Source organism: Pelophylax lessonae, assembly GCF_965119305.1.
Source record: "Pelophylax lessonae genome assembly, chromosome: 2".
Classification (NCBI taxonomy): Eukaryota; Metazoa; Chordata; class Amphibia; order Anura; family Ranidae; genus Pelophylax; species Pelophylax lessonae.
In genome coordinates this window covers 522,934,478-523,078,656 of record NC_138769.1, presented here as the reverse complement: position 1 = coordinate 523,078,656, position 144,179 = coordinate 522,934,478, and positions in this window count along the sequence as shown.

The following is a 144,179-nucleotide window of genomic DNA, read 5'->3' as shown; positions in this document are numbered from 1 at the left end:
TATCAGTCGTGAGTTTGGCCAATAGTCTATTTACGTTGGTGGATAAGAGTTTGAGAGGGTCGGCAGGCAGGTCAATGCCCAGGTAATGGATGCTTTCATTGGACCATGGAATAGGGACAATTCGTTGAATGCTAGACTGGATATGAGCGGGGACCCCCAGATTGAGAACCGTGGATTTAGTTGCATTGAGTTTATAAAACGAAACTCTGCTATAGCTTTGTAGTGTGTTATAGGCCTCAGGTAGGGAACTCTGTGGGCTGGTGAGCATCATGATGATATCATCAGCGAACAGATTGATTTTATGATGATAATTCGGTAATTTGAATCCCGTGATGAGGGGGTTGGATCTAATAGTCTCAGCTAGTGGTTCTATTACCAGGTTGAAAATTGTAGGCGATAGGGGACAACCCTGCCTAGTGCCATTAGATATATGAAAAGTCTTGGACAGTATTCCGGAGGTATACACCTGTGCCGAAGGAGACGAATAGAGGGACAATATGGCGGAGAGGATGGGGCCTGTGAAACCAAATTTTTGTAGGGTGGCCTTCATATACCCCCAATGGACCCTATCGAAGGCCTTTTCGGCGTCTAAGGTAAGTAAAACTGAAGGGGTTTTGGAAGAGTGTGCTTGATGCATGATGTTTAGGATTCGCCGGGTGGCATCCGACGTCTGCCTTCCAGGGGTGAAACCCATTTGGTCCTTATGTATGAGTGTGGGGAGCATGACTTGTATTCGTTTGGACAGGATACGGGCATAAATTTTTGCGTCCGAGTTGAGCAGAGAGATGGGGCGGAAGTTAGCGGGCGTGGTAGGGTCTTTACCCGGTTTTGGCAGGGTGACTATGTGTGCACTCAGGATGTCGGGTGGAAGGGAGGAAGTAGACATAGCCTTGTTAAAAACAGCAGTCATAGTGGGGCTAAGATGTTGTGTAAAGAGCTGATAAAATTCATTGGAGAACCCGTCGGGTCCAGGTGATTTGCCTTTTGGTAGGGAGGAAATGCTAGAGCATACCTCCGCAACCGTGATTGGGGAGTTGAGGTCTCGCAATTGTTGTTCAGAGAGAGATGGCAAGGACACCTTGTGAAGAAATTTCTGTATGTCTTCCTGAGATGGCTGAGTTTCCGAAGTGTTATCTTTGAGATTGTATAAAGCACTATAGTACGTAGCAAATTCATCCGCGATAGCTTGTGGATGGGTAATTTTGGATTTTGTTATGGGATGGATTAGGTAGGGAATTCGGGATTTTGCTTGCTTGCGCCGAACTTGGGACGCTAAAAGTTTACCTGCCTTGTTAGCCTGACAATAGTATGTTTGTTTAAGGTAATTAAAGTGTCTGTGGGAAAGTTCTAAAAGCAGGAGACGAAGTTCTTGTCTCAAGTTAATGATGGTACGTGATTTAGGTTCTGTAGGGGCAATCTTATTGTCCGTTTCTAATGTGTGTATTTTCAGAGTCAACTGAGATATCTTGTCCTTCCTCTGCCTCCGAAGCCGCGCCTGCTGCTGGATGCACACCCCTCTTATGAAGGCCTTTTGTGCACCCCACAGCACCCACGGGTCGGAGACAGAGGTCCCGTTGTGTTGGTAGAAGTCCTGCAATTGTTTGGAAATATGCGCCTGACACTCCGCATCCTGCAACATGTGGGCATCACACCTCCAAATGTACGAACTAGCACACCTCACCGCATCCTCTATTGTCAATTCCACAGGTGCATGGTCAGACCACGTTATGTCATGGACAGCAGAGGAGGAGGCCTTGTCTAACAGAAATAAGTCAACAATGAACATATCTATACGGAAATATGAGCAATGCCTGGAAGAAAAAAACGAATAATCCCGCTCCAGAGAGTGCTGGCATCTCCACACATCAAATAATTTTTCATCATGCAACGTCCGCCCAAGGGACTGTTGTCGGCTCCGGGGGGACGCAGAAGAGTCCAACCCGGGGTCGACAACAGCGTTAAAATCCCCACACAATAAAGGATGACCATATTTAAACGTTGATACTTGCTTGAGGATCTTGCGTATGTAGCGTAATTGATGAGAGTTTGGCGCGTACAAGTTCACCAAAGTGAGTGGCAGATTGTTGATATCGCAAGTCACCATGATGTATCTACCCTCAGGGTCCAGAACCGTCTTGTGTATTTGTACCGTCAGTGTGTCCCTGAAGGCTAACATCACACCTCTCTTTTTCTCGGCACTAGATGCAAAGATGGTTTGGGGATAGTTCTTGTGACCGCAGATTGGTGAGGAGTCTGCTTGAAAATGGGTTTCTTGAACCGCTAAAATATCAACTCTACGGGTCAAAGCTTCCTTCCAGAGGGATCTCCTCTTGGCCGGGTGGTTTAGGCCATTGGCATTCACTGATAACAGCTTAATGGTCATCGATCAGAGAGAAGAGCGCTGGGTAGTCGATGTCACTCAGAATTAAGTCGGCATTGAGATTCAAAAAGGTCGAGAAACATGAGGAAAAATAAACAAAAGGAAAGGGAACCATAGAAAGGCATAAAAAAAGAGCCGTCTCGGCAGCTCGAGAGCGACAAAACTCGCAAAAGGATTTGAGGGGGGCCAGGTGAATGGATGACATTCAGAGGCCCGAGACACGTATGTGAGGATCAGTTGCGGTTGGGGCTAGGATGTGAGGAGGAAGGCCGTGAGTGCCTTTTACGGGAAGACTCATGCCACTCGGTTTCCAATGAGCGCAAGGGCGGAGAGGCCGCAGCCGCAGCCTGGTCAGCGGGTAGGATGTTCCATCTTCTCAGTAAAGATAGGCCCTCATCCAGTGTTCTGATGGCCGTCGTAGAGCCCCCTTGTGTCACCAAGAGTGTTGCTGGATACCGCCATTTATGATGTATTTGGTGGTTGCGCAATGCCTTAGTGATGGTAGATAAGTTGCGCCGTGATTGGAGTGTGATCTTGGAGAGATCCGGGAGCAATAACACATCACTATAGGGGTCTGGCAAGGTTCCGTGCTGTCTGGAAGCTAGCATAATTTTATCTTTTGCAGTGAAAAAATGTACTCTGAGCAATACATCTCGCGGAACATTGCCCTCCAAAAAGGTGGGCTTGGGCAGACGATGAATCCTGTCTATTGTGAGTTCGGATTCAGATAGTGAGGGCACCAGTAACTTAAAGAGAGATGCGGCATATTGCGGTAGCTGATCCGTGGCGATCGATTCGGGTACACCCCTTAACTTAATATTGTTGCGCCTGGAGCGATCCTCCAGGTCCGCCACTTTATTTCTTAGCCATGAAAGTTCATCCGATTGTTTATTAAGCTTGTCTATGAGTTAATGGTGTCAGCGTGTGTTTGCACCGAGTGTTCCACTCGATCGATCCTGGATCCCAAAGCCGAGATCTCTGCAGTAATGCGATCTGTATTATGCTGCATATCCACTTGCATGGACGTTCTTAGGGAGAATAGCATTTCCCTCATGGAAGCTTCCGATATGGGATTCCCCCCTGAGGAGACAGCGCCAGATGTAGTAGTGACAGGCAATGCTTGCATCTCTGGAAGTGAGTGGGGATGTGAAACTTCCATACCTGGGATGCCTAGAGGTCCTGGCGGCGAGTCTCTCCTCTGCCTGCTTTTCGCTGGGCTCCGGGATGTAGGCGAGGGTGGTGAGGGTGACCCCGAGGACTGACCGCTGTCAGGGTTCCCGATGATCCTGCACTGTGGATGCGGAGGCGGGAGTAGAGGTAGCTTGGCAAGCGGCTCGTTTCCCTGCTTGGAGCTCCGTGCTTGTCCTTTCCCGCCGGCGCCATCTTGGTGGAGACCATGCGCCTGTGAGATGAAGAAACCGGACAGTTTGTTAAGCTGTCCGGTGTCCTTCTTCCTGCTGGTCATCCTGGAGTGTTCAGCGGGCTATCGGGTATCAGCACGGCTGTCCGTTTAGTCGGTAGGCGCCCTTGTTGCGGCTCGTGTCTCTGGTGGCTCACGGAGCTGACTTACAGTGCAGCCATCTCTTGTAAAAAAAAAAAAAGTGTTCCTTTTTTGAGCAGTGTGTTCACCTTTATATTTTATGAAAAAAAATGGGTATTATATTGTGTTTTTGTGCACTAAAATTCATTTTTAGTGAGTTTTTCCTAAAAACATGTAGTTAAAAAAACAGCTGCACATAAACTGAGCAAAATAAAAAATTATAACTCCCACCAGTTTATTCTCAAAGGGCCTTTGCTTTCAGAAAAGAAATAATGTTGACCCTCTGGTTTTAATATTTTCTGAGTCACTGATTTGGAAGATCCATCATTCTGACTACATGATTACTTCACTGGCCACATGCATGTTGTGAATTAGGGAATTAGAGGGTACATGCCAGAGACAGACATGTAACTTATCTTTTTAGATGATTCCTCTTAAGGGCAACCTGCATATTTGTTTCATGATAGATTATCTTCAATTCAGTGCCTGAGGGTCTAGAAATGACAAAGTGATTTCCTGCTAATACCTACTTCCTGCCAACATGGCGCATCTATACGGCCTCTCGGTGGGCTTTAATGCCAAGAGCCCTTAACGCCATATATGTGAGAATTTTCTGTGCTGAGAGCACACGCCCTTCATCCAACACAGCCACCGGCAAGGACCAAAAATCTACCGATGCATACTTGCAATTTGGAGCTTTCCCATCATGTGACTGCTGTGACAGCCAATCACAGTGGTCACATTAACTAAATGCCCGCCTCCCCCTCCATTTAGAAGCACTTAAAGGGCCCGGAGACAGCAGCAGGAAGGGGTTAAAACAAAAGTTGGAATGGATACAGAAAAAACAGAAGTAGATTATTATCTCAATGTACCAGATTGGTTTATATGGTACTTAGAATATTAGGAATGAGCATACGTTTTCAGATATTGTTGATGTGAACCTAAGTACACGGATAAGGTAATATGTATTACATTATTACTATCAAGTAACATATGGATTGCGAGTGACATATTTTCAGCAGGGAATCCTTCATTATTTGGTGCATCTGTTTTAGATAATTAGACTAGGTTACAAATACACTGAGGTTTTCTGTTTTAGCCTGTAAGGAAAAAAGCAAAATAAATAAAATGAAAGGTTAATTTGGTACATTGGAAATTACTGTATCATATTGCACTTTTAGTTCTGGTTTAGATTCCAAGACATGTCAGTAAAAAAGTAACTGTATCTGATGTTGCTATTTTTAAATTATTTTATTTAAAATGCTAATAAATGCAAAACCAAAAATGTATTATATTGCAGCTTATTAACCACTTGCCGTCTGCTTACGTTGACACTACTGCGGCAAAGTGGTCTGTTATGGTCTGGCGACGTAGACCTACGTCGCCAGACACTCCCCTTTCTGTATTCAGTAACAGCGGGAGTCGGGCCAGGGGAGGAGCAGTGGCGAGCGCCGCTGCTCTTCCCCGATTGTCGGGGATCTAGTGTGGAGATCCGCCTGCTTGTGTAAACACAAGCGGGCGGATCTCCTAAGTGACAGGCAGGGTCAGATTACAGGGTTCAGCATAGCTGAACCCTGGATCTGTCCTTGTGTCACACAGTCACCTCCCCCCACACACGTCAGTAAGCACCAGGCATACATTAACCCCTCCCTCTCCAACAAAATTAACCCCTTCCCTGCCAGTGTCATTTTTACAGTAACGGTGCATATATATAGCACTGATTACTGCAGTAATGTCACTGGTAACCCCAAAAGTGTCAAAAATGTCAGTCAAGGGTCCGATCTGTCCACCGCAATGTTGCAATCCCGCAAAAAAATCGCAGATCGCCGCCATTACTCGTTAAAAAAAAAACACCAAAAATGACAGAAATCTTTCCCTTAGTTAGTAAACGCAATAACTTTTGCGCAAACCAATCAAAATACGCTTATTGTGATTTTTTTTACCAAACATAGGTAGCAGAAAACAAATTGGCAAAAAATTTAAAAAAATTTTGATTTTTACATTTTTTGGGGGGGAATTTCATATAAAAAAAATGTGAAAATATTGTTGTTTTTTTCAAAATTTACGCTCTTTTTTTGTTTATAGCGCAAAAAGTAAAAATCGCACAGGTGATCAAATACCACCAAAAGAAAGCTCTGTTTGTGGGGAAAAAAAGACGTAAATTTCGTTTGGGTATGGTGTCGCACGACCGCGCAATTGTCAGTTAAATTCGCACAGCGCCGAATCGCAAAAAGTGGCCCAGACGTAATCCTCTAGTGGTAAAGTGGTTAATTCCTAGATGTGGTGGGTGAATTTGTTTTTTTTTAAGGCTTTTTTCCCTCTGTTTTACCTGGTTATACACTCAGTAACACCCCTTCTGTATTAGAGTGCCCCACTCTGGGTGAATAAACATAGGTCTCACAGTAGACAGCAGCATTGTCAGTCTGAAGGAGAGGGTAGTGTTAAATGTACTAGCAGATTTAAATACACTAAGAAATTGAAGCCAAACTCCAGTTAACACTTTATAAACAAGTACAGCAAAACTGTTTTTTCTTTCTTTTGGGATAAATGTTTTACATAAATAAATAAATGGTGATTATTGTATGCCCTCCCTCTAATAATTGGTAAGCTGCAATGTAATACATGCTTGCTTTGGGGTTTAACCACTTCCACCGTGCATTTATGTCGCTAATTTGACATTAAATACAGGAATCATGGCAGCAGATAGCTGCCATAACCCCAGTACTTTCTTACTCGGCCGGCGGTCCTCTTTCACATAAAAGTAGTCCCAGCGGCAGATTCGCCACAGGATCACTTTTATAAGCAGCAGGAGAGGTGCCCACCCCCTGCTGCCGCTTCCCTGTCATTTTCCCCATTAACTGGAGCTGTCGGTAGCAGGGAAAATTATCAGATCCTTCCCCTGATGGGCAAGAAGTAGAGTGAGGTCAAGATGGCCCCCACTCGACTCTCTGCCATTGGAGGATCGGCACAAGGTCAAATGTCACGGCCTTAAATCAATTATTTTTATTTTTTGAATAAAAAAAAATACTTTTTGTTTTTATTGCTTTTACGTGTAAATGTGAGATATGAGGTATTTTTGACCCCAGATCTCACATAAAAGAGGACAGTATAAAAATAAAAATTAAAAAGTAAAATAAAAATAAAAAAATGTAAAGCACCCACCGAGCTTGTGCGCAGAAGTGAACATACGCAAGTTGTGCCCTTATATGTAAACGGTGTTCAAGCCAGGTATCTCCACGATCGTTAGAGCAAGAGCAATACTTCTAACACTAGACCTCCTCTGTACCTCTAAATTGGTAACCTGTAGAAATTTTAATATGTCGCCTATGGAGGTTTTTAAGTACCAATGTTTGTCACCATTCTACGAGTGTGCCCAATTTTGAAGCATGACATGTTAGGTATCAATTTACTCAGTGTAACATGATCTTTCACATTAAAGAAAAAAAACTGCGCTAATTTTACTGTTTTCTTCTTTTTTAAATAGAAAGTGTATTTTTTCCAAATCAATTGCATTTGTAAGACCATTGCGAAAATATAGTGTGGCATAATGTATTGCAATATTCTCCATTTTATTTTCTAGGGTCTCTGCTAAAAATATATACAGTATATATATATATATATATATATATATATATATATATATATATATATAAAATGTTTGGGGGTTCTAAGTAATTTTCAGGCAAAAAATACAGATTTTAACTTGTAAACAACAAATGTCAGAAATAGGCCTGGCCTGCTCTAATGATGTTTAATTCAGTAATAGCACCAAATACAGGTGCAGAGAGATCTTCATTCTTTAGCTGCATCACTGAACTCACAATGACTATCTGCTAGTCCAGGATTTGTGGATAGGTCATGTGTGCAGTAAAAGTTTTTTTAATTTTTCTCCATAGACAAGGAAATTATAGATATTCAGTATGTATAACATACATTTCCGAATGTTGAAAATATAATTTTGATGGGTACATTCACAGTTTGGTGTCTAATACATTGTGTTAACATTTATTTTTTCATGTGTCAACGTATGTTGCTTTGAATGAATAGGCTATCAATGCACTAAAACATCCACAAGAACAGACATGCACCATTTTTTGGCAAAGTATGCACTATAATGCATGGTGAAGCATTGCCATGTATTCTGGTGCACTGCAATTCATGTGCATAGAAGCTTCTTTGCCTTAGTGTGTTTGAGTGCCATTGAAAATAAATAGCACAGTTACAAACTAATGCATGTAATGTACACTAATGTGTGCTGCAATCATGTTGAAACATGAGAATTACCTTTGGGGAATGCAGCACAAAAGTCTGTATTCAGCCTGAGTGGAAAGATGAACACTTGCAATACAAGGAACAGATAATAATATCCAAAATGGTCTAAAATTCATGCCCTTGCTCCTTATAAAACTACTTAACCACTTGCCGACCCCCCACCACAGTTTTACAGCCTTAGGTCGCGCGCGTGGTGCTGGGGGGCTAGCACGTGCCACCGGTGGCATGCTCCTGCCCCCACTAGGCAGCAGGAATGTCTATCCATGGGACCGGCGGCCAAGATTGCCACCGGGTACCCGCCATCGGTCCCCGCTGTTGTAAACACAGCTGACCGATCTTCTCTCTGAAATGATCACAGAGAGCCTGTGATCCTTCTATATAGGATCACAGGTCTCTATGATCATTTCACAAGCCCATCCCCCATACAGTTAGTAAACACTCCCCTAGGCTCACACTTAACCCTTTGGTCACCCTAGGTTAACCCCTTCCCTGCCAGTTTCATTATTACGGTAACAGTGCATATCTTTAGCACTGATTACTGTAGTAATGTCACTGGTCCCCCCCAAAGTGTTAAAAATGTCAGTTAGGGGTCCGATCTGTCCGCCGCAATGTCTCAGCCCCGCTAAAAATCGCTGATCGTTGTCATTACTAGTAAAACAAAATAAATAAAAAAAATAAAAATGACATAAATCTTTCCCCTAGTTTGTAGACGTAATATCTTTTTCACAAACCAATCGAAATACGCTTATTGCAATTTTTTTTTTTTTCTTACCAAAAATGTCTAGCAGAATACAATTTGGCCTAAAAGGATTAAAAATTTAGATTTTTTTTTTGGGGGGGGGGGAATGTTATATAGCAGAATGTGAAAAAATATTGGTTTTTTTTCAGAATTGTTGCTCTTTTTTTGTTTATAGCGCAAAAAATAAAAATCGCACAGGTGATCAAATACCACCAAAAAAAGCTCTATTTGTGGGGAAAAAAGGAACATCCATTTTATTTTGGTACAATGTTGCACAACCGTGCAATTTTCCATTTAATTACTGCAGTGCCGAATCACAGAAAATGGCCTGGTCGTTAAGGGGGAAAATCCTTACGGTCCAAAAGTGGTTAAAGCAGAACTATACTTTTTGGATAGAGTAAGAGGGGGTTATAAGCCCAGGGCTTTTGCTATCTGTTACCCATTGGGGATATTTACCTCCACGTCCTGTCCCATAGCCAAAACAGTAAATGAGAGGAAATCCCTGCAAATTAAGGGAATCCATTGGTGCCCTCCAGATCATCAGAACTAGAACTAGTGTCCCCATTGGAAAATTGTCCTTCTATTCATGTTCTGGGGACAACCCAAAATGAGGGGTTTTCTTTTACTTCAGTAAAATTTTCTTCCAACAGAGGCCCAAATATCATGTCGTAGTCGTGGCGCATTTTCGCGTGTACCAAACCGTGTGTTGCTGCAGCACCACGTGGCTTGGTGTAGTGCGATTTTGGAAAAAGAGGTCAAGGACTTATATTTCTGTGTTTCCTGCGGGTAGTGCAGCCCAATAAAATGGGCTGACCTACCCATGACATGTGCATCAATTGCACATACACAGAACTGAACCCATTCTTACATCAGTGTCCTCAGTCCCCACTGCACATCACAGTGCCCTTCCCCCTCACATCAAGATCCCCTCTTGATGAGTATCCTCAGCTCCCCCTTTAGATCACTCTCTTCCACCACTTTCACAGGAGTGTTTCCACACTTAAAAGTGGAGAAGTACTGGGTGTCAGTGGTGAAGCTGATTGCCTGACAATCGAAGCAGGGTCAAAGGGAATAGAGTCAGGCACTGTCCAAGTTAGTACCCAGCTGGATTGTTGAACTCTGAGAAGATGCAATAATTGTGCTGGTTAGAAGAAAAGTCAACAGAGAAGGATGAACAGTGAGGATGAATTTTTTTTATACAGTTACAGGGTTATAAGCCCATCTCCAAGATGGTCCCTGACAGAGTCTGATAAAGGAGCATGCATGCTCCGAACGCATGCTACTCCTGTCTACACCACGCCCGAAAGTGACGTCACCTGTGCTCTTGAGTTCTCCCAAGCATTGCCGAGCACCCTGGAGCCTGGAGGAAATGCTGGAAGCCACCAGCGCTACAGAACCCGCAGCAGCCACCACCATCTGGATGCGCAGCACCTCCCTGGGGCAGAGCAGATGAGCCTAACATTATACCATGCTGGCTTTTATTCAACTCTTGTAAGTGTATAATTTTATATCTCTGAATAAATTGTATATTGCTACACTTAGATGGTGGTGCTTCTTCTCCACTTTTTTGATCCAGAGCTTCTCCTTGCTTCAGCTAGCAGGCACTAAGGACAGCAACCCTCCATTTTCACTGACTCTTACATGTCCTAAGGACCATTTATTGACTGTTACTCATATGGGTCCAAATCAGAGTCCTATCTGGAGTGTGCCATTCATAATTGTTTGTTTGTCTGATGTTCTCACACTTCCTTGACATCAGCCCCCCAAGAGTACTGTCCTCTGCCCCTATTTACATTATCCCCTGCAATCGTTTCCTCACCCCCCCCCCCCCACAGTACTGTCCTCATCCCTTCCACATTATTGTCTTCAGCCCCCTTCAATTTGCTGTCCTCAGCCCCCTTCACATTACTGTCCTCATTGCCCCCCCCACATTGCATTTCTCAGTCCCCCTCCCCACATCACTTTCCTCAGCCTCCAAACTGTAATGTCCTGAGCCCCCCCCCCTACAATTCAGTCTTCAGTCCCCCACTTTAATGTCCTCAGCTCTCCCCACTTTAATGTCCTCAGTTCCCCCCACATTTAAGTCCTCAGCATCCCCCACTTTATTGTCCTCAGCCCCCCCATTTTAGTCCTCAGCTCCCGCCACTTTAAAGTCCTGACCCCTCCCCCCCCCCCATATTACAGTCCTCGGCTTCTCCAATCCAATACCCCATATATTACAGTAATTAGATACAAGATCATCCAGAAAATGAGGGCATGACACGCACAAACTTATCAGCTCCTTTTTAGCCTTTGACACTTGTGTCCTCACCCCCTTTAACTAGTGTTGCCCCCCCCCCCACACTGCCCTACCTTACACAGACCAGAGATCAGCACAGCATGTCTGGACATACAGAGTTGCTAGGATTTCCCGGATTGGTTGCTAGGACTTCCCTTCATCCTAGCAGCCAATCACCTGCTTGTTAACTTCAGGCAGTTCCTTTCTTCCATCTAGGACTGTCCTGCCTCCTGTTGTTGGCTCTGTGAGGATTACAGAGCAACGGCAATGGTTAGGAAATGGCATTCCAAATGAAGCAGTGACGTGGTCTGAATTTGGACCGTGGACCACCATTTAGTGATGGCTGTTCTATGGCTTCATGCACACACAGACTTTTAGGAGCTGTAAGTGGCATAGGTGTTTTTAAACTGCAAAAAAACCCAGGGCCAGCACATTTTGAGGACCGGTGTTACAGCTGTAAAATTGCCAGACGCGGCTAAACGTCAGACATTTTTAAGCTGTAAATATGTGATTGGTCGCAATGCCCAAGAGTCCTTTACTCAGCTGTGTGGTTGTGTGAGGAGAGGAAGAGGACAGGGAAGATGGCTGCTGACATCTCACAAGTAGAACTAATATCTGCAGTGGAGGCCCATCCAGGGCTGTGGGGTTTATCACATTCCCTTTCCAGCTACCGGATAAGGAAGGGAAAACATGGATGGACATAAGTTCTGCGCTGACACCGGGCTGGGAAAGTATGAGCAATGCAGCGGAAAGAGAGAGAAGATTTTTTTTTTTTATTGAATGCATGATATGTTTGCTGTGTAATGTTAATTAAGAATGCATATAAACCCTTCTTTTCCACTCTTCTGTAGCAAATATTTTTCAGCGACGCTGGAAGTCACTCTGTAACCGTGTGCAGAGGGATTTGACAGAGGAGGAGAAGGCTCAGAGAAGTGGAGCACTAGCTCCTCATAAAAAGCCATATGTACCATTACTTAATTGGCTTTCCTCTGCCAAGCAATGATTACAACAATAGAGAGTACTTTATTTTCTTTTTTCCACATATATTTCCCTTTGTGCATTGCTCTAACACTCCCGGTTGGGTGTCAGAGCTGAACTGCTGTCCATACGTTTTGTGGAACATTTCATTATACAGGTCACGAGAAACATCTAAAGCTCTGCATTGAACTTCATGGTTTATGTTAGTTCTGTCCTAAAAGCATTGGCAGCCATAGTTTTCCTGCTACAAATCAAAACCTATTCTGCAGGCGTTTTTACCTGTTTAGGCAGGGATATTGCTGAACTATCTTTTTATAGCTTATTCTAGCATTTTATTCTCTTCAGGACAACATCCAACATTATGGATGAAAGGGTGCATTCAGAGGAGGCAGGGGAAGTGCCGTTGGAAGATGTACCCACCAGTGCCATGGACAGCTCTGGCCTCGCATCCCCCCCTTCAAACGAGTGTGGCAAGTGTGACGGATGATTCCACATGTCAGCTAACTGTCCGTCTGTTATATCTATCTGTTTGTCTATCTCTTTGTCTGTCTGTATATGTGCCAATCTGAATATTTTCATTTTATTTTTGCAGGAATGCAGGGAACTGGATGTAGCTTCAAGCAGCAAAGGACATGGCAAGGTGCGTGGCCATGACAGTGTGTGTGGCTGTGACCACACTCAGTGTCAGAAGGGGGAGGCGGTTTCAGTATTGAAACCGAGGACAGGGTTCTAGCATTACTGCAGGAGGTGCGGCAGGAGAGGTGCAGTGTGGATGCTTTCTTGGATCCTGGAAACCCACCACCTGCTTCTGCCACACTTTATATCATATCCTAGAGGACATGGGAGGGAGACCAGGAGAAGCATTGTATGGATTACATATATGGTATTGCAATGCAATATTGACATGCTAAATTAAGTGGTGGGCCACCACCAAACGATCCATACAATGCTTTTCAGGATCCACCAATGGCCCCAATACCTCAGCAGCGCTAGCACCCCCTCTCAAAATCAGCCCCCTCCTCAATGCCAGCCCCCACCTACCCAGTCCCAGGCCTCCTTTGACCCCCCCACACACACTCCTCCATTGAATTTCATCCTCTTTCTCAACATCCTGCTCATTCCCATTTCTACACAGATCCCAAACCTCCCTCATTTCCATAACCACCTTACTACCATGATTTTGGTCATGAACGCCTGCCTTGAGCTTCCCACTTACACCCTGAGTCAACTTTTCTCTGTCCCCAATCCCCATGTGCAAGCCATGGTGACAAACTGACAAATCATCCTCCACTTATCACCAGCTGTGAATCTTCCCATTCTATTTTTTTTTTTTTTTCAAATTGTAAATAAAATTATTAAAATTATATTTTGTAGTTTTTTTTTTTTTTTGGTATGTTGAATGACAGCACTAGTAAAATAATCTGTGTGTGTTAAAAAAAAAAGTAAATCTGCACATTAGTAGGTGTAATGTCCATCTTACCCAGAAGTAAGAGAGAAAAAGGATACTTTTATCCTCTGCCTGGGCAAACGTATGCACAGCCCAACAAGGGGTATCATATGCTTGCCTCATGCAGAAGAAAAGGACACTTTTTCCTCTGCCTGGGGCAAACATATGCACAGCCCAACAAGGGGGTGCATATGAGGAAAAGGACACTGTAACAATAGAGGAACAAGAGAAAAAATATGTTTTTACAAGACAGACATCAGAGCTGATTAAGAAAAGATCCACATTTTTTTCACACATATTGATTTTGCCATGGCTCTTTTCCATCAAGTGTCATGACCCATGATGTTGTCCGCAAGTCCATAAATTGCACTCGCTGACTTTGGTTACGGGGACCCGGTTCTACAGTGCTTCTCTCCTTTTTCCGCAGAAAGTTGTGAAGAACGCAGCATACCTGGACCACTTTGATGGCATTCTCCACATTGAGCTGCATAAAAAAAAGCAAAACTCCATTTTGCCGTGCATACACCGAAGGCACATTCCACAACGTTGTGTTGCGTGTGCGACTGAGGGGATATTTGATTTTTTTTTTTTTTTTGATCAGTGAGACCAGGGCTACTGTATGGCCATATAACCAATGGCAAGCTGGGTTCCTCAGTACAGGGTAGAGGCCTGCTTAGTGAAATGTTGAGCCATCCTTCGAGTAGATGACATCCGAAGGCCAACTCACATAAAATGCGTGCATCACCCTGGCTGCCGTATGCTCCAACATCTACAGCAATGAATTGTAGATAAGCATCAGCCAATGCCAGGAGGACCACTGAGGCATATTTTTTTGTAGTTGAAATATGCTGATCCTGAGTGTGGAAGCTTCTTTACCCTGATGTGTTTGCCATCAAGGGCACCTATACAACTAGGGAACTGAGTTTTCTTCCAAACTCATCTACAACTGCTTCCCAGAGGTCTTCAGTAGGCTCCGGCATTACCACTTTAACTCCTCCCATATTGCTACACAGGTTTCTCTTGTTATCTCAACCACTGTGGAGACATCAAGGAGGAAGTAATGATGTAAGGACACAAAAGTTTGTCCTGTAGCAAAAAACCTAAAATAACATAATAATTTAAAAAAAATTAAAAATAAATCATCATACAAATAACAAGCTTCCTAAACTTTGACCTTTAAAGCCACATCTTATAACCTTTGACCTTCAATTGAAAACCTCTAACTCTAAAACAAACCTCAACCTCTAACTCCTAACCCTATTTCCTAATGTTAACCCTAGGGCTTGACGATGTGTGACAACGCAAGTGGGTGAAGTCTCTGGGTGACATCACCGAGTGGCCAAGCCCCATGGCTATATAAGAAGCCGCAAAGAGTGGAGCCAGAATCATTTACGGGAGACATCGTGGGAGGAGGATTGGGTTGGCAGCAGAGAAGCCCAGAGGGAGAAGATTGGAGGCAGAAGATCGGAGGAAGGTTCATAATAAAGGACTTCTCAAAACCGTCTCTAGTCGTTTTTTACACTACACTACCTTTTTTGGGGTGAATGGGTAGAGGTGCAATCTACCCCAAACCCATTCACATAGGGGGGGTCCAGGATCTGGGGGGCCCCTTGATAGAGGGGGCATCCAGATTCCGAAAAGCCCCCTGCATGCAGACCCCCACAACCACTGGCAAGGGTTGTCAGGAAGAGGCCCTTGTCCTCATAAATATGGGGACAAGGTGCTTTGTGGTGGGGGGGTGCAGAGCCCCCCTGCTCCAAAACACCCACCCCCTAATGTTGAGGGCGTGTGGCCAGGAGAGGGTGGGGCTGCTCGCTCATCCCCACCCCTTTCCTGACCTGCCGGGCTGCATGCTCGAATAAGGGTCTGGTATGGATTTTGGGGAGGCCCCACGCCGTTTTTTTTCCATGGGGTTCCCCTCAAAATCCATACCAGACCCAAATGAACTGGTATAGAACCTGGGGGGGGGGGCACACCATTTTTCCCCCATTTTAGTGTGGAGTTGGCCCTCACGATCCTCAGAGTGCAAACCACACTACAAGTTGGATAATCCTGATCTGACTTGGATGCAACTTCAATTCAAATCATGGGGCTTAAAGCCGTATCAAAGATGGCTCATAGGCAACCGTTGATTTTGAATAGAGGCAGCAAAACACTGCTAAAAGCTAACAAAGCAGAGTTTACTTAGTGTAATTGTTGATTCCTATGAGAACCCATTCCAATTGGTTTTCACCATAGAGTAATGAGGAAAGTATATTATAAGACAACACCTAGGAACCACAGCTTTCCTATTCCATAATATGTTGGAGCTGAGCGTCCAAGAAATATATACATGGATTGGGGGCAAATAATTCCCTCTGATCTTTGAAATATTTCAGAGTTTCAAACTTGATCCTGGGAATTTTCTTTTGCCAATTTAACTTTCTGAAGATTGCACTTTATATTCCGGATATGTGCCTGCTGTACCATGTACTTATATGAGAAGGTATCCTCTTCTGTTTGTATTGCTTGCTTTATGTGAAAACCCTGGGGTTCCTGCTAGTCCCCTTGATTTATTAATAAAAAATGACCTCACTAAGCAGTAGAGTTGAGAGAACACCTGGATGTCCCGGTTTGGCGGGTTCGACCGAACTTGAAACAAAAGTCCGGGTTCGTGACCCGAACTTAACCCGAACTTTACCCCGATCCCGAACCCCATTGAAGTCAATGGTGACCCGAACTTTTGAGCACTAAAATGGCTCTAAAAAAATAATGGAAAGGGCTAGAGGGCTGCAAATGGCAGCAAAATCTTCTTAAGAGCAAGGCAAGTGCTCTGCAAACAAATGTAGATAGGGAAATAACTTAAAATAACATAAAACACAGAAAAAAAATAATCATCTTGATCTAGGAGGACGAGGCACCTATTGGAGTAGGAGGTTGAGGTGGCAGTGGATGTGGTGGTGAAGGTGGAAGCGGCGGTGGAGGAGGACAAGGTAGCCAACACTGGTTTTTGTTTTTAATTTTATTTCTTTTTAAATTAGGGTACACCCCAAAAGAGTGAGAAAGATCAAAAATACAACAATGGCTGGGTAAGGCCGGTATACATGTCTATTCTGCACAAGGTACGGACAAGTCCTGTGGGATCCATGCCTGGTTCATTTTAGTGAACGTGAGCTTGTCCACATTGGCTCTGGACAGGCGGCTGCACTTGTCTGTGATAACGCCCCCCGCCGTGCTAAATACATGTTCAGATAATACACTGGCTGCAGGGCAGGCCAGTGCCTCCAAGGCGTAAAGGGCAAGCTCAGGCCATGTGCCCAATTTGGAGACGCAGAATTTGAAGGGGGCAGACCCATACAGTACGTGTATAGTACGTAAGGAACGGTAAGGAACTGTATATGGTATATGGTATATGGTAAGGAACGGTGATGGCGGTGGGGGGGCTTTTTTCCCCCTTCTGGGTTGAGTCTGGCCTTGGAAAAGGTATGTGTCCCTGGTTGTGGGCCGGGCTCTCCCAAAGCTGTCTAAGTTCTGAGGCCTTCTGGTAGGAACAGGGCTGCACTGGTCTTGCCAGGGACTGGGATTCTGAAATGCCTGTGGTGTATGTGCCCCTGTAGTGGCAGTCCAGGGGTGCCATAATTCATGGTGGATGGCAACACTATGAGTATGGCACCAAGGAAACTGCACTTCCTACACATGTTTTTCACACCTGCCTCTAGGGCCAGGCCTTTTGGTCAGGAGTCAGGACCCTCTCCCTACCACTTTACCCATCACCTCCTTCAGTTGCTGAGCTCACATGCTAACCTAAACAGCAGGGTAATTAGACATGTGCACTCATACACATCCCACTCCCATCTTACCTTTCTCACCCTCCTTCTTCTTCTAGCCTCAGGGGCTATTTCCCCAAATCCTGGCCCTCCTTTTTCTAACTGCAAACCACATAACCCGCACCCCTCCTCCTCTGGCAACAGCCGCAATCCACTCAGTTTAATTTCTGTCCCCCTGCTTCCTAAAACCAGCCCCCCAATCTCATGTGCCCTTTGGAATGCTCGCTCCATCTGTAACAAGCTTACATCTGTGCACAACCTTTTTATCTCTCATATCTTTAACATACAGAAACAGAAGCTTAACAAAAACCTGGCTCCAAAATTTAGACACTGCTTCTCCTGCTGCCCTCTCCTATGGTGGGCTCCACTGGACTCACTACCCCAGACCCACCGGACAGAAAGGAGGTGGAGTTGGATTCCTTTTATCCCTGCAATACACCTACAAAGTCCTTCCAAACCCTCCCTCTCTGTCACTCTCTTCTTCCGAGATGCATTGTATTTGTCTGTTTTCTCCAATTTCTCTAAGGATTGCAGCAATCTATCGGCCCCCTGGACCAGCATCATGCCTTTTCTATGACTTTGCTGCCTGGCTACCCTACTTTCTCTCCTCTGAAACACCCACTATCATTCTTGGTGATTTCAGCATCCCTGTCAATGTTAACAGCACAGCTACAACTCAACTCCTCAACCTAACTTCCTCTTTTGACCTAACCCAATGGACATACACGTCCACTCACTCCACTGGTAATACCCTCGACCTTATATTCTCCAATCTCTGCTCTGCTGGCAACCTCACCAACACCCCCTTTCCTCTCTCTGATCACAACCTCATCAGTTTCACTGTATCCTTGCCTCAAATCACCCAAGCCCCCAAGCAGCAAACAATTACCTTCGTTACTTTAACCCCTTTCTCCTCTATTCTGCTACTGACCAACTACATGACATAATCTCTCCCCTGTCCTGTCCTGACCTGGCCACCTCTGTTTACAACAGTTCACTCTCGTCATCACTTGACGCACTTGCTCCTCTAACTACACACAGAATCAGGCCCCGACCATTGCAACCCTGGCAAACTGAAAACAGTAGAGATCTCAAGAGACACTGCCGTGCTCTTGAATGATGATGGCATAAAACCAAATGCTTGCAGGAATTCACCCTATATAAATCTTCCCTCCAAACATACAATTCATGCCTCCATGCTGCCAAACAAGCCTACTTTGTCTATCTTATTACTAATCTGTAATCCAGTCCCTGCCGGCTCTTCTCAACTTTTAACTCTCTATTTGGTCCCCCCCCCTCTACTCAATAACTCACTCACTGCCCAAGAGATTGCCAATCACTTCAAAGACAAGGTTGATGCAATACGTGAGAACACCTCCACTGCGTGCACATCTTCCCCACCCAACATACCTTGCCTAACAGCACAGTCAACACTCTCCTCCTTTGAACTGGCTACTACTGAAGAGGTTAAAAAACTGTTTTCAGATGCCCACCTAACCACCTGTTCCCTGGATCCTGTTCCCTCACAACTACTACAGACACCCTCTTACTCTATCATATGCTCCCTTACTCACATCTTCAATCTCTCCCTCTCTAGTGGCACCTTCCCCTCCCCTCTAAAACATGCACAGATCACTCCCATACTTAAAAAGCCCTCACTAGACCCCACCAACCTGAACAACTTAAGACCCATTTCACTGCTCCCATTCACTTCTAAACTTCTAGAATGCTTAGTCTACAATCGTCTCAGCTCCTACCTCAGTGAAAATAACCTTCTTGATCCCTTACAGTCTGGCTTTCGCTCGCAGCACTCTACAGAAACCACCTTACTAAAACTCACAAACGATCTACTAACTGCTAAAACCAATGGCCACTACTCCATACTTCTATTACTTGACCTTTCTGTGGCCTTTGATACTGTTGACCACTCGCTCCTTCTTAATAAACTCTGTTCCCTAGGCCTCCATGATTCTGCTCTATCTTGGTTCTCCTCCTACCTATCACAGCGCTCCTTCAGTGTTACCCACAATTCTACCTCCTCCTCCCCATTGCCCCTTTCTGTGGGGGTTCCCCAAGGCTCTGTTCTTGGACCCCTCCTCTTCTCTATCTACACCGCCTCCCTTGGTCACTTGATAACCGCCCACGGCTTCCAAAACCATCTATACGCCAATGACACTCAAATCTATCTGTCTACTCCTCACCTCACTCCTTCAGTCTCCTCTTGCATTGCTAACTTACTTACTGACATATCAACATGGATGTTGCACCACTTCCTCAAACAAAATCTCTCTAAAACTGAGCTGGTAATATTCCCTCCCGCCCGTGCCCCCCTCCATGACTTTTCTATCAAAATTAGTTATGCAACCATCAATCCCTCCCCTCATGCCAGGGTACTAGGTGTAATCTTGGACTCTGACCTGTCCTTTCAGCCCTAAATCCAATCATTGTCAAAAGCTTGTAGACTTCACCTCCACAACAACTCTAAAATTCGCCCCTTTTTAACAACTGAAACCACCAAGCTGCTCATTCACTCCCTTGTTATTTCTCGCCTCGACTATTGCAACTCCCTTCTCATAGGCCTACCACTTCATAGGCTATTCCCTCTTCCATCCATCATGAACGCTGCTGCCAGGCTTATCCACCTTACCAACCGCTCAACGTCTGCCTCCCCTCTCTGCCAATCCCTACACTGGCTCCCGATTGCCCAGCGAATTAAATTCAAAATACTAACCACAACATACAAAGCCATTCACAACTCTGCCCAGAGCTACATCACCAATCTTGTCTCCAAATATCACCCAAACTGTCCTCTCCGCTCCTCTCAAGACCTCCTACTCTCAAGCTCCCTTGTCTCCTCCTCTCATGCTCGTCTCCAGGATTTCTCCAGGGCCTCTCCCATCCTCTGGAACGCTCTACCTCAACCTGTAAGGCTACTCTCCTACTCTAGCTGCTTTCAGGCGATCCCTGAAAACTCATCTCTTCAGAGAAGCCTATCACACCGCCAACTAATCTGCCATCAGCTCATTCCCTACTCTTACAACCTCTTGTAACACCTGCCCCACCACATTAAATTGTAAGCTCTTCTGAGCAGGGCCCTCTTAATCCTCTTGTATTTTATTGTATTGTATATGTACTGTCTCCCTCTAATATTGTAAAGCGCTGCGTAAACTGCTGGCGATATAGAAATCCTTAATAATAATAATAATAATCTCTTTCCCCACTTTTATGTGTTGTGTGTCTCACTTTTGTGTTTTTTATTGTGGCGGTACACTTTATTTTGCACAGCGTGATTAGTAGGGTGTAGGTCCTTAGGCCTGTCCCTGAAAGTCTTGGGAGGGGGTGGATATGGCCTTCTGGCTTGGTTCACCCTCTCTCATGGGGTCTCTCTTTGGGAGAGCCCCACCTAGTACTTGGGCTGGTCTGTTTCAGCAAACCTCCTAAAGTTTCGGCCAGGTTAGCCAGTGTAAGTACCCCAGTCCCTGCTAGGAACCATGTGCCCTGGGGGATCAGGGTCAAGGACCATGTGTACACCCTGTGCACTTTTTGTGTTTCACTTTTTTGGTGTGCACTTTTTTATGCACCCACCGGGTGATAGTCTGAGTGTGTTCACACACCACAGGCTTAAAAAAAAAAAAAACAGCTGGTGGTCCTGGTTGTTGTGGCGTGCCAACAAAGCTTTTCCACCTTTCATACATGCTAACCCTGCCTTATGAGGTGCTGGCGGTGCCCTGGCTGTGTTGGCGACCTCCTCTTCTGCCTTCACCTTGTGCTTCCACTGTGCCCCCGCTGTCAGGTGGGAATGCCCCCAGCATTGCTTCTCGACCTTTTGGCTAAGATCAAGAGTAGTATCTGTTGTTATCAGTTATCTGGGTGCCACCCTGCTGTGAACATGGTTCCTCCTCCTCCATCTCCTCCTCTTCCTCATCCTCTACCTCGTCATCCTCCAGAACTGTGCCCTTGCTGGACAATTGTGTACCTGGCGTTTGTGGGTGCAGGAACCAACCCTCGGAGCCACTTGTGAATGACTGCCCTGAAAGCCATGGAAATGATCACTGCACCGGATGCGGAGGCTGTAGAGAATGACGATGAGGAAGCAGAGTAGGAGGAATTAGCAAAAGGAGGCAAACTGAAGCGCCCTGCAATCCTTGGTGGTGGAAGGAGATGAGCTAAACAAATTTAAAGGGTGTATCTTACAGTAACATAATCAGCAAACGCTGCAAAATTATTAATTTTCCCCTAAATGGGTGTTTATTGAATAGCAGAATAGAATACAGCATCCAAAGGGTGTATCTCACATGTACAGATACAGACTAGGCCGCAATTTAATATCTTTCTTTCCCCTAAATGGGTGTTTATTGAATATCAGAATAGAACAACAGTATCTAAAGGGTGTATCTCATAGTAACATATGCAGACCAGGCCGCAATTTAATATTTTTTCCCTATATGGGTGTTTATTGAATAGCGGAATAGAACAACAGTATACAAAGGGTGTATCTCACACATACAGATACAGACTAAGCCGCAATTTAATATCTTTCTTTCCCCTACATGGGTGTTTATTGAATAGCAGAATAGAACAACAGTATCTAAAAGGGTGTATTTCACACGTACAGATACAGACTAGGCAGCAATTTTATATTTTTTCCCTAAATGGGTGTTTATTGAATAGCGGAATAGAACAACAGTACACAACGGGTGTATCTCACATGTAAAGATACAGACTAGGCCGCAATTTAATATTTTTTCCCTAAATGGGTGTTTATTGAATAGCGGAATAGAACAACAGTATAAAACGGGTGTATCTCACACGTACAGATACAGACTAAGCTGCAATTTAATATCTTTCTTTCCCCTATATGGGTGTTTATTGAATAGCAGAATAGAAGAACAGTATACAACGGGTGTATCTAACACGTACAGATGCAGACTAGGCCGCAATTTCATATTTTTCCCTAAATGGGTGTTTATTGAATAGCGGAATAGAACAACAGTATACAATGGGTGTATCTCACACGTACAGATACAGACTAGGCCGCAATTTAATATTTTTTCCCTAAATGGGTGTTTATTGAATAGCGGAATAGAACAACAGTATACAACGGGTGTATCTCACAGTAAAATATGCAGACTAGGCCGCAATTTTTTTTTTCCCTAAATGGGTGTTTATTGAATAGCAGAATTAGAACAACAGTATCCAAAGGGTGTATCTCATAGTAACGTATGAATGAAATTGGTGATTTTTGAATAGCAGATTGGAACAGCAGTGTCTAAACACTGTAGGTCACAGTAAAATATGAAGGAAAAAATGTTCATGCCGCACGCAACCCACCTAACAGGTTGGATACTGTTGTTGTTCCATTCCGCTATTGAATAAAAACACATTTGAATGAAAAACTGAAAAATAATGATTTTTCCCTAAAAACTGAAAATGTATTATTTTCCCCTTAAATTGGTGATTTTTGAATACCAAATTAGAACAGCAGTGTCTAAACACTGTATGTCACAGTAAAATATGAAGGAACATTTTTTTTTTTAAATCCAGATTAGGCAGACACATATGCACTGAGCTTGCATTACATGGCCGCTACATGCCGAATGCCTAACAGGTTGGATACTGTTCTTATTCTATTCCGCTATTGAATAAAAACACATTTGAATGAAAAACTGAAAAATAATGATTTTTTCCTTAAAAACTGAAAATGTATTATTTTCCCCTTAAATTGGTGATTTTTGAATAGCAGATTAGAACAGCAGTGTCTAAACACTGTATGTCACAGTACAATATGAAGGAAAAAACATTTTTTGTGATTAGACAGACACATATGCACTGAGCTTGCATTACATGGCCGCTACACGCCGCACGCCGCCCACCTAACAGACTGATAAAAGTTTTTTTTCTCCCTCCTCCTCACTGGGCTCAGGTCAGGGCAAAAAGATCGTGCACTGCACCCCCACACATTAAAACCAATGTAGATCACTGTCTGATTAAAGAAGATTCTCCTATTATTTCCCTGAAAGCAATCTCCACCCTGCCCCTACAATAATCTCCTATCTCTCCCTCATATTAGCAGCAGCAGGAACCTGACCCTACAGTAGTTAGAGCAGAGTGACATGCGGTGCTACGTGACTCCAGCTTAAATAGAGGCTGGGTCACATGCTGCACTGGCCAATCACAGCCATGCCATTAGTAGGCATGGCTGTGATGGCTTCTAAGGGCACACTAGTTAAACACTTGTTGATTGGTTGGCCTGCAGCTGTTGAAACCGCGCCATTAAAACCGCGCCAAAACATTAAAACCGCGCCAAGACATGAAATAAAATTACGGAACAACGGACTGTATCCCGAATATACAGTAAAATGTTCGGGTCCTTGTCTGGGTACTGAACACCCAAAAGTCCAGTACGATCCTGAACAATACAGTCCGTGTTCATTCAACCCTACTAAGTAGGCAAGCACACCATGGCCAGGTCTCTAGCTATGCTGGGAACTCAGTGTACTCTCTTCCAATGATCAGACTTGTCCTGACAAACTCCTGCTGCATTGCCATTCACTGGGAAGCTCAACTGTGCTGTTGCTTTTCTTCCCCAAGTTCATTTGCAGCTGAGAACAGAGGGAGTGTGCTCACATATAAACAAAAAAGGGAAACAGTTATTTTAAATGTTTTTTTTTTATAGCTATAAACATTTTTTTAAATAAGCTATTTTAAAATGAATGAGTTGTTTTACAAGGTGATAGTTAACAATCACTTTAAAAGGGATCCAACAGGGTGAATTATGTAAAAGATAAAGCAGTTGGGGCATCCAGAGCATTTTTAGGGGATTAGTGGCGTTAGGGACAGATATAGTTTACACCATACAGAACATTGAGAGTGAAACATGGTAAGTGGCAGGTCAAATTCAGGGGGATGTAGTCAGTTATCTGATCAGTAAATCCTACTTCAAGATATTCAAATTGGGAGACAATTTTAAAATGGGACACCTCAGTAGAGGATAGGTTAGGAAGTGGGTCAACCGAAGCAGCACAGATTTGTCCCAGTTAATCTGGAGCCTTGAAAATTTGGAAATTTCAGTGACAAGAGACATTGCAGAGGAGAAAGGTGCCTGTGTGCCAGCAAGAAAAAAAATGTCATTGGCATAAAGTGCCCTACAAATACAGCACACTTCCAGAGCCTGTCTCTATAAAGTCGCCAGTGGCTGTATTGTAAATGCAAATAAGAATGGCGACAAGGGGCATCCCAGCCTCATTGTAAAAGGGGGAAGGGAGAGGACTGGGCACTGTTGACCTGAACTGAGGACCTTGGAGAAGGATACAACAGTTTGGCCCAGGTACAGAAAGTGTCACCAAATCAAACTTTTTTAAAGATTACCCAGGTAAAGCATCACTTGTCAATGCTGTTTAAAGCTTTGGCAGCATAGAGTGAAAGAAAGGCTCTATTGTTATATGCATCAACTGGGGTCTGAATATTTAAAAAGTTTGTCAGGGTACAGGGAATCTTTATTTTTGGAAGTACATTGAAAAGTTTATAAGGAGCCAAAAAAGTTTTTTGGGAGAAACCAGCCCTATGTGAAATAGACAAAAGAGAGGTATTACCACATAGGGAGCAATACAATATGGGTTTTTAAATGGTGACTCCCAAATAATCACACATTAATACATACAGTATTTAAAAAAAGTCATACTAATATTTATTACAAAAATCTGTTCAAAAATTCTCTGCTAGGGCAGAGAAAAAGTCCGCAAACATAAAAAAGAGATATATGGAGACAGGGAGAACAGTATTATCCTGATACACATAGATATCACCACTAGATAGTTGCTAACATGTTTCACGGTATATTAGAATATTAGGTATATTTTCAAAGCAATTAGTTTGTCTTCATCAAGCTTCACAGATGTCCATTAGCTGCTATAACAACTGTAGATCGAAGATGTTTCAGCTATAGGGAGACAACATGTGAGTGCATCAAGGTTTCAAAGCCGTGTATCTTGTCAGAGGTCCAAAGTGATATTAAAAGAAGTCTTTTTGTTGATCAATCCAAATGGGATTCACAGCAAAGTCTCTTACAGCATAAAAACCGCATGCTCAGACACAGTGCTCATGTATTTTACAAGTAAAATACACAGAGGTCCTGCCGCCAGATGCCTGGGTCTCCCGAGGCCCCGTCCAAAATGAAAGAGACCGGGCATGAAGCCCGTTTGGTCTGGGTGTATTATTGTAGAAGCCACAGGAAGCCACGTTCAGCCCTTTAAATTTATATATTTGGCAATTCTTTTGATAATAAGCATATTCATAATTGAAGTTTGCCCCCTTTTTTTTACACCGGGATATTCTTGATGTGGCAAGTGTGGCTGAACATTTTTGCACCCTAGAGGTTTGCATATTTAACATCTTGCAGACACTAGGGGTGTTCTCCAACAATTTTCTGACGTTTCCCTTCCTGGGTTAAAGTCAGTGTTGATATCCTGGATCGCTAAACCGGAAGTGGAATGAGTACATCCAGTTCATAAAACCGGAAGTGATGTCATCAGACTTCCGGAACGCCGCAGCTGGACCAGATTTGCACATTACACGCGGCTATTTAAACATGGAGGTTGACAGCGCGCCTTTATGCTCCAGTCCCAGTAGACTACCCCTTGTGTGAAAACGCGTCGGAAGGAGCTGGTCGCGCTGTCATTTTGTCACGATACCGTTCTGCAGAAGGCCGTGACGTTCTTCAGCTTGTTGCATCTTTTTAACTTGGATTGCTGTAAGTGTATTTGTCTTTATTAAATTTGGTTTTAAAGGATAATGCACTATTAGTCCCTTTCTTTCTTTTGGGAATGCATCTTTGGGCCATTTCATCTTGAGCCGCACCAAGTTTTTTTCTGGATGCTGTGGGTGGATGTGATCTGGAGGATCCTCAAGGAGAGTGCTCCACCTCTTCAGTCCTGCTAACACGGGATCATCCACCTACTTTGCTTGACGTTTTTACCTCCATCATCTCTGGTAAGAGTCCATCTTTATCACTAGGCGTTATTTTATTATCACATTGTCAAGTTTATTTGGAGGCTCTGTTTTGTCTAACACATGGTAAGAGGCCATTCACTACATTGGAATTTGAACACAGTCACCATTTAAATGTGGACTCCCCACTGAACATATTATTTGCACATGTTTGATTATGGACTTTAATTGATCAACTGTATTTTGTTTACACATGATTCTGAAGTCCTTAAATTTTGTGCACTATTTTTGCACCTACAAGATTTGATTGTTTTACACATTAATATTGTTGGTTTACTATTGAAGCGCATTACTATCCACTTTCACTTCATTTACATATTTCTCTAGTGCTGCTTCTACTTATTGATTTGCGCACCTTTTTTTGACTTTTCATCACTTTATTATTGTAGAAATGAACTTATTCAATCTGTTGCCAAGGACCTTTGAAAGATTTTTTTACATTGGTGTGAGTTGCAAAATTGACCTGAATGAGTCTGGGTACAGGGAATCTTTATCTTTTTTTTTTTTGTATCACCATGATAGTAGCTTCTGTCATGGAAGGACGGAGCAGGCCAGAACAAAAAACTTCATTAAAGAATAAGTTCACCTCTTGGAACATGTTACATGTTTCACCCTTATTTTGGCTGGAACACATAACATGTTCCACTTCTTGCCACATCTCCCCCAGATCTTTTCCCATGCACCCCCTGCCATAATTCAAAACTAGTGCGGCCATACTGAGGGCTGCCCACATAACTGCATTGTTCATTCACAGTTCCCTGTGGATGAATGAAATTCAAGTACTGTAAGCCACTAGTGATGTCGCGAACCTAAAATTCGCTGTTCGCGAACGCCGAACGCGAACATCGGCAAATGTTCACGAACCGGGCGAACCGACTTCAATAGGCAGGCGAATTTTAAAACACACAGGGACTCTTTCTGGCCACAATAGTGATGGAAAAGTTGTTTCAAGGGGACTAACACCTGGACTGTGGCATGCCGGAGGGGGATCCATGGCAAAACTCCCATGGAAAATTACGTAGTTGACGCAGAGTCGGGTTTTGATCCATAAAGGGCAGAAATCACCTAACATTCCTAAATTGTTTGGAATAACGTGCTTTAAAACATCCAGTGTGTGAATACGATCAGGTATAATGTTTTATCGGTCAAGTAGTGTAAGGGTTACGCCCGTCGCCCGCTTCACAGTGACAGACCAAACTCTGACAGACCAAACTCCCCGTTTAACAGTCAGTCAGTCCATTTGCACAACCGCAAACTCCCCATTTGCATAAGGTTGGATACCAAGCTAGCCATGTCCCGTTCTTTGTCCTCACTGACATCATTGAAGGTCTCTTCCTCCACCCAGCCACATACAACACCAAGGGTCCCCGAAAGGTGAGAACAAGCCCCCTGGGACGCCTGCTGTGGCTGGTATTCCACCTCCTCAAAGCCACCTTCCTCCTCTGACTTCTCTTCTTCAGACTCCTCTCTCTGCGTTGCCACAGGTCCAGCAATTGACAACGACAAGGCTACTTCTGGTGGTGATGGGGACCACAACTCTTCCTCTTCATGCTCATCTACAGCCTGATCCAGTACTCTTCGCAGGGCACGCTCCAAAAAAAACGCATATGGGATGAGGTCGATGATGTTGCCTTGGGTTCGACTGACCACCAGGTTTGTCACCTCCGCAAAAGGACGCATGAGCCTACAGCCATTGTTCATGAGCATTCAGTAACGCGGCCAAAAAATACCCAGCTCCGCAGAAAGAATGAAAGAAAATGAATGTTTTTTCTATGAAAAATTATCCAGCGGATCGCTTTTGGTCTGTTCACAATGAAGCAACGACCTTATCATCTGGGGTGTGCCAACACACTCCTAGAGGTGATCGCTTCATTGTGATACGCAAGCCCCTTCACCACGACAAGGTAACGATCACGAAGGGGAATTGACACATGTATGTGCCTTTTTTTTTGTTTTTTTGCAGCCACAGTGTAGCACCAGAGGCCAGAAAAATTAGGCATGTACACATGCATGAAAAAGTAGGTATTGTTGCAGCTGTAGCAGCGGCCTGAAAAATTTAGGTTTTCAAGGCAGAAAGTGCATTAAAACATTGCAGCTTGAACCGTAGTTGGTGGCGGAGATGTCACGTAAGTCATCCGGCATGCAGAGAATGATTAAATACAGCAGCGTGTGGACCATTTTTAGCCCAAGGCATCTCAGTCATCACCAGGCCTTTTTTAGTCAAATGCATCCCCCACTGTCAGTCCCTTCTGGATCCATGCCTCATTCATCTTAATAAACGTGAGGTAATCAAGACTTTTTTGACCTAGGCGACTTCTCTTCTCAGTGACAATACCTCCTGCTGCGCTGAAGGTCCTTTCTGACAGCACACTTGAAGCGGGGCAGGCCAGAAGTTCAATGGCAAATTGGGATAGCTCAGGCCACAGGTCAAGCCTGCACACCCAGTAGTCAAGGGGTTCATCGCTCCTCAGAGTGTCGATATCTGCAGTTAAGGCAAGGTAGTCTGCTACCTGTCGGTCGAGTCGTTCTCTGAGGGTGGACCCCGAAGGGCTGTGGCGATGCGTAGGACTAAAAAAGCTCCGCATGTCCTCCATCAACAAGACGTCTGTAAAGCGTCCTGTCCTTGCCGGCGTGGTTGTGGTGGTAGGAGGAGGATTACTTTCACCTCTTCCCCTGTTGGATTCCCGTTGTGCTGTGACATCACCCTTATATGCTGTGTAAAGCATACTTTTCAACTTATTTTGTAGCTGCTGCATCCTTTACGACTGCCGGTAATTGGGTAACATATCAGAGACTTTCTGCTTATACCGGGGGTCTAGTAGCGTGGCCACCCAGTACAGGTCGTTCTCCTTCAGCCTTTTTATACGAGGGTCCCTCAACAGGCATGACAGCATGAAAGACCCCATTTGCACAAGGTTGGATGCCGAGCTACTCATGTCCAATTCCTCGTCCTCACTGATGTCATTGAAGGTGTGTTCTTCCCCCCTGCCACGTACAACACCACGGGTACCAGATAGGTGACAACGAGCACCCTGGGATGCCTGCTGTGGTTGGTGTTCCTCCTCCTCAAAGCCACATTCCTCCTCTGACTCCTCTTCCTCAGACTCCTCTTCCAGTGTTGCCGCAGGTCCAGCAAGCGATGGTAAGGCTGTTTCTGGTGGTGGTGATGGTGACCACAACTCTTCCTCTTCCTCTTCACGCTCATCTACGGCCTGATCCAGCACTCTTCGCAGGGCACGCTCCAGGAAAAAAACATATGGGATGATGTCGCTGATGGTGCCTTCGGTGCGACTGACTAGGTTTGTCACCTCCTCAAAAGGACGCATGAGCCTACAGGCATTGCGCATGAGCGTCCAGTAACGTGGCAAAAAAATACCCAGCTCCGCAGAGGCTGTCCTAGCACCCCGGTCATACAAATACTCGTTGACCGCTTTTCCTTGTTGGAGTAGGCGGTCGAACATTAGCAGTGTTGAATTCCAACGTATCGGGCTGTCGCAAATCAAGCGCCTCACTGACATGTTGTTTCGCCGCTGAATATCTGCAAAGTGCGCCATGGCCGTGTAGGAACGCCTGAAATGGCCACACACATTCCTGGCCTGCTTGAGGACGTCCTGTAAGCCTGGGTACTTCTGCACAAAGCGTTGCACAATCAGATTCAACACATGTGCCATGCACGGCACATGTGTCAACTTGCCCAAATTCAATGCCGCCAACAAATTGCTTCCGTTGTCACACACCACTTTGCCGATCTCCAGTTGGTGCGGGGTCAGCCACTGATCCACCTGTGCGTTCAGGGCGGACAGTAGTGCTGGTCCGGTGTGACTCTCTGCTTTCAGGCAAGTCAACCCCAAGACAGCGTGACACTGTCGTATCCGGCATGTGGAATAGCCCCTGGGGAGCTGGGGGGGTGCAGTTGGTGTGGAGCAAGACGCAACAGCAGAAGAGGACTCAGCCGAGGAGGTTAGCAAAGAGGATGGAGTAGGAGGAGTAGAGGAGGTGGCAGCAGGCCTGCCTGCAAGTCGTGGCGGTGTCACCAACTCCTCTGCAGCAGAGCCACGCATTCCATGCTTGGCAGCCGCCAGCAGGTTTACCCAATGCGCAGTGTAAGTGATATACCTGCCCTGACCGTGCTTTGCAGACCAGCTATCAGTGGTCAAATGGACCCTTGCCCCAACACTGTGTGCCAGACGTGACATGATTTCATTTTCCACAATAGAGTACAGGTTGGGGATTGCCTTTTGTGAAAAATAATTTCGGCCGGGTACCTTCCACTGCGGTGTCCCAATAGCGACAAATTTTTTGAAGGCCTCAGACTCCACCAGCTTGTATGGTAAAAGCTGGCGGGCTAAGAGTTCCAACAAGCCAGCTGTCAGACGCCGGGCAAGGGGGTGACTCTGTGAGATTGGCTTCTTACGCTCAAACATTTCCTTGACAGACACCTGACTGTGGGCAGGTGAGCAGGAATTGCTGAAGGTGAGAGGCGGAGGGGCGGGTTGTTGATAGGGGGCATGGAGGACAGCAGTGGTTGACGTGGCTGAAGATGCTGGACCAGGAGGAGGATGGTGGCTTTCAGTTTGTGTGCTGCTTTTACTCATGTGTTGATCCCATAGGCGTTTGTGATGTGAGATCATGTGCCTTCGCAAAGCAGTTGTACCTAGGTGGGTGTTGGACTTCCCACGACTCAGTTTCTTTTCGCACAGGTTACAAATGGCATGGCTGATATCAGAGGCAGACACACAAAAAAAATGCCACACTGCTGAGCTTTGCAAGGACGGCATTCTGGTGGTGGCAACAGCTTGCGTTGATTGGCGTGCTGTCTGGCTGACCCCGGGTGCTGAATCTACATGCTGTCTGACTGCGCCACTAGCTCCTTGCGATGACCTCCTCCCCCTGCTTCCAACTCGTCTCCTCCTCCTCCTCTCTGTCTCCCCATCTGAACTTTCCCCCTCTTCTTCTGCTCTTCGAGCAGGCACCCAGGTGAGATCCACAGACACATCGTCATCATCAGCCGCTTCACTTGACAACTCAGCAAAGGCAGCAGCAGCAGGTACAACATCATCATCATCATCACAATGTACGTCCATGTGTATAATGCTGCCTGACTGAGACATATCCCCGTTATCTACATCCTCTGGCACTAATAGTTGCGCATCACTTATTTCTTCCAACTGATGTGAAAATAACTCCTCTGACGGATCAAGTGAAGCGGCTGTGGTGCTAGTGTTGGTGGTGGTGCCGGCGGGCTGGCGAGTAGTAAATTGAGAGGTGCCCGAAGCTGAGCTGGAGGAGGATGGTGCATTAAGGTTCCGAGCGGAAGCTGTAGACGATTGGGTGTCCTGTGTAAGCCAGTCAACTATGTCCTCAGAATTTTTTGAGTTCAGGGTCTGTGGTGGCCTCTGAACACTGGGCATTATTCTACGGCCTAAGGAAATCACAGCACCACGACCACGACGGCCCTTGCGGGGTGGCCTGCCTCTGCCTGTCATTTTTTTTTTTAATGTGTTGTACTATGAGTGCAAGGTGCTGTGCCACCCTATAGGAGTGTTGGGCAGTGGGTACAGTACACTCTGTGGGTCTGACAGTCACTGGCACCCAGGCAACTGCAATTATAAACAAAATATATATTTTTTTACTTTGCAAGCTGCTGTGCCACCTTATATATCAGTGGTGGGTGGGCAGTGGCACAGTACACTCTCTGTGGACCTGACAGTCACTGGCACCCAGGCAACTGCAATTATTAACAAAATATATATTTTTTTTACTTTGCAAGCTGCTGTGCCACCTTATATATCAGTGGTGGGTGGGCAGTGGCACACTACACTCTCTGTGGACCTGACAGTCACTGGCACCCAGGCAACTGCAATTATAAACAAAATATATATTTTTTTACTTTGCAAGCTGCTGTGCCACCTTATATATCAGTGGTGGGTGGGCACGCAGTGGCACTGCAGTGGGCACAGTACACTCTGTGGACCTGACAGTCACTGGCAGCCCAGGCAACTGCAATAATAAAAAATATTTTTTTTTTCAAATTGCAACAAGATGCTGTGCCACCGTATATATATCAGTGGTGGGCAGTGCACTGCAGTGGGTACAGTGCACTCTGTGGACCTGACACAGCACTCACTGCAATTATGACAAAGGAAAAAAAAAATATTTTTTAAAATGCAAGGTACTGTGCCTGTGCCACCCGAAATGAGTGTGGTGTGCACACAGTACAGTCTTTGGTGGGTCTCTCACACACAGCGGCAGGCAACTACAGTGTACAATATATATATATATATATATATATATATATATATATATAAAAAGGAAAAACTCAATTACCAGGGCTTTTGGGGACACTAAATATATATATATATATATATATATATATATATATATATATATATAAATAAAAAAAAATCCTCAATTACCAGCCCTTAAAAGGGCTTTTGGGGACACTAGATATATATATATATATATATATATATATATATATATATATATATATATATATATATATATATATATATATATATATAAGAAGAAAAAACTCAATTACCAGCCCTTAAAAGGGCTTTTGGGGACACTAGATATATATATATATATAAATAAAAAAAAATCCTCAATTACCAGCCCTTAAAAGGGCTTTTGGGGACACTAGATAGATATATATATATATATATATATATATATATATATATATATAAATTACACAAATACCAGCCCTTAGAAGGGCTTTTTGGGGTGCTGTCAGGATGCTGTCCTTACAGCAGTAGTGGACCAAGAACACTGCAAGACCAGGAACACTGACTAACTGTCCCTAGCTTAACAGCAGCAGCAGCAGCTCTCCCTGCTCTCACTAACACACACTGCTTCAGAATGATCTAAGATGGATGCTGCCCTTGCTTATTTATAGGAGGTGGGAGGGTGTGGGAGGGAGGTATGCTGATTGGCTGGAAATGTGCCTGCTGACTGTGAAGTTCAGGGTCAAAGTTTGCCTCAATGATGTATTATAGGGGGCGGACTGAACATCGCATATGTTCGCCCGCAGCGGCGAACGCGAACATGCTAAGTTCACCGGGAACTGTCCGCCGGCGAACAGTTCGGTACACCTCTATAAGCCACCGCAGCAGATGGCTTGTAGATGTGAATGAACTGTGAGGGTGCTGATGAGTGATCTCATAGTTAAATCCCAAGCCCTGCAGCTTTAAAACTGACAGGCTTTATGGAGGTATGAGCTAAAAGCAGCAAGGCTTGTCTGCATAAGCCTGACAATTCTTCCCTGATCCATTGATCAAGGGTGAAATGCTTTCCAGGCTCCTGCAGGAAAAAATAACACATTCACTTTTTTTCTGCAAAAATATAATTTTTTTTAAAACTTGAACTTATCATTTAAATATATGTAGCAGGGTGGGTTGAATAATCTCACCATACTGTTTGTTAGAGATGGGCGAATGGTTTGAGCCGAGCAAAAGTTTGGCCTGAACATCGCCTGTTCGGCCAGTTTGGTGAACACTCAAATTTGTGGGTCACTCACCCACAATGCACTGCGTGCTGCACAATCAGGGCACAGTGAATAACTGGTTGTTAAGGAGTGGGCCAGGAATCTGGATGTGGTGTCCTTAACAACAGATGTGTCATCAGCTGCCAACGGGCTTCCCTGCTTTTTCTTTCTTTTTTCAAGTCCAGCGATGTGGCAACATCATGTTTGATGATTTCTCTGCATTGGGAGGCATTGTTTTTATATTTTAAATAAAGGAGTTGTCAAAAACTGCCTCCCGTCTTTATTTCTTTTGACTATTTTTTTGTGAATGGCTAGGTGTACAATGTAGCCCATACTCATTCACATAGGGAGGGGGCCAGGATCTGGGGGCTCCGTTGTTAAAGGGGGCTTCCAGATTTTGATAAGCCCGCAGACCCCCACAACCACAGTCTAGGGCTGTCGGGAAGATGCCCTTGTCCCCATCGCTCGTCCCTCCCCCCTTTCCTGACTTGCTGAGCTGCATGCTCGCATAAGGGTCTGGTATGGATTTTGAATTTTTGTTTTTCAAAATTTTAGTGCACGATGCTGGGGCTATGTCAGGAGTAGCTGTGGACAAGGAGGAATAATAAGCTACTATAGCAGCTGTGGTGGACTGAATTCTTTGGCTGGATAGCATGGACAACATCACTAAACAGAGGAAATGGTGCCCTCCTGAGGACTGACCACGTCTACCTTTGACTACGATGAGGGGGAGGCTTATTGCCAAAATGTCATAGAGATGGGGAAATGTGTACTTGAATGCACTTTAATCAATGGAAAGTGGTGTTTGGTGCACATTATCTTGAGTACTCACTACATAGATACACTCCACTGACGCACTTCAATATACTGCAGTAAAAGTGCTCTAATGCACTTCAATATACTGCAGTAAAAGGGCACTAACACAATTCAATATATTGCAGTAAAAAAACTCTGACACACTTAAATATACTGTAGTAAATATTCCCTGATGCAGTTTAACATACTGCAGTAAATGCGCACTAACGCACTTCAATATACTGTGGTAAATGTTCACTAATGCATTTCAATATACTGCTGTAGTAGTACTCTGGCACACTTCAATATACTGCAGTAAACATGCACTAATGCACTTCAATATACTGCAGTATATGGGCACCAACGCACTTCAATATACTGCAGTAAACATGCACTAATGTACTTAAAAATACTGCAATAAAAGTGCACTAACACACTTCAAAATCCTGCAGTTAATGTGCACTAACCCACTTCAATATACTTCAGTAAAAGTGCACTAATGCACTTCAATACACTGCAGTAAAAGTGCAATACCACACTTCAATATACTGCAGTAAAAGTGCACTAATGCACTTCAATATACTGCAGTAAAAGTGCACTAACGCACTTCAATATACTGCAGTAAAGGTGCCCTGATGCACTACAATATACTGCAGGAAAACTGCTCTGACACTCTACACTGCCACACTGTCTTGAATGAACTGCAGTAAACCTGCCCTGACACACTAAACTGACTCTACAGTAAAAAAACAAAACAGTCACCCTACACTCACTGTGCAATATCACTATATTTACATTAAACAGACACTAAAGGAAAAATGAATGGTCACACTACACTCTCACTGCACTATCACTGTATTTACACTACACTGATACTTTACACTCACAATAGAATCACAATAGGCCATTTTAGCACACTAACTTGCTAGGAGCAATGAACTGAGCCCTGTTTTATCTCCACTCCAATATCACACTGCAAATGGCTGCTCTGGGAAAGAACCTTTTATAGTGTGGGGTTGGACTATGAGCAATGAGCCATGATTGGAGAGAGTCATCATAACTTTATCCAATCATGGCTTTGACAGTGCTATGTGCCCTGAATGGGCGAATCCTTCATTGCTTCCGCCAATCCGGGCTTCCAATGCACTGTGTGACTATCTATTTGTATATTTACTTCATTCAACTGTTATAGTGCTTATATTTATTACTATTTATATTGGTTTATGATAGTCATATATTGCAAAGTTAGGAAACCAAGTTCTGAGTCAGAATATGTATCTACTCTGTTCCATTTATCTGCAGATCAAATTCATGAACTTTAATCTGCAGATGACATCAGTTAAAGCAACCTGACAAGTAAAATGTGTTTATATTTACCTCCCTATTAACTCTTAGTTTACCCAAATCAGTCCTGGATAATTTTTCTTCCCCTTTGCCTTCAACAATTATTTTGCAGCATTTTTTTTTTGTTTCTATTTTACTTGCCATGGATTTTATAGCTTTTTTTAGCCTTTTATTTGTTTTGTTTGTTAATTTTTTAGTATTTATATACTTTTTAGTGCTCAAAAGAGTTATTTTTAAAAGAAATAACAAAACAAGAAAGTGTTGTACATCATACAGTGAATTGTTTGTTGAAGACAACAGAGGTTGATGCGAACAATATAAACAAGAAAAAAAAAATAAATAAAGTGAACAGCACAAGTACATGTCATGATATAAGTTACTGGCATGGTGAGCAAGTCCCCTCATCAACCCGACACCCCAGGGGGGAGAAAACTGTGTCAGGTTGGGGGGACAGTCAACTAATCAGCACATCCATAGAGCTAATAGATACAACAGAACTTAAAGCAAAAGTACAGCCTAATACCTTAAATTCTCCCCTGCAATCATTAATGTAAGCTGAGTTCAGTCCTATGTGTCAAAATTAAAAAAAAAATACAGTTTTTCTACCTTTATTGTGCAGTTTTCAGTGCTGTCACATGACTTCAATCTGCTGCGTCCAAGAGCAGCAAGTCGATGTGGTTACTGAAAGCTAGTGACATCACTTCCAGGGAGGGGAGTGTAGCCAGTGGGCATATACAGAATGGGAGCAGCTGATCATAAGTCCCGCCCAGTGTTCTCTCATAATAAATCAGATTTTCAAAACAATAGTAAGAAAAAAAAGCCTTGTTTTGTCCTAAAAAATATATATATGCTTGTTACTTTGTTATCTTAAGTAATGACAGAGTTATTGCTGAATTACAGGGTCCATAGCAAAAATGTAGAGCTGAAGCTGTTGGTATAGAACGGTATTTTGGAATAGAATGATTTAGTTGTCAAGTAAAGCCTTTCAGAGCTTTGGGAAAGGTATAAGCATGATGATTGCATGAATAGTTTATACTTATCACATCTTATTTTCCAAAGTGAAAATAGAAGCTGTACTTACATGCTAAATGTAAATTGTTCATAGAAACATAGAAACATGTTGCCAGGACACTCAGATTTGAGCTCAGGTGAATCCTGCTTCCACTGATCGTCCTTGAGATGTTTCTACAACTTGATTGGAGTCTACCTGTGGTAAATTAAGTTGATTGGACATGATTTGGAAAGGCACACAACTGTCTATATAAGGTCCCACAGTTATCAATGTCAGAGCACAAACTAAGACATGAAGTCCAAGGAAGTGTGTAGACCTAACATAGAAACATAGAATGTGTCGGCAGATAAGAACCATTTGGCCCATCTAGTCTGCCCAATATATCTGAATCCTATGAATGGTCCCTGGCCCTATCTTATATGAAGGATAGCCTTATGCCTATCCCATGCATGCTTAAACTCCTTCACTGTATTTGCAGCTACCACTTCTGCAGGAAGGTTATTCCATGCATCCACTACTCTCTCAGTAAAGTAATATTTCCTCATATTACTTTTAAACCTTTGCCCCTCTAATTTAAAACTGTGTCCTCTTGTGGTAGTTTTTCTTCTTTTAAATATGCTCTCCTCCTTTACCGAGTTGATTCCCTTTATGTATTTAAAAGTTTCTATCATATCCCCTCTGTCTCTTCTTTCTTCCAAGCTATACATGTTAAGGTCCTTTAACCTTTCCTGGTAAGTTTTTTCCTGCAATCCATGTACTAGTTTAGTAGCTCTTCTCTGAACTCTCTCTAGAGTATCTATATCCTTCTGGAGATATGGCCTCCAGTACTGCGCACAATACTCCAAGTGAGGTCTCACCAGTGTTCTGTACAGAGGCATAAGCACTTCTCTTTTTCTACTGCTTATACCTCTCCCTATACATCCAAGCATTCTGCTGGCATTTCGTGCTGCTCTATTACATTGTCTTCCCACCTTTAAGTCTTCTGAAATAATTACTCCTAAATCCCTTTCCTCAGATACTGAGGTCAGGACTGTGTCAAATATTCTATATTCTGCCCTTGGGTTTTTACGCCCCAGGTGCATTATCTTGCACTTATCCACATTAAATTTCAGTTGCCAGAGTTCTGACCATTCTTCTAGTTTTCCTAAATCCTTTTCCATTTGGTGTTTCCCTCCAGGAACATCAACCCTGTTACATATCTTTGTGTCATCAGCAAAAAGACAAACCTTACCATCGAGGCCTTTTGCAATATCACTTATGAAGATATTAAACAAAATTGGTCCCAGTACAGATCCCTGAGGTACCCCACTGGTAACATGACCTTGTTCTGAATGTTCTCCATTGACTACAACCCTCTGTTGTCTGTCACTCAGACACTGCCTAATCCACTCAACAATATGGGAGTCCATGCTCAATGACTGCAGTTTATTTATAAGTCTTCTATGTGGGACAGTGTCAAAAGCCTTACTAAAATCTAGATATGCAATGTCTACTGCACCTCCACCGTCTATTATTTTAGTCACCCAGTCAAAAAAATCTATAAGATTTGTTTGACATGATCTCCCTGAAGTAAACCCATGTTGTTTTTCATCTTGCAATCCATGGGATTTAAGATGTTCCACAATCCTATCCTTTAATAGGGTTTCCATTAATTTGCCTACTAATGATGTCAGACTCACTGGTCTATAGTTGCTCGATTCCTCCCTACTACCTTTCTTGTGAATGGGCACGACATTTGCCAATTTCCAATCTTCCGGGACGACTCCTGTTACTAATGATTGGTTAAATAGATCTGTTAATGGTTTTGCCAGCTCACCACTAAGCTCTTTTAATAATCTTGGGTGTATCTCATCAGGACCCTGTGACTTATTTGTCTTCACTTTAGACAGCAATCTTAGAACGTCTTCCTCTGTAAAGACACATGCATCAAACGATTCATTAGTCATCCTTTCAAGTGGAGGTCCTTCTCCTTCTTTTTCTTCTGTAAAAACTGAACAGAAGTATTCATTAAGGCAGTCGGCTAGCCCTTTATTCTCTTCTACATACCTTCCGTCCTTTGTTTTTAATTTAGTTATTCCTTGTTTTAATTTCCTTTTTTCATTTATATATCTGAAGAATGTCTTATCCCCCTTTTTCATAGACTGAGCTAGTTTTTCTTCTGCCTGCGCTTTAGAAGTTCTTATAACTTGCTTGGCCTCTTTCTGCCTAATCTTGTAGATTTCCTTATCTTCATTGCTCTGGGTTTTTTTATAATTACAAAATGCTAGCTTTTTATTTTTAATGATTTGGGCCACTTCTGCTGAGTACCACAGTGGTCTCTTCCTTTTTTTGCTTTTACTGACAAGTCTAATGCAATTTTCTGTTGCCTTCAATAATGCACCTTTTAAGTAGTCCCATTTCTCCTGGACTCCATGTAATCTGTTCCAGTCTGATAAGGACTCATTTATGACTAATTTCATTTTTGAAAAGTCTGTTTTTCTAAAATCTAAAACTTTTGTTTTTGTGTGGTGTGACTCTTTCACAGTTCTTATATTAAACCACACATACTGGTGATCACTAGATCCCAAGGTTTCGCCTACAATGACATCATATACCGAATCCCCATTTGTGAATACCAAATCCAAAATGGCCTCCCTCCGGGTTGGCTCCTCAACCACTTGTTGCAGAGACAACCCCAGTAGGGAATTTAGAATATCTGTACTCCTGGTAGAACTTGCTATTTTGGTTTTCCAGTTTATATCTGGAAGATTGAAATCTCCCACAATGATAACTTCTCCTTTCATTGTCATTTTAGCTATTTCTTCAACTAGTAGATCATCTAGTTCTTTAACTTGACCAGGTGGTCTATATATCACACCTACACGAGTTACTGCATGATTAGCAAACTGCAACGTAACCCAAACTGACTCTATGTTGGCCTCACCAACTTGTATTAGGTTAGATTTAATGCTATCTTTCACATACAGGGCCACTCCTCCTCCTTTCTTGCCTTCTCTGTCTCTTCTGTATAAAGAGTACCCTGGTATGGTTATGTCCCAGTCATTTCTTTCATTAAACCATGTCTCCATAACAGCCACTAAATCTACATTCTCAGATGCCATTATTGACCCAAGTTCATTGATTTTTTTACCTAAACTGCGAGCATTTGTAGACAGGACTCTGAGCTTATCATTTCTTAACCTCTGTGCTTCTGACCTGTTCTGGCATTGTTTCGGGGGGCAATTGGACTCTTGTATTTTCACTATTTTGCCCCCCCCTTCCTAGTTTAAATACTCTTTCGCAAATTCTTGGAGTTGTTCACTAAGTACATTTGTTCCTTTGAGAGAAAGATGCAAACCATCTTTTTTGTACAGTTCCTTTCTATTCCAAGTAGAGCTATCATAAGAAACAAAGCCAAATCCTTGCTCTTGACACCATTTACTAAGCCATATGTTGAACTCCTTTATGCGCCTCTGCCTATCATTCTGAACATTATGCACAGGCAGAACTTCAGAAAATGAAATGGTGGATGCAAAATCCTGTATGTCATTTCCAAGTGTGATAAAAGATTTTTTCACCTCTGACACTTCATTGCAAGCCAGGTCATTTGTCCCTAGATGGACAAGAACATCCATGTCCCCTTCCTGCTTTGCTTGCTTAACAATATTAATAATACGTCTTCTATCTCGCCTAGCAGTAGCACCAGGGAGACATCTCACAAAACCATTTTCTTTAAGCTCCACACTTCTTATGATTGAATCACCCAGCAACAGCTGCTTCCTTTGAGACTTCACTTTATCTTTTTTGTCCTTGGCTGCAGTCTTGCATACATTAGACATAGGAGTCGATGGTTTCTCACCCTCTGTGCTTGAGTCCATATCCATGTTGTCTTTACATTCTGAGAGTGCTGCAAATGAATTTTGGAGAACCACCGACTGTGGGACTTGTCTTCTATCCACCACTCTAAGTCTTCCAGAACCTACAGTAACCCATCTGCCATTTCTGGGGGTCCTCTGTGGCAGTGGCATTGCAGCAGTCCCAGCTGGAGTTTGTTTAACAGATAATTTAAATATCTCTGATTTCAAAAATGCAATTTCCTGCTGCAGTAAGGAGAATTGCCTACAGATCTGACAGCATCCGAATCTCCAAAGAGTGGAACATGAAATAAATGCACAACAATTCCTGCACTGAACCAAGTTTGCCATTTTAAAGAGGAGAGAAAAAAAAATTGTAAATTTAAGTCAAACAAATCTTACCTTTTTTTTTTCTTTTTCCACCTTCCAGCCTACCTCCTGACTATCTCCTGCAATATCTCTTCACTGTACTTAAAATTGTGTACTTGCAGCTAATGAATTAGGCCAGCTAATTAGTATGTCTCTATATATACACACTCCTTCACAGCTCCTCCCCCAGCAACAATTGTAACACCTTAATGGGCTAGTCTCATTAGCAAATGCACAATAGCAAACACCTGACCAAATTCCTTTCCCCTTCTCAAGCAATAGCCAGCAAAAAATATAGATGAGTCAGTTGCAAACTCCAAGCCAATCTCTTGCAGTATCTATTCAATCTCTTCAGTTTCCTGCAATATCTCTTCACTGTACTTAAAATGGTGTACTTGAATGGTGTACTTGCAGCTAATGAATTAGGCCAGCTAATGAGTATGTCTCTATATATACACACTCCTTCACAGCTCCTCCCCCAGCAACAATTGTAACACCTTAATGGGCTAGTCTCATTAGCAAATGCACAATAGCAAACACCTGACCAAATTCCTTTCCCCTTCTCAAGCAATAGCCAGCAAAAAATATAGATGAGTCAGTTGCAAACTCCAAGCCAATCTCTTGCAGTATCTATTCAATCTCTTCAGTTTCCTGCAATATCTCTTCACTGTACTTAAAATGGTGTACTTGAATGGTGTACTTGCAGCTAATCCATAAATGATAATATATAAATGAATTCATAAATGATAATATAGAACAGCGTGATTCATTCTTGCACAGCCATGATAACTTATGCAGGGGGTGTTGCCATTGTGAAAATTTTGTTCAACTAAAGTTTTATTGACCACATCAATTACAATTTGCAAAAACAACCCTAAATTAGATAATGACAAATGATTTATTAAACCTATTATAAATAATTAAAATTCAAATATGTCATAACTTGTTATAAGTTATACTGAAAATAATTCAAAGAAAGAAACAATAATACTGCTCACAAAATGTATCATACTCCAACAAAAACAATTCTTTTAGCATTTATTTAATTATCAGCACTCATAATAAAATTTCTGACCACTTCACATTACTCGAGAATTGTCCATCTTCTGCCAAATTAGTGTTTTGGAAAATTAAGATGTTTGTAACTCCATCTATTTGATCTTCATCAAATTATTTCTGATTGTAATTGGATTCCCTGGTATTTAACTATTATTAAAAGCAATAATGAAAGACACCATAGAGAGTTTCAATTATGCACACAGTAGGCGGCCGATGGAGCAGTTCTGCTCTAACCTTCAGTCTGTGATGAGAAAATTATTACTACATGCAATTGTAACTAATATAAATATAGAGTTAACATAAAACTTAGCCACAAGGGCATGGGAAAAGCAAATAGTTTGTTTGATTTCTGTTTTATAATTTTAACTGTACACATGTTTGCAAAAATAGTATATTTATACGCTTGTTTATTAAGCCAACGTGAAATACTGACTCAATAACAGCTAGATTTAAAATCCTACTGTGTGTATATAGTGTTATGAGCTTGTTGTGATTAATACAGTAAAGTACTAACTTAACAAGAGAAAGAATAATGTGCAATATGTGGTAACACAGACTTATCATTACCAAGCCTCATACTTCAGCTTGATAAAAAGGTTAGATTTATTATGATTTATTGTACTTAGACATTTTAGAATATTTTTTCACCATCCTCCTAATAAACCCTTGTGTGTCATGTAACACATAGTAATTAGTAGCACTGTAGTAAAAAGTTGTGGAAAAAATATAGAAAATGTTGAAAGAATAATTTCTGTAGAGCAGAATCCAGGTATGTATAGGAAGTAAAGTCCTTCCCTTCACAGTCTTGCAAAGGTACAAAAGCAGGTGTTCCCATATTTTCTTTAAATTTTGCTAGGTAGTTACTGTTTATTCTCCAATATTCACCAGCTTTTTACATACCTATGTGACAATAGTCACATAGGTGTAACTGTCTTAAACTTCTTTGGATTTGTTCAGAGGAATATGCTTCCAAATAGTTAACAGCTCCATAACCTAACTCATATATTAAAACTCATTAGACATTGGTTAGCTGAAAATATTTAGAATGCATCATTGGCCTGTTTAAAATGATTGCTGTTAGAGTGTCACAAATCAGCAGGTATACTGGTACATGTAGTTCCATAACTCTATCATTCAAGTTCTGCTCTTACCTGTTATCCCACAAAACACTTGTTCAAAATGAATCTACTGTGATTCAGTTACAAGCCCAGCCCATTAGAGCCAGGCATCTCCTTTTCTATTTAAATTGGGCTAATTATCTCAGGCATTGCCTGAGCAACAGTTAGTGTTCCTAGTCCTAAGCCCCCCCCCCCCCCCCCAGAGTTTCTATGAGTTTCCTACTTTTCCCCAACTTTCGTAATGATTCAGAGTGAACTCAAAATCCAGTGTGCTTGACTTTCCGAGTGAATTCAAGTGACCTTGACCTTGACCTTGTTCTGAGCTTCCCAGTGTTTTTGTAGTTCCCTCTTGTTCCCATCTCACAGTTGGAGTACCTATGATAAAAATTAACAAATTAAATAAATATAAATATCACAAAACCGCCCTTTACTGGTGATATAGTATATCCCCTGCGCACAAGCAGAATGAAAAAACGTCTTTTATAGACACTACCGCAGCTACTAAAAAGGAAAATTATGTTTGGGTATACTCAAATCAATTGTCACTTAGAGCCATGAAATTAGCATAAGTAGCGCTGATAGTAGAAAAGTAATGAATCACAAAGCATGAATAAAATAAAATAAAGATAAAGTCCTAAAACGTCCATATAATAAATTGCTATCATATATAGACATCCATCCCTGGATATAAAGGGGTTAAAGGATTCCAGCAACAGTCCAGTTCACCAAGTAGGGATCACCACTAAGTGTCGGGGTCACCAAAACACTAAACCTCCACCGTTGTGATGTAATGAGGGGGGTGGCAACTCACCAGAACGAATGGCCCACCTATTCTCATAGGACAGGCATACAGACTTGTGTATAATAAATCCCACTTAGAGTCGGCTGCCGTTGCTGTTAATGGACATCAATCCCTGATGGTCTTGTGCATCCCTTTTCCTCACGGTAAATTGCTCAATCGGCAAACATAAAGGAAACAAAAGGAACCGCACTAGCGTGATATTGTTTCAACCATTCCAACTTTATTCCAAAAAACCCCAATAGAATAACACTCACAAACGCAAAGTATCAATAAGCCTTCAACATCTCATAACAACAAAGTGCAACGGGTGCCGTAGTGGGCAATATTGGTTCAGCTCACCCTCTCCACGCTGGTATCCCGGACCTCCAAAGCCTCCGCTCGTGTCACCCGTGCACTTCCGGTCGCCATAAGGTTCATGCTCTGACGCGTTTCGTCATTTCCGACTTTATCAAAGGGCCCTTTTATTTCAAGTTTTAAAACTGCCTGCTGTTGTTTACCCCTGGCTGTGCTGAAGTTGGTGGTGAAGGTGTTACACTGACCGGATGAGGAGGCGGTAGAGGATGAGGAAGCGGAGTAGGAGGAGTTAGGAACAGGAGGCAAACTGAAGTGCCCTGCAATCCTTGGTGGTGGAAGGACATGCGCCAAACTGCTATCCGCCTCAGGCCCAGCCGCCACTGCATTTACCCAGTGTGCTGTTAGGGAGATATAATGTCCCTGACCATGCTTACTGGTCCACGTATCCGTAGTTAGGTGGACCTTGCCAAAGATGGCATTGCGCAGTGCACACCTGATTTTGTCACCCACTTGGTTGGGAAGGGATGGCTTGCCTGGAAAAGTAGTGGTGGCTGGGCACGACATACTGTGGGACAGCCACCACCATAAGGCTTTTAAAACTCTGCATCTTCACCAGACGGAATTACAGAATTTCAAAGGCCAGGAATTTTAAAATGCTGGCATTCAGGGCCAGGGATCGAGGGTGGGTAGGGGGGTACTTCCTCTTCTGCTCCAGTGTTTGGGAGATAGAAAGCTGAACGCTTCCACGGGACATTGTGGAGATGGTTGTTGGTGACCCAAGTGGTGGTGTTGCTGGCAGATCCTCTGTTTGCGGGGTGGCAGGTACCACTGTCACTACAGAGGTGGATGAAGAGGCCAAGACTGCAGCAGCAGAAGAGGAAGCAGAAGGAGCCAGAGACCTTTCTTGGTTTTTGAGGTGTCTACTCCACTGCAGCTCGTGCTTTGCACTTAGATGCCTGGTCATGCAGGTTGTGCTCAGGTTGAGAAGGTTTACGCCTCGCTTCAGGCTCTGATTGCACAGCATGCAAACCACTCGTGTCCCGTCATCAGCATATTGTCAGAAGGAGTGCCATGCTAGGGAACTCCTTTGAGCTGGCTTTGGTGTACTCAGTCCCTTGCTGCGCATTGGGCAGTAGCAGGCGTAGTGTCTAGGGCACGGCCGCTCCACTTTTGCACCCTGCTCACTTTTCTGCTGTGCTGGTGGCTCTGTGCGACCACTGCCTCTTCCTCCAAACTACTCAGGTCACCGGCATGACGTTCATTCCATGTGGGGTTGAGGACCTCATCGTCCTCCACATCATCTTCCACCCAGTCTTCACCCCTGCCCTCCTTGTCGGTCTCCACAATTCGGAATTCTACAGCAATTGGCACCTGTGTTTCGTCATCATTCGAGACATGATGCGATGGTCCTCCCTTGTACTCATCTTGAGACATAAGTGGTTGGGCATCGGTGCACTCAATCTCTTCCGCTTCTGGGGCAGGGCTAGATGGATGGCCCTGGGAAACCATGCTAACAGAGTCATCAAAAAGAAGAAGAGACTGCTGCATGATTTGGGGCTCAGACTGCTTGGCTGATTTGCAAGGGGGTGAGGTGAAAGATTGATGGACATCGGCTGCAGGTGCCAACTCTGACCTTTCAGCAGTAGACTGGGTGGGAGACAATGTGAAGGAACTGGAGGCACTGTCAACAACCCAATCTACTATCACCTGTACTTGTTCTGGCCTCAACATTTGTAGAGGCACATTAGGCCCTGCCAAATACTGATGCAGGTTCTGTCGCCTACTCACACCCGAGGAAGGTGTTTCACTTGAGCGTGTAGATGGCACAGATCGACCACGTCCTCTCCTTGCTACAGGAGCTCCACCAGCAGCACCACGACCCAGGCCACGTCCCTTATTTGACCTTCTCTTCATATTTCTCTAATTTAGGATCTTCCCCTAAATGGGTGTTTATTGAAAAGCGGAATAGAACAACAGTATTTAATGGGTGTATCTCACCGTAACATATGCAGACTAGGCTGCAATTTAATTTTTTTCCCCTAAATGGGTTTTTATTGAAAAGCGGAATAGAAAAATAGTATCCAATGGGTGTATCTCACCGTAACACACGCAGACTAGGCTGCAATTAAATTTTTTCCCCCTAAATGGGTTTTTATTGAAAAGCGGAATAGAACAACAGTATCCAATGGGTGTATCTCACAGTAACATCTGCAGACTAGGCTGCAATTTATTTTTTTCCCCTAAATGGGTTTTTATTGAAAAGTGGAATAGAACAACAGTATCCAAAGAGTGTATCTCACAGTAACGTATGAATGAAACATTTATATTTTTCCCTTTAATCGGGGATTTTTTTTAAGAGCAGATTAGAACAGCAGTGTCTAAACACTGTATGTCAGTGTCACAGTAAAGTATGAATGAAAAACTGAAAAAATAATTGTCCCCTTAACTTGGTGCTTTTTGAATAACAGATTAGAACGGCAGTGTCTAAACGCTGTATAACAGTGTCAATGTAAAGTATGAATGAAAAACTGAAAAATAATTGTCACCTTAAATTGGTGCTTGTTGAATAGCAGATTAGAACAGCAGTGTATAAACGCTGTATGTCAGTGTCACAGTAAAGTATGAATGAAAAACTGAAAAATAATTGTCCCCTTAAATTGGTGCTTGTTGAATAGCAGATTAGAACAGCAGTGTCTAAACGCTGTAAATCACGGTAAAATATGAAGAAAAAAACGTTTTTTTAAAATCCAGATTAAGCAGACATATATAGGGTTGAGCGGACACCTAGATGTCCGTGTTCGACGGGTTCGGCCGAACTTTAAAAAAAAGTCCGGGTCCGTGTCCCGGACTTTTACCGAACTTTTCCCGGACACCGAACCCCATTGAAGTCAATGGGGACCCGAACTTTAAGGCACTAAAATGGCTCTAAAACACCAAAGGAAAGGGCTAGAGTGCTGCAAATGGCAGCAAAACGTAATTAAGAGCATGGCAAGTGCTCTGCAAACAAATGTGGATAGGGAAATAACTTAAAACAACAAAAAAAAACAGAAAAATAAAACAATGTTCTTCTTCATCTCTGAAGGACGAGGCCCATATGGAGTAGGAGGGAGGTTGAGGTGGTGGTGGATGTGGCGGTGACATAGGCGTGCGCACAGGGTGTGCTGGGTGTGCCTGGGCACACCCTAATCACCTAGGGCACATAGCATTGCCAGTGAGGAGATGGGAAAGATCTCCCTGGGACCTGCTCTGCTCTATTTCTCCTTGCCTACAGGTACATGGCCCCGATACATTACTCTCCCTGCTGGCAAACACATGCATGTGTATTTCAACTTTGGGGTGCACACCTTAATGCAATAGGCTGCGCACACCTATGGGCGGTGTAGGTGGAAGCGGCGGTGGAGGAGGACCAGGGCCGGATTAACAGCATCATGGGCTTGGTGCTGAGGATTTTGAAGGGCCTTAGGGCCGTGCCTTGCCATGCACCCAGAGGAGGAAGGGTGCAGCCATGCATGCCTAATTCAACATGGGATGCTGTCTCTGAAGCCCATAAACACATCCATGCATCGCCAACTGTCCCTCCTTGTCCGGCCTTCACGCTGTGTGGGGAGGTTCTGAGGGTGCTGCCTGGGGAAGCGAGCATAGAAGCCAGACTTCTGTGTTTACAAGTGACAGAAGAGCGGTAACAGTGAATATGGCCAACCCGGGGCCTATATAAAAGGTAGGGGCCTGGAGCTGCAGCTCCAATAGACCCTACATTAATCTGGCCCTGAGGAGGAGGACGAGGTAGCCAACACTGCTTCTTTTCACAAATTTTAAATGAGGGTACACCCCAAAAGAGTGAGAAAGAGCAAAAATGGAACAATGGGTGGGTAAGGTCGGTATCCATTGCTATTCTGCATAAGGTACGGAAAAGTCCCGTGGGATCCATGCCTGGTTCATTTTAATGAACGTGAGCTTGTCCACATTGTCTCTGGACAGGCGGCTGCGCTTGTCTGTTATAACGCCCCCAGCCGTGCTAAATACCCGTTCAGATAATACACTGGCTGCAGGGCACGCCAGCACCTCCAAGGCGTAAAGGGCAAGCTCAGGCCATGTGCCCAATTTGGAGACCCAGAAGTTGAAGGGGGCAGACCCGTCATTCACTACATGTAGGCGTGTGCACACATACTGCTCCACCATGTTGGTAAAATGCTGCCTCCTGCTAAGACGTTCCATCTGAGCTGCTGGTGCTGCTGTTTGTTGTGGCGTGCTGACAAAGCTTTTCCACATTTCGGCCATGCTAACCCTGCCTTCTGAGGTGCTGGCGGTGCCCTGGTTGCGTTGGCGACCTCCTCCTCCTCCTCCTCTGCCTTGTGCTTCCACTGTGGCCCCGCTGTCAGATGGGAATGCCAGCAGCATGGCGTCTACCAGCGTGCGCTTGTACTCGCGCATCTTGCGATCGCGCTCCAGTGAGTGAATTAAGGACGGTACGTTGTCCTTGTAACGGGGATCCAGCAGCGTGGCCACCCAGTAATCAGCACAAGTTAGAATGTGGGCAACTCGGCGGTCGTTGTGGAGACACTGCAGCATGTAATCGCTCATGTGTGCCAGGCTGCCCAGAGGCAACGAAAGGCTGTCCTCTGTGGGAGGTGTATGGTCCGTGTCCTCTGTATCCCCCCAGCCACGCACCAGTGATGGCCATGAGCTGGCCTGGGTGCCACCCTGCTGTGAACATGGTTCCATCTCCTCCTCCAGCTCCTCCTCCTCCTCATCCTCCTCATCCTCCAGAACTGTGCCCCTGCTGGACAATTGCGTCCCTGGCGTTTGCGTGTGCAGGAACCCACCCTCGGAGCCCCTTGCGAATGACTGCCCTGAAAGCCTTGGAAATGTTACCTCTTCATCCTCCTCCTCCTCCTCATCCTGTGCCACATCCTCTTCCATCATCGCCCGAATTGTTTTTTCAAGGAGGCATAGAAGTGGGATAGTTAAGCTGAGAACGGCGTCATTGCCACTGGCCATGTTGGTGGAGTACTCAAAACAGCGCAACAAGGCACACAGGTCTCGCATGGAGGCCCAGTTATTGGTGGTGAAGTGGTGCTGTTCCGCAGAGCGACTCACGCGTGCGTGCTGCAGCTGAAACTCCACTATGGCCTGCTGCTGCTCGCACAGTCTTTCCAGCATGTGCAAGGTGGAGTTCCACCTTGTGGGCACGTCACATATGAGGCGGTGAGCGGGAAGGCCGAAGTTACGCTGCAGCGCTGCCAGGCGAGCAGCAGCAGGGTGAGAACGCCGAAAGTGCGCACAAACGGCCCGCACTTTCTGCAGCAGCTCTGACATATCGGGGTAGTTTTTAAGGAACCTCTGCACCACCAAATTCAGCACATGCGCCAGGCAAGGGATGTGCGTCAAACCGGCTAGGCCCAGAGCTGCTATGAGATTTCGCCCGTTATCGCACACCACCAGGCCGGGCTTGAGGCTCGCTGGCAGCAACCACTCATTTGTCTGCTGTTCCATGCTCCTCCACAACTCCTGCGCGGTGTGTGGTTTGTCCCCCAAACAGGCAAGTTGTAAAACTGCCTGCTGTCGTTTACCCCTGGCCGTGCTGAAGTTGGTGGTGAAGGTGTTACGCTGTCCGGATGAGGAGGCGGTAGAGGATGAGGAAGCGGAGTAGGAGGAGTTAGGAACAGGAGGCAAACTGAAGCGCCCTGCAATCCTCGGTGGTGGAAGGACATGCGCCAAATTGCTATCCGCCTCAGGCCCATCCGCCACTGCATTTACCCAGTGTGCCGTTAGGGAGATATAACGCCCCTGACCGTGCTTACTGGTCCACGTATCCGTAGTTAGGTGGACCTTGGCACAGATGGCGTTGCGCAGTGCACACCTGATTTTTTCCCCCACTTGGTTGTGCAGGGAAGGGATGGCTTGCCTGGAAAAGTAGTGGCGGCTGGGCACGACGTACTGTGGGACAGCCACCGACATAAGGTTTTTAAAACTGTGCGTCTCCACCAGACGGAATGACAGCATTTCAAAGGCCAATAATTTTGAAATGCTGGCATTCAGGGCCAGGGATCGCGGGTGGGTAGGGGGGTACTTCCTCTTCCTCTCAAGTGTTTGGGAGATGGAAAGCTGAACGCTTCCACGGGACATTGTGGAGATGGTTGTTGGTGACCCAGGTGGTGGTGTTGCTGACAGATCGTCTGTTTGCGGGGTGGCAGGTGCCGGTATCACTACAGATGTGGCTGGAGCGGCCGAGACTGCAGCAGAAGAGGAAGCAGGATGAGCCAGAGACGTTTCTTGGTTTTGAAGGTGTGTACTCCACTGCAGCTCGTGCTTTGCACTTAGATGCCTGATCATGCAGGTTGTGCTCAGGTTGAGAAGGTTCATGCCTCGCTTCAAGCTCTGATTGCACAGGGTGCAAACCACTCGTGTCCTGTCATCAGCACATTTTCTAAAGAACTTCCACGCTAGAGAACTCCTTTGAGCTGACTTTGGTGCGCTCGTTCCCTTGCTGCGTTGGGCAGTAGCGGGCGTAGTGTCTAGGGCACGGCCGCTCCGCTTCTGCACCCTGCTCCCTCTTCTGCTGTGCTGGTGGCTCTGTGCGACCACCGCCTCTTCCTCCAAACTACTCAGTTCACCTGCATGACGTTCATTCCATGTGGGGTCGAGGACCTCATCGTCCTCCACATCATCTTCCACCCAGTCTTCACCCCTGCCCTCCTTGTCGGTCTCCACAATGCTGAACGCCGCAGCAGTTGGCACCTGCGTTTCGTCATCATCGGAGACGTGCTGCGATGATCCTTGCATGTACTCATCTTGAGGAATAAGTGGTTGGGCATCGCTGCACTCAATCTCTTCCACTTCTGGGGCAGGGCTAGGTGGATGGCCCTGGGAAACCCTGCTGACAGAGTCCTCAAAAAGAATAAGAGACTGCTGTATGGCTTGGGGCTCAGACTGCTGGCCTGATTTGCAAGGGGGTGAGGTGAAAGACGGTTGGACATTGGCTGCAGGTGCCAACTCTGACCTTTCTGCAGTAGACTGGGTGGGAGACAATGTGAAGGAACTGGAGGCACTGTCAGCAGCAAACCAATCTACTATCGCCTCAACTTGTTCTGGCCTCATCACTTCTAGGGGCGTTTGATGCCCTACCAAATACTGATGCAGGTTCTGTCGCCTACTCACACTTGAGGAAGGTGTTTCACTTGTGCGTGTAGCTGGCACAGATCGACCATGTCCTCTCCTTGCAACAGGAGCTCTACCAGCAGCACCACGACCCAGGCCACGGCCCTTATTTGACGGTCTCCTCATATTTCTGTAATTTAAGATCTTGCCCTAGAAAGGTTTTTATTGAATAGCGGAATAGAAAATATGATCCAAAAAAAGTGTATGTATATCACACGTACACAACCACACTAGGCCCCAATTACTATTGTTTGTACCCCTAAAAGGCTAGATGAGGAGTAGGGGGAGTATGGAACAGGCAGCACCCTCAAACCTTCAGAAGTATGAGATGAACCCCAACAACTTGGAAAGGTGGATCTCTCTCACACGTACCGACACAGACTATCCCGCAATTCAATTGATCCTCAAAGGTTTTTATTGAATAGCGGAATAGGAAATATGATCAAAAAAAGTGTATGTATCTCGCACGTACACAACCACACTAGGCCCCAATTACTATTGTTTGTACCCCTAAAAGGCTAGATGAGGAGTAGGGGGGGTATGGAACAGGCAGCACCCTCAAACCTTCAGAAGTATGAGATGAACCCCAACAACTTGGAAAGGTGGATCTCTCTCACACGTACCGACACAGACTATCCCGCAATTCAATTGATCCCCAAAGGTTTTTATTGAATAGCGGAATAGGAAATATGATCAAAAAAAGTGTATGTATCTCACACGTACAGAAACACACTAGGCCCCAATTACTATTGTTTGTACACCTAAAAGGATGGATGAGGAGGAGGAGGAGTATGGAACAGGCAGCACCCTCAAAGCTTCAGAAGTATGAGATGAACCCCAAAAACTTGGAAAGGTGGATCTCACACGTACCGACACAGACTATCCCGCAATTTAATTGATCCCCAAAGGTTTTTATTGAATAGCGGAATAGGAAATATGATCAAAAAATGTGTATGTATCTCACACGTACAGAAGCACACTAGGCCCCAATTACTATTGTTTGTACACCTAAAAGGATGGATGAGGAGGAGGAGGAGTATGGAACAGGCAGCACCCTCAAAGCTTCAGAAGTATGAGATGAACCCCAAAAACTTGGAAAGGTGGATCTCACACGTACCGACACAGACTATCCCGCAATTTAATTGATCCCCAAAGGTTTTTATTGAATAGCGGAATAGGAAATATGATCAAAAAAAGTGTATGTATTTCGCACGTACAGAAACACACTAGGCCCCAATTACTATTGTTTGTACACCTAAAAGGATGGATGAGGAGGAGGAGGAGTATGGAACAGGCAGCACCCTCAAAGCTTCAGAAGTATGAGATGAACCCCAAAAACTTGGAAAGGTGGATCTCACACGTACCGACACAGACTATTCCGCAATTTAATTGATCCCCAAAGGTTTTTATTGAATAGCGGAATAGGAAATATGATCAAAAAATGTGTATGTATCTCACACGTACAGAAGCACACTAGGCCCCAATTACTATTGTTTGTACACCTAAAAGGATGGATGAGGAGGAGGAGGAGTATGGAACAGGCAGCACCCTCAAAGCTTCAGAAGTATGAGATGAACCCCAAAAACTTGGAAAGGTGGATCTCACACGTACCGACACAGACTATTCCGCAATTTAATTGATCCCCAAAGGTTTTTATTGAATAGCGGAATAGGAAATATGATCAAAAAATGTGTATGTATCTCACACGTACAGAAGCACACTAGGCCCCAATTACTATTGTTTGTACACCTAAAAGGATGGATGAGGAGGAGGAGGAGTAAGGAACAGGCAGCACCCTCAAAGCTTCAGAAGTATGAGATGAACCCCAAAAACTTGGAAAGGTGGATCTCACACGTACCGACACAGACTATCCCGCAATTTAATTGATCCCCAAAGGTTTTTATTGAATAGCGGAATAGGAAATATGATCAAAAAAAGTGTATGTATCTCGCACGTACACAACCACACTAGGCCCCAATTACTATTGTTTGTACCCCTAAAAGGCTAGATGAGGAGTAGGGGGGGTATGGAACAGGCAGCACCCTCAAACCTTCAGAAGTATGAGATGAACCCCAACAACTTGGAAAGGTGGATCTCTCTCACACGTACCGACACAGACTATCCCGCAATTCAATTGATCCTCAAAGGTTTTTATTGAATAGCGGAATAGGAAATATGATCAAAAAAAGTGTATGTATCTCGCACGTACACAACCACACTAGGCCCCAATTACTATTGTTTGTACCCCTAAAAGGCTAGATGAGGAGTAGGGGGGGTATGGAACAGGCAGCACCCTCAAACCTTCAGAAGTATGAGATGAACCCCAACAACTTGGAAAGGTGGATCTCTCTCACACGTACCAACACAGACTATCCCCCAATTTAACTGATCCCCAAAGGTTTTTGATTAAATAGCGGAATAGAAAATATGATCCCAAAAAAGTGTATGTATATCACACGTACACAACCACACTAGGCCCCAATTACTATTGTTTGTACCCCTAAAAGGCTAGGAGTAGGGGGGAGTATGGAACAGGCAGCACCCTCAAACCTTCAGAAGTATGAGATGAACCCCAACAACTTGGAAAGGTGGATCTCTCTCACACGTACCAACACAGACTATCCCCCAATTTAACTGATCCCCAGAGGTTTTTGATTAAATAGCGGAATAGAAAATATGATCCCAAAAAAGTGTATGTATATCACACGTACACAACCACACTAGGCCCCAATTACTATTGTTTGTACCCCTAAAAGGCTAGGAGTAGGGGGAGTATGGAACAGGCAGCACCCTCAAACCTTCAGAAGTATGAGATGAACCCCAACAACTTGGAAAGGTGGATCTCTCTCACACGTACCAACACAGACTATCCCCCAATTTAACTGATCCCCAAAGGTTTTTGATTAAATAGCGGAATAGAAAATATGATCCCAAAAAAGTGTATGTATATCACACGTACACAACCACACTAGGCCCCAATTACTATTGTTTGTACCCCTAAAAGGCTAGGAGTAGGGGGAGTATGGAACAGACAGCACCCTCAAACCTTCAGAAGTATGAGATGAACCCCAACAACTTGGAAAGGTGGATCTCTCTCACACGTACCAACACAGACTATCCCCCAATTTAACTGATCCCCAAAGGTTTTTGATTAAATAGCGGAATAGAAAATATGATCCCAAAAAAGTGTATGTATATCACACGTACACAACCACACTAGGCCCCAATTACTATTGTTTGTACCCCTAAAAGGCTAGGAGTAGGGGGGAGTATGGAACAGGCAGCACCCTCAAACCTTCAGAAGTATGAGATGAACCCCAACAACTTGGAAAGGTGGATCTCTCTCACACGTACCAACACAGACTATCCCCCAATTTAACTGATCCCCAGAGGTTTTTGATTAAATAGCGGAATAGAAAATATGATCCCAAAAAAGTGTATGTATATCACACGTACACAACCACACTAGGCCCCAATTACTATTGTTTGTACCCCTAAAAGGCTAGGAGTAGGGGGAGTATGGAACAGGCAGCACCCTCAAACCTTCAGAAGTATGAGATGAACCCCAACAACTTGGAAAGGTGGATCTCTCTCACACGTACCAACACAGACTATCCCCCAATTTAACTGATCCCCAAAGGTTTTTGATTAAATAGCGGAATAGAAAATATGATCCCAAAAAAGTGTATGTATATCACACGTACACAACCACACTAGGCCCCAATTACTATTGTTTGTACCCCTAAAAGGCTAGGAGTAGGGGGAGTATGGAACAGGCAGCACCCTCAAACCTTCAGAAGTATGAGATGAACCCCAACAACTTGGAAAGGTCGATCTCTCTCACACGTACCAACACAGACTATCCCCCAATTTAACTGATCCCCAGAGGTTTTTGATTAAATAGCGGAATAGAAAATATGATCCCAAAAAAGTGTATGTATATCACACGTACACAACCACACTAGGCCCCAATTACTATTGTTTGTACCCCTAAAAGGCTAGGAGTAGGGGGAGTATGGAACAGGCAGCACCCTCAAACCTTCAGAAGTATGAGATGAACCCCAACAACTTGGAAAGGTGGATCTCTCTCACACGTACCAACACAGACTATCCCCCAATTTAACTGATCCCCAAAGGTTTTTGATTAAATAGCGGAATAGAAAATATGATCCCAAAAAAGTGTATGTATATCACACGTACACAACCACACTAGGCCCCAATTACTATTGTTTGTACCCCTAAAAGGCTAGGAGTAGGGGGAGTATGGAACAGGCAGCACCCTCAAACCTTCAGAAGTATGAGATGAACCCCAACAACTTGGAAAGGTGGATCTCTCTCACACGTACCAACACAGACTATCCCCCAATTTAACTGATCCCCAGAGGTTTTTGATTAAATAGCGGAATAGAAAATATGATCCCAAAAAAGTGTATGTATATCACACGTACACAACCACACTAGGCCCCAATTACTATTGTTTGTACCCCTAAAAGGCTAGGAGTAGGGGGAGTATGGAACAGGCAGCACCCTCAAACCTTCAGAAGTATGAGATGAACCCCAACAACTTGGAAAGGTGGATCTCTCTCACACGTACCAACACAGACTATCCCCCAATTTAACTGATCCCCAGAGGTTTTTGATTAAATAGCGGAATAGAAAATATGATCCCAAAAAAGTGTATGTATATCACACGTACACAACCACACTAGGCCCCAATTACTATTGTTTGTACCCCTAAAAGGCTAGGAGTAGGGGGAGTATGGAACAGGCAGCACCCTCAAACCTTCAGAAGTATGAGATGAACCCCAACAACTTGGAAAGGTGGATCTCTCTCACACGTACCAACACAGACTATCCCCCAATTTAACTGATCCCCAAAGGTTTTTGATTAAATAGCGGAATAGAAAATATGATCCCAAAAAAGTGTATGTATATCACACGTACACAACCACACTAGGCCCCAATTACTATTGTTTGTACCCCTAAAAGGCTAGGAGTAGGGGGAGTATGGAACAGGCAGCACCCTCAAACCTTCAGAAGTATGAGATGAACCCCAACAACTTGGAAAGGTGGATCTCTCTCACACGTACCAACACAGACTATCCCCCAATTTAACTGATCCCCAGAGGTTTTTGATTAAATAGCGGAATAGAAAATATGATCCCAAAAAAGTGTATGTATATCACACGTACACAACCACACTAGGCCCCAATTACTATTGTTTGTACCCCTAAAAGGCTAGGAGTAGGGGGAGTATGGAACAGGCAGCACCCTCAAACCTTCAGAAGTATGAGATGAACCCCAACAACTTGGAAAGGTGGATCTCTCTCACACGTACCAACACAGACTATCCCCCAATTTAACTGATCCCCAAAGGTTTTTGATTAAATAGCGGAATAGAAAATATGATCCCAAAAAAGTGTATGTATATCACACGTACACAACCACACTAGGCCCCAATTACTATTGTTTGTACCCCTAAAAGGCTAGGAGTAGGGGGAGTATGGAACAGGCAGCACCCTCAAACCTTCAGAAGTATGAGATGAACCCCAACAACTTGGAAAGGTGGATCTCTCTCACACGTACCAACACAGACTATCCCCCAATTTAACTGATCCCCAGAGGTTTTTGATTAAATAGCGGAATAGAAAATATGATCCCAAAAAAGTGTATGTATATCACACGTACACAACCACACTAGGCCCCAATTACTATTGTTTGTACCCCTAAAAGGCTAGGAGTAGGGGGAGTATGGAACAGGCAGCACCCTCAAACCTTCAGAAGTATGAGATGAACCCCAACAACTTGGAAAGGTGGATCTCTCTCACACGTACCAACACAGACTATCCCCCAATTTAACTGATCCCCAGAGGTTTTTGATTAAATAGCGGAATAGAAAATATGATCCCAAAAAAGTGTATGTATATCACACGTACACAACCACACTAGGCCCCAATTACTATTGTTTGTACCCCTAAAAGGCTAGGAGTAGGGGGAGTATGGAACAGGCAGCACCCTCAAACCTTCAGAAGTATGAGATGAACCCCAACAACTTGGAAAGGTGGATCTCTCTCACACGTACCAACACAGACTATCCCCCAATTTAACTGATCCCCAGAGGTTTTTGATTAAATAGCGGAATAGAAAATATGATCCCAAAAAAGTGTATGTATATCACACGTACACAACCACACTAGGCCCCAATTACTATTGTTTGTACCCCTAAAAGGCTAGGAGTAGGGGGGAGTATGGAACAGGCAGCACCCTCAAACCTTCAGAAGTATGAGATGAACCCCAACAACTTGGAAAGGTGGATCTCTCTCACACGTACCAACACAGACTATCCCCCAATTTAACTGATCCCCAAAGGTTTTTGATTAAATAGCGGAATAGAAAATATGATCCCAAAAAAGTGTATGTATATCACACGTACACAACCACACTAGGCCCCAATTACTATTGTTTGTACCCCTAAAAGGCTAGATGAGGAGTAGGGGGAGTATGGAACAGGCAGCACCCTCAAACCTTCAGTATGAGATTGTGTTCACTGTACCCCACAAAGATTGAGTTCACTGCACCCCACAATGATTGTGTTCACTGCACCCCACAAAGATTGTGTTCACTGCACCTCACAAAGATTGTGTTCACTGTACCCCCCAAAGATTTTGTTCACTGCACCCCACAAAGATTCTGTTCACTGTACCCCACAAAGATTGTGTTCACTGCACCCCAAAAAGATTGTGTTCACTGCACCCCAAAAAGGATGTTGTTCACTGCACCCCAAAAAGGATGTTGTTCACTCCACCCCAAAAAGATTGTGTTCACTGCACCCCACAAAGATTGTGTTCACTGCACCCCAAAAAGATTGTGTTCACTGCACCCCAAAAATGATTTTGTTCACTGCACCCCAAAAAGGATTTTGTTCACTGCACCCCAAAAAGGATGTTGTTCACTCCACCCCAAAAAGATTGTGTTCACTGCACCCCAAAAAGATTGTGTTCACTGCACCCCACAAAGGATTTTGTTCACTGCACCCCAAAAAGATTGTGTTCACTGCACCCCAAAAAGGATGTTGTTCACTGCACCCCAAAAAGGATTTTGTTCACTGCACCCCAAAAAGATTGTGTTCACTGCACCCCACAAAGGATTTTGTTCACTGCACCCCACAAAGATTGTGTTCACTGCACACCAAAAAGGATTGTGTTCACTGCACCCCAAAAAGATTTTGTTCACTGCACCCCAAAAAGATTGTGTTCACTGCAGCCCAAAAAGATTGTGTTCACTGCAGCCCAAAAAGATTGTGTTCACTGCAGCCCAAAAAGATTGTGTTCACTGCAGCCCAAAAAGATTGTGTTCACTGCAGCTCACACACAGAAAAATGGATGTGGATCACTGACACCTGCCTATCTCCAATCCCACACCACACAGCAATATCGATTGTAGTTTGTAGAACACAGTTTCCCTAAAATTCAGCAGACTCTGTCCCTAACAGGATTGAGAAGAGATCGTAGATCAGGATTGAGTGCAGATTCACCCCACCCCCCACACAGCAATATCGATTGTAGTTTGTAGAACACAGTTTCCCTAAAATTCAGCAGACTCTGTCCCTAACAGGATTGAGAAGAGATCGTAGATCAGGATTGAGTGCAGATTCACCCCACCCCCCACACAGCAATATCGATTGTAGTTTGTAGAACACAGTTTCCCTAAAATTCAGCAGACTCTGTCCCTAACAGGATTGAGAAGAGATCGTAGATCAGGATTGAGTGCAGATTCACCCCACCCCCCACACAGCAATATCGATTGTAGTTTGTAGAAGACACTGACCCTATATAATTCAGCAGACTCTATCCCTAAAATGCCTACAACTCGCCCTGCCTAAACACTCCGACCTGTCCCTCAATTCTATCCGGACACAAATGGTTTTTTCCTGCCTATCTTTCCCTAATCAGCAGCCAGCACGTTGATGTGTGCTCTCTGTCCCTGAATCTAAGCAGCATAATGACGCCGCTGCGGCTGCCTCGAACTTATAAAGACTTGGTCACATGCTTCAGACGGCCAATCACAGCTACTGAGACATTTGCAGGCATGGCTGGGATGGCTTAAGGCACACCAGTTAAACGATTGTTGATTGGCTGTTGAAAGCCCGCCATGAAAAGAGCGCCAAAGCATGCAAAACCCGGAAATAAAACGACCGAACACGGATTTTTACCCGAACATACAGTAAAGTGTCCGTGTCCGTGTTCGGGTACAAAAAATCCAATTATTCGGTACGAACACGAATAATACAGTCCGTGTTCGCTCAACACTAGACATATATGCACTGAGCTTGCATTACATGGCCACTGCACGCTGCACGCCGCACACCTAACAGACTGATAAAAGTTTTTATTTTCTCCCTCCTACTCACTGGGCTCAGGTCAGGGCAAAAAAGATTGTGCACTGCACCCCCACACAATAAAATCTATGTAGATCGCTGTCTGATTAACCACTTGCCTACAGTGCACTTTCACCCCCTTCCTGCCCAGACCGATTTTCAGCTTTCAGCGCTCTCACATTTTGAATGACAATTACTCAGTCATGCAACACTGTACCCATAAAAAATTTGTGTCCTTTTCTTCACACAAATAGAGCTTTCTTTTGATGGTATTTAATCACTACTGGGTTTTTTATTTTTTGTGCTATAAATAAAAAAAGACTTAAAATATCGTGAAAAAAACACATTTTTCTTTGTTTCTGTCATAAAATTTTGCAAATTAGTAATTTTTCTTCACAAATTTTGGCCAAAATTTATACTGCTACTTATCTTTGGTAAAAATAACCCAAATAAGTGTATATTATTTGGTCTTTGTGAAAGTTATAGAGTCTACAAGCTATGGTGCTATTCATTGAAAATTGATCACACTTGATCACACCTGATGTACTGAAGGCCTATCTCATTTCTTGAGACACTAAAAGGTCAGGAAAGTACAAATACCCCCCAAATTACCCCTTTTTGGAAAGTAGACATTCCAAGGTATTTAATAAGGGGCATGTTGAGTTTTTTGAAGTTGTATTTTTTCCCACAATTCTTTGCAAAATTAAGATTTTTTTTATTTTATTTTATTTTTTTACAAATTGACGTATTAACAGGTTATTTCTCTCACACAGCATATGTATACTTGGAACTACACCCCAAAACACATTCTACTACTCCTCCTGAGTATGGCGATACCACATGTGTGAGACTTTTTCACAGCCTGGCCACATACAGAGGCCTAACATCCAAGTAGCCCCGTCCGGCATTCTAGGAGCATAAATTACACATATAATTTCCTGACAACCTATCGCACTTTTGAAGGCCCTGGAGCACCAGGACAATGGAAACCCCCATAAAATGACCCCATTTTGGAAAGCAAACACCCCAACGTATAATTTTTGAGGCATAATGAGTCTTTTGAACGTGTCATTTTTTTCCACAAGTTTTTGGAAAATGTGGAAAGAAAATGAAAATGCATTTTTATTTACACAAAGTTGTCCATTTATTAAATATTTCCAACACATAGCATGTACATAGCAAAAATTGCACCCCAAAATACATTCTGCTATTCCTCCTGAGTATGGTGATACCACATGTGTAACACTTTTACACAGCCTAGCCACATACAGAGTCCTAACATCCAAGTAGCACTTTTCACAAAGTTGTCCATTTATCCACTTTAAGACTAGGCCTATTTTTGACACTTGGTGTTTACAAGCTAAAATCATTTTTTTTTTGCTAGAAAACTACTTAGAACCCCCAAACATTATATATTTTTTTTAGCAGAGACCCTAGAGAATAAAATGGAGATTGTTGTAATATTTTTTATCACACCATATTTGCGCAGCAGTCTTCCAAATGCAATTTTTTTGAAAAATATTCACTTTTTTTAATTAAAATATAAGAGAGCAGTAAATTTAGCCCAATTTTTTTCCATAATGTGAAAGATAATGTTACGCCGAGTAATTAGATACCCAACATGTCATGCTTCAAAATTGTGCACGCTCACGAAATGGCGCCAAACATTGGTACTTGAAAATCCCCATAGGCAACATTTTAAAAATTTCTACAGGTTACTAGCTTAGAGTTACAGAGGAGGTCTAGGGCTCAAATTATTGCTCTTGCATATGCATTCGCTTCTGCGCGCGAGCTAACGGGGACAGGACGCTTTCATTTTTTTTTTCCTATTTATTTTATTTATTATTTTTTTATTTTACACAGTTTAAAAAAAAATATGTTTTGATCATTTTTATTCCTATTACAAGGAATGTAAACATCCCTTGTAATAGAAATAGGCAACAGGTCCTCTTTATTGTGAGATCTGGGGTCAAAAAGACCTCACACCTCACAACTACACTAAAAAAGAAAAAAAAATAGTTGGAAAAAAAAAAAAAACGGCCCTTTAAACCGGTTGCTAGGCAACGACTTTTGACGTAGCTCCGGTCCTCCAAGACCATAGAGTCGAGTGAGGGCCATCTTGCCCTCACTCGACTTCCTGTCTCTGAGGATCCGGGACCGGATAGTTTTCCCCGCTGCCGGCGGGTCCGGTAAGCTGGGAAAACGTCTGGGACGCGGCGGGAGGGGGGGCACCTCTTCCCCTGCACCGTAAGGGTAATTCTGCGGCGAATCCACCACTGGGACCGCCCTTATCTGAAAGCCAACCGCCCGCCGTTTAAAAAAATACCGGGGTTATGGCAGATATCTGCTGCCATAACCCCAGTATTTAGCTTTTAATGGCCGACGTATATAGTCGTTAGGCGGTCGGTAAGTGGTTGCATGTATATGGCAAAAATTGCACCCCAAAATACATTCTATAAAGGAAAGTGTACAGGAATAGTCCGAGTCCATCTCTGATCCGCTACTATTAGCCATTTCAAATTCCGAATCGGATTCGGAATTGGATTTGGATACTGATGAGAGCTCCCCGGTGCTCTCATCAGTCATGGAGAGGACTTGAAGGGCCTCCTCGTTGCTGTACATCCTTTTTGACATGCTGGCTGTGATGGGCTGTGCGACGGATGACGGTTGACTGCGGATGATCACTGATGGGTGGCAGGTGACTGATGGGTGGCAGGTGACGGTCACTGATGGGTTGACAGATGACGATGACTGATGGGTTGACAGATGACGATGACTGATGGGTTGACAGGTGACGATGACTGATAGGGTGACAGGTGACGATGACTGATGGGGTAACAGGTGACGATGGCTGATGGGGTGACAGGCAACGATGATTGATGGGTTGACAGATGACGATCACTGATGGGGTGACAGGTGACGATGATTGATGGGGTGAGAGATGACGATCACTGATGGGGTGACAGATGACAATCACTGATGGGGTGACAAGTGACGATGATTGATGGGGTGACAGATGACGATCACTGATGGGGTGACAAGTGGCGATGATTGATGGGGTGACAGGTGACGATGACTGATGGGGTGACAAGTGATGATCACTGATGGGGTGACAGGTGACGATGACTGATGGGGTAACAGGTGACGATGACTGATGGGGTGACAGGTGACGGTGATTGATGGGGTGACAGGTGACAGGCGATAGTCACCGATGGGTGACATGTGACGGGCGATGGTGCACGGCGGTACTGATGGCAGTCCCAGCGATTCTGCCCGCGATCCGGAAACCATTGCCAATCGCGGGGCGCCTGTGCGTTGCCCGTGATTTGCAATAGCACCCCAAACGCTGTGCGATGTTGCCGCGATTTCCGCCTGCTGAATCGCAGTAACATGGCGCAAACAACGCATGACGCCCCAAAGAAACTCTTGTACCTTTTTTGGGCAGCATGCGTTGTTTGCGCGATGTTACTGCGATTCGGCAGGCGGAAATCACGGCAACATCGCACAGCATTTGCGGTGCTATTGCAAATCACGGGCAACGCACAGGCACCCCGCGATTGGCAATGGTTTCCGGATCGCGGGCAGAATCGTTGTGATTCTGCCTGCGATCGCTACGCTCACATGTGAACGTAGCCTTATGGGTGTCAATTTCTGGGCACTGATGAGGTGACTGTTGGGTGACAGGTGCAATTGGGGGGGGGGGGGGCTGAGGACTGTGTGGGGACCTTTATTTTTGTGATTTTACATTTGACAGGTACACAGAGCAGTAACTCACTATTTCTAGCTCTGCTCTCCTCACACTGGAAACTGTGTGAGGAGAGCAGAGCAGTAACAGTGAGTTACTGCTCTGCGTTTACATTTTGTGATCGGCTGTGAATGGATTCACAGCCGATCACATAGTAAACAGTCACTGTCAGTGACTGTTTACTACCGCCGGTGACTAGCTGTGTTCCTAGGGAACACAGAGCCACTGACATGACCGCGCTGCGCGCTCCCGATCGTGCATGTGCGGTCATCTTGTGGGCTCCTCTATTGTGATCGGCTGTGTCATTGGAACACAGCCGATCACGTGGGAAACAGCCATGCCCATTGGCTGTTTCCCCCCTGCCGGTGACGGGGTGTGTCCCAGGGACACACCGACACCGGCAGTGCAGGGCGGCGCGCACACGATCGCGCGCCTGCCCTGCTGAAAGTGCCGCCGTCATATGACGGCAGCCAAGAACAATGGTTGCACCACTCCGCCGTAATATGATGGCGGGCGGGCGGCAAGCGGTTAAATAACATTCTTCCTATTCTTTCCCTGAAAGCAATCTCCAGCCTGCCCCTACAATAATCTCCTATCTTTCCCTCAGCAGCATCAGGAACCTCTCCCTACAGTAGTTAGAGCAGAGTGACGTGTGACTCCAGCTTATATAGAGTCTGGGTCACATGCTGCACTGGTCAATCACAGCCATGCCATTAGTAGGCATGGCTGTGATGGCTTCTAAGGGCACACTAGTTAAACGCTTGTTGATTGGCTGCCCTGCAGCTGTTGAAACCACGCCAAAACAACAGAACAACGGACTGTATCCCGAACATAAAGTGAAATGTTTGGGTCCGTGTCTGGGTACCGAACACCCAAAAGTCTGGTACGATCCCAAACAATACAGTCTGTGTTCGCTCAAACCCAGTAATAACACTATCAGCAAAAACACCATCATTAGGGAAATTGGCTTTGGCTGTAAACTTAGGCAGAGGGACAATTTATGGTAGGTGTTATTATCTGATAGAAGACAAATCACCTCCTTGATGTAATCATCTTTGTCTTGGATTACAATGGCACCTCCCTTGTCAGCCGATTTTATGATAATGTCTCATTTATTGGTGAGATTGGTCAAGGCCTGTCCCTTTACAGGTGTAAGACTAGAATGCTAACTATGGGAGGATCCTTTTTAACCTTCCTAGCGGTATTCCCGAGTGTGACTCGGGGTAAGATTTTTGAGCCAAAAGCGGTAACCCCGAGTCACACTCGGGGTAGCGCTGGGAAGATCGCTGGATCCTGGTGGAGGTTTCACTTACCTTTTCTCCGGGATCCAGCGATGTATGAGAGCGGCGTCCGGCGGCGGAGCTTCCTCTCGATCGTCTGTAAGCCCCGGCTTCCGTCTCCGGCGACGTGACGTCCGCCGGGGGGTGGAACCGGCGGCAAATTCAAAAAGTATAAACACCAAACACACTGACACACTGTAATCCTATTGGATTACATTCCCAAAATATAATAAAGTGACCTTTTTATGCCCCCCAGTGCTTTCTCCATTGCACTTCCTGCATTATTTCCATACTTTGTATCTGGATTATTGCAGAGCGACCATGGCCTCAAGCAAGCGTGCCGCAACATCAAAAGTGATGTATGACCTGCTGGGCGATAGCGACAGTGATCCCGAATCGCACGGAGAGTGGAGTGACAGCGATGCATGGGAAAGCTCATCATCCGACGAAAGTGAGTTTAGTGATGATGATGTGCCGAGCGATGTGCGTACGTGGTGCGTGATCGACTGCGGTACGGAGCACGTAGCGCCCCCAAGGTTCCCGTATACCGGAACGCCTGGTCTCAAAGTTGATGTTGAGGAGGATAACCCCTTGGCGTATCTGCAGCTTTTTTTGACCGATGAGGTCATCGAAAAAATTGTTGTGGAGACCAACCGGTACCAGCAACAACAAGCCGCAGCACATCGGCGGTTTTCCAGGAGCAGGATGTGGGAACCCGTTACCAGTGCGGATATCTGGAGATTCCTGGGCCTTATTATTCTGCAGGGAGTGGTGGGGAAACCCCTGCAGAAGTGGTATTGGACCGCCAACAAATTATTGGCCACTCCTTTTTTTGGAACCATAATGTCGGAGTACAAATTTTCCCTTATAATGCGATATTTGCACTTTGCCAACAATGAGGAGTTTGATGAAACATCTCATCCGGCTCCGAAGCTGAAAAAAATCTGGGACATTTATCAATTAATTTTGAAAAACTTCCAGCGGTCCTATGTCCCAGAAAGAGACATTTGCATTGACGAAAGTCTTATGGCGTATAAAGGGAGACTTAGCTGGATCCAATATATTGCGTCCAAGCGAGCACGCTTTGGAATAAAATCCTTTATGCTGTGTGAATCCAGCTCTGGCTATATTTGGAACTCGGTCCTATATACCGGAAGAGGAACTAAGTTCAACCCAAGGTTCAGCAGCTATGGGATGGCAACTGCTTCAGTTCTGACGCTGATTGAGCCTCTGCTGGATCAGGGGTATTGTGTCACTACAGACAATTTTTATACCTCCCCAGAACTGTTTGAGTTCCTCCTACAGCATAAGACAGATGCTTATGGGACCGTCAGAGCAAACCGGCGTGACATGCCCCCCAGCTTTGCCAACAAAAAACTCAAGCCTGGAGAGTTAGTTGCCTGGCAGAAAGGCAAAATGTTGGCACTTAGATGGCGCGACAAAAAAGATGTCTGCCTGATGAGCACCATCCATAACACCGCCACTGTCATGGTCCATACAAAAGGGGGAAAAGATGTGCTGAAACCGCAACTGGCCCTGGATTACAATAACACCATGGGAGGTGTGGACAGAGCTGACCAGGCCATGACCTTCTATCCAGCAATGCGGAAACAGCAGAAGAAATACTATAAAAAAATTTTCAGACACCTCCTGGAGCAGTGTTTATGGAATGCCTTCATTCTGCTGAAAAAGAAAAGCGACCGGCCTATGATCCATGCAGACTTTGTGTGGAAAATTGCGGAGCTGATTTTTCTCAGGCACCAGACACCAACTGTAAGTCGATCCGGACGCCGTGCGGCTGGTGTCGTGAACCCCGAACGACTGACCGGTCGTCATTTTATGGACCTCATTCCGCCGACGGAGAAGAAGACTGCACCCACAAGAATGTGTGTGGTGTGCTGTTCCAAGCACAACGACACCGGGCGGAAAATAAGAAAAGAAACACGGTACTACTGTCCAGACTGTGATGTTGGACTTTGCGCTGTACCCTGTTTCAAAATTTTCCACACCCGGGACGTTTATTGAAGCAGTATGAAGAGTAATATTGCATCCTTTTTGGGAAAAAAAAAATATATTGCATCCTTGTTTGACAAAAAAAAATGTCAGTGTTTTTGATTACATGTTTTACTATCATTTATTGAATAAAAAGTGTTATTTTTTGGAAAAAAAAAGTGTTATTATTATATTATTATTTTATAGTTATTTATTATATTATAATTTAGGATTTTGTGTTTCAAACTTTATCATACTCGGGATGTTATAAAGAAGAACACACAGTAAAAAGAAATCATTAGTAAATAGCTGGTTTGGGCTGCTCATTCTCCAGAATTGCAAGCAAAATAATGGTACCGCTTTCAGCACCTAAAATCCGAAATAATCATACCGCCAGGGAGGTTAACAAATGTCCAATAGTTCTGTATAGACCACACAATTAAAAGCTCCTAAGTAGGGACCCTTTGCGTGTACAGAGTGGGATACCGACTTTGGTTTGAAAGAAGCGTGTTTAATGGGAGGGGACATAAGGATGTTGAGTGTATAATAGTAAATGTCCTCCATCCTCTAAATTTGTGTACAGTTCTTCCAAATCCATTAAGGTCTGCCTATCAGGATCTTCATGTTTGATCTAAAAGTCTGGAATAGGAGTTAAGTCATCATGTTAAGATCTTAATACCGCTTTAGTGTAAGATGCCTAATAAACGTATTGAGGTCCTTAATTAAAATAAAAGGATTAGGCAGAAGGGAGCAAAATTAAGACCTCTATTCAAGAAAGAAATATATTGATCAGTAAGAAGGTAGAAAGATAAATTGAAAATGTTTACCGTGTCTGCCATTTTCTTTTTTTTTTTTTGTTTATGTTTAGAACTGCCCCCTCTCCGACCTTTTTTACATGGAGTAAGAAGCAGGGGTTGGGACATAAAAAGACATATCAGGACAGATACATGGCAGGTGCTCCTCCAACCAGAGGAGTATGTGGATTGTGTATGTTAAAGCCCCGTACACACGTACCGATGGTCGGCTTACAAATGTTCCTCTTTTCTCCCCGGGATGTCGGTGTCTGCTGAAAAGTGCAAAGACAGCACAAGGACAGCACAAGAATTTTGTCTGCCGACTGCAGAAGTGATGTCATGTAATGGTTAACTTTCCCTGTGTTTTCTATTTTCTGAGCATGCCCAGTCTTGCAAATCTGCGGTCTGTCGGCCGAATTGTGTACTGACAGGCGAACAATCGTCCGTTCTGGTGTCGGCATACAAATATTTTCATGTTTGCACGAAAGACTTTTGTCCGCGGATTGTGCGCAGACATCTGTCGGAGGCACCATACTAACACGCGTACAATCGGCAGATCCTTCGTCCACCGACGTTTGTATGCCGACGATCGGTACGTGTGTACGGGCCTTAAGAATAGAAGTGGTCTTATTGTCGCAAGCAGAAGTGTAAATGGAAAATTGAGGTACATTACTGGAATCACCATCCAATAATGGAGGAACTTCAGTTGTGTGATTCAAATCAGTAGCTGTATCTAATGGTTTAATAGAAGTAACACTGGTGTTGAGATTATATTGGTGTCCAGGGTAGGGACGACAGGTGTACCTGAGCAAGACTGAGTCTCAGGGGCAGATGGGCTCCCAGGGCGGTGGTTGCGATGTCCGCTCCTGCTTCAGAGAACTAGTTGGTTTAGAAGGCTTAGGTGGAGGATTAGCACCAGAGGGCAATTGACCAAATTAATTAGTACTCTCAGGCACAGGGGGAGTTCCCTTAAGACTGGAAAATGAAGGAAGATTGGGTACGAGTAATGGGAAGGGTCCTACCTCCAATAGTGGGGGCACCTGTGGGCCTAATATAAATAGAGGTAGCAATGTGTTGAGAATAAAAATGAATGGATAGGGGCATAAGAGATTGCTCTTACCTATGTTGTACATGTGGCCTTGCTGGGTTCCCCCACTGGTGCTAGTGGTTATTCTGCCTATCCAAGAATCCTTGTGCACTCCAACTGTATCTAGCACACCTGCATTCACTGGGTCCCCTGTGTACCTCTGTTTTTCTTGTACATTCTATCACCACTGTGCTCCTGTAAGTTCCATCACCCCAGTCCTTCTAGCAACTCCTGCAGTGCTGCCTCCCTGTGAGTCCAGAACCCTTGGGCAGCAAGTGACTTCTGCTAGTATTCCTGCCCTCCTGTAAGTCCAGAACTCCAGTGCTGAAAAATACCCTGCCCTCCTGCCATTCCTGTGTCCAGATTTTAAAGCTTTTTCAAATCTTTGTCTCTAGGGCTTCTCTGGTACCTGGTCAGCTGTAGCCTGCATTGTGTGCTCCACAAAAATATCACCATTAACCATGCAGGCTGCAGGGAAGCATGACACTTTCAAAATAGCAGAAACAGGACAGCTTAATGGCAGCTTTACAATGGTCTGAGTTTTTTTTGTATATTTTCTAATCCCAAGAACAAACATTAACCACTTGTATATTAGTCTGTAATATCCCATCATTACTAAGCCATTTTTCAATTTTCAGCACTGTGATAATTTGACTGACAATTGCTCCATCATGCAGCATTATACCAAAATTAGTTTTATATCATTTTTTTGAGACAGATACAGCTTTCTTTTGGTAGTTTCTGTAGTTTTTTGTTTATTACTATAAAAAGGAAAAAAGATCAAACATTTTGTAAAAAAATGGTTTCCCATAATTTTTGTTAATATGAAAATACCAGAATAGTGCAAAAAAAAAAAAAAAAAAACCTGCAGAATAGTACAACATCCCTGAAATGACCCTTTTTTTTGGTGATCACATTTTTTTTGTCAAAATCATTGGGAAATAAAAAAACAGAGGAGTTTATATATGTTTCTTGGTAATGATGCACTAGACCCATTAATGTACAGGCCATACACAGAAGAAGGAGACATTTAGGGAGTAAATGTACTGGTCACATACAGAGGCAGGATGGCAAAGATGGGGTTATTGTTTAGACGGGCAGGATAAGGGAGGCGAGGGGTTAATTGTACAGTTCACCAGAGACTGCATTATAGCTACTATGTGTAGGAGAGAAGGGGCATTAAAGGGTTAAAAATAGATCTTAGTGCCAGGGGGCTTTATAGGGGGCCACTAGTAGGTTCTCCTCTACTCTGAATACACCAGCCTCTGGGGAGTGGTGCCTCTCTAATGATGATGGCCAAGGTAATTTTACAGGGACTTTATCAAGGGATAAGGACACGTGGAGTGACGCAACGCGTCGGGAGGAGCCGGGTGACGTCACTTCCGGTCCACGGCCAAGAGCGGGAGCATCGGAGTTTACCCCTGAGTGCGGATGTCTGATTACTGCTGCTTTACTGTGAGTTTGCTACGTTGTTTTTTCTTGATTATATATCCCTGATCTGAGTAAAATCCCTGGGAAGATTACCTTGGCCATCATCATTAGAGAGGCAACACTCCCCAGAGGCTGGAGTATTCAAAGGAGTGGAGAACCTACAAGTGGCCCCCTATAAAGCCCCTGATGTGGAGAAAAGACCCGCAGCCAAGCCTGGTGTTAGATTTAACAAAACGCTCATTTTGAGTGTATTGGAGGTGAGCGGCCATTGCACTTATTTTGGATTAGCTTACGTTTGGTGACACGTTTCCTTTGCTGATGACAATTTGCAGAGTCATAAGAGTCACTTTCTATACATTTTTAGCACATTACGTTTTTTTTGCACTTTTTGCACATGGACACTTTGATTCACCAATTATTCAGTGTATTTATTCCATTTATCTACCTCATTTTTTGAAGCACTTTATTACGCTTGAACTCTTATTAGTATGTATTTGTGTCATATCAATTATTATATTTTATGATCATTTTCTTATCTTGCACAATGCACATTGTTTTTTTTTTTACCCCCCCTTTTTTGGCACTATTCTATCACTGTGTATTATGCGAGTCATGATATTTTATAATCCTATTTATTCTTTGAAGATTATTTATATTTGATTTATTCAACCCTGCACAGTGCACATTGGATTTTACCCCTTATTATTACCTACAGTGTATACTGCAATTCCTGTTACTGTAGATCTTGATTTTACATTTATTGGTGTTGGTTGCTTATTATATCCATTGGTCACCTCCAACCCTCTTTTCTTCCATACATTTGTTACAGGCACTCATTATTTAACATGTGATTCCTAGCGAATCAGAATTTTTACATCAGTTAAGATCACTATTTATTGAGAAAAACAGCGCCAATTTATTTAACATTTCTTCACTGATTTTCTATTGTATGCTTTAATACACTTCATAAGGTGACAAAGCTTACTCACTGTATATATGAAGGAGCAGCTTTGTTACTCTGTGCTTTGTACACCTGACTTAAAGTATAAAACACCCCCTCCTCACTTCCCTATTCCCTAATGTAGGGGGAGATATCCTGAACTTTACAGCAGTGAAATGTACTGGGATGATGACTGCTTAGGGCTTGAGATTCTTATACAGTAGAGACAAAAGAGCAGGGAATTTGAAGCTAAATGGATTTATGGTAGCATCAAAAGTATTGTTTGCATGTTACAAAAAATGTTGGGCTATTGTGGCAGTACCTCATCTATTCCAGTAACTGTATAGTCTACAAAAAACAATTTACGATGTATCAGACTTTACTGGTACCAGAGAGGGATGACCACACATGATTATAAAAATAACAATATTTTATTACAAATGATTAAAAATGTTTGTATGTTAAAAACATTGGAATACAATTACAGATTCAATGTTGGCCATACTCATAACAATCATTACTAATCTTTGCAAAGCGATTCAAGAGGTCAACACGTTTCGCCTATTAGCTTCCTCAGGTCCTCCATAGCTTGGTTCCAAAGAAAAATGGCCTAACTAAAGCAAAGAAAAAATATACAATAATAAGCATGAATCCTATAATGTTTTAATATTATCAACATCTTATGTCTTTAAATGTCAACTTATAGATCACTTTTCAGGTATCGCTTTGGGATGGTGGTACCATATGCAGTGTTAGTATTACAATTGTTTGATTCTGGTGGCAGTGAGACCCATGTATACAGTTTCAATGGTGTAGACAAATGGCATACAAACCTATATACTGTATAAACAATGTGGAATACAACTACCAGAGAAAAGCTAGTTTAGATACCAAATAATAGAAACTGTCATCTAATTTACTTAAATGTAGGTCACTTTAAAAGCAAGTCCATTTCTATCATAGAAAATGATGCTGTATCCTGTCCCAATATTTATATCCTAAGTATGAACCCATAAATGGAAGTCAGCGTGCAATGGCAATTCTCAAATTAAACGCTGCATTATATAGTCAAGGACCCAACATAAAACAAAGTTGTACTTTAAATACCTCAATTACCTGCCATCACATTAATCACAAGGTAACTTCTCACTGAAGCTTGTATATATGTGTCATCATATGTTCATTAGATCCTTTTCAGTTGTTTATAGCTGACACCAAACTACAAGGGATCATCCACCTAGAATACACACAGTATACCACGTATAATCATACTCGTCTTAAGACCTATGTCCTACTGTTACCAATCCCACAGAGCAATTAGAGTATCTGGTATGTAACCAGCGCCTGTATCCCACCATATGCAGGCCCATATAGCCATCTATCACTTTATATAGCCAGTGTGGCACCTAAATCAATAGGATAATTTTTTAATTAGGAACAGAAGGTGAAAAAGATTATTTCATCAATATTTGCCAATTCAGGAGTGTATGTCACGCCCAGTCCACCTCTTGTCCATACAAAAGCCAGTAGCAATTATTCAGTTAAAACCAGATGTGTCAGCACCCTACATCATTCCGCCCCCATCCCTGCTGCATTGGCGAGTCCGGAGCAGTGTCGTCAGGTCACGTCCTGCATTCCCCAGCATGATTGATTGTGTGATCAAAGCACAGTGGGCGGATGGGCTATCCGTGTCCCGTTAGTTTATACAGAGTGGACACTGACAGAACCCACTGTGCTCTGTAAGTGTCCGGGAGTAAATGGACTCCAATGTCCATTTGCACCCAACTGCTCTTCGATCCAATCTGCCAAAACGTTGGAGTTTAGAACCACTTACATTTTTCTTTTTTTTTATGGACCAGATCAGACTCGAGGTAGGCAGGTGTAAACACACCATAGGCGTGAATAGATTGTTCAGCCAGGTCCTCCTGAAAAACTGAGAGGCAGACCTGATCAGACTATTTGTATGAAAGGGACCACTTAAGCTCCGGAAGATTTTACCCCCTTCCTGACCAGGGCCTATTTTACTATTCGGCACTGCGTTACTTTAAGGGACAATTGCGCGGTCGTGCAATGCTGTACCTAAACGAATTTGACATCCTTTTTTCCCACAAACAGAGCTTTCTTTTGGTGGTATTTGATCACCTGTGCGATTTTTTGATCATGCGCTATAAACAAAAAAAGAGCGTCAATTTTGCAAAAATAACAATATTTTTTACATTTTTTTTATATGAAATTCCCCCAAAAAAATGTAAAAATCAAAATGTTTTAACATTTTAGGCCAATTTGTTTTATGCTACATATGTTTGGTAAAAAAAATCGCAAAAAGCATATTTTGATTGCAGAACCGTATGATCTCAATTCTTACACAGGGGAGAATGACAGGCGGCTGTGTTTACATTAGCCGCCTGCCTTTCTCCTGCTGTAACGGACAATCGCGAGTGCCCGGCGGACATCGGGTCCGACGTGCACACGTTCGGGGGTCTGTAAAGGAGCGGGAGTGGGATCGCGCCTCTGGCGGCGCGCGCTCGCTCCCTAGAGCCTCACAGTTTAGCGTCTTAGACCTACGTCACTTTGCCTGTGAGGGGCTGACTGCAGACCTAAATCGTCATTAGGCAGTCGGCAAGTGGTTAAGGAAGTACTTCAGCAGCTGATCTCATTAACACACACCCTGCATCTATTTGCCCTCCCCCTACAGGAGATTGCTCCCACCTCTGTAGATACATGCAATTATTATCAGAGAGTTCACCAGAATACATACTCAATGTTTTCCTATGCTGATTGATCATTTTGTACCTTACACTTTCTTCTTTCTCAGATCATTGATTTGGTGTGTGTGTGTGTGTGTGTGTGAGTGAAAGAACTGAGCGATTACATTACATCGTATGTGGGGGCGTGGTTTCCACATGACACTGTGAAGACACTTCCTAAAAAAACTCCAATGGAGCATTGCTTTTTTCTCATGAATTTCACTGAAACACACTCCAATCATCTGCAATCCACCTGGGGGAAAGCGCCCAGGTAGATCCCTGCCTGCTAAGGGCTAATACTTCAGCACTATTAAGCAGTTCTTGTTGACTGAACTAGAGGACTCACAAAAAGCAGGAAAACAAGGCCACTTACCACATGGCCTTGACTCTACCTCCCAACACAAGCTCGTATCTAGGCACACCTTGTCTGCTTCCTCCTACACTTCAGACCGGGAATAACATTCACCATGCTGCTCTGATGTTGCTCCCATGGTGAGTGGTCTCCGCCCTAAGTCAGAGCAGGCAACTATGCTCCATAGCTTGGAGAAAGCTATCAAGAAGGAGCTCTGGGGAGTGTGCTCAGACCTCTCCAAAGTCCTGGATAAGGTAGAGGAAACAGAACAGAGCATCGTTAACCATTCGGCCAACTTTCTTCCCCATCCTTTGGCTTCGATGGAGCCGCTATTTCCTGGACTTAGTGAAAGAAACACCTTCACTCTCTTATTAATAAGCTCCATAATGCCATCATCACCCTTTATTGAAGCTTCCTAGCTTGTCCCATCGCCTCCTGGTCAGACAACCACTCTTCACTTTCCCAAGGATCTGGAAAAGTTCTGCTTGTATCTCAACGTTGATACCCCCTGAACTCCTGGGCTGGCAGGATGACATCCCTCTTTTTGAGCCTTTGCCAGAATCAAGTTGACATAAGGCCTGGAGAAATGCTACTACTAGCTCTGCACACAAAAATGGATGAGACCCCCTTTTTTCTTCTCATGTTTGTGTGCCTTTGTCCACTTGTCCAGGAACTTTATGATGCCGAATAACTTCTGATGCTTTCCTTGGCATGGCTTTAACGCTCACCTTTGCACCTGTTGTGCCTCATTAACATTAATATTTTTTACTAAATACCTCAGCCCCTTTCATATGCTGGTTATGTCAAGCATTTTTGGACTTTACCTAAGCTTATGTTATAGTGGTATTTGTAATGCCTTATCTCTTTACATTTTTTGTTTTTTGTATCCATCATGTTGCCTCTGGGAGGCACCTCAGTGAGGGTTGTTTTCCCTATTGTAGTATTTTCTGTGCCATTGTGAAGTCCCACCCTCCTCGCAGGGACCCACATGCCTGGGGTCCCCTGTGGTCACCCCCCATTGGGTTTTGTCAGTGGATTCCCTGGGCGGAGAGTTTCCCTGCATCCATGCTGCAATTTATCGTGTGTAACTTTCCGAATATCCTGTTTACTTCCTGCTGTCAGTTCATTTTTATTCTTCCCATTTTACTCTCTTTCCTTTTTCTCTTCCATGCTTTTACTTTCTTCCTTATTCTGGGTGTTGTACTTAATCTTGTGCAGAATATATTTGCATGACTTCCTTATGGACCTTTGGCAACCATTAATGTACTCTCCTATGTGAGAAGCATTCACCCCTTGTGATATAGCCTTTATACAGGAAATACATTTAACTCATACTACCACCACTAGACTTTTATCACCACAATACCTGAGGGGTATTGTCTGATGGAGGGGCTACTGTCTGATGTACACAAGGCAGAGGGTGTCACCATAGGCTTCCATAGGGATGTTGCTTTTTGTTTTGATGGGAGGTTAGTGGCAAAGCATGGGAGTAATTTGCTCTGCACTCTGGCCAATATATATGCCAATATATATGCCCCTAATCAAGACCAGGTTTGCTCGGGGGTTTATTATTCTGTCAGAAGTTTTTAAAGTACCACTAGAACCAAAGTTGGACACGTTGCACTTCTTCCATTTCTCATAAACCTCTTGTGGTCGTTCACAGATGTTTCCATGACCTGCAGTTAATGTACACTCAGAGGGTTCTGCATCCTAGGGAAAAAGACTATTCCTACTACTCCATCCTACATAAGTCCTACTCTATGATAGACTTTATCATTGTAGACCACCATCATCTTGAACTTTTACAGAAGGCAACGATAGAGGTATCGACTTTTTCGGACCATGCAGCAGTGCATGCTCGCTTTAGAGTACCCTTCCTTCCCTTTCAAATCTACTAACTGGATATGTATTGACTTGCTTCTCTCTAATGTCATGGATGAGGCTCAGATTGGTGCTGCCTTTAGCTTCTATTTTTCAGAAAACATCTTAATTGATGCCTCACCTAGCGTTGTCTGGATTTGACAAATTTATGTATAATCTTTTTTCCCTGGGGAAAATTTGTGGTTGCCTTACTTTTTTTGTACCCATTACCAACTCTTGTGCTTCATAAACATGGGCTGTACACCCCCTTATTTGGTTCACAGCAGAACTCCCCAACAGGGGAAATGTTCTAACCCAAATGGTGAACCCATATCAAGTCCAAGAGAGCTAAACAGAAAAGTGCCCATTTTGGAGGCTTATATGCAAGTAATTAGCAATAAAAAAGGGGTATAGGGGCCTGGGTACTGCCCTGGGGGACATTTTATTAAAAATACAATAGTTTTTTCAGGAGCAGTGATTTTAATTATGCTTAAAGTGCAACAATAAAAAAAAAACCTTTAAATATAGTGCCAAGGGGGGGTCCCCTTGATGTGCCTGTAAAGTGGTGCATCTGTAGCATGCATAAAACATGCAGCAAAGATTGTATTTCTAAAAAAAAAAAAAAGAAAATCCCATTTAAAATGACTCGCGGTTACAACCCAGCTATTTTTAAAATAAAGAAAAAAATGGCGTGAGCCCCCCCCCCAGAGTCCATACCAGGCCCAAAGGGGAACCCATACCACCGAATATTCCATACCAGACCCTTATCCAGGCATGGAGCCTGTCAGGTCAGGAAAGGGGGGGGGGGGAACAAGCCAGCCATACCAGGCCACATGCCCTAAAATGGGGGGGGGGTGTTTTGGAGCAGGGGGGCTCTGCACCCCACCCCAAAGCACCTTTTCCCCATGTATAAATGGTATTATACACCTCCATAAAATATTTCCTGAGGTTCCAGACAACTGCTGGACAGGATGTGGCGCTGTAGCCACAAATTCCCATATATAATGGAAATGCCCACGCGTGAGATTGTTTTGGTCTACAATTCTACACTGGATAGAATTAATAGGGTCTGCAGTATTAATGACCCCTGGGTTGTACTCTTTCTTTGTACAGGTGAATCAGCAGGCCGATTTAGGCGCTCTATGTCACCCCATCCTTAAATATAGCAAAGTCTCTCATCCTGCTTTATTGGAAACAATCAACTATTCCCATCATGAAACAATGATTACAAGTAGTACAGCACATAAATTACATGTAAAATCTCACGCATTAATACCAAAACATGGCCGCCAAATCACACAAAATATGGGTCTGTTGGTTTGCCTTTACTTACTCTTCTGCCTACTACGAATTTATGTGAAAACACAATTGATAATGTTACCTTTTCTCTGCATCAGATATTCTAAAGCTGCTCAAAGTCTTTTTTGGAATGTATGTACCGAGACCAATACCGTTTATTTTCCCTTGTTCTGTCCCCTTTCTCCCTCCCTTCCCTTGTTTCCTCTTTTCCCCTTTCTCCATTCTTCCCTTTTCTACTTACTGTATACTTTCCTCATCACCTACCTCTCATAGGTTATACATAATCTATTGGAGACATATGTTGAGTTGTAGTTTCTACCCCTATGGGTTAGATGTTTCCATTCCTTCTTTGCCCTTCATGTAAAAGTGTCTTTTATTATATTTTTGGTATCCATTTATCTATCAGACATGTTATTTGGTAACCCCTTTTAATCTCACTTCAATAAAAACTTATTTTTAAAAAAATGACACTCTATGTGGAATAGAGCTGTAGTATTGAAAACAGGAGATGTGTGCCCCAGGAAGTTTGTAAAGCTCATCATGCACTATACAATCTGATTGTACAATCTCCTTTAATCTACTATCAACTATGTAGTGCAAGCACCTGCCTGACTGGATACAGAGTGATTGGGTAGATAGCTGTGTCTTCATATTACATAATTTTGGTAAAAATAAATGAGATTGTACAGAAGTTTTACAATCAGATTGATTAGTGTATGGACACCTTTATACACCTAAAATTAACTAGTCACGCTTTCGGCCCCATTAATTGCTAAAGTGGTCAACATTAAGAAATCCTGTAATCCGCAATGTTACAGGATTATATCATGTGCAGTGTGTGTCTTTAGGCATTTAAACCGACCATGGTCATCAGGGCTCAGCAGCCATGATTACTGTGGTCAGCACAGACAGGGGGACACAGAAACTTTCAGGATCAACCAGGTATTTTAGAATGTAGAGAGGGATAAATGGCACAGCACAAGTACTGTGCTGTATAACATGCTTTAAAGGATCAGGATTTTTTTTCTCTAGGGTTACAACCACCTTAACGGCACCCTAAACACTGAAGCAAACATGCATTTAGCTTTTAGCTGCGTGCAAAAATATGCATCAAACTTGGTAAAACACATGTTTAAAAATGTGCAAACCACAATACATGAGCTACTACACATGAGTTACTTTTCCATGTGTAGGGCAGCCTACTGAAATCAATAGCCTGCTCAAAGCATGCTGCAGAAAAAACACACCAAAAATGTGAGCTCCCACTACACCTGAAAGTGAAATTAGTGTGTTTACAGGAGAAAAATAACAGTTTGTCTCCCCACTCCCTTCCATGTACTTGTATAAATCTGGACATACACTATGCAATCAGATTGTATAATCTCTGTACAATTTCCTTTAGATTTACCAAAACTATGGAATAGGAGGACCTTCTTGAACAACCCATTCACTTTGTATCAAATCAGGCAGGACCTTGCACTACATAGCTGATGATAGATTCAAAGGAGATTGTACAATCAGATTGTACAGTGTATGGCCACCTAAAAGAAATAAGTAGGAAAGTGGGTGGAAATAAAAAAGAGGTGGTATAGTGATGAGGGAGGTGTGGTCTATAATGGCAAACGTGTCTGATTCTGTGATGCATTAAGGCAGCTCATGATGGGATATGAAGTTTCCTGCAATATCACATGATGATACAAGAAGGGATAGGCTCAGATGCATTTTTTTACATTTTAAATTGAGAGGCACAGATTTAAAGCTGCCATAGACTAGGTAAGTGAGAGATAAGCACACTGGGATGGCTTAGTAAGAAAAGATATTACAAGAGGATTCTATTTATTAAAAACAGTGAAATTATGTCTGAACTTAGTCTTTAGGTCATCCATTTTGCTGCCAGGGAAGTATGAATGACATAAGTGGGCATACAGACTTACATATCTTTTGTCAGTTAAGCATTTCTATTTAACAAAAAATTGTTTAGATAGTGTTGTAATTTAAGTAGAAATAGATTCACTTTTCATTTAACTACTAGTTGTGTGTAATAGGAATGGATTATTATGAGGAGTAATAATGAAAACCTATGAGACTTTTTGAAACACATAGAGAAACCCATCTCCACATCTGGACTCCTAATCATGACATTTATACTTCCAAAAAAAACATAAAAGCTAAAATCCACAGCTTCATATCAATTGTCAAACATAGCTTGGGATTTTCTTTTTTTTTATCATCACAATTTATTTCTAGAACACTTTAACACCACAACCCCGAATTCTAGAGACAAGACAGTTGTTATGCTGAAAGTAAAATTACAATTCCAAATTTAAAAGACAATAGCAATATGTACAGTATATTGTATAGCACAGTAGCTGGGCATATGTAATCAGCTCTATTGGGCTGCAAATGGAGGAATGAGGAAATTGTTATCAAGAAATAAAAATTAGAGTGCATTAGTTCAGAGACAACAGCCAGAAATATACATATAGAATGGAGAGGCAAGGCATTTTTTCATGAAATAAAATAAGTAGAGTATATTATTTCAGAGATGAAAGACACCATATTTGCACGCTGTAAATCATGTAATAGGTTTTACTAGGCATCCATGTAAGACAGATAGGTAAAACGGGTTTTATTGTAAAATGAAAATTAGAGTATATTATGTGACAGACAACGTCCATAAATATTGCACAGACATGCTGGGCATCATGTAGGCAAGTTTACTGAGCTGCAATGAAGGAGGAAGAGACTGGGAGGGTTTTATTGAGATTAGAGATGGGCCGAACAACCCCCTATTAAGTTTGCAGCAGAATTCCTGAACAGGAGAAATGTTTGGCCCTGAACCGTAAACTCTATTCTAGTCTATAGAAGCTGAACATGAGAAATAAAAAGTCCTCATTTTGAAGGCTTATATGCAAGTAATTGCCCATAACAAGGGTATGGGGATCCTGGGGGATATGTATCATTGCAAAAGATTAAGAAAAAATTGTTTTTAAAGGAGCAGTGATTTTAAATATAGTGCCCGGGGGGAGGGGCTTAGTCTGCCTCTAAAATGGTGCATCTGCAGCATTTATAGAACATGCTGCAGCAAAAATGAAAAAAAAAAAAAACAGAGTCAAATCACATTTAAATTGACTTGCATTTACAATTGCTGGGACTCAGTCCATAACAGGCCCTTTGGGTCTGGTATGTATTTTAAGGGGAACCCCATGCTAAAAAAAGTCTTGGGTCCTCCCCAAAATTCAAACCAGACCCTTATCTGAGCACGCAGTCTGGCAGGCCACATGCCCTCAAAATAATGGAGGTGGGTCCTTTGAGGCAAGATGGCTTTGCCCCCCCATCCCAAAGCACCTTGTGCATGCCTGGATAAGCCCAGATAAGGATCTGGTATGTATTTTGGGGGGGACCCAACTCCGTTTTTTTTTTTTTATTTTGTCATTTTCCCTTAAAATACATACTAGACATAATGAAAAGTTAGGGTTCCCTGATAAAGAGAAATTGAACTTTAAAGGCTCACAGAGTGAACATATAATTCTGTTAAAAAGTTATAATTTTATTCATTAAACAACAATATTGTTATACAGTATACAAAATCAAAATTATAAATCAATAAAAATGGGGTACAATGTTACTCATAGCAGAGTATCATAGTGGTACTGTTAGAATGACCATGCAGAGGTTGCATAGGCAAAACTGACGCGCTTGGGAGTTCTGAGATTCTTTCCTCAGGGAAATGTCTGCATGTAATATTGATATGGTCTGAAAAAATAATAAAAAATGTTTGTGTCATCTTAAACAACATACATATTAATATATATATATATATATATATATATATATATATATATATATATATATATATATATATATATATTGTGTATATATATATATATATATATATATATATATATATATATATATATATATATATCTATATATATAGATATATATATATATATATATATATATATATATAGATATATATATATATATATATATAGATATATATATATGTTATATGACAGTATCTAGGTGAAAAGTGGGTTCAGGGTATGATGCTTACGATGCGTCCCAACGTTGTGGCTTGACCAGTCACCTCATAAAAAAAATCAATAAAACCACTGGCCACTTCCAAAAAAAACATTTCTGGATGTTGTCATCAAAAAAGAGGAGGACAACCGTCTGTTCTGTAAATCTACAGCTGGAAATTCAGTATTACATGCTTCCAGTTTTCATCCCAAGCCGTTGTTGACTTCAATTCCATGTAGTCAATATTTACGGACTAGAAGGAACTGCTCGGATGAGACATCTTTTCAGCAGGAAGCAAATATGCTGAGAGATAGTCTTTTACAAAGAGGGTACACCAAAACCCGCCTTACAAAAGAGCAGTTAGAAAAAATAGAAAAAAGCTCATATAAAGTACAAACTCTAAAGATAAAAAAAAAAAAAACAGATACCACTGATAAAAACATTAACAGAATAATTTTAAAAATTTCTAACCAATATCTACAAATTAGGAATATTGTGCAGATATGTTGGCATTTACTATCTATGGATCAAAATGTTGGCAGGTTTGTACACCCTACCCCTCTTATTATGTTCCAAAGGGTCACCTCCATAAGGAACAGGATCATACAAAGTGAATTCAAAGGGCCCAAAAGGAAAGACCCCTGCAAATATAAAGGCACTTTCATGTGTGGGCATGTGGATACTGCAGATATATGCAAGTCAAGTTGAGAGATAACTTAGGAGTGATTTAGAATTGTTGTGGTGTCATTGGTTAAGAAGTGATGTAGCTTAGAGTTGTTACAGAGCTTAAGGTGGCAAGCAGTGCCGGGACAAGGCCATCCAGCACCCAGGGCGAAAATGCCAAACTGCACCCTCCCCCCTTTCCATTAGGGTTAGGGTTTTGTCCACCCCTTGTCCCAGCCCTGGTGGCAAGATTTGGACAGTGATGTGAGGCTGAAAGGAGAGATCAGAGTCCAGGAGTACATTTAACACCCTGCTATGTGGAGACTGATAGTTGTGCCATCAATCTAGACAGAGGAGTTGGGTGAAGGAGCATGCAGGAGAGGAAATATTATGTTTTGGATAGATAGAATTTTAGAAAGTGGAGTGACATCCATACTGATATGTCTGTTAGTAGATTAGTGATGAGGGAGACTGATGGGATGATATGAGGGGTAGAAAGATATATTTGGGCAGTGAAATAGATTTTCAGCAAAAAAATGGAATTGAGAGCTATGGGAGGCTACCAGCTTACAGGAGTACATCAAGAATAGGAGAGGTCAAATGACAGAACCTGGGTGGCAAAAGGAAGTAAAAAAGGAGGAGGTAGAGTTTTAGGTGACATTAACCGCTTGCTGACCGCCGCAAGTAGATTTACTGCGGCGGTCAGCCCCTGCCAGGCAGAGTGACGTTAATTCGTCACTAGCCTGGGAGGGTCTGGGGAGCGAGCGCGCGCCCGCGGAGGCGCGCTCCTGCTCCCGCGCGGTCACGGACCCCCCCCCCGCTCGTGACACCAGCGGACCCGATGTCCGCCGGTCACTCGGCGATCGTCGGGGGAGAGGGAGAATGTCAGGCAGCTTGTGTAAACAAGCCACCTGTCATTCTCCTCGCTGTAAAGACACTGATCACACGGATCTACTATGTAGATCCGTTGATCAGTGTCCTTACAGCTCAAGCCACAGCCAATCACAGTAGAAAGCACGCCCCTAGGGACACACACAGCCCCTCCCTCCCAAATAAAGTTAACCCCTTCACTACCAGTGTATTTTTACAGTAACAGTGCATATGTATAGCACTGATTACTGTAGAAATGTCACTGGTAACCCCAAAAGTGTCAAAAATGTCAGTCAAGGGTCCGATCTGTCCGCCACAATGTCGCAGTACCGCAAAAAAAATCGCAGATCGCCGCCATTACGTCATTACGCGTTAAAAAAAAAACCAACAAAAATGACAAAAATCTTTCCCTTTGTTAGTAAACGCGATAACTTAACCAATAAAAATACGCTTTTTGTGATTTTTTTTACCAAACATAGGTAGGATAAAACAAATTGGCCGAAAATGTTAAAAAATTTTGATTTTTACTTTTTTTTTTGGGGGAATTTCATATAAAAAAATTTGAAAAATATTGCTATTTTTGCAAAATTGTCGCTCTTTTTTTGTTTATAGCGCGTGATCAAAAAATCGCACAGGTGATCAAATACCACCAAAAGAAAGCTCTGTTTGTGGGAAAAAAAGGACGCCAAATTCGTTTAGGTACAGCGTCGCTTGACCGCGCAATTGTCCGTTAAAGTCACGCAGTGCTGAATCGCAAAATACCCCCTGGTCTTTTAGCAGGAAAATCCTCCGGGGCTTAAGTGGTTAAAGGTGCAGTGAGATAGGTAAGGTGAGAACCAATGAAATGTAAATTGATGGAGCCCAACGGAATGTTTTTTTTTTAGAAAAACAGAATGGCCAACTGTATCAAAGTGGTGAAAGGGAGCAAGGAGATTTGTCTTAGGATGTTAAGATTGGTGGGGTCCAGTGAGTGCTTTTTAAGTAGGGGGGTTGCCAATGCCTGTATTGGAGGGTTAAGAAAGATGCCAGTAGAGAGGGAAAGGGAGAGATTAAAGATACAATTTAGACAGTGTAGTATAGAGCAAGAGAATGACTGAATAATTTGTGAGAGAATGTGGTCCAGGGGGAAGGTGGTTAGGTGGGCATTAGAAAAAAGTTTAGCAACTTATCCTATAATAGCAAACTTAAATGAAGTAAGAATCAAGTGTGTAGATGGACATTAAATGTTGTATGTACAGTGGAGATCTCATCACAAATTGTATCAATCTTATTTTTAAAGTGATTTGCAATCCCCTGGTAAGTGAATGAGCCAGTGAAGAACAGAACAGAGAGTTAGAGGTAGAAAATAGTTGATGGGACTGTGTGAGAGGGTATAAATGAAAGTGACAAAATAGGTCTGTTTGGGGTCAGGAATTGGGCTTTGGAGGGTAGATTTATACTGGGTGAAGTGTTGCTAGGACTTAGTCTTATGCCATATATTAACAAGGGTGCAGCTGCATTTCTTGAGAATTCTGATGTTGTCTGTTTCAGAAGGTTGTAGTGGTTAGGGCCTGAATCTGTGTGTAGTGTGGGGGAGAGTGTTTCCAGGGAGGAAGAGATTGAACTGTTGTAGACAGAAATAACTAGCTGGGGCAGAACAACAGTTTTTGTTAAAAAGGTAGTTTATGGTAGAGAAGATAAGGGTTAAAGTCACAAAGGTAAATATTAGTTGGTTGGAAGGAAAGGAGGGGAAGACATTGAGAGAGTGAAGCTACTAATGTAGTAATCAGAGAGAAGAAAAGGATTGTTGGAGAGGCTGCAAAGAGTGCACAGGTAGGAGAACACAAGGTTAAGGGAGTTGTCATCAGAGTGAGTAGAAGAATGTGTCCATTGTTTTAGGTCAAACATTTTGTTAGGCTGAAAGTTTAGAAGTAGCTGGAGTATTCGAATTTAAAGGGATGTTGAAGTCACTGAGAATGGTTATGAGAATTTCAGAGAAGGAAAAATAGGATAGCTGGGCAGAGAAGTCATCAAGGAAGCTTGATACTGGCCGATAGAGCACAGCGGTTCTCAACAAACCTGTAAAAAATAGACAAATACAGGGAGCCCCGAATGAGGAGAGGGACAAAGTGAGTGAAGAACCTAAAAGGTGCTTTGTGAGTATAGAAACAATCAAACTCCACCTCGCTTCCATAAACTGGGTTTGGGAGACTGCGTCCAGACGAAGTCACAATGGAAGAGGGCAACAGGATAGGCAAGGTCAAATTCATGAAGTCAGGGTTCAGTAACAGCAAGTAGGTTAAATGAGTTAGTAATAAAATGGTCATGGACATAGGTGGGCTTGTTACAGACAGAATGAGCTTTCAAAAGAGCACATGTGAAAGGGAAGGCTTGTTCTGGGAAGAAGAGGAATAGAAATTATATTGTGTGAATTGCAGCTGCTGCCAGAGGATGGGGGGAGTTGGTCAAAGTTAAATGATGAAGTCCCATGGTTTGGACATATCTTTCCAAAAGTTAGGAGAAGCAGTAGTGTTATGCAGGCTATATAGGGGTCGAATTCTGAACAAATTGTCTTTTAAAAATCAGAAATTTCCTGCGCTTTGTGGTCCAATGATGCCACCATTGAATACGAAATTTGATCAACCAAGCCTTCAATTTCACCTCCTGTTGCTACAGAAAAGAATTTCTGTGGCTAGGAATCTTCTTTTCTATCCGGGACTTTTCTTTTCTTTTCTTTCCAGGAATTTTTTTTTTTTCTTATCCTCATGCGCATTTCTTTTTTTATTATATTTCTCATTCAATTCTTCCATCATTGGTTAGGAAATTGATTTCCAGCATGCCGATCACTCAAATTCGATGGCTACACATGAATCGGCCATTGCTGTATATCACTAATAGTGCGAAATTCGGGCGAAAATTCTTAGATAAGATTTTCTAAAGAAAATTCTTTTGAAATTCGTCCCATATATGGCCTGCTTTAGAGAGGTAATATTGGAGTATGAATAATATGAAGGGACATGCTCCAGTGTCCTGGAGGTTTTGTTAGCATGTGGGTTGAGAATTAGCAGGAGTTGATGAGTGCAATATAAGTAGAATACAAGATGCATTCTAGAATGCATTCATAATGCATTCATAGAATGCATTAAGATAAAAAAAACCTTCTGATTTTTACAGCTTCTTTAATCCAAGATGATACTTTAGCCAAGATAATAATTGTCTGTGCCAACCCCAGCCTGTGCAGGAGTTTATAAAAGACATGTGGCTATCACACTAAAGTCAGTCTACAAAAGAGCAGGAGGGCAGAGATGTAAAAATTAAGATCAACTCCTAAATAATTAGGACAAGAGAGAGTACACAATAAAATTATATGGACAGGGGTATAGATTTTAAAGAGCAACATAGGTTGCCATGAAGCACATTGATAGCAATAAGTCAGTTTCAATTAGAGATGGATGTTAAGAGCAGCAAAGGTTATCCGTAAGGGGACAGAAAAGAGATTTTCAGATTATGCAGTGCTGAAGCATATTGATATTTTAGCCAATATCATAATTGCCAGTGCCAACTCAAGCCTCTGCTACCCCAGCCTACAATTATTTGTAGACCTTATTTTCTAAAACACAATAATAATTTTTTTTGGAAGGAAAAAAAATGTTTTTCCAATTAAAATATGAGTAATGTGCTGCAAAAAACATACTTACTTACTTTACTGCGGCAGGCTGGCTCGGCTGCGTGAAATGACGTAGCCATACGTCTGTTCACGTGCGTAGTGCTGGGGGCGAGCATGCACCGCCGGCGACGCGCTCCAGCCCCCACAAGACAGGGGGGATGCCGATGCACAGGACCAGCAGTCGCAATTGCTGCCTGGCACCCAGCTGAGAGAGAAGGACGGTCAGCTGTTGTAAACGAATGATGTAGCAGAATACAATTTGGCCTAAAAGGATGAAAAATTTAAATTTTTTAATTTATTTTTGGGGGAATGTTATATAGCAGAAAGTGAAAAATATATATATATATTTTTTTCAGAATTGTCGCTATTTTGTTTTTGTTTATAGCACAAAAAAAAATTGCAGAGGTGATCAAATACCACCAAAATAAAGCTCTATTTGTGGGAAAAAAAAACCATCAATTTTATTTCAGTATAGCGTTGCACGACCGTGCAATTTTCTGTTAAAGTAACGCAGTGCCAAATCACAAAAAATGGCCTGGTAATTAACCACTTGCTGACCGCCGCAAGTACATATACTGCGGCGGTCAGCCCCAGCCAGGCAAAGTGACGTACCGGTACGTCACTAGCCTGTCACCGGCTTGTGAGCCAATAGCGGGACCCGATGTCCGCCGGTCACTCGCGATCATTCGCCGGGAAGGGCGAAAGGCAGGCGGCTAATGTAAACAAGGCGCCTGTCATTCTCCCCTGTGTAAATGGAGATCAGACTGTTCTACTATGTAGGACCGTTGATCTCTGTTTTTACACTAGTAGCCATCTCCCATCACAGTTAGAAAAATGCCCCTAGGACACACTTAACCCCTCCCTCTCCAATACAGTTAACCCCTTCCCTGCCAGTGTCATTTTTACAGTAACAGTGCATATGTATAGCACTGATTACTGCAGTAATGTCACTGGTAACCCCAAAAGTGTCAAAAATGTCAGTCAAGGGTCCGATCTGTCCGCCGCAATGTCGCAGTCCCGCAAAAAAAATCGCAGATTGCCGCCATTACTCGTTAAAAAAAACCCACCAAAAATGACAAAAATCTTTCCCTTTGTTAGTAAACGCGATAACTTTTTCACAAACCAATCAAAATACGCTTTTTGCGATTTTTTTTACAAAACATATGTAGCATAAAACAAATTGGCCGAAAATGTTAAAAAATTTTGATTTTTACATTTTTTTGGGGGGAAATTTCATGTAAAAATATGTGAAAAATATTGTTATTTTTGCAAAATTGTCGTTCTTTTTTTGTTTATAGCACATGATCAAAAAATCGCACAGGTGATCAAATACCACCAAAAGAAAGCTCTGTTTGTGGGAAAAAAAGGACGTCAAATTAGTTTAGGTACAGCGCGCACGACCGCGCAATTGTCCGTTAAAGTCACGCATTAAAAAATCGCAAAAAACCCCCTGGTCAGGAAGGGGGTAAAATCTTCCGGGGCTTAAGTGGTTAAGGGGGCAAATCCTTCCAGTCTAGAACTAGTTAATATAGGTATAATTTCTTGTGGACCTCATTGGCTAAACCAATTCAATACTGATTTTTTTGGGCATGACTTAACCACTTAAGCCCCGGAAGATTTTACCCCCTTCCTGACCAGGGGTTTTTTTGCGGTTTTTTAATGTGTGATTTTAACAGACAATTGCGCAGTCGTGCGACGCTGTACCTAAACAAATTTGATGTCCTTTTTTTTCCCACAAACAGAGCTTTCTTTTGGTGGTATTTGATCACCTGTGCGATTTTTTGATCATGCGCTATAAACAAAAAAAGAGCTTAAATTTTGCAAAAATAACAATATTTTTCACATTTTTTTATATGAAATTCCCCCAAAAAAATGTAAAAATCAAAATTTTTTAACATTTTCGGCCAATTTGTTTTATGTTACATATGTTTGGTAAAAAAAATAGCAAAAAGCGTATTTTGATTGGTTTGCGCAAAAGTTATAGCGTTTACTAACAAAGGGAAAGATTTTTGTCATTTTTGGTGGGTTTTTTTTAGCGAGTAATGGCGGCGATCTGCGATTTTTTTTGCGGGACTGCGACATTGCGGCGGACAGATCTGACCCTTGACTGACATTTTTGACACTTTTGGGGTTACCAGTGACATTACTGCAGTAATCAGTGCTATACATATGCACTGTTACTGTAAAAATGACACTGGCAGGGAAGGGGTTAACTGTATTGGAGAGGGAGGGGTTAAGTATGTCCTAGGGGCATGTTTCTAACTGTGATGGGAGATGGCTACTAGTGTAAAAACAGAGATCAACGGTCCTACATAGTAGAACCGTCTGATCTCCATTTTTACACAGGGGAGAATGACAGGCGGGTTGTTTACATTAGCCGCCTGCCTTTCTCCCTTCCCGGCGTATATGTACTTGCGGCGGTCGGCAAGTGGTTAAACAATTAGGATACACAAAATAAAAATGAAAAGTCAGTAATAAACTAAATTGCATATGATCTTTACAGAATGGTAACATGAAACCAAATAAAGACTATACATTGAAAAGGTTTGTGTGCATTATCAGGATGAAACTTTATTAACACATACTGAAATACTGTAAATTCTGTATATCTTGATCCTGTTGATCGTTGCATTCAGGAAAAAAAAAACACAGAGCCCCACTCAGCATAACAAAACATCTTTTCTCCTGCCTAAATCAAGGGTTTTGCAATGCACTAAGGTCCTCCCTACAAAACAAAATAACTTTCATGCAAAGATCTGTACATTGCTCATCTTGAGTCTTACCAATCTGTAATTCCAAATGTTCTTCAGTAAGTTAAAGGGGGAAAATCAAATTTGCATACCTATTTCTATGCTTTTTTTTGGTAGTCTGTTTTCATTTCCACTCATTGTCTGGTCACATTTACATTACCTTTCATCTACTGAATTGTGAACTTGTACTTCTTGTATACATGTGATTTTTTTATTCTTAATTACCTATTAAAGTTGTGGTTCATGAAGTAAATTAGTTCTTTGCCACACTCCTTTATTAAATTAATGCATGTCGTGAACAGAAATTCATGAGCTGTAATTATAACTCATTATGGTATTAAGCAAATCATATAGAACACAATAATGAATGCTAAGTCACATATGCTTCATTAGTTTCATTATTAAAATAAAGTTTGCATTTTGGACTGCTGCTGAGGATTGTACATAACCTAAAAAAGGAAACTATAATTACTTTTTCTTCTGTTAGCGTACTTAAAGCACACTAAAAGGACAACTGAAATCCCTAGATATTATCACTGTAAAACATATCCAGATTATTAAATTGTGAAGTAAATAAAGCAGGCGCTGTTAAATCGTAATTAATCTAAGTGTAACATAATGCAATAAACCAAAATGGGCCAATCAAGTGAGCACAATAAATCAATCTATTAATATTATAAGACCAACATCTAAAAATAATGAATATTAGTATGTGAAAAAAAATAATAAAATAATCATCAGTCCATATATGAGATATATTGCTCTCTGAATGCTGCCACCCAAACCATGCCTTCTTAGCTTTTATTCATCAAGTGCTCCAACTTGTGATATAGCACATAAATCTGCTCACCAAAAGCCCCAGGTTCCAGGGACCATACAGCCTTCTCAACAATCTGAAACCTTTGGATCAGTTGGCAAATCCTCCTCAATCACCTTTCGATTGATCGATATTGGTTATGTAGAGGCAAAACAAAAACACCCAATAAGAGTGCAACACTGTTTTATTGGATACAATATAAGTCACCACACACACATCTATGGTTAAGCTTTCTTAAAAAAAGTGCCCTGGCTGGCACCAGCTCAAACAGCATAAAAAGAATTGCATCCCCTTGTTCCAATCAAGTGACAGGCTCACCCTTATCCGAATGGTCCGAGAAGCCGGCCGTGCTTGTGCTATGCCAATACTGAAACCCAACAGAGCAGGGTGAATGCTCCGCTCACAGGTGCATCAGGTGAGGGAGGTAAGTAGGGAAATAAACTCCCTGCAAAAGAACTCCCACAAGGGTTCGCACACTCGCCCCCAGGAGACCGAAGGGCACTTAACAGTGGTGGAAAATTGAAATAACAAGAAGAAAAATCCTGTGTAAAGTGATGCTCCACAGTGACCAAAACGATACACAATATAGTCCAACATAGATGTACTATACATTTTGAAATTCAAATAGTGAAAGCCAAACAAAACCAATAATTTTAAAGATAATAAGATAGTTCTCAGGAAACTTTTATAGCAAAGTTTCCTGGCTGTCCAAGTTCAGGGTTCTTAACATATGCACGAGCTAATACACTGAAAATCCAAATACAGACTGCACTAAGACCATAGTTACCAGGCCTATAAGTGTTGTTTGTATAGACTAGCATAGGGATCGGAAGCGGAACCATGAGAGAACAAAGGTAAACGACACAGGAATATATGAGGGACATGTATACCTGTCTGTACTGTTTGTCACTCTGCAGATTAACATTCTTCCTTACAGGCCTTAATTTAATAACTATACAGGGACTTTATATATGTTTATGGCTACAGATCTGGACTATTCTAGGTAAGGACACATGGAGTGCACTTTATATTTAGCGGCTAATGTGCTACTAACAAATTCATGTCTTTATTCATGCATAGTGATCAATACACCCAGTTTTTATATATATATATCCACTGTTTGTTTTCTGTAGGGTATTTCTGTTTTAAGAACCATAAACAACTTACAAGCAATGTCCAAATGACTGATCTATTCATCAAAGTGACACTATTGTGATTAAGTACAACAACATTATCATCAGTGTCTAACTATTAAAGGCCTTTCTGTTTGATTTGCTACTCTCTGTGCATGCTCTCTTGATATGTACATGTCCACCTGACATTTATTATAGGCTACAACATGCCCTTGTTAATATATACCCCCTTTTTATAAATTAGCAAGCCTTTTCCTTTTTTGACATTGAGAAGCTAATTTTTTTATTTTTTTTTCCTTTTTTCATTGGTTGTATATTGTGGACTTATGTATGTTTTGTCCTTGCAGGACTTTGGTCCTTTCGTGTTCCTATACTTTTGAAGAAGAGGCTTTGGCCGCAAAACATGTCGCTGTGGCCCAACTGCAGACTAGAACCATATTGTATTTTTACAACACGGGTAAAACTGTACTACTGCAATTGAGCCTCTTGTACTGACCAATTATTAATGTACTATTGATTGTCATATGTTCTATTATTTTTTTTTTCATTAATTTTGTAATAAAAAATTTTTTAGATTTTATCCAATTGTTCATGCTTTTCTATGGTAACATAAAATTCCTATGTGCCCCACTTCCCTTCCCCTTCCCCTTCCTGTTCTCTTCTTTTCTTTATTGTCCTTTGGCCCATGTTGCCTAAAACATGTTTACAGATTATTACTTTAATTAAGTTGATTTTCATTGGGTTCATGATCTCTTTTGACAGGCGCTAAACAGCAATGGAGAAACAACTGTTTGATTTTGGTATTTATTATTATTGGTATTCATTTAGAAAATAAGTATAAGTGAAATGATTGAAAGCCTAACTCCAGCTTTCTTGCACTTTAAAATTGTTTATTTGGATCAAGCTGCACAGGCTAAGCTAAGAGATGTGCCTGCTTTCAGTGCTGTAAAAACTGTATGTACTGTAGCATCAGCTACATACAGTATACAGCTCTGTGTCTTGGCAGCAGTACAAGGACTTGCTGTTTTCAGAAAAAAATCAAGTTGGGTTAAGTGCTGCTTAGCCATTCACAAGAATCTTTGTATGTTTGGAATGAATGTAAGGCTTCCTCTGACTGGCTGAGGTGGACAGGCAGGCAGAGGACCCCTTGTGTATAACAGCTTGGATCGGCTCTCCCTGTTATGCAATGACAGGTATATGAATGAATTGGATGTGCAGTAGGGCTTTCTTTTTTTTTTTTTTTTAAGTAGACAGTACAATTACAATACTATTTAATACAGTAGCAATCAGAGGGCCCTTCTCATTAGAGCTTACAATCTAAGAGGGAGGGTCAGGAGATACAAAGGGTAATAAATGTAGGGGATGAGCTGATGAAAAAAAATAAAAGTTCAGTTGTTAGGTGGAGCTGGGATAGGCTTCCCTAAAGAGAAGGTTTTTCAGGGATCATCTAAAATTAGACAGAGTAGGCGATAGTGGGACAGATTGGGTTAGGGAGTTTCAGAGGATGGGAGAGGCTCAAGAGAAGTCCTGGAGGCAAACATGGGAGAAGGTGACATACTGTAGGAACTAAAGAGCAGGAGGTATTGGCAGGAACAAAGAGAAAAGCTACAATTTCTGGGGAAATTGTGTGAAGTGTTCTTTCCTCCACTAGTCATATTGTGAAAACTATCAAGACTATGGTTTAGCCGTGGACATTTTTAGTGGCAGCAGAGTTAGCTGAACGTTTTGATATAAGATTTGTGTAGGTGGGCTTGAAAATAAGGGAGGGGTGGCAGTTTAGAAATCATGTCCTGATTTTTCAGCTCACACTCTAGCTTTTGTCACTCTGCTGGCTGCTCACACACCTGGGTTCCTATGGCAACTCACTCTACAGCAAGGGCAGAGAAGAGCGGTTAAAAACAAAGTGCTCCAACTTACTCACTTCACTGGTGGTTGCCATATTCAAATGGTTGTAGTTTGCAAATTATACATTCTACAGTGAAGAGCTTTATATTGTGAGAATCACAAGACTCAGACCTACATTTTGATGTATGTCTCTGAAATATTAAAAATGAAGGCACAGTCGCAGTTTAGAAATTGCCCTTCAAATTTGAGGTGGCTAGAGTGGAGTTTCAATGAATGTCAATAAGCGGCATGAGTTGCAAACAAATGGTCATATTGTGAATACTATCAGGACGTTTTGATAAAAGATTTGCGTAGGTAGGCTTGATAATGAGGGAATGGTGGCAGTTTAGAAATCGTGTCCTGATTTTTCAGCTCCCACTCTAGTTTTGAACATTCCACCATTCATTCCTATGGGACCAATTTCACCACAAAATGCTGATATTTTGTGAACCATTCTCCGAAACTTTCCACAAAGTAATAGCAAACAAATCAAGAACAATCTGCACGTTTCGGTATATTACTGTCTATGTAGTGTAAAAACTGTGGGAGGAGTTGGGGTGGTAAATTTGGCTATAATAATAAGAATATATATGTGAGATAACAGTAAGTGGTCTTGCCATGGAAGAACACTTAATAATAAGGTTGATATTTTGAAGCTAGATTGGTGATGTAGCTGGAGGCAGAGTTGTGGATAAACTTTAAGTTTTTGTTAGCATTGTCAGTTTATTATTTTATTAAAGGACTTTTTGTTTTTCTTATATTTTACTTTTTTGTAAATGAGTAGGGGTACCCCAAACTCATTAACATGGGAGGGATATACCTGGGTGTCCCTTATTGTTAAAGGTGGTTTCCAGATATCAATAAGACTGGCCAGGGTCGTGGGGAAGTTCCCAAAGATTTCCTCATAACCTGGGCTACTGAAGTCATCAGCATTTAAACCTGCACATGAATTGGCAACTTTAGGTCTCACATTGTTGTGGGCAAATCTAGGGCCTGCCTGAATGAAGGCAACACCTGGGCTTCATCCATGGAGGAAAAGGCCTACAAATATGAGGCAGTTTAAAATCAGAAATGTTGGATTCAGAGATACAAGACTGCAGATAGGGTACTAAATGGATATTAAAAGAGCCTTGCAAGTGTCTGGCACTTAAAATGTGTCAGGTGTGCATGGGACCACCATATGCTTGAAAGAGTGGAGGACACCACTTTCAAATTCAGGCAGACCAAATCTGCAAGCCAAAGGATTCTTCCACAACCAAAGTCATCTTGGATGGATGACCTCCATGCTTTTTTGAATCCCTCCACACAAATTATTTAAATCTGAAATTACACATTCTATCAGCAGAGAAAAATTGTCGTTCTTAGATCTGGAAATAAGTATTCAGCCCAATGGCTTTTTAACTACTAATCTATATAGAAAACCGAGTGCTGGTAATACTATTTTATGCGCAGCGAGTGCCCATCCTGCCCCCTTGGTTAGAAGTATTCCATATGCTCAATATCTTAGAATACAAAGGAATTGCTCATCAAAAACAGATTTCAAGTTACAAGCTGATAAATTACAATCACGCCTATTAAATTGGGGTTATTCACATTCTATTCTTAGACAGGCTTTCAATAGAGCATGAAAACAATCAAGAACCTCCCTACTATATAAAACTACAATCAAAAAAGAGATAGGCACAGTAAAGCTTATTACAAAGCATTCGGCACATGAACAACAACTTTGTTCAACTCCTGGTAGACACTGGCACTTGCTGACTAATAAGTATACGATTTCAAAATATATTAGACCCACGTCTGAAGTAGTATTTAGACGAGCAACCTCGTTACGGGATCGTCTTACTACAAGTCATTACCAAGTTAACACAGATGAGGCTGGGCCTCGAAAAGGTACCTATAGATGTGGAAACTGTGCAGGCTGCCCATGGGTGACAGAAGGCACAGGCATCCGTCTACCGAATGGTGAGTAGCACGAGTCTCGACAATATGCGGCCTATACCACTTAAGGAGTAATCTACCTAATGAAGTGCCAATTTAAAGTATTTTATGTTGGTAAAACGATACACCAGTTTGGCCACTGGATAGGGGGCCACCTCTATTATTATAATTATAATTCTTACTACAGTAACTAGACATATAGGATTGCACCATAGATATGGTAACATTTTTTGCACTTGAAGTTGTTTCCCCTCACCCCCGAGGTGGGGACTTGGACAAACGTATCCTTCAAAGAGAGACCCTATGGATTGAAGGACTAAATGCGGTTATTCCATCGGGTATAAATGAAATGGTTATGTATAAACCTTTTCTCTGAATTTCTCATTATATCCTACCTGGGTAATGAGGTTTATATGGTCCCCATAAGCCCCCCCCCCTTTTTTTTCTTTTCTTTTTTCTGTTGGTTTGTCTCTTGTCCCTTCTTTCCCCATGGGCTTTAAATATTAATAATAATACAGCTTTTCTTATATTTAGACTCCTGAAGAAGCGATTAAAGACCGTGAAACATGTTGAGCAAGGCCCAATTGCAGAATATAGCCCGTACATATGTTGTTGTTTAGTTACAATATGGGTAAACAAGCCTGTATTTGAATTGACTAATTGTAAATGATCATGCTATGTAATTGTGATTGTAAATGTCTTTTTTTATCAATTTTGTAATAAATAAATCATTTGTTTTTATTTAAGTGTTTATTATAATCTTTACGGTACCATAAAAATCCCCCTTACCCCAAACTCCCCCTTCCTTTTTCATTTTCCCTGCTTCCCTAGCTTCTTTCGACACATGGTGCCTCAGCATTTGTAATTTGATTTTTATATATTTTACTGGTAGAAATACAAATTTTTACTTTTATAGATATCTTCAGTCCGACAAATAAACAGCCCAGTCCAGCAAAGAGACAGACCCGTTCAGCAAAGAGACAGCCCAAGACCAGCAAAGAGACAGAGAGACAGCCCCAGTCAAGCAAAGAGACAGCCTCAGTCAAGCAAAGAGACAGCCCAAGACCAGCAAAGAAACAGAGAGACAGCCCCAGTCAAGCAAAGAGACAGCCCCGTTCAGCAAAGAGACAGCCCCAGACCAGCAAAGAGACAGCCCCAGACCAGAAAAAGAGACATCCCCAGACCATCAAAAGAGACATCCCCAGACCAGCAAAGAGACAGTCCCAGACCAGCAAAAGAGATGGCCCAGTCCAGCGAAGAGACAGTGCTAGACCAGCAAAGAGACAGCCCCGTTCAGCAAAGAGACATCCCCAGACCAGCAAAAAGACAGCTGTAGACCAGCAAAGAGACAGCTGCAGACCAGCAAAGAGACAGAGAGAAATCCCCAGACTAGCAAAAGAGACAGCTCCAGACCAGCAAAGAGATGGTCCAGTCCAGCAGAGAGACAGCCCTAGACCAGCAAAGAGACAGCCCTAGACCAGCAAAGAGACAGCCCCAGACCAGCAAAGAGACAATCCCAGTCCAGCAAATAGACAATCCCAGACCAGCAAAGAGACAGCCCCAGACCAGCAAAGAGACAGAGAGAAATCCCCAGGCCAGCAAAAGAGACAGCCCTAGACCCGCAAAGAAATGGCTCAGTTCAGCAGAGAGACAGCCCTAGACCAGCAAAGAGACAGCCCCAGATCAGCAAAGAGACAACCCCAATCCAGCCCCTCTTCCCCACTGCTACAGAGTAGGACTTTGTCTGTAACACACACCATTATGTGTGCATATAGCCCCAGTTTAGGGCTATATATAGCAAACAGGCAGTCTGGCATAGTGTCACTAACTTTATCACCACTTCAGGCCCTGGTGTGTGGTGCTCCAGAGACACCTTTCCCAACATCAGGCCGAAGAGGTCTCCTTTAGCCCCTCCCCCTTCACAGTCAGCTGATGCCTAATTTTCGCTTTATGCATCTGATGGCTTGAAATAAATAGGAGGGTGGAGGGCCATGGAGCCAGCCGTGGAGAGGCCGGGTAAGCGGCGCCAGCCCAAGGAGCAGCGCAGCTGCCTAAGGAGTCAGGACCCACAAGGATATGTGACCCGGTGGCCCCAGCCCACCAGACAGATGCCCGTTGTGTCTTGTGGTCAGTCCAGGCCTGCTGACTAGTGGCACACAGATAAGTAAATAAATACTTTTTAAATTAATTTTTTCTTCTTTTTTAACATTTTTTTTTTTTACATCCTGCCACCAGAGTACTTTGGTGTCACTATAGTTCACAACATAACAACACAACTACTTTTTAACAGTTGCGTTTACATTGTGATCACGTGCAGTAGGGAGAACAGGTGTGCTGGGACAAGGCTACGGAAGCGCACCTGTTCTCCCTACTGCACGTGCGCAGTTTTGGGAGAGCCTCCGTGTCTGTGAGGCCCCGAAGCTGGGCGCCGTCCCGCTTCGTACTATTGCATCTCCGTGCATGCGCTGGGAAGGGGCGGCGCCGAGCCTGGACGTCTCAGGGAGCCCTTCATGGAACCCAGGACACTGAAACAGGATAATTTATTGGGACGTCTGGCTTCCACCCCAGTCAATTGCCTACAGGTGTTACGCATGAACCTAATTTAGAAGGCTTTATTAAGTAAGTCTCCCCCCTGATGCTCAGTCTCACCCTACCTGCGGTGATAGCGGTCATCAGCTCTATCCTTCACACATGTGGTTAAGGTAAGACTATTGAACCTTTATTCATGTAACCTACAATCCCTGCAGGCCTTCATCTATGATTGAGCCGACAGATTCCACTACACTATAATTCCTCCTTTGTTAGTATATGGCTCTATAAACATAATAGAGGCTCTCTCTATTTGTAAAAAAACAACCCCCCCCCCTTTTTCTTTAATGAATGCATATGAGCCGTTCCCCTCTTATATTCATGCTATATCTGATTCTGGCTACTCCCCACCTGCAATCATTTACCTGAGATACACATAATCCTTTTAGCCTAAAGCCATATTTTGGCGACTATGCAACACCACTAGGTTGCATACTTTCACAATTATATTTTTATCTTTTATGCAATTTTCTACCTATTTTCCCTCCCCTTCCCCAACACCTATACAGCTATGTGTGGAACCTTTAAGTTCTTCCTTTAACCTGAAGCGTTCTTTGCATTCAGGACTTTTATGCTTTATCCCTTAAACCTGGGTTCCCCTACTTATTGGACTCCAGCCGCATGCACACGGTAGACTGTGGATCGCAACTGCTGACCTGCTCTAAATAACAGAGAATATCAAGGTTCCTGGCCATTCTCTCTTGAGCCCTGCGGGTAGCTTTCTCAGAAAAGGTCATTGCTTTTATATTCAGCAAACAGGACATTTAACACAATCACGGATGATGTGAGTTTTCAATCTTATCAAGATTCTGTTTATACCATATATACTGTAAATTACTTTACAGTATTAATACAAAAGTATTAATGTGACCTTGTATCACCCTATTGCAGAATCAGCTCTGCAGCATACAGTTCTTTACCCCTGAAGAAGAAGCACCTATTCGCCTAAAAACGCGTTGGGTACTCTATTGCTGTTGTTCTGTTAACTTTTCTGTGCCGTGTTTTTTATGTGCAAACTGTTTGCTTATTTATCTCATGTATTTTTGTGTATGAAATCTTTGTATCAATAAAATATATTACTTTTTTATCTTCTTGAAAAAAAAATGTTTTGTGTGCCTGTAAAGTCCCAATACCTTAGGGGAAATCCTTTTCTTTTGCTATCTGCAATCGGGATGTGGCACCATCCTTTGGGGTCTTGTTGAGGACTAACTCTTTGCTACCTAACTTTAAAATGCATTACCATGCAAAAGCCCTGAGCAGAATATCAGACTGACAGTATTTTGAGAAATCCAAGCTTTGGGTGCACTTGTAATCTACATTATGTGGCACAGACCTTTTTGTTGTCCGAATGATCCCGAGTTCCTATTTTGGCTTTAGCTCCTTCTACTTCACCCCTTAACTACACCTACCCTGGCAATATGGGATATGCTACATAAACATTTTTCATGGACTAACAACCTCCCTTTAATGCCTTTACTAAATCACCACTTTTTTTCTATGTGGGTCCATGGATCATAGTTTTCAATATTGATATTCTGATGGTCTTCTACTATTACATTATGTCATTCAGAGTCAAAACAAAAAAACACTTCAGCCTATTTGTCAGAGAACTTGTAAGAGAACTGCTGTGACACGTTGGGCGTACGCATATGTGCATGCGCATATTATTGCTCATATAATTGTGCACAGGTGAACAACTATCCGCAGGAATGCCAACGAATGCACGCAAGAGCATGGCCACAGTCTCCATTGGCACCAGACAGTCTATTTAAAAAGTTATCTGACTCCTGCCCAGCGCTGACTGATCTTCAGGTGTTTCCTTGTGCCCTGCTTGAATCCTGCTTGATATCTGTTGCTGACCTAGCTTGCCATTGATCTGACCTTGGATTCCATTTATGCTTTCGATCATTGGTTCCTTAGTTCAGCTTACTTCTGCCTTGCTCCTGTCTAATGCTTTAGTACCTCGCTGCCTGCGTATTGCTGATATCCTTCTGACTACTCTTCTGTCTCCTATTTTGCTTCATGTTACCTCTGAGTGCCTGCTCTGGCTGATCCTCATCCCAGCTCCAGTGGACACAGTGTGCTCCTGTCTCAAGCCTGAGGGGAGCTCTGGCAAGCCACACATCCTAAACCTGCAAGCCTGCTGGAGTGTCCTTTTAACCTTAGCTGATCTATCCAGCATCATTGCAATTCCTGACCTGATGTTCTGCCTGACTCACCGTGTCTACAACTCCTGCCACAAGTTCTGAAATCAACACCTGCAGGCACTTGTGTTCCTCCTGTTCCTTGACACCATCTGTTACACTCTCACTGGGATCTGGGCTGGTGATACAAGAGAGGCTGACCTCGTCATTTCAGTCTCCTATCAGGTACGTGACAGTACCAGTTAGCAAAGGATGGAGTCTGTTAGGGAGGCCTCTTCATTAGGGGACATTTGTCAAACAATCTCTGCATTATCCTACATTGTGCAGAGGTTACAGGAAAATGCATGCATCACACTCTGCTCCTCCTACAGTCACAAACTCATCTGTTCAAACCAAGTCCAGCCTGTTCTGTGAGGCTACTCCCCCTCAGGAACCCAGGTTGCCTATACCTGAACTTTTTTTCTGGAGATTGCAGAAAATGTCAGACTTTTTGAAACTCCTGCAAACTGTATTTCTCCCTGTTACCTCTAACCTTTTCATCAGAGACCATCAAGGTTGGGTTCATTATCATGCTTTGTTTGTACAAACTGATCTCCTGGGCTCATCATCTCCAGAAGTAACATGATCCTGTCTTGGCAACTACTGACTTTTTCTTCTAAGTCATGTCTCAGTTATATGCTGATTCTTTTTTTATCACCAGACTGCAGAATCTATGCTCGGCAAGCTGCAACAAGGCCTAAGGCCTGTCAAGGAATATGTGACCGACTTCCGTGTATGGAGTGCAGACACTCAATGGAATATTTCTGCACTTCATCATTAGTTTTGTCTAGGATTATTTCATACTTTGAAAGACAAAATTGCCAGAGCGGGGATGCCATCATCCCTGGAAGATCTGAATTATATTGTCATCCAGATCGAACAACATTTACCTGAAAGAGAATCCGAAAGATCTTATAGAATCCTTACAGTATCTTTAAGGACTGACTTTCTAGCTTCCTCATCTGCTGCTAGGGCACCAAATATGCCCTCCACAAAAGAGAAACCCCATGAATCCCCCCCCATAGGAGTTTTTGAAAGCCACCTCTTTCTCCTGCTGAATGTCTCCGATAACATTGTTTCAGTCTTTCCCTATATTGCAGGGATGCTGGTCATTTCATACAGATTTATCAAGTAAAATCTTGCAAATTCTTTCCTCATCAGTCCCATATGATGCACCTCCCTGGAAAAGATCAGTTACATGTCTTTCTCTTGCTTATGCTGCAAGACTCCAAAAAGACTGTCTCTGTGCCTGCAATTATAGACTCTGGGGCCTGCAGCTGTTTTGTTGACTCTGCATTTATAGCCCAGCACCAGCTTCTTCTGTGCCCCAAGAAACAAGGATTTTATGTTCACCTGGCTGATGGCTCTGTTATTAAATTGGTCCCAGTTTTTCAAGAGACTGTACCTATTCTCTGCCATACTTATTCAGGACATCATGAATTTCTGCTCTTGGATGTTATAACTTCTCCCATGTTTCTTAATCTTGGCATACTCTGGTTGAAGGGTATGCCAAGGTTGGCTTACAGGAGATATCTCTTTTTCATTAAATTACTGTCAAATGCATTTTTTTTCTGGAAAAAGGCTATTAAGACCAAGGCTATTTCTTGGTATTCATCCTGACACTAAAACTATGACGTTCTTTCCTGTTGCCTATCATGAATACTTGGATGTGTTTAACAAGAAACCCTTTCTCCTCATAGGACTTATGATTGTCCCATCAAACTCTTACCAGGGCCTAAGATTCTGTTTGGTCTAATTTACCCTCTGAGACTGAACTGGAGGCATTGTGTAAATATATAGGCAAAAGTCTAAAAAAAAGGGTTTATCTGGCCTTCTACCTGAGGCCTTGTGTGGATAATTGAGACCTTGAAAAAGTCACTTTCAAGAATCGGTACCCCCTTGCTCTGATTCCTGAACTTTTTCAGAGATTGTGGGCGGCACATGTGTTCTCTGAACTTGACTTAGGACGTGCTTATAACCTGTTTAGGATCAGGATCAGGGAAGGAGAGGAGATGAGTGGCAGACAGCTTTTCGGGTGTGATTCGGACATTTTGAGTAGTTGGTCATGCCATTAAGACTCTATAACGCTCCAACTGTGTTCCAGAACTTTGTAAATGATCTTTTTTGGTATTCATCATTGTTTCTTTGGGTAATATCTTTATCTTCTCTGAAACTATGGAACTACATCAAACCCATGTAATGAAGGTATTGGCAGATTTCGTGAACACCATCTCTATGCGAAGGCTGAAAATTTTGATTTAAAAAACCGGCTATACAGTTTCTGGGACTTGTCATTTCTGCTGATGGCATTTTCATGGACCCTCAGAAAGTCGCTGCTGTCTTGGAGTGGCCTGCCCCTGTTGACAGAAATTCAGTACAGAGGTTTATTTGGCTTGATAACTTCTATAGAAAGTTTATCAATACCTTTTCAGGCATTATTGACCCCATTACACAATTGACTAAACAGCATGTTCCTTTCCAATCGATCATAAAATCTCAAGTAGCCTTCGAACAGGTAAAGACCTTATTTACTTCTGCCCCCATCCTGAAGCACCTCAATCTATCTTTGGCCTAGATATTGGAGGTAGATGCATATGTAGGGGCTATATTGTTGCAACATCAGGGTCCTAAATCACTACCTAACCCTGTTGCATTTTTTCTCTAAGAAGCTGATTTCCTCTGAAAGGAACTATGACGTAGGGGATAAAGAGTTGTTGGCTATCAAGGCTGCGCTAGAAAAATGGCTCTTTCTGTTGGAGGGAGCCTCTCACCCTATACTCATTTTCACCGACCACAAGAATCTGGAGTACTTGAGGATGGCTAGACGACTAAGGCCTCGGCAAGCAAAGTGGACACTTTTCTTCTCTTTATGTTCCATATTACCTATCACCCGGGATCTAATAACTGTAAACCTGATGCACTCACACGCATGTTCCATAACTCAGTTTTGCCCTCGAAACCTGATACTGTTTTGCCGGGCAAGAATTTCCTAATTCTTCAAGCAGATATGATGTTGCAAATAAAAGAGCCTGTTGTAAATCAGCCACTCTCTCAAAATTTGTATCTTCAGCTGAAGAATGGCCTTTACTTTTATAATGAGAAAAAATTAATTTCAGAACAATTTAGGGTTGCTATTCTTAAGAGATGTCATAATCACCCCTTATCGGGTCACTTTGAAATCCACAAGACTGCAGACTTGATCTTCTGTTCCTTCTGTTGGCCAGATTTGATGCAAGATTGCAAGAAATATGTGAAATCTTGTTTACTATGCCTTCGGAATAAATCTGATAAAGCCAGAACTTGGGGACTACTGGAGTGTAGTGATGTCGCGAACCTAAAATTCGCCGTTCGCGAACGGCGAACGCGAACATCGGCAAATGTTCGCGAACCGGCGAACCGGGCGAACCGCCATAGACTTCAATAGGCAGGCGAATTTTAAAACACACAGGGACTCTTTCTGGCCACAATAGTGATGGAAAAGTTGTTTCAAGGGGACTAACACCTGGACTGTGGCATGCCGGAGAGGGATCACGCAAAAAAAAGTTCTTAAAAATTATAATTTTTTGATAGAGAGCCAATTATTGGAAAAATTAAAAAAAAATAAAAATAAAAAATTTCTTTGGATTTAGCATCTGGGGGGTCTAAAAAGTGTACCTGTGAAGTTTCAGCTCTGTAGCATGTCCAGAACCCCTAAAAAACAGCATTTGTCTTATATTTTCAGGAATATGGCTTCTCTGCGGCTGGCTTTTTCTCTTGCAGGCATTTATCGGGCATTTTTTTAGGCAGGCATGTCATTTTTTGTATTTAGTGTCTGGGGGGTCTAAAAAGTGTACCTGTCAAGTTTCAGCTCTGTAGCATGTCCAGAACCCCTAAAAAACAGCATTTTTCTTATATTTTCAGGAATATGGCTTCTCTGCGGCTGGCTTTTTCTCTTGCAGGCATTTAGCGGGCATTTTTTTAGGCAGGCATGTCATTTTTTGGATTTAGAATCTGGGGGGTCTAAAAAGTGTACCTGTGAAGTTTCAGCTCTGTAGCATGTCCAGAACCCCTAAAAAACAGCATTTGTCTTATATTTTCAGGAATATGGCTTCTCTGCGGCTGGCTTTTTCTCTTGCAGGCATTTATCGGGCATTTTTTTAGGCAGGCATGTCATTTTTTGTATTTAGTGTCTGGGGGGTCTAAAAAGTGTACCTGTCAAGTTTCAGCTCTGTAGCATGTCCAGAACCCCTAAAAAACAGCATTTTTCTTATATTTTCAGGAATATGGCTTCTCTGCGGCTGGCTTTTTCTCTTGCAGGCATTTAGCGGGCATTTTTTTAGGCAGGCATGTCATTTTTTGGATTTAGCATCTGGGGGGTCTAAAAAGTGTACCTGTGAAGTTTCAGCTCTGTAGCATGTCCAGAACCCCTAAAAAACAGCATTTGTCTTATATTTTCAGGAATATGGCTTCTCTGCGGCTGGCTTTTTCTCTTGCAGGCATTTATCGGGCATTTTTTTAGGCAGGCATGTCATTTTTTGTATTTAGTGTCTGGGGGGTCTAAAAAGTGTACCTGTCAAGTTTCAGCTCTGTAGCATGTCCAGAACCCCTAAAAAACAGCATTTTTCTTATATTTTCAGGAATACGGCTTCTCTGCGGCTGGCTTTTTTTCTTGCAGGCATTTAGCGGGCATTTTTTTAGGCAGGCATGTCATTTTTTGTATTTAGTGTCTGGGGGGTCTAAAAAGTGTACCTGTCAAGTTTCAGCTCTGTAGCATGTCCAGAACCCCTAAAAAACAGCATTTTTCTTATATTTTCAGGAATACGGCTTCTCTGCGGCTGGCTTTTTCTCTTGCAGGCATATATATCAGTGGTGGGTGGGCAGTGGCACAGTACACTCTCTGTGGACCTGACAGCAGTCACTGGCACCCAGGCAACTGCAATTTAAAAAATATATATATATTTTTTTTACTTTGCAAGCTGCTGTGCCACTTTATATATCAGTGGTGGGTGGGCAGTGGCACAGTACACTCTCTGTGGACCTGACAGCAGTCACTGGCACCCAGGCAACTGCAATTTAAAAAAATATATATATTTTTTTACTTTGCAAGCTGCTGTGCCACCTTATATATCAGTGGTGGGTGGGCAGTGGCACAGTACACTCTCTGTGGACCTGACAGCAGTCACTGGCACCCAGGCAACTGCAATTTTAAAAAATATATATTTTATTTTACTTTGCAAGCTGCTGTGCCACCTTATATATCAGTGGTGGGTGGGCAGTGGCACAGTACACTCTCTGTGGACCTGACAGCAGTCACTGGCACCCAGGCAACTGCAATTTTAAAAAAATATATTTTATTTTACTTTGCAAGCTGCTGTGCCACCTTATATATCAGTGGTGGGTGGGCAGTGGCACAGTACACTCTCTGTGGACCTGACAGCAGTCACTGGCACCCAGGCAACTGCAATTAAAAAATATATATATTTTTTTTTACTTTGCAAGCTGCTGTGCCACCTTATATATCAGTGGTGGGTGGGCACACAGTGGCACTGCAGTGGGCACAGTACACTCTGTGGACCTGACAGTAACTGGCAGCCCAGGCAACTGCAATAATAAATTTTTTTTTTTTTTTTCAATTTATTGCAACAAGATGCTGTGCCACCGTATATATATCAGTGGTGGGCAGTGCACTGCAGTGGGTACAGTGCACTCTGTGGACCTGACACAGCACTCACTGCAATTATGACAGAGGAAAAAAAAAATATTTTTTAAAATGCAAGGTACTGTGCCTGTGCCACCCGAAATGAGTGTGGTGTGCACACAGTACAGTCTGTGGTAGGTCTGTGGCCTCTCACACACAGCGGGCAGGCAACTGCAGTGTACAATAGATATATATAGATATATATATAAAGAAAAAACTCTATTACCTTACCAGCCCTTAAAAGGGCTTTTGGGGACACTATATATATATATATATATATGTATATATATAAATAAAAAAAATCCTCAATTACCAGCCCTTAAAAGGGCTTTTGGGGACACTAGATAGATAGAGATATATATATATATATAAGAAGAAACAACTCAATTACCAGCCCTTAAAAGGGCTTTTGGGGACGCTAGGTATATATATATATATATATATATATATAAAAAAAAAACACAAATACCAGCCCTTAGAAGGGCTTTTTGGGGTGCTGATATTACAGCAGTAGTGGACCAAGAACACTGCAAGACCAGGAACACTGACTAACTGTCCCTAGCTTAACAGCAGCAGCAGCAGCAGCAGCAGCAGCTCTCTCCCTACTCTCACTACACACACTGCTTCAGAATGATCTAAGATGGATGCTGCCCTTGCTTATTTATAGGAGGTGGGAGGGTGTGGGAGGGAGGTATGCTGATTGGCTGGAAATGTGTCTGCTGACTGTAAAGTTCAGGGTCAAAGTTTGCCTCAATGATGTCTTATGGGGGGCGGACCGAACATCGCATATGTTCGCCGGCAGCGGCGAACGCGAACATGCTAAGTTCGCCGGGAACTGTTCGCCGGCGAACAGTTCTATACATCTCTACTGGAGTGTCTCCCAGTGCCTGAGCATGGAGTATAATCTCTATGGACTTCATTGTGGCCATCTGAATATTTCACTGCTTTTTCTGTCATGAATGATTGTCTTACCAAGATGACACATATTGTACCTTTGTAGGGAACCCCTTCTGCTACTGGGACTGCCTCTGTTTTCATTAAAGAAATTGTAAAAGTTCATGGAATTCTTGACAGCATTGTTTCTGACCGAGGGGTACAGTTCACTGCTAGATTCTGAAGGGCTTACTGTGAAGCTTTAAACTTTGATCTCCGAACTGAAGAGAAAAAGGGGATTAAATGAGGTGTGTGTGTGTGGAAACCAGCCAGCCCTTAGTTTGCTATACTTACCCACCAGTCTGCTGACAAACCAAATAAACCTGTCTAACATAATAGGTTAAAAACTGGGGTTTAGTTAACACACATTTGCAAACGCATGTATAAGGTGCAGGCCACTCCAAGGCACCCTGTGTATTCTGCAGTCCTAAACACTACCTAACACTATTCAAACTGAGTGTCTACTGAGTGTCTCCAAACATGGGAGTACATGAATGCTAATGGATGGATGGGAAACAGGTGAGCTGGAGGTGGCCCAATCCTCCCCCAACCTGCTCCCAGCCATGACTGGTATTGAAAAATGAATGGCTATGTGGAAGCCATAGGGTGCAAACTAAAAAATGACCAGCTGGAAAAACACACACCCCCATCCCAGTAATATAGAAGGTAAAGGCAAATTGGGACTTTAGATGAAACACCAGCCTGTAAAACAAGCGTCTCCATCCCTGACAGCATGGAAAATTTTGGGTAGTTTTGGGACTTTACATGAGACACCGGCGAGCACTGCACAGCGTCTCCATCCCTGTATATAACAGAACTGAAGAGAAAAAAGGGATTAAATGAGGTGTGTTTGTGTGGAAACCAGCCAGCCCTTAGTTTGCTATACTTACCCACCAGTCTACTGACAAACCAAATAAACCTGTCTAACATAATAGGTTAAAAACTGGGGTTTAGTTAACACACATTTGCAAATGCATGTATAAGCTGCAGGCCACTCCAAGGCACCCTGTTTATTCTGCAGTCCTAAACACTACCTAACACTACTCAAACTGAGTGTCTACTGAGTGTCTCCAAACATGGGAGTACATGAATGCTAATGGATGGATGGGAAACAGGTAAGCTGGCGGTGGCAACAGGCTGGTGTTTCATCTAAAGTCCCAATTTGCCTTTATCATCTATATTACTGGGATGGGGGTGTGCGTTTTTCCAGCTGGTCATTTTTTAGTTTGCACCTTATGGCTTCCACATAGCCATTCGTTTTTTAAATACCAGTCATGGCTGGGAGCAGGTTGGGGAAGGATTGGGCCACCTCCAGCTCACCTGTTTCCCATCCATCCATTAGCATTCATGTACTCCCATGTTTGGAGACACACAGTAGACACTCAGTTTGAGTAGTGTTAGGTAGTGTTTAGGACTGCAAGATACACAGGGTGCCTTGGAGTGGCCTGCAGCTTATACATGCATTTGCAAATGTGTGTTAACTAAACACCTGTTTTTAACATATTATGTTAGACAGGTTTATTTGGTTTGTCAGCAGACTAGCGGGTAAGTATAGCAAACTAAGGGCTGGCTGGTTTCCATACACACACACCTCATTTAATCCCCTTTTTCTCTTCAGTTCTGTTATATACAGTGTGCAGTGCTCGCCGGTGTCTCATGTAAAGTCCCAAAACTGCCCAAAATTTTCTAAACTTTGATCTCCTATCCACCAAATATCATCCTCAAACAAACAGACAGACAGACAGACAGAAAGGGCAAACCAGACACTTGAAGAGTACTTTTTGTGCTTTTTTCTTTTGCACAGGATGATTGTCTGACGCTCCTTCCTCTGGCGGAGTTTGAATATAACAAAACCATTCATTCAGCCATCAAGCAGTCACTCTTTTATGCTAACTATGGGTATCATCCTTCTTTTATGCCTGAGGTGTCTGTGGAATATTCTGTACCGGCTGTAAAAGACAGATTGAACTTTTTCAATTCCAACAATCAGTTGTTACAAGACACCATCTCTAAGGCTCGGGTAAACAATAAAAACATGTCTGACAAAAAAAAGAGAGGCAACCTGAATCTGTAACCTGGATATAAAGTCTGGCTGTCTAGAGTTAACCTGAAATTAAGCTGTTCTTCAAACAAACTTGGCCCGTGAAATCTGGGGCCTTGTTCAGTCAAGAGAAAAATGAATTCAGTGGTGTTTGATTTGGTTTTACCTAAAAACCTCACTATCCACCCTGTATTACACATTTCTTTGTTAAAACTAACAGTGCCAAGTCCCTTTCCAGACTGGGTCTCCGAAGGCAATGAGGAATACGAAGTAGAAGCTGTTCTGGACTGTAGAATTAAAAAGGGGCCAAACGCAGTCCCCTATCAAATGGAAGGGCTACAGCCCAGAAGAAAATTCTTGGGAACCAGCTCTGAATGTGCGCCCCCCGGGGGCGCGCAGAGCGGCGATCGGTTATGCGATGTGTCAGTCTGACACCCTGCATCTCCGATCTCGGTAAAGAGCCTCTGACGGAGGCTTTTTACCATGTGATCAGCCGTGTCCAATCACGGCTGGTCACATAGTAAATAGGAACAGCCGTAGATCGGCTTTCCTTAGTTCGTGCCTGACAGGCACGAGTAAAGGAGCGCCGATCGGCGGCTCCCCTGACAGGGGGGGGTCTTCACTGGTAATCAGATCATTGATTACCAGTGCAGACCCTCGGGGGGGGATGCCACTAGATCCACCAGGGATGCCCACCATGACACCATGACCCCAGGGATGCCCACTATGACCCCAGGGATGCCCACTATGGCCACCAGGGATGGCAATCAGGGCTCAGGGAGCCCCCCATTGCCCTCCCCATCAGTGCTGCCCCCCAGTGCCCTCCCTGTCAGTGCTGCCCACAAGTGCCCATCATTCCCATCCTTTAGTGTTGCCCACCAATGCCCATTATTGCCCACCAGTGCCGCCTATCAGTGCCCATTAGTGCCCATCAGTGTCGCCCATCAGTGCCGATCAGTGCCGCCCATCAGTGCCCATCAGTGCCCACCAGTGCCGCCTATCAGTGCCCATCAGTGCCACCTATCAGTGCCCATCAGTGCCACCTATCAGTGCCTATCAATGCCGCCTATCAGTGCCTAGCAGTGCCGCCTATCAGTGCCCACCAATGCTGCATATCTGTGCTACCTATCAGTGCCACATATCAGTGCCTATCAGTGCCGCCTATCAGTGCGACCCCATCAGTGACACCCCATCAGTGCCTCCTCATCAGTGCCTGTCAGTGCAGTCTCATCAGTGCTCATCAGTGCAGGAAAAAACTTATTTATTTACAAAATTGTATAACATAAACAAAAAAACTTTTTTTTTTCAAACTTGTCGGGCTTTTTTTATTTGTTTAGCAAAAAGGAAAAAACCCAGAGGTGATCAAATACCACCAAAAGAAAGCTCTATTTGTGGGGGGAAAATGACATAAATTTGGTGTAGGTACAGTGTTGCATGACCGCGCAATTGTCATTCAAAATGCAACAGCGCTAAAAGGGGAAAATTGGCCTGGGCAGGAAGGGAGGGAAGTGCCCTGTATTAAAGTGGTTAAAGGGTTCCCTTACTCCAGCTCAGAACTGACTGATCCTCAGATGTTTCCTTTTGCCCTTCTTGAATCCTGCTGGATATTCGTTGCTGACCTGGTTTGGCATTGACCCTACCTTGGATTCCATTTATGCTTTTAATTAGTGAGGAGCTGAACACCCCCCTGTTTGGTTTGTACCAGAACACTCAAACAGGGGAAATGTTGTAGCGAACACAAACAATCACAAGTCCTCATTTTAAAGGCTTAAATGTAAGTGACTATTAATCACCCGTTGGCCAGGGGAGATTCGAACCCATAGCCTCTAACTTGCTAGCCTGTTATTCTACTAGCTACACCACCGAGCCAGCTGCTTAACCTAAGACTCTCTCTGCTTAACTAACTTCTATCTGAGTTTGACAGCTCTTTTATAGGGCTCTGACGTCACCAGTGCTCCATAATCCACTGCTCAGGTACAGTTAATAAATTACTGATGTCACGTCAAAAGGTTTGCTTAGCTGACACCCAACCTTGGCCAGGTCAGATGATAGCACAGCGCCCCCCACTAGATCACTGATAAGAACACATACAACACTTACTCTATGCCAATTTCAAATTGGTATGGCGTTTTTAGCTGCATGGCCCTTTCCTGCACCCAGCAAGAGCAACTGCGATGGGTTGCAGTGTTCAGGCACCACCACCAACCAAGGTCCAATTTTTCTGCACCTGTATGACAAGTGCATTCGATTTCAAATTTGTATGGAATTTTTAGCAGCAGGGCCTGTTCCTGCACCCAGCAAGAGTAAATGCAAGGGGTTGCAGAGGGTTCAGGCACCACCAATAAACGCCCAATTTTTCTGCACCTGTATGACAAGTTCATGCGATTTCAATTTTATATCTAATTTCTAACAGCAGGGCCTATCCCTGTACCCAGCAAGAGTAACTGTGAGGGGTTGTGGTGTTCAGGCACCACCAACAACCAAGGCCCAATTTCTCTGCACCTGTATGACAAGTACATGCAATTTCAAAATTTGTATGGAATTTTTAGCAGCAGGGCCCGTTCCTGCACTCAGCAAGAGTAACTGCGAGGGGTTATGGTGTTCAGGCACCACCAACAACCAAGGCCCAATTTTTCTGCACCTGTATGACAAGTACATGCGATTTGAAATTTGTATGTATATTTGTATATGACATTTTTTCCTTTAGAAATGTCAGTATTGCTGCAGCAGGCTACATACATCGTAGAGATGCACTAATTTACAGGCACATTAGGTGAACCCCCCAGGCACAATATTTGAAGGAATTTTTCATTTTTATACTTTCACTTTAAGCCTCATTAAAATCAGTTAATCACTGCTCCTTTAAAAACAATTGTTTAAAAAAAAAAAAAAAAATTCCATTGCTACATGTTCCCTATGTCAGTACCCAGACCCCCATACACTTTTTTTGGTCAATAACTTGCATTTAAGCCTTCAAAATGAGGTCAATTGATTTTTGACGTTCGATTCCCATAGACTTCAATGGAGTTTGTTTTTTCAAACTAACTTTTCCCCTGTTTGCGGTGTTCTGGTGCAAACCGAACGGGGGGGGGGGGGGGTGGGTTGTTGTTCAGGTCATCACTAACCAAATTTCCTTTTTTTTAGTTTGTGACAGCGACCCACTGGAAGTCTTTAGCTTGTAAAGACAATGTTTGGGCTTCTGGAATGTTCCCATACCTTAAGGAAGAAAGGTCTGCCTCTAGATAAGTCTGCTCTCTGTTTGTATATTGCTAAATATGTCTTATAGTTGGGAAACTCCTACAGTTTAGAGTTAGGGACTGCATTTATCAAATGGCTTTGACATGGCTACATGGCTTCCACTTGCAACTAAAATCTCTGTTTTTAAAATGAGCAGGTAAAACAGATAAGCTATTTTTTTCTACTGGCTAGCTTGAAAGTGTACTGGGGTCTATATACTGTAAAAAAAAAAATATATATATATATATATATATATATATATATATATATATATCTGCTGCTTCTGATAGTCCTCTAAAAATAAAAAATAAAATATGGTGTAGCTTTAACATAATTCTAAAAATACACTATTACATGGCTAAGTCACGTCCAATGCTTACTGTAGAAAGAGTGCTGCATTTGATCACAGAATAATCTTATTTAAATGAAGTTTAACTTAGAACAGTGTTAGCAGTTTTATTGCCTCATGCTATATATGGATATTATGGAAAGTCTTTATTTAAATTGAACATAAGATTCACATACTGCGTGCCATCTGTTTGCCTCTAATGATACTGTGAACTATCTTAAAGTACTATCTTAATGAAGAGACTGAAGTGTAGTTAAGAATTCTCATAGGTGTTATTGTGTTAGTTAAGTTTAATGACTACATCTTATTACATCATCCTTTCTACTTGAAGCCCTAGCTATGTTTTGACATTTTTAGCAAAAGCCATGGATTATGTACTAAAAATCTTAATTAAATAGCATTTTGTAACATTTTCTGCATTTTTTAATTAATTTCATAAGCATTAGGTATAAAGAAAAGTTTTAAACTTTCAAATAAAATGCAGAGTACAAATAATGTTCGATGTTTTTATAAAACACAATTCAAATGATTAAAAAAACAGAAAGTTAGATATAATCAATTTGATTTTCTACTTGTTATTGTGCCTAGTCAAGCATATCTTTACACTTGTAGAATCACCTTAAAATGTCTCTAGAGACAGGACAGTGTGTGTATCTTTTTACCTTTATCTGCATTCATGGCAAAGAAAATAAAAGAAAAAACTGTAAACATCATCTTTGCATATAGAAACCTTTATACATTATTACAACTCATTATTGAAGTGGATAGTCATTGGAACTATTCCTATTCCTATGTTTCTCTATATAGTACTGTTTAAAATCTTTACCATTTTTTATTTCAACTGTTATTAAGTTGTAGGAATAAAAAAGGAGATTGTTATAAAAGTCAAGAAATAAAAAGTGCAGAGAGTGGGGGATGTGGCTGGAAACACATTGGCTGCACATTAACAACGCTCTATACCACAGCAGCATTCCAGGGACTTTAGCGGGCGTGGTACCCCGGATAAAGCAGCAATTTTATCCTTCAGCACTTCAGGACGTACTGGGAAATGTCCAAAAGAAGAAAGGAGCTTTCCGCTCAACCAAAAACTAGGGAGTTTTACCCGCCGCCGTCCAGGCAGTCCTTACAAAATAGCGTCGGCAGACAAACAGCCTCGCCATGTGGTTGGCCAGCCTGCACAGGCAAGAAGGCACACAGTGCACGGGGACATATTCAGATAACCTCTCAGCCAGGCAGCAGTTCTTCAGCCTCCTCTTCCTCCACCAGCCCAGTGAAGTCAAAGCCAAGACTAAAACAAACTGATGACCATGACACAGAGGTGAGCCCTTCTCTGCTACCTAACTGAGGGTACAGCACTTCAGAAAACTGTAGCAGCATTCCCAACAACAAACCAACCAGTGTTAGACACCCCACTGAGGGACATGCTATTATCTCTGCAGAGCTCTATCCACTCAAACATTGTCAATATAGTGCATCATTTTAAATCTGAAATCTCTTATTCAGGGGACAGAGTTACAAATATTGAGTCCAACTAAGGGTGAATTCACGACATCCTTTAAGGACCTAGTGGATGCTCATGGGGAAAAAGAGGACAAGTTTGAATGGATGAAAGCTAAGCTGTCATACTTGGAGGATCATTTCAGGAGGAACAATATGAAAATTAGGGCTATCCCAGAGTCTGTTTAGCAGCCAACCCTAAAAGAATATTTCACACAAATGATAGCAGCTTTTCTCACTGACATACCATGGGCAGACCTGGTATTGATTGCATCCATCAGTTAACCAAACGTCTGCAAATTCCAGAAACTAACCCAAGGGACACTATTGTCTGCATACATTTTTTCCAAGTAAAAGAGAGACTAATGCAGGCCACAAAGAATTTTACTGAATAACCTCAGCCTTACACCAAGTTCTCCTTCTATGCTTAATGTCTCAGTACACAATGCTGCAATGTAAGAATCTCTCTACAATCACAAAACTCCTACGTAATCACCAAATCACATATAAATGGGGCCACCCAGTGAAACTAGTGATCACAAGGAACAATAAATCATTTACTGTCTGATCAGTAGAGGAAAGTATTACACTGCTGCATCACTGGGGCATCTTGGAGCCTCAAGAACAACGACAACAAAGCCAGCACTATCACGCTTATAGGAATGATGAATGGGATGACAATGGTCCCCCTGATAAAATGACCACCTGATTTAGCTACCTGCACCAATTACTCGCTGGCACAGTCACACTGAATGGTTCACCACCCCTAGTTATTATCGCAGTATATGCTGTTCACGCAGAGTTCTGCTGCTTTTTTAGTGTTATGAAATAGTACTACTGCTACGTTACTCCAGCACCTTTCTGAAGCAGTTGTTACTGTTCTATTTTTATTTCTTTACCAGCTGCTTTCTATATATTGCAGTGTATATTCCCACATGTTCAATTTATCCAGTTGTCAAGACACCTTTGAACTTCCGTATCTCTGCAAGGACATGGTGATCAAGACATCCCAACAGTGAGTCCTCTACCTTTTTTTCTTTGACTACTCCAGCTACATTTACATATTCCAGCCACTACCAAATGGTAACCACTGACTTTTTCCTACATACTCCGACAACCAGTACGCTAGTGCTTTCACAACATTTCCAGTGCTTCCCTAGTCGCCACCATGCCCTTTAAAATCACCTCACTCAACGCTAAGGGGTTGAACCACCCAGGCAAGAGGCATTCTCTTTGGTCCGAAGCACGGAAGCTTCAGAGTGACATCTTAAGTCTCCAAGAGACACATTTCTGACAAGGCACCAACAATGTTGCATAAAAATTTTCCCCATATTTTTGACAAAACCAAATGAAAATAAAGGGAGTACTTATTGCAATCAAAGATACTGTGGCCTTCAAGCAGATTTACATCGCAACCGATGTACAAGGACGATATATTATTTTAGGCTAGTGGACATTTACGTTCCCAATACCGGTCAAATTTCTTTCTTTCGTAAGTTATGGAAAAAAAATAAGCAAGATCAGACAAAGCCGTATTATGCTTTGCAGAGTTTTCAATATCGTCCCCAATGCCTGCATCAACATGAAAGGCCCTTCACCCAAAAAACCTTGCACGTCTGCACTATCATCCTTCTTACACTCAAACGATCTGTTTGATATCTGGAGATGTCAACATTCCCTGAAGAGAGATTTCATTTTTTTTTCAAAACCTCACTCCAGGATAGACTTATTCACAGGGGATAAACAGCTCCTACAAGAGGTTCTTCTATCAGAAATACATAGAATCACGTGGTCAGACCATGCACCTATCTCAATCTTGCTGGGTGAGAAAATGGACAAACTGTCTCTGTCCACCTAATGCAATGATCCTCAGTTGATGGCTATCTCCTCCAACACCTCTGATATCAACAAGCATTTAAGTGACTTTTTCAATGCATCCTCAGTTACTGACCAATTTTTTTATGGTCTACCTAGAAGGCCTACATTAGAGGCATCCTAATTAAACTTAGCTCACAAGCCAAAGGCCAAAGGACACAGCAGCTGACAGAATTGTTAGACACTATTAACAAACTTGAACTAGTAAATAATTTTAACCCCACACCAGCTACTAGCAATACAATTTTTTTTTTACCATCAAAGAGATGACGCAAGCCATCTCTTCACTTCCCAATGGCAAAACCCCTTGCCCAGACAGCTTTTTGGCCAGGTACCACAAATTATTCTCCAACATTCTGGCTCCACAGATGTCAAACATTCAATGCCATTGTGTCCTCTGACAAGTTCCCAAATGAAATGCTTAGGGAAGGAGCTGGTTACTCCCCCCCCCCCAAACATTTCACCCAATCTCACTACTAAACACTGATCTTAAACTATATGCAAAGAAAGTGGCTCAGAGATTGGCCCCCATCATGCCCTAGCTAATACATCCTGACCATGTTGGCTTTACCGTAGGTAGACAGGCACCAGATGCTACATACTACTTGGCTTTCAGGGCAATATATTTTCACAGCTCTATACTCCATGTTTACAGACAGAATTCTTTCAGATGGTGCCCTCTCAGATCCATTCACCATCACTAATGGTACAAGACAAGGGTGCCACCTGTACCCTTTAATTTTTTAAATTTTTTAAATTTTTACACTAATGATGGAGCCCTTAGCACAAAAAAATATGAATCCTTGAGTCTATTTCTGGTATATACATAGCAGGAATACAAAATCACCCTATTTGAAGATGACATTGTTCTAACCCTGACAGAACCAGCTTTTTCCCTGCCCAGTTTGCAGGGAAAAAGCAAGTCTGCAAGGTTCTAGACATGTTTAAGTCTTGCTCTTATTATAAGATTAATGATTCTACATTAAATATCCTCAGTGTGGGTGTACAATAATCTACCATGCTCTCCTTACAATCCAAATTTCCCTTTCAGTGGGTATCCTCTTCAATGCCCTGTTTGGGTATCTCCCTGACCTCCACATCTTCTAACCCTCACAATTATATCCCCTTCCTGAAAACTTGGAAACAAGATATCAGGAAAATTAGCAACCAATACTGCTCATGGGCCGGGAGAGAAGCGGCTTTTAAAATGAAGCTTCTAATCCTTTATAGGGCCTTACCAATAATGATTTCATCATTCTTTTTTAGCACCCTTACACAAAACCTAGGGGCTTTTGTCTGGATGAATAGGAAACCATGTTGCCTGTATGCCACACTCATCTGACACAAATGTGCAGGAGGATTTCCCTACCTGAAAGACTATTATGCGGAAGTAATATTGGACCCAATCAGACATCGGTTCACTCCCGTGTTTAACAAGCAGTGGAGACACATACAGTTGTGCTCATAAGTTTACATACCCTGGCAGAATTTATGATTTCCTGGCAATTTTTTCAAGAATATGAATGATAACACAAAAACATTTCTTTCACTCATGGTTAGTATTTGGCTGAAGTCATTTATTATCAATCAGCTGTGTTTACTCTTTTTAAATCATAATGACAACAGAAACTACCCAAATTACCCTGATCATAAGTTTACATACCCTGAGAATCTTTGCCAGATAGCATGCACACAAGTTAACGCAAAGGGGTTTGAATGGCTATTAAAGGTAACCATCCTTGGGGGGCGTGGCCAGGATGTAGACGGCGCCGGACGTGTCTTCTCAGAGCTCCTCACCATCCTGACATTATCCGGCTCCATCCACGGCCCCTGTGCCTTGGATCACGGCGGTTTTGCCCTGCTCCACATCGGGCAAAGGAGGGGCACGAATGCCGGGGAGAAAATCCGGGGTTTCTACACCGACCCCGCGGCCTCAACGATCGGTACCGCCGCGAGGCGTGAAAGCGGCCGCCGCCATCTTGAAAGTGCAGGCCTCTTCTTCTCCATCTGCAGCCACAGGCACCCGAGCCTCCTCACAGTCGGGGACGATGTCTGCGGGGGCTGGGCACCCTCTTCTGGAACATCCGCTGGACGCAGGTACTGAGGGGTCATCGCGGGGGACCGCTGGACAGGCTGGGGGGTCACCTGGAGGGGGGGATATCACCGCTCCCATCCTGACGGCTATAGACGCTTCTAAAACTGCCCTAATGCTCCGGATTGATCACCTGGCCTCTGAATGCACCCTGATCCGCCATGATTTGGATAAATTCAGGGGGCGCCTGACAGAGGCTGAAGGCCGTGTATCTGAGGTGGAGGATGTCACCGCTTCCCATTCGGCACAACTCATTGCTTTGCAGGCCCAGGTGAATGCTATGGCAGACAAAATGGAGGATGCTGAGAATCGGCAGCGTCGCAACAATATCAGGGTGGTTGGCTTGCCGGAGAAGGCTGAGGGGTCTAATTCTACACTGTTTGCTGAGAAATTCTTTTGTGATTTACTCAAGTTGCCTCCCCCTCCCCCGACCTACGTGGTGGAAAGGGCCCATAGGGTTCCCACAGGGCCCAGGCCGCCCGGGGCCCCCCCGCGCCCCTTTTTGGTCCGTTTTTTGAACTTCCGTGACAGGGACCGAATTCTCTCTGAAGCCAGGAGACAGGAGGAGTTGCTGTTTGAGAACAGTAAGATAATGCTATTTCCTGATTTCTCTGTGGAAACGCAGAAAAAGCGCAGATCGTTTACTGAAGTGCGCAAAATCCTGAGGAACAAGGGCCTGAGGTATGGCATGATGTACCCGAGCCGCCTGCGTGTGGATTACAAAGGAACTGTCCTGTTCTTCAATTCGGCTGGGGAGGCTGCAGACTGGTTGGAATCTATTTAATCTCCTATTGTGCACCCGCTCTCCAGGATGGCATGAGACTTTTGGGGCCCTGCTTCTCTGTGCCCCCCCTTTTTTTTGAGGATCCTGTCTTCACACACTCTGGCTCCTCCATGGCTAATGGGGGGGCATTTACAGTACCTGCATTGATGATCCTGCCATGAAGCTTCCTGGATTGCCCTGGGCTGGATCCTTGTTTCTGTCCCTGGGGTTGTGGAGTGGGCTACAGTTTATTGGAGCTCTGTGTACTACACGTCGTTGAACTTGACTTTTCTTTTTTCAGCTTATTTTCTTGCTTTTTACAATTTTTGTTTTTGCTTTTTTCTTTTCCTTTTTTTGGGACTGACGATCTGCCAGCTCCCCTTTTTTGGGGCTACCTCTGGCGGACTCGAGTAACGCCGGCTGCGGTTCTATGTTGCAGCCATGCCTTTAAATTTTTTGCCGGGTTTTGGGAATAGGCTGGATACCCTGTTGCACTTTTTTTTGTTTCAGGTTTGGGTATCACAGCAGGGATGTTGTTGTTTTAGGCTCCAGGCTCCATCCGGTGGTCATTGTCTATTTTTCTTATGTATATGTATTGCTGCATGTCTGGATGGAGCTGGAGGATCGGGTTGGTCCTCGGGCTGTGCTTGGTCCTCTGGCTTCCTCCTGCTATATGCCCCTCTGCTGTTCTATGGCTGAGCTGCTTAAGATTATGTCATGGAATGTGCGAGGTCTCAATGACAAGGTGAAACGCACGGCTATATTTCGGTATATTAAAATTGTACAACCCCATGTTATCCTCCTCCAGGAGACACATTTGGATGGCAGCAGGGTGCTTGCCTTGAAGAGGCCTTGGATTCAGAGGATCTTCAACGCCACATACTCCACGTATGCCCGTGGGGTATCCATTTTGCTTGGTAGGAATGCACCCTGCTCGATTCAAAAGGTGATTACGGATCCTGGCGGACGATATGTTATTGTTCTCCTCGAGTTATTTCACCGGCAGGTGGTTCTGGTGAGTGTATACTTACCTCCCCCGTTCCACTCCCAGGTTCTGGTGGATCTCCTGGTGACCCTGGCCCCTTATATGCACCTTCCTCTTATCATGGCCGGGGATTTCAATGCTGTTCTGGACGGTGGACTGGACTCCTCTAACCCGGGTAGACTGTCATCCCCTGAACTTGTGTCATGGTCTTCCGCGGCTCAGCTTACGGAGCTGTGGCGCTGGAAAAATCCTGGGGTGCGTGGCTACTCCTGCTGGTCTGGGGTGCACAGAACGGCGTCCAGAATAGATCTGGCTTTTGCTAATGGGTCTTGTCTTCCCTTGGTCCAGGATGCCACCTATTTGGCGGGGGGTCTTGCAGATCACAACCCACTGCTACTGACTCTGCGGGTGGGGGCAGGTGGGACCAGGGGTGCTTGGCGCCTATCGCCGGGGTGGCTGCAGACTGAAAAGGTGATGCAGCAGGTGGAGCCCCAAATGCCTGCATATTGGGAGGATCATGCCTCGTCCACGGCTGGGGTGGTCCTGTGGGATGCTTTCAAGGCGGTCATGCGGGGTCATTACATCTCTGCGATTAAGACGTCCCGTAGGGAGGCTAATGCTGATAGAGAGGCTGTTCTGCTGGAGGTCCGTAGGTTGGAGGAGGAATACTCGGCTTCTCCGGGACCGGCGGCCTATGCGGCCCTGGAGGAGGCCAGAAGGTGTTTGGCCTTATTGGATACTGATTTTGCGCATGCCAATCTTAAACATAGAGCGGAGTCACTTTTTGAGAAGGGGAACAAAAATGGTAAGCTGTTGGCTTTTTTGGTGGCAGACCAGAGGGCTTCGGTAAGTGTTCCATGTATCAGGTCTGGTTCGGGGGAAATGGTTAGGGACCCGGGGGAGATCTCCCGGGTCTTTGTGGATTACTACTCTGACACCTATTTGCCTCTGCCTGCCTACGATCTGGGGGAGTTGGAGCGCCTTTTATCTGGGTTGCCGATTCCGGTCTTGGAGGGCGAGGACAGTGCATGGTTGGATAATGACATAACGTTGAAGGAAATTGAAAAAGCCATCTTGTCCTTCCCCCCCAATAAGTCGCCGGGCCCTGATGGATTCCCGGCGGAGTGGTATCGGCAGTATTCGGACTCCTTGGCTCCCAGGCTCCAGGCTCTGTATGCTGCGTGTTTCGATCAGGGGGCCCTGCCGGACTCTATGCTCGAGGCATATGTTGTTCTTCTGCCCAAGCCGGGTAAGGACCACACCCTGTGTTCCTCCTATCGCCCCATTGCCCTGCTCAATGTGGATCTCAAGATACTCACGAAGGTCTTGGCTACTAGGCTGGCTGTGGTCCTGCCCTCCCTGGTGGACATTGATCAGACCGGATTCATGCCGGGCAAGTCCACGGACACCAACCTTAGACGCCTGTTTACACATTTGCAGGTGTCGCATGCCTCTGTTGGCACTAGAGTGGTGGTGTCGCTGGACATTGCCAAGGCCTTCGACACGGTGGATTGGGTCTACATGGGGGTGGTGCTGCGGAGTATGGGATTTGGTCCTAAATTTTGTAAGTGGATTTCCCTCCTGTATTCTTCCCCGCGTATGGCGTTGAAGATCGGTTCCACCCTATCTCCCTTTTTTGGGGTGGGTAGGGGGACTAGACAGGGCTGCCCTCTTTCGCCCTGTTCTCCCTGATGATCGAACCCCTGGCTATTGCGTTGCGAGCATCTCCAGAGGTGGGGGCGCTGGAAGTGGGCTCCATTAAGGAGTGCCTGGCGCTCTATGCGGATGATATGCTTTTGTTTTTGAAAGATCCTAATGTTTCCCTGCGGGCGGTCTTCCATATCCTTGACACTTTTGCTAAGTTTTCTGGCCTACGGGTTAATTGGGATAAATCCACCATGCTCCCCATTGATCCTGGTGCTATTGCTGCAGCGGATGGGGCGTTGCCTTTGAAATGGGTGAGTTCACATACCTGGGAGTCAGGGTGTCGGCGAGAGTGGCTGACTATCTCAGTCTGAATCTTCTCCCATTGCTGGAGGTCTTTAAACGCAGGGCGGAGGTGTGGCGCGACTTACCTTTGTCGGTTCTGGGGCGCATTAATTTGGTAAAGATGAAACTCCTCCCTGTCTTTCTGTATTTCCTTAGGAACTCGCCGGTGTGGGTTCCACGGTCGTTCTTCCGTCGCGTTCATGGCCTGATAGGTTCCTTTATTTGGGGTAACTCCCCTCCTAGAATTGGCATGCAAGTGTTACAGGAGCCCTGGGGTCAGGGGGGATTGGCTTTGCCTGATCTTTATAAATATTTCCTGGCCGGGCAGGGAGTGGTGGCGCGGCGCTGGCTTATGGGGGACGATGGGGATTCCGCCACGGTGCTGGAGGCGGCTGTTTTGGGCTCCTACGAGAGTCTTCGGCTTCTGCTGCATCGGGGGTCCAGGGCTAAATTTCAGCTGACAGGGACTATGCGCTCTACCATCAAGGCCTGGGACCATATGCTGATGCTGGTGGAGCCGGGGGTTACTAGTGTATCCCCGGCCTCCCCATTGTGGTGGAACCCCAAGTTTCCTCATTTTGCTTCGATCCCTGATCCCGCCATCTGGGCCGTCAAGGGGGTTAAGTTGTTGGGGGACATTGTCTCTGGTGGGGAGTTGTGCACCTTCGATGCCTTGAAGGTGCGTTACGATCTACCCAATAAATATTTTTTTCGTTATCTTCAGCTCCGCCATGCATTTGTGGCACAGTTTGGGTCCCCCCGGGTTGTGCTTAAAACTTCAGCTCTTGAAGTGGCGTTACAGGCGACGGATATGCGGAAGCCCCTCTCGGAGTTGTACAGGGAATTGTTCGCCACCACTCCGCCGGCGGTGCGTAGGTGTCGGGAACGCTGGGTGGGGGAGGTGCCTGACCTGGATGGTGATGACTGGGATGATATGTGGAGTTCGCCCTTTGCTTACCTGGTCTCTGCAAGGGACCGCCTTATTCACTTTAAATTTCTGCATCGGATCTATTTTACGCTGGCGAGGTTGGCACGTATTTATCCGACGACCTCGGCGGAGTGCTGGCGTTGTTCGCATTCTCCGGCGGACTTCAGCCACATCTTCTGGGGGTGCCCGGTGGTCAAGGACTATTGGGCAGCCGTCTTGGATTGCATCGTGGAGGTGGTTAAGATTCCGGTCCCCTGCTCCGTGGAGGTCTGTCTTTTGGGGTTGGTGGATGGCGTGGCCCCCGCGAGGGCAGTTCGTACTCTGATCAGTCTACTTCTTTTCTATGCTCGCAAGGCGCTGCTCTTACACTGGAAAAGTCCCTTGGCTCCCACGATCCTCTTTTGGAAAGGCTTAGTTAATAAAGTGACTCCGCTCTACAAGGCTACGTATCTCAGTAGGGGATGTCCTCGCAAGTTTGGTAAAGTGTGGAAAATATGGCTAGACTCCCCAGCCTCGACCTCCGTGGCTCAGCTTTGAGGTTTTATGGGATCCTGTTCGGGGTTGTCTAGGGGGGGGGGTGGTCGTGCCAGTTGATGATGCTCTCCAACTCGCTGGGTGCTAGCTGCATGTGTTGAGGTCTCTCAGGTTTTTGAATACGGCATGGGGTTACTGAATGCGGGTACTGTACTGTGCTAATGTCTGTGTTTGATGACCTTGCTCCTTGGTAGATGGAGCGGACTTGGGGGGTATTTTTATTGCTGCTAGAAGCTTTGTTTTTGTGATGGACGCGCTGGGTGGAGCCTGGAGGGGGGGGTGGGATGGGGGGGGTTGACCTGTTGTCCTTGGTTGTAAATGTTGCCCTGCGTGGCAGTGTATTGTCTGTTTATGTGTGCAAAACTTCAATAAAAACAAATTTTCAAAAAAAAAAAAAAAAGGTAACCATCCTCATCTGTGATCTGTTTGCTTGTAATTAGTGTGTGTGTATAAAAGGTCAATGAGTTTCTGGACTTCTGACAGTCCCTTGCATCTTTCATCCAGTGCTGCACTGACTTTTCTGGATTCTGAGTCATGAGGAAAGCAAAAGAATTGTCAAAGGATCTGCAGGGAAAAGATAGTTGAACTGTATAAAAAAGGAAAGGGATATAAAAAGATATCCAAGGAATTGAGAATGCCAATTAGCAGTGTTCAAACTCTAAAAAAGATAATTCCCTCGATCTAGTGTATAATAAAATATGATAATTGGTGAAACCAATAATATTGTTAATGCTGCAGACTAAAAAGTACTGAATATAAAAAAAATGGTGACAGTAACTATAACACACCAAGCCACGCATTAAACATGTGAAACTAAGTGATATATGAATATATAGCACTTTGTGATACCATAAATAATCAAAAAACACGTTCATATCAAATTAAGTAGTGATAGTCCAAAAACCAAAGTCACCACAATTCAACGCAATACATGAGTGAAAATAAATACAAAAGTTGATTGAAGTGACCAATCAGATGAACAGATCCTGTGAATAGTATTGCTGAGATCACCATGTAATCCACCACCAATGTGTCACCACTGCCGTTAGATGGGAACTCACCAGAGATAATTGCCCCCCATTCTCATGATATGGGCTAATGCGCTATGGGATGTAAACACGCCAGTCACATCAGTTCCTGCTCCAGATGCACTCCTGTACAATCATACATGAAAAAAGAAAGGCTCCACTAGTGTGACATAATTTTAACCAAATGTATTAAATAAATAAATCCCCACTCCAATACACTCACATAAATGCAGTGGAAAATAGCACATATCGAAAATAACAGATGAAGGGAAGCATGCCCCAGTCCTCACCTCCTCCACGCTGGTATAGGAACCATATGAGCCTTCCTCCGTCCCTCTGATTGAAAGTCTGGTTTGACGTGTAGCCACACCACGCCACAATGCGTTTCGTCACTTCCGACTTTGTCACAGGAAGGTGGCTGCACGGCTCAGCAGAACGGCTTATCTAGATGTACCACATAGCCGCTCCACCCATTCACTATTCATTGAACCTCCCATGGAAGGTTCGGAACATCCTCAATGAAGATAGCGATCGTCCGTCTGTGCATTTAACCCTTCTAAGGCCGAATTACTTCTATGATGCGATCCTTCTATAATGCGAACCTCGCTATTGTTACTATAGATCACAGTTGTCCATAGACACATTTAACCCCTCTTTAGCCAGGATCAATGTTAACAGCACCTATCCATCTGTACTATTAACCCTTTGTTTTAGGTCACTCTGCTACATTTATCCAAGTAATTCACGGCCATTACTTAATATCTTACTGTTCAATGAATATGATAGGAGGAGCTCACCTTTCAAACTTCTAATCAATAAATGCATGATTAAAATAAAATTAATTCAATTAAAACTGCTCCTTTCGGTACACAGTAATAAACTAATCTACTCAAATGCAAAATATTGAACTCAATAGATAAAATCTAAATCAATATAACACGTAACATGTACATTCAACATATATAAATATATCCAAAATCGCATGATATATCTAAATAATCAAAAAGTTGATATAATCACATATTAAAATACAAAAAACGAAAAAATACCAATAATCATGAACTGTCATGAATCTATTTCATGATTAAACAAAAATATAATATATAATATATATATATATATATAATGTAAATATAAAATAAAAAATATGGGCTTGTTCACTAAATTGAATCAACCAGTAGAACATGTTATAATATCTTCAAGTGCATCCAGAGTAATAATAGATAACAATAATTTAATATTCTCAAATGAAGCAGTTAAGGTCCAATTCAATGTTTAAACCCTAATGGCTCCAAAGTATTGAGAAAATAAACCCATTTTGTCTCGCTTTTGTAAAGGTCACGCACCCAATTGGATCCCCTCCAAGCTGGTGGGACTCTTTCTACACCCCAAAATTGTTGCCACTAGGGTCTCTTTGATGGGCTTGCCTGAAATACTCAGAAACACTATGATGTTTAAATCCTTTCTTAATATTTTGAATGTATTCACCCACCCTCACTTTTAGGGTGCATTCCGTGCGACCTATATACATAAATTTACATGGACAGGTTAGAGCATACACCACATGAGTGGTGTCCCATGTAATCAATTGATTGATCATATATTCTTTAGGTGTAAAATAGGGGTGCGCTGATATAAATGATAGCTGCAACCTGAACTGTGCCTTAGTGAAAATTATGTATAAAATAGGTGCGCTAACAATGAATGAATAAATGAATATATCAACACAGTGATAAATAACAATCTTAAATATGGTGATATTCCAAGTGAGTAAATGAAATAAATCAAATGTCCAAAAGAAATCAAAAGTGACAAGTGATGAAACGTTGTGATCCTTGACTTATTAAATACAAAAACTCATATGGTGATGTGAATTCAAAAGTCCACAAAAACTCTTCACCAAAATGTTGAAAAGGTAAAGTAAGTTGCCAGTGCTCTGTGATTGAAGATCCCGCCACCACCACACTATCCTCCTTACCAGATGAATAAATTAGGAAGGCAGAGAAAACTCTGATGATAGTGTTGGGGAGAAGAAAGTAATCAAATAATCCACCCTGTGATATGGTGCAGGATTAGCCTCTTACCAAATGGCAGATGGAATCAGCACAGAGAATATGGAGCAGACAATGCCTCTTCACTGTATCTGTAACTGGCAGCTGTGTTTCACTTTCACTAAGGATCCGTCCTCCTATTAGCTCTCCAAGATGAGCATTATGGTGATAGAAAATAAACGGACCATAGTGTAATATCCCCGAGGTAAATTTATTCAATATAAAGTGTTACACTTACATTAGGGATGGAAACATTTGCGGCAGTACAGAAACGATACGAGCCCTCCTATCTCAGCAGAAGCCTGTTTGGAAGAAACGTCGTTAGAGAGGAGGCGTGTCGCGCCGCCACGAACGTCCAACACCGCTCGGTCTGCAGCCGAGTCAGGTGTATCGTTTCTGTACTGCCGCAAATGTTTCCATCCCTAATGTAAGTGTAACACTTTATATTGAATAAATTTACCTCGGGGATATTACACTATGGTCCGTTTATTTTCTATCACCATAATGCTCATCTTGGAGAGCTAATAGGAGGACGGATCCTTAGTGAAAGTGAAACACAGCTGCCAGTTACAGATACAGTGAAGAGGCATTGTCTGCTCCATATTCTCTGTGCTGATTCCATCTGCCATTTGGTAAGAGGCTAATCCTGCACCATATCACAGGGTGGATTATTTGATTACTTTCTTCTCCCCAACACTATCATCAGAGTTTTCTCTGCCTTCCTAATTTATTCATCTGGTAAGGAGGATAGTGTGGTGGTGGCGGGATCTTCAATCACAGAGCACTGGCAACTTACTTTACCTTTTCAACATTTTGGTGAAGAGTTTTTGTGGACTTTTGAATTCACATCACCATATGAGTTTTTGTATTTAATAAGTCAAGGATCACAACGTTTCATCACTTGTCACTTTTGATTTCTTTTGGACATTTGATTTATTTCATTTACTCACTTGGAATATCACCATATTTAAGATTGTTATTTATCACTGTGTTGATATATTAATTTATTCATTCATTGTTAGCGCACCTATTTTATACATAATCATATATTCTTTACCACTATGAGGAGCAACAAACAAAGTAACTTTCCGATTAGGGGCTCATCTGTATCTAAAAAATTGAGCATTTGGGAACACTGGCTCTAAAATCCTGTGTAATATGTGCCAATGTGTTCATAAAATCTTCTCTATTTCTTTGTATTGGCTTAGAAAATCTGATAGGAAGCTATACTGCCTTTTCTCATCCACTATCCTATTTTTATTTATTAGACATTGGTTCCTAGGGATCTGCAGAATATTTTGATTCTCATCTTACACAGTGTCCTTGTTTTATCCCTTCTGCACAAACCTGACTTTGATTACTTAAGCCTGTTCAATGTATTCGCAATCATATGTGCAATTTCTCAGCTGACCTCTTGGTATATTCTTAAGCCGGATGGTGCCCACTCTTAATAGATAAATAGCTGTTCCTATCCATTGGCTTAAAAAATACCTTTGTGGCAAAATGATCATCTTGTCTGAAAATAGAGACATCCAAAAATTGTATAGTCTGGTTATGATATTGAAAATCTAGCTTGATGTTATTATTATTATTATTCAATTTTTTCATAAAATTATTCAGACTATTTTCAGAACCCTCCCATATAAAGAAGATATCATCAATAAATATTCTATAATAAATCATTTTAGGCCTAGATATTTCAAACACCTCTTTATCCTCCCATTCTGCCATGAAAAGATTTGCTAAACTGGGAGCAAATTCTGCTCCCATTGCGACACCTTTTATCTAGCTAAATAGATCGCCCTGATACCAAAAATAGTTGTGGGTCAAACAGAAATCCATAGCCTTTCTCAATAAATATTTTCTGTGAGTGGGAAATATCGTCTCTCTTACTTAAAGCCCAATTTAGCACTAAAAGGCATCATCATGTTGTATAATAGTATAGAGAGATGATACGTCCGCAGTCACCAGAAAAACTGAATCCCTCCCAGATACTTTAATATCCTTAATAGAGTTTAGAAGATCCTAAGTATATTTAAAAAATGACCTTGTAGCCATGATGCTCGGCTGCAAAAATGTATCCAAGTATTCACCCACTCTCGTTGTCACAGCACCTATTACATTTACAATAGGGCGTGCTGGCGGACACTTACCACTTTTATGGATCTTCGGGAGATTGTAAATAATCGGGACTCTACATGCACTTGGAATAAGGTACTTCTTCTCTTTTTTGTTAAGGACATGTGTTCGATAACCCTGATCCACTAATGACTTTAAGTCTGTTTTAAAGGGTATTGTAGGATGCCTTCTCAATTTTACATATGTATCAGTATCGTTAAGCATTTCCATCCACTGTTAATGGTAAAATTCCCTATTTAGAATAACCACCCCCCTTTATCAGCTGGTCTGATAATAATCTCTTTTCTCTTCTCCAAACTCTCCAATCCCTCTCTAATGTGTCTGTTTTTATACTCCACTTTGGGATGGATAGCTTCTAAATTCTTCAAAATAAGTTGTTTGAAGATTTAAATGTGATGGTTATTACTCAAAGGAGGGTTAAATAACGACTTATTACGCAGGCCGCTATCCATCGATCCACCTTGTCCAGAATTACTGATCGAGGTGATGGGGTTATTCAGATAATACTTTTTTAAATTCAGCTTTCTAATGTATTTGAGTGTGTCGATGAATACATTCAATTTATTGATCGGTCGCCATGGGGCACATTTAAGCCCTTGATTTAGTATATGCAGTTCATTTTTATTCAACTTAACCTTACTTAAATTGAAGATTCCTTGGTTCAATATTGCCTCCTGCTCTTTTTTATATTGGATTCTTCTGCCTGCCTTGCAACCTCTTCTTGATTTCTGTCTACCACATCTACCCTTCTTTCTCCATACTGATTGTAAATTTGGGGCCGATTTCATCCTCTGCCCCTGCCTCTTCCTCTCCCTAAAAAAGGTGGACACCATCTGATCTGGCTTAAGAATATACCAAGAGGTCAGCTGATGCGTGTGGGGAGAAATTGCACATATGATTGCAATTACATTGAACAGGCTCAAGTAATCAAAGACAGGTTTATGCAGAAGGGATACAACAAGGACACTGTGGAAGATGAGATTCAAAATATTGTGCAGATCCCTAAAAACCAATGTATAATAAATAAAATTAGGATAGTGGATGAGAAAAGGCAGTATAGCTTCCTATCAGATTTCCATAGCCAATACAAAGACATAGAGAAGATTTTCAGAACACATTGGCACATGTTACGCATGGACAGGATTTTAGGGCCAGTCTTGCCAAATGCTCCATCTTTTATATACAGACGAACCCCTAATTTTGAAGAAAGAGTGGTAAAAGAAGGTTTTGGATGCTCCGGTATCCACTCTTTTTCCAAATAGGAAAGGAATGTGGTGTATGCTCTAGCCTGTCCATGTAGTTATATGTATATATGTTGCACAAAATGCACTCTAAATGTCAGATTGGGTGAACACATCCAAAATATTAAGAAAGGATTTAAACATCATAGTGTTTCTGAGCATTTCAGGCAAGTCCATTATAGAGACCCTAGCGGCCTGCAATTTTGGAGTGTAGAAAGAGTCCCACCAGCTTGTAGGGGATCCAATTGGGTGCATGACCTTTCCAAATGCGAGACAAAATGTATTTATTTTCTCAATACTTTGGAGCCATTAGGTTTAAACATTGAATTGGACCTTAACTGCTTCATTAGAGATTATTAAATTATTGTTATCTATTATTACTCTGGATGCACATGGAGATATTATAACATGTTCTTCTGGTTGATTCTATTTAGTGAACGAGCCCATATTTTTTATTTTATATTTACATTTTAGATACATTGTATTTGTGTTTATCTATATATATTTTTATATGTTTTATATATTTTTGTTTAATCATGAAATAGATTTATGATTCATGATTATTGGTATTTTTTAGTTTTTTGTATTTTAATACGTGATTATTTCAACTTTTTGATTATTTAGATATATCATGCAATTTTGGATATACAGTGCAGTGCAAAAGTATTCGGCCCTTTTGAACTTTTCGACCTTTTGCCACATTTCAGGCTTCAAACATAAAGATATAAAACTGTAATTTTTTGTGAAGAATCAACAACAAGTGGGACACAATCATGAAGTGGAACAAAATTGATTGGATAATTCAAACTTTGTTAACAAATAAAAAAACTCAAAAATTGGGCATGAAAATTATTCAGCCCCTTTACTTTCAGTGCAGCAAACTCTCTCCAGAAGTTCAGTGAGGATCTCTGAATGATCCAATGTTGACCTAAATGACTAATGATGATAAATAGAATCCACCTGTGTGTAATCAAGTCTTTGTATAAATGCACCTGCACTGTGATAGTCTCAGAGGTCCGTTTAAAGCGGAGAGAGCTTCATGAAGAACAAGGAACTCACCAGGCAGGTCCGAGATACTGTTGTGGAGAAGTTTAAAGCCGGATTTGGATACAAAAAGATTTCCCAAGCTTTAAACACCCCAAGAAGCACTGTGCAAGTGATAATATTGAAATGGAAGGAGTATTAGACCACTGCAAATCTACGAAGACCTGCCCGTCCCTCTAAACTTTCAGCTCATACAAGGAGAAGACTGATCAGAGATGCAGCCAAGAGGCCCATGATCACTCTGGATGAACTGCAAAGATCTACAGCTGAGGTGGGAGACTCTGTCCATAGGACAAAAATCAGTCGTATACTGCACAAATCTGGCTTTTATGGAAGAGTGGCATAAAGAAAGCCATTTCTTAAAGATATCCATAAAAAGTGTTGTTTAAAGTTTGCCACAATCCACCTGGGAGACACACCAAACATGTGGAAGAAGGTGCTCTGGTCAGATGAAACCAAAATTGAACTTTTTGGCAACAATGCAAAACCTTATGTTTGGCGTAAAAGCAACACAGCTCATCACCCTGAACACACCATCCCCACTGTCAAACATGGTGGTGGCAGCATCATGGTTTGGGCCTGCTTTTATTCAGCAGGGACAGGGAAGATGGTTAAAATTGATGGGAAGATGGATGGAGCCAAATACAGAACCATTCTGGAAGAAAACCTGATGGAGTCTGCAAAAGACCTGAGACTGGGACGGAGATTTATCTTCCAACAAGACAATGATCCAAAACATAAAGCAAAATCTACAATGGAATGGTTCACAAATAAACATATCCAGGTGTTAGAATGGCCAAGTCAAAGTCCAGACCTGAATCCAATCGAGAATCTGTGGAAAGAACTGAAAACTGCTGTTCACAAACGCTCTCCATCCAACCTCACTGAGCTTGAGCTGTTTTGCAAGGAGGAATGGGTAAAAATTTCAGTCTCTTGATGTGCAAAACTGATAGAGACATACCCCAAGCGACTTACAGCTGTAATCGCAGCAAAAGGTGGCTCTACAAAGTATTAACTTAAGGGGGCTGAATAATTTTGCATGCCCAATTTTTCAGTTTTTTATTTGTTAACAAAGTTTGAAATATCCAATAAATTTCGTTCCACTTCATGATTGTGTCCCACTTGTTGTTGATTCTTCACAAAAAAAAATACAGTTTTATATCTTTGTTTGAAGCCTGAAATGTGGCAAAAGGTCGAAAAGTTGAAGGGGGCCGAATGCAATACCCGTGCCTCAGAGAGGAGAGAGAGAGGAGCAATGCTTTGGGTGACCGCATCGCTGGACAGGTGAGTGTGTATTTATTAAAATTCAGCAGCTACACTTTTTGCAGCTGCTAAATCTTAATAAATACAAAATGAGTAGAACTCCACTTTAAGGTTGGACAGCAAGGATAAGTAGCAAAAATGAGGGCATCATCAGTAGATAGCCATAATTTGTGCAATATGCCTGCCCATTCCAAAACAGAGATATTTGTATTATTCTGTATCATATGGGATAAAAGTTCCATCATGAGAGCATTAGGAGAAGAGATTATGGGCAACATTGTCTGGTGTGTCTCATGTTTAAAGGATCAGATTTAAAATCAGAATATTTCACAATGCCTCTTGGGGAGTTATATAGAAAGGAAACCCAAATATAAAAATATGGGCTAAAATTCCATGTATTAAATATGTAGAGCAAACAAGTTCAAAAGAAAGAGCCAAAAGCCTTCTATCTATAGAGAGTAACATTGCAGGATTCCTTTCTCACTTTTGGGTTAATGCTGTGCTTCTTAATATGTTATGACTAGCTTGGTGCATTAAGAAAAAAAAAACATTTGACCTTTTCCTTTGAGGCTGCCTATTGTTAAGTTTAATCCTGTGGCAGAGATTTTTAGAAACTTTATTATAATTATAAGCTGTTTGCGAGATAAGTTAGTGTAAAATTAGACAAGTGGTAAGTGTCTGTATTGAGAGTGGAGTATTATATACAGTATATCGAGGCAGTAAATGACCACTATAAAGAAGTGGAATTGCAGCGCTATAAACAAACAAAAACAGTATCTACAAAAGTAATGAATCTCAAATCACAATGAAGTGTTCATCCTTGAATCCAAGTCAACAACGTTTCAAATCACAATAAAGTGTCCATAATTCCAGTGAAAAAAAGGAATCCAAAGTTGCCCAGTGTGTTATAAAATTTCAGATGTCATCCACATGGTATCTTGCCTTCAACAAACAGTAAAAATGCAAACTCACCAGAAGGTATTGCTGCCTATATTATAGGACAGCAATCTTGTGTAGGATATGGAAATCTCTGTTGAGACTGACCAAACCAGTGGCACTCCTGCACATAAATATGTAATCATCAAAGAGTCCAGTGGAAAAAATCATCAGGCATGAGAAAGAAATACATTTTCATAGTGTAGTATTTATTTGAGCCAAAAACATATAAAACCGCTGTAAGACTGAAACTCACATACAAAACTAGAGCACCAGTACATATGCAGAAAACACTGGTAGTAAAAATAACGAGAGTTCCATAAAGTGCATAAAAAGGTCCAATAAATGTACAGCAAGTGCCGCCAAACTAAACCTAGAATGGCGGCCGAACCTCAGGCATATATCTCCACTCAATGGCGCATCATCAGGAGATCAGAGAATATAGCCTGTGGTGTCCTATTTATATGTAGTCCTCACCTTATGCTGGATTTCCTTGATTGGGGACATAAAGCAAGGCAGAACTTCACGTCCTATTTCGCTGCCAATGTAATTGACATCATTTTCTGTGTCCATGTCATATTGCTGTAAACCAGGAACATGACATCCGCCCTGGCGCCATTTTCTAGTGGACCATAACGATGTTTTTTTGGTCCCATAGTTCAATTCTATCCAGCAGTATCAAACAAAAAGGGCCAGACTGACACAATTATAATAAGAAGCTTCTATTATAAAAAATCAGACTGAGCAAAGAACTGGTATATTAAAAGCAAACTGGAAAAACGCTACTTCCGGTTTCGCCGCCATCTTAGTGATTTCAAGTACTCGCTGATACCGAGTACTGATACCTTTAAGGTACGGTTTGAGCCCATACTAAATGAATGGGCTCAAATTACACTGCAAAGAATTACATGCGATTTGAACAGGAATGTTGTGCAATTCCTGCCTGAATCGCATGCGATTTCTCGCACCACTCCTGTGTGAACCCATGCTGAAGTCAACATGAAAGCCTGGGTTTACACAGGAGCTGTGGGGCAATCACACTGCATTCCTGTCATGCATTCCACACTGTAATCACATTCGGACAGGAATCACACTGCATTCCTGTTCAAAATCACATGTAATTCTTTACAGTGCGATTTGAGCCTATTCATTTTGTATGGGCTCAAATCGCACCGTAAAAGTATCGGTTTCAGGTATCAAAGCATTTGCATGTGTACAAGTACTCGTGCAAATGCTTAGTATCTTATCAATATCGGTGCAACCCTACCTTTCAAGGCTTCTACAAGTAGAGAAGTTTGCAGGTCACTGAGTAGGTGTGTCAAGGAATTTCTATGAAACGCCTGGCACGCAGAAATGTACATGCATGCGGCATTTCCCGTAGAATGTTGGCTGTAAACAGGAATGTGTGTGGGATGTTGGCCCCAGACGGCCCTTTTTAAAGATGCGTCTGCCTTTGCTTAAGTGCTCACTGGTCTCTCAGTTGTTCCCTGTATTCTGCATCTTTCCCTTTTTGCTGACCTGATCTTGGATTCTTCTTCTGACTTATCACCAGTTCCTGACCCCGGCTCCGTTCCTGACTTTGGCTCTGCTTATTAATTGGTACCCCGCTGACTGTCCGTGGATGATTCTAGCTATTCCTTTGACAATGTACCTGCCTCTGATCCTGGCTTCCCATCCTGCTTGAGTACCTGCCTGGCTGTCTGCTATTCCAGCTCTCCGCACCGCTGAGTGCTCCTGTCTCAAGTCTGCTGAGAGCCCTGAAAAGCCACATGTCTCAGACCTGCAACGTAAGTGTAGTGCCCCATTAACCTCAGCTGGGCTTCTGTGCAGTCTCCTTAGGATCGCATCTCCTCCTACAAGTTCTCCTATCAACATCTGCTGGCACTCTTGTTCCTCCTGTCCCTCGGTACCCTCTGTTTCACTCTCAGAGATGAGATACAAGATAGGCCATTCTAATCATTTCAGTTTCCCATGAGATATGTGACAAAGTGGCTGACAAACTGTCTTTTATTTATTTTTATTTTTTTTGTTAAGCTTTAGTGCTTTAATGACCAGTATGTTTCTAGAGATGTAATTGGCTTCTAGAAAAAACTATTTTTGAGAACCCATTTGGATAGGAGGACTAAAGAGGTCACAGAGCTGGTTGGCAAAGCCATTAGGTAACTGTTCAATACTAGCGTATAGTTTGGATAAATGGTGATAAAATGTCTAGAATTTTAGTAGAGTTACAATTGTATTTTATTTTTGCTTAAGTGTTTGTATGAAGTTTGAAGAATTCATAAGTTGAGTTGAGGTTTCAAAGAACAGTAGCTATTTGAAACCTTTCAGGTAATATATATGGGTTGTTCTAGCTATTTGATTCTCAGCATTATTTCAAGTTCTGTTTAGTTCTTTTTACTTTGTATAATGTTGATTGTAAATTTTTTATGTGATTCCATGTGACTGGAATTCTCATTCTAGTGACATGACAAGGCATGACCTTCTATTTGCTGAAAAACACACTGAATACTAATTGGGAACCATACAAGTTTACAGTTAAGCTTTAGAGATCCAGAGTTTCATAGTGATAAAAATGTGCAATCACCTGAAAGCTTATGTGACAACATTTGAAAACTCTACCTACATGATTTGGTGTGTGTTAATTCTTTAGTTTTTTTGATGCTAAACCAATGTTTACATTTTTTTTTTTTTTTTACTTTCAATCATTTTTATTGAATTTTCAGATATAAAGAAATACAATAACAATAAGATATCCGTAACAATGCAAAGGTACAGTCTGGTAAAACAGGAGCAGATAACAATTGTACTACATAGGCTGCCATGAAAATCATAGGTGAAAAAGAACAACATCTGTCCTTGCGAGTACCAACATACGCAAAATAGGGAGTGAAGGGAATGGGGAAATCTAGAAGCGGCAACTCGCCGCAAACTGTGAGGATGTGAGCCAAGGTGAGGGGAAGGGGAAATGAACCTGCCCAGACAGAACCACCCCCAGCAGACCAGCCGCAACAGAGGACAAGCCCCTAAAAGGTGGCGACACATTCGCGGGAAGCCAGTGGTGGAGTCCCTGTCCGGAGTACAAGGCTGATACCATAGCAAAATAGAGAGTAGGAGTAGAAATAGAAGGGAAGGAAGGGGAGGGAAGGAAAGAAAATAGGTAGAAGGTCCTAGGTCAGTCGTGTAATAGCTAACATCAGATAGTAATGTGAACATATTTAGCCCATGGCTCCCAGGTGGATTCAAACTGGGCCACTCGGTTAGAAAGAATGCTGGATAGTTTCTCTTTGGACATGATCCAGAATATTTTCAGTTTGGCCTCTCTAACCGAAACGCGCGGTTTCTTCCACGCCCTGGCTATGGTAAGTTTAGCCCCCAGAAGGATAAAATGAAAGAGTTTTTGGGATAATTTAGAGATACCAGTAACCCTACCATTGAGTAGGGCTATTAGGGGAGACTGGTCTATCGGATGATCAAGAACCTTCCGGGCTATACGAAAAATGGACGACCAGAAGGAGCGGATCCTCGGACACGACCACCAGGTATGAAGTAAATCTCCTGACATAGCACATCCTCGAAAACATAAAGCGGAGGCATTTGGGTACATACAAGCTAAACATGTAGGAACCAAATACCAGCGAGAGAGCAACTTAACATTGGCTTCAATCAAAGAAACATTAACAATACCTTTAAAGGTGCGGTGAAATCGGGTGCTCCAATCGTCCAGCTCCAGCTCCACTCCAAGGTACCTCTCCCAATCCAGCATATATGTTTGTCATTAGTGTTGGAGAGGGCACTGTAAATCAGGGAGATACCCCCTTTAGGGTCACCAGCTTCAGAACACCACCGCTCGTAGGAGGTGACCCGGGGAGCGTCAGGCTTCGTAAGCCAAATTGAGTGAAGAAAATGGGAAATCTGCGTGTGGCGGAATCTCTCTGTCAACGGCATTTTTTTTTTTTAAGAAAGTTTTTATTTGATTTTCAAATTTTACAACAAAGTACAATGCATAGTGCAATATGCAGGTAGTCTGAACATTGAATACAACGCGGGTTAAACATCATAGAGCAAGTATCTCCCGCAGGTGCACTGTTGAGGAGGCTAGGGAGAAACAACAAACAGAAATAGGGGAAAGGGAGGGGAGAGGAGGGGGGGGAGGTAGGAGAGGGGGGGTTATTCATGTTGATGCTGAATGCATCATAAGGGAATAAGAGTACAATGTATACATGCCCCCAAACATGGGAACTGAGGGGTGCGCCAATCATAACACTTGACGGGTAGTAGTAAACTTAAAGGAACTGTGCAAGAGGGTGGTAGAGGGGGAGGGGAGGGCGAGGGAATGGTGTGAGGGGGGGGATGAGTTAGAAGGAGGGGAGGGGGGGAGAGAAGTCCGAGTGAACAATACCTGTAAGGAACAGATGGCAACAACCTTATATGCAAGCTAAGGTCAAAAACAAACACTTTAAAAGTTATGTTTATATCCGTTGGTTATGGAACATATAATCATTTAAGTGAGAGATGAGGGTGGGGTCTCCCATCTATGAAGTAGTGTCCAAGTCATTTGGGCTACGAGGAAGATGAGTATAGAAGAGTTCTGCGTAGGCAGTCCATTTCCTCCAGAATTGGGCCGCATTGGCTTTGTGTATGGTCAGGTCCAAGTGTTCCTTCTGTAGCAGAGTTCCAAGATCTGATTTGACTTCCCCAATCTTGGGTGGTGTGGAGGACACCCAGTGGCGAAGGATGACCCTTCTGGCGACCATGAAGCATGTGAGGAGCCATGGTTTGTGCTTCCTCGTAACCGTAGATCTACGAGTTGGGCGCCCCATCCAAGTGACCAAATAGAAGGGGGAAAGGGTCTTTGGTGGGTTGAAGAGTGGTGACCCTAAGGGCCAGTAGTTCTACCTGGTCCCAGAACTTAGATATAAGAGGGCATGTCCACAACTTGTGAAGCAGAGTAGGGCGGACAGATAGGCACCAGGAGCAGGCTTGGTATGGAGAGTCCAGCTTGGAGGAAGAAAAAGGAGCATACGCATGGTGAAGTATCTTAAGTTGTTGCTCCCTCCAAAAAGCATTGCAAATGTACTTGCAGGTGGCGTTGAAGCCTGCCAACAGGAGAGGTTTTGTGTCCGAGAGTGAGAGTGCCTTATCCCAAGAGGAAGCAGTAGAGTATTTAGTCCTAGATTCCAATTCAAGCTGTAGTGGGCGGTAAATCTGTTTAAGGGGGGTTTCAAATTTAAAGAGTCCAGTGGATCGGAGGTGAAATGGGCATTTGGCTTAGAACATAAAGAGTTCACAAATGCGTGCAGTTGGTGCACATAAAGAAAGTGGATTGGGGGTATTCCATAAGTAGAATGAAGCGTGTTCAAAGAGAGCGGGGATCCAGAGACGGAATCGTAGAGTTGGGATAAAGATTGTAGTCCACTAGATGCCCATAGAGAGTAGATCCATTCCAGATTGAGGCGGTAGAGAGCAGGATGTCCACCAATGCGAAGGTGATGAGACAAGTGTTTAGGAAAACCCAGCTTTCGGCGTATTTCCGTCCATGCAGCGCCCGTGTCTCTGAGTAGGATATGTTGACGTAAGTGCATGGGTAATTCACTGAGCTTACAGTGTAGAACAGCTCCAAGACTGAACGGGTAGGCCACTTGCGATTCTAATTGAAAATTTGAGACCGTGGAGGTGCCATGTATCCAGTCAAGACCTACCCTTACCAGGCTACACAGGTTATATAGTCTAATGTCAGGAAGATTCATGCCACCTCTGAGTCTTGGAGGGTACAATTTATGCAATGCCATGCGGGGTCTCTTTGAGGACCACAGAAAGAGTTTAAGGGCCTTTTTAAGTATGAGCAAATCTTTGTGTTTAATTAGAAGGGGCAGGGTCTGGAGGACATATAACAGTTTTGGGAAGGAGACCATTTTGTAAAGATGACACCTCCCAATAAGGGAGAGTGGAAGTTTAGACCACCCAGCAAGCTCTTTGGTGAGTTTCTGGATGAGAGGGGAGTAGTTTAAATTGTACAGGGAGGAAGGGGTCCTGCCTATTTGAATCCCCAGGTATTTGATGTGCGTTTTAGCTAGCGGAAAAGGGGAGGACTGTGACCGGGGGGGGGGGGCCGTGCGGATTTCAGCGACAAGATCTCACTTTTGGCATAGTTTATGCGAAGCCCGGAGCATAGTCTGATTCTGTCAAAGATGGATTTAACCGTCCCGATGTCATTCGCAGGGTCAGAGGTAAAAAGTAAAATGTCATCGGCAAACAAGACAGAACGCAACGTCATATTACCGATTTGTACTCCTGACAGAGGCGCATGATTCTCTAGGTAGCACGATAGGGGTTCCAGGGCCAGATTGAAAAGGAGGGGGGAGAGGGGGCAGCCTTGACGAGTGCCTTTATGTAGGGGAATGTCATGGGACAGGATATTTGAGGTGACTACTTTCGCGGACGGGGACTTATACATGGCGGCGATAAGGTGGAGGAAGGGGCCAGTAAAACCAAATTTCCGGAGTACCAAATGTAGCCATTGAAAACTTACATTATCAAACGCTTTTTCTGCGTCTAATGTGAGTATGGCTAGATCTAGTTGTGGTTGAGTTTGTTGTTGGGACAGCACAGCCAGGACTTTTCGAATGTTGGCGGTGGCAGAACGGCCTTTGGTGAAACCTGATTGAGATGTGTGAAGGATAGTGGGCATAATGTGTGCAAGTCTGCGGGCTATAATTTTCGATAATAACTTGGCATCTATGTTGATCAAGGAGATGGGGCGGTACGACCCCGGTTCTGAGGGATCCTTTCCTGGCTTGGGGATAAGTTTTATATATGCTTGAGAGCCTGTGGGGATGTAGGGACCTCCATCTAGAATAGACTGAAAAGAGGACAGTAGAGAGGGGGACAGGGTCTCTTTGAGTAGCTTGTAGAATTCTGATGAGAATCCATCTGGACCTGGGGCCTTTCCAGGGGAAAGGGAGGAGATGGCATCTAAGACTTCTGAAATGTCAATAGGGGCATTTAGTTGGGAGAGTTGGGAATCCGAGACTACGGGCAATGTGACGTCTTGGAGAAAGGTGTTTGCTTCAGCTTCGTCTATGGGATCTTTGCCATAGAGAGCAGCATAGAATTTTTCCATGACCATGTTTACATCTACTGGGGAAGAGACTAGAGAGCCCGCGTGATCTTTTAACGACTTAATCGGCGTGGTGTTGAGTTGCCCCTTGCAGAGGCGAGCCAGAAGTTTACCCGATTTGTTCCCAAACTTGTGATATTCCAGGTCAAGAACTGACTTGTGGAAATGTTCCTGTGATAATGCCCATCTATCAAATTCGTGTTTGGCCTCCTTCCATTGCGCCACATGCTGAGGCGAGTGCTGCTGTTGGAGACGGGCGTGGGCCGTTCCAAATTCTCACTAGCCTTGACATAGCTAGCCGCCACTTTTCTCTTGTAGGCAGAGGCGAAGGCAATAATACGCCCTCTTAGCACCGCCTTGCCCGTCTCCCAGAGCAGGACTGGATCATTAGTGTGTTGGGCGTTGTGTGGGAGGAATTCCTGCCATGTGTCTTCTAGTGTTACGCGCAATTCAATGTTATCGGCCAGATATGAAGGGAAACGCCAAGGCTTATAGTTGGAAACCGGGGTAGAGAGCGAAATGGTGACCGAAAGAGGGGAGTGGTCAGAAATGACCATGTCAGAAATCTCGGGCGTGTGTATCGAAGGGAGAATGGATTGATTGCCAAGAAAATAGTCTATTCGTGAGAAGGAATCATGCGGTGCCGAATAGAATGTATAGGAGCGTTCAACGGGGTTTGCCAAGCGCCAGATGTCAGTGAGCTGAAGACTTTCTGCAAAGTTAGCAAGAGGGGAGGTGTAAGTCCTGGGCATGCGTGACATCGCTGGGGCAGGAGTTGATCTATCCATAAGTGGGTCTATAACCGCATTTAGGTCCCCTCCCAAGAGAAGAGGTAAGTGAAGGTGGGGTGCCAGATGGCCAGTGAGTTGCTGGAAAAAGGGCACTGAGGTGGGGGTAGGAGCGTAAACATTGGCCAGCACCAGGGATTGGGAGTTTAACTCCAGGAGGAGGATCAAGAGTCTGCCTTCCGTGTCTGAGTGCAAGGTGGATATGTCGGCTGAGACCCGCTTGTGTATCAGTGTTAACACGCCTGCTTTGCCCCTGGTAGAGGCTGAACTATAAACCCGACCACCCACAGCTTCTTCATACGGTGTATGTCCGCCTGGGATAAGTGGGACTCCTGAAGGAGGGCAACATCTACATTGAGGCGGCGTAGGTGGCGTAATACAGCCATTCGTTTGTGAGGAGAGCGGAGACCCTTCACATTCCATGAAACTATACGCAAATTAAGGGGGGTAACTTACTAAGATGAGTAGCTTGCCGGAAGGTAATGGTTGAAAATCAGAGTACACTCGGAGAGTACATGTGGGGGTGGGGAGGGAAGACTCAGGGGAGGCATGAAGATAAGGAGTGTCAGGGGGAGGAGTTTCGTGCCGTTCGCACTCCAAGGGACCCAAAGTGAGAAGGGGCGAAACTAGAAGAGAAATAAACAAAAAGGAAGAACATACCATTGTAAAAGTGGACTTCACTTTTTTCCGTATGGAATCAACTCCTACAGCGTTACCGAAGGAAGGCTGAGTTCGCTCATGCTGGTATCAGATGAGATGCGCTGCAGAAAAAGGGATAGAGGACATTCCAGACGCAGGGCCCCAGATGTAGAAGCCGTGAGGAACCAGTACTTCGATAAGGCTGTATACAAGAGTATGACAAACATAACAATGAAAACATTTTAACTAAAATACTGACAATAAAACATTACAGGGCAATTCAAGAATACATATAGTGGCAATCAGGGGGCACCAACATATTCTCAGAAACCAAATCGCACTCGGGCGATGAGAGTAGTGAAGAGGTTAGGTGTCAGCGATAACTTAGCTCTCACGGGCAGAGCCATAATGAGGGAACAAAACCTGGGAAGAGCAGAAGGGTCAACGGCGTCTGTCCCTGTAAGAAGAGTTGGAAGAGAAGCGACCCCTCTTAGGTGATTCCTTGCGGGGGCTGCGTACATCCCTATGAGCTGGTGAAGTAGACGGCACCGCAGAGGGTTGTGTGTCCATAGAGAGGTGAAGGTGGTTTCGGATGTATTCCGTGGCTTCCTCCGGGAGGGTGAAGGCTTTTGATTCGCCAAATTGATCAGTGAATCTTAAAGTGGCAGGATAGGCAAGGGTGAACTTGAGGCCTTTTTGGAACAAGGCGTTACAGGCCGGCTGAAAAGCCTTTCGACGGCGTGCCACTTCCTGGGAATAGTCCACGAACAAATGCAGTTTATTGCCGTCCAGGATTAGTGACTTGGCATTTTTGAAAGATCGTAAGATGGACAGCCTGTCAGCGTAGTTCAAGTAACGGACTATGACTGGGCGGGGGGTCTTGCGATCATTGGAGGGCGCGCCCAGGTGATGAGCATGTTCCACTGTACAAGAGTCCGTGAGACCAAGCGCCTGGGGGATGCGAGTGGAACAAACATCAGAGAGATGACCGTGTTGAAAGATTCAGGCAGACCAATGATTCTTAAGTTGTTCCTACGAGACCGATTTTCAAGATCGTCAATCTTATCCAGTAGATATTGCTGCGTTTGGGCTGTCTTGGCTTCATTAGTGAATGTGGATTGAAGTTCATCCTCCAGGTCAGAAACTCTAGATTCCACCTCCGTTATGCGCTTTGCATGGTCGCCCAGCTCCTTGCGTAACTGGGGAATCCCTGCGGTCACCGCGCGCTCCACCGCCTCAGTTATGGTAGGAGCTATGATAGCCACCGCCTGTGCCATCATCAAATACTGAGGGTCTGAGGCAGAAATGGGAGAGGGCTCTGTGTGCTGCAGGGCCGCGCCATCCACAGCAGGCGCGGCGGCCATATTGCCCAGGGGGAGGGGGGCGGCCTGGAGCGGTGGATCTTGTGGCAGCACAGCCGAGTTACCGGCAGCTCCGTGCACAACAAAGCGGTCCATCCGTGCGGGATAGTGCGGGAGACTCACCGGCACTTGTGGAGCAAGAGAGGGCAGTCGATGAGCGGTATAGCAAGATTTTATATAACGGCTGTGTCGGAGCCGCTGCGTTCACTCCCTCTCCATACGGCGCCGGAACCGGAAGATCAACGGCATTTTAAGGGAGCTGACACACTGTGGGAAGGACAGAGGGCCCATAGAATTAAAGAAATGACCAATGCGAAAAAGACCCTCGTTGAGCCACCAGCCAAAGGTTCTGATATTGAGACCAGGGGGAAAATCCGTGTTGTGAAAAAGGTGCATAAGTGGTTTCATGGGAGATATGAGATTGGGGTGTTTAGATAGGGTGTCATGGATGGAGAAGGAATGCGACAGTGTAGGGGAAAGGATCGGGGACTAGTTTTAGGGGGCCGCCAGGCCAGAAAATCCAGCGTGTGGTGAGGGGTTGCTTGTCTTTCTATGTGTACCCAGTCCAGTTTGGCTGTGCGTCTATAAATAGCTGAGAATAGGGCTAGCTGGGCCACTTGGTAGTACCAGCGGAGATTAGGGAGGGCTAGTCCCCCCTTCTCCCTCGAGCGATAAAGTACAGATTTGGCGAACCTATGACCCCTAGAACCCCAAATCAATTTGATGACAGACCTTTGGAGCGCTGCCAGATGCCCGGAGTTAACCGGGATCGGGAGCGAACGGAAAAGATACAGAATCCTGGGGAGCAGTGTCATCTTTACAGCATGAATTCTCCCCAACCAAGACAGTGAGTGTGTGGACCAGTTAGAAAGGTTGGCTCTAGGTTTTTTAATCGGGGGGGGGGGGTAATTAGCAGAGTAGAGAGAAGTTATAGAGGGGGTCAGTTGAGTGCCCAAGTACGGGATAGAATCCGCTTTTCAAGAGAAAGGGAAGGTAGCTTGCGCGATGGCTAGTTGCGATAAATCGAGGGAGACATTCATGGCCCAAGATTTTGACAAATTGACCTGAAGGCCCGAAGCGGCGCTGAAGATTTTAAGTAGATCAAGTATAACTGGTATGGAGATCACAGGATTTGTGACAAAGAGTAGTACGTTGTCCGCAAGCAATGCGCATTTATGTTCCCTGTCCCCACAGCGCACCCCAGAAACGTCGCTATGTGCCGAAGAGCAATCGCTGACGATTCAATGGCTATCGCAAATAACAGTGGCGAGAGAGGACAACCTTGGCGGGTGCCTCTGGTTTTAGGGAAGGATTCAGAGTAGCAGCCATGAAGACGCACCCTGGCCGGGGGGAGTGGAGTACAGGGATCGCAGAATGTTCGTGAAGCGGGGTCCAAAACCCCACCTCTCAAGCACCCCGAAAATGTAGGGCCACGCTACCGTGTCAAACGCCTTTTGGATGTCAAGAGAAAGGAGAAATCCTTTCTGTGGAGGCCCACCATCCCAGGCTGAGCCTAGGACCATGATCAGATCAACCGCTCGACGGAT